Raw genomic sequence first — 144,179 nt, forward strand, 5'->3', positions numbered from 1 at the left:
TGAGCATGTTTGGGACTGGATGAAGCGTCGTCTCACGCGGTCTGCACGTCCAGCACAAACGCTGGTCCAACTGAGGCGCCAGGTGGAAATGGCATGGCAAGCCGTTCCACAGGACTACATCCAGCATCTCTACGATCGTCTCCATGGGAGAATAGCAGCCTGCATTGCTGCGAAAGGTGGATATACACTGTACTAATGCCGACATTGTGCATGCTCTGTTGCCTGTGTCTATGTGACTGTGGTTCTGTCAGTGTGATCATGTGATGTATCTGACCCCAGGAATGTGTCAATAAAGTTTCCCCTTCCTGGGACAATGAATTCACGGTGTTCTTATTTCAATTTCCAGGAGTGTATTACCATTAAATTTCTCTTAGTCTCTTCATTATTTTCAAAAGCTTCAAGAGGCATAACATAACAAAAGAAAAATTTTTTACTGATCTTTATTTTCTATTGTTGTTGGCTCCAGTCCTTGAGTCTAGGCGTATATTCTTGCAGCTGAAATTTTGATTTGATGTTGTGGGTTCCTGATGAATAAATAACTGATAAAGTATTATCTGTTGCTATGATTTTCTTTCACTTTATCCCATTCTTCTAAATCACACTGACTTCACAATCTCCATTTTCATACAACCATTTATTACATTATTGTAGACAAAATTAAATAAAACATGCACATCTTCATTGGAGGCATACCCACTATTCACTACTCTCTACTTTCTGCAGTACACACAATATTACAAAGAGTTTACATCATGTTACTAAAAAGAAAGAACTCTGCAGAGGTTGATAATATTTTTAGTAATATATTGAAATATTCTTGTGTGTGGATAAGGGACATTCTATGTCGTATTTTCAATGCTTCCCTTCAAAAAGGTGTTGTTTCCAGTAGACTTTAGTATACCATTGTGAAGCCCCGGAACAAAAAGGGCGATAAAACTGAACTAACTACTATTGACCTATCCCTTTGCTGGCAGCTTTCTCTAAAAGTCTAAAAAAGCTAATACAGGTAAGAATTACCGATCATCTCATGAAGAACAGAGTTCAGCAAGAGCCAATTTGGCTTTCAAAAGGGCCATTCAACAGAAGACGCAATCTATGCACTAGCAAATGAAGTCCTAGAAATCCTTAATGAAAAATGGTAGCAACTGGCGTCTTCTGTGATTTGTCTAAAGCATTTGACTGTGTTGATCACCAGATTCTCTTGCAAAAAGCAAAATTAGCAGGAGTAAGTGGTGTTGCAGGCAATTGGCTACTGTCGTATTTCCAAGACTGAAAACAAAAAAGTCTTGAATAGCTCAGTTGGAGTAAGTGATATTTCCTCACATTCTGAATGGAGTTCCATTACATATGGAGTGCCTCAGGGCTTAATTCTTGGGCCACTAATATTCCTGATTTTAATAAATGATCTACCATCATGTACAAGCCTGCCATGTAAATTTACATTATTTGCTGATGATACCACAATTTTTATGAGTAGTAGAACAGACAGTAATATTAAGGAATCCATTAATCACATACTCTCAGGTATGGTTAATTTGTTGTAGGTGAATGGTCTCTCATTAAATTCCAGTAAGACCAGTTTTATTCATTTCTGTTCAAAAACAGAAAAAGAGAGAGAGATAAGTGTGACATGTGGTAATCAGCCAATAGAAAGAATGGAAACAACAAAATTTCTTGGAGTGCACATTGACAAGAAAATGAACTGGTCTTCGCATATCTCTGTAAGAGGCTTAGCTCTGCTACGTATACTTTACGGGCTGTCACTACTTGTGTTGAACCTAACACTGCAAAAATGGTATACTATGGCTATTTTCACTCACTCGTTAAATATGGCATTATTTTTTGGGGCAAACAGCCTTCAGCAAGGAAAGTGATCATTGCTCAGAAGCGAGCTTTAAGGGTTATATGTGGATTGCGCCCAAGAGACTCGTGTAGAAATAGCTTTCACAAACTTAAAATATACACAACTACATGGCAATACATCTTTTCTCTCATGTGTTTTGTCTGTAAGAATATAGAGATATTTCATCCAAACAGTAATTATCATGAGCATAACACATGGAAGAAGAATGATATACACAGTGAGCATAGAAATTTGAGCTTGGTGCAAAAAGGTGTCCACTACACTGGAACAAAACTCTTCAATGCCTCCTGAAATAAAGACAGAGATTCATAACAAGAGTAAGTTTAAGAAAGTACTAAAAATATTTCTGCTAGAAAAAGCTTTATACAGTCTAGATGAATTTTTAAATAAAATTTAATATTATATAATACAAGTTGACAGAACACCACTATCATGACATGTCTGCTTGTGTCTGTATATGTGCGGGTGGATATGTGCGTGTGTGCAAGTGTATACCTGTCCCCTTTTCCCCTAAGTAAGTCTTTCCACTCCCGAGATTGGAATGAATCCCTACCCTCTCCCTTAAAACCCACATCCTTTCGTCTTTCCCTCTCCTTCCCTCTTTCCTGATGAAGCAACCGTGGGTTGCGAAAGCTTGAATTTTGTGTGTGTGTTTGTGTTTGTTAGTGTCTCTATCAACATACCAACGCTTTCGTTTGGTAAGTTACATCATCTTTGTTTTTAGATATATTTTCCCCATGTGGAATGTTTCCCTCTATTATATTCATATCATTAAAAAAAAAAAAAGGTTATGTTAGAAAAGGGTGTCCCATTACAGATGTATACCTGCAGGGGAATTAACCAAATTTCAGAGGATTGTTATTTTCCAAATTTATTTAATTGCTTGGTTAACATTTCATTTCTATTGCCAAATGTATTTTCTAGGTCAGAAAAATGAGGGCAACAAAATTATAACATCAGCTCTTACAATTAAACATGCTTAAAGGTCCAAATAGCGAAAGTATTTTAAACTGACTGAAACTTTAGTCATGTTAAGATAGTTTTTTAGTTAATGTATTTTCAGTAAAAGTAAACTGTTTACTGGAAAGAGAGAAATTAGAAGATAGTTTTTTAGTTAATGTATTTTCAGTAAAAGTAAACTGTTTACTGGAAAGAGAGAAATTAGAAGATAGTTTTTTAGTTAATGTATTTTCAGTAAAAGTAAACTGTTTACTGGAAAGAGAGAAATTAGTGCTTTACAGAGAGCTGTATTACTTTGTAAATAAATCATTACTAGCTCACAATATTTTTACAGTAACACGGCAGCTGAACATGGTAAAATACAGGTTTATCTGCCCTCAGAATCACATAACTCAGATAAGCTACTGAATAATAATTTTCAATTAAATATAGTCGATACCTAGGGAATATAATTTAGCAAATGACGTTATTTCACTTTGCTACATTTCAAGTACATTCAAAGTGTTTCCTGTAGCACAGGCACAGTGGTTTTCCCTTTGATAACACCTTTTGCTAACAATTTCAACTCTTCCACATGTGTTCTGAACCCTTCATGTCCATTTGTAGCACAGGTGCCATTTATCAATGAGGTTAGTGTCTTCCCCTTTCCCTTGTGCTTGAAGAAAATATTTTGAGCCTGGATATAAAGAGGTACTTCGAACAGAATGACCTCCTCCACGCCAGTCAACATTAATTCTGAGAACATCGGTCATGTGAAATCCATCTCACACGTTTCTCACATGACATGCTGAGAGCTTTATATCAAGGCAGTCAAGGAGATACAGTATTTCTCAATTTCGGAAAAGCATTTGAGTCAGTATCTCATGTATGTGTATTATCAGAAGTATGATCATATAGTAGTAGTAGTAGTAGTAGTAGTAGTAGTTTATTCATCCAGAGACAATTTACATTGCATGGATTTTGTCAAAAAATACATAGTATATAATATATACACACATATAGGGTGAACAATACTATACAAAATACAGATGTGCATAGTAGACTACATAACATCAGACCACATTGAAATAGCATGTACAACTTTGATTATTTACATTGATGTATGAGAAGGACTTTTTACATGGAATACACAGTTGATATTTAGATATAACACATACAACTCTAGCACTTTTGTACATATTATTTATTTAGATCATAGCAACAGTCAGATAAAAATTACTATTGGCACAGAGTACATAAATATAATTGTTTAGTATGAAGCTATTCCAGGTATTGTTTTACACTATAATAGCAGTTGGTCATTAAAAATTTGAATACTGCTTCTTTAAATGAAGACAATTTTTTTTATTTCTTTTATCTTTACCGGTAGTTTGTTATACAATCTGCTTCCTTGTATGTTTGTTTGTTTCTGCGCCAAAGCCTTGTTAACTCTTTTAAATGAATGTCATTGCACTTTCTTGTGTTGTAAGTATGTAGATCTGAGTTGGATTGGAAATTTTTAATATTTTGTTTTACATTAATTGCGCTTTTCTGGATATAGAGGCACGGTAGGGGTAGAATATTCAGCTGTTTAAATAATTGCTTTGGAGGAGTTAGCCTTGAACTGTTGGTAATTATTCTAACAGCTCGTTTTTGTAGAGTGAAGATGGTTTTGCGATTTTTCTTACTATGACCCCAGAAGATGAGGCCATAGGTAATAGCAGATTGTATATAAGCAAAGTAAACAGCTCTGCTACATTCCCTACTACATACAAAGCTAATAACGCTTAAAGCAAAGCAAGCAGAGCTTAACTTATGCGAGAGATAAAGGATATGGGATTTCCAGTCTAAATTTTCATCTATATGTACACCTAAGAATTTTGTGGTAGCAACTCTCACAATTTCTTTATTTTGTATTCTGAGATCTAGATCAGAGTGTGACTTTGCTTTCCTGTAATGGATATAATTAGTTTTAGAGATATTTATGGTTAATTTGTTCACTTCAAACCAATTTTTCAAATATTCTATAACTCTGGTTGCAGATGTTGGCAATACCCATTTATGTCAGTTACTACAATGTTTGTGTCATCCGCAAACAGGGTTATATGAGTGCCATTTACTGGAATCTTGATATCATTTATGTAAAGAAGAAATAGGAGAGGTCCTAGAACACTCCCCTGCGGTACCCCTATTGGCACAGTCTGAATATCCGATCTGTAAACAATACTTTGGTTTTTACTGTTTGTTGTTGCAATTTCTACTACCTGTTTCCTATTATGGAGATATGACTGAAACCACTTTTTAGCTACTCCTCATACACCAACATATTCTAATTTGTCTAGCAGGATATCATGTTGGACAGTATCGAATGCCTTTGAGAGGTCCAAATTTATTCCTATTGTACTGTTGTTCTTATCTAGCCCGTTACAATATTTTCAATGAATTGGGTGATGGCTGACTCTGTACTCATTCCTTTGCGAAAGCCGTGTTGGTTTACAGACAATAGATTGAATTTCTCGAGGTAATTTGTAATTCTGTTTTTCATGACTGTCTCTATTACTTTTGAAAATGCTGATAATAAAGCTATTGGTCTATAGTTTCCCACTTCATGTATATTGCCCTTTTTATACAATGGTTTTACTTTTGCAATTTTTAATCGTTGTGGAAAGACACCTTCTGAAAATGATATGTTTATGATGTGTGAGAGTGGGTCTGATATGACACTAGCACATCTCATCATGACTGAGCAAGGTATCTCGTCAATCCCTGAGGACATTTTATTCTTCATTGTTTTTATTATTCGATTAACTTCCAATTTGTTTGTGGGAGGTAGCAATAATGAATTAACACTTTGTTCTTCTGGGATTGATGTTCTACTAATCTTGGAACAATTTTTACTCAGATTGATTGGACTATTTATGAAGTAGTCATTAATGTAATTTGCTAAAGTACGATTTCTGACTAGCACACCTTGATCATCTTTTAAAACAAAGTCATCTGGATTTCTAACATTTTTGCTTGGGCCTATTTCTTTTTTTACTACATTCCATATAGCTTTTGATTTGTTTGCTGACCCAGCAATTACACTGTCATTGTGCATTGTCTTGGGGTATCAAGCAGTATTTCTGGTTGGATTGAGGATTTGTTGGTAGGAAGGGCACAGCAATTTATCTTGGAGGAGGAGTAGAAATAACTTCAGATGTGCCCCAGGGAAATGTTATGGGGCTCTTGCTGTCAATGTATATTAATGACTTTGCAGACAGTATTAATACCTCAGACTTTTCACGCATGATGCAGTTGTCTGTAATGAAGTACTATCTGAAAGACAGTGCACAAATATTTTGCCAAATTTTGATAACATTTCAAAGTGGTGCAGAAACTGGCAACTTGTTTTAAATGTTCAGAAATTTAAAATATTACGCTTCACAAGATGAAAAAATGTTATATGCTATGACTATAACATCACTGAGTCACATTTGGAATTGATCAATTCACATCTGGATGTAAAACTTTGTAGAAATATGAAATGGAATGATCACACAGGCTCGTTCACAGGTAAATCAAGTGGCAGACATTGGTTCAAAGGTAGAATATTAAGGAAATGCAATACTCTGCAAGCCACCATACAGTCTAATGCCAACTCTATAAATCTTTCAATAGTATTTTGCAAAAAGAATGTTGCCTTCCCTCGAGGGATTCTCATTAGAATTCACGAAGCATTTCTGTAATACTTGCATGTTGATCACACATAACAGTAATAAATCTAGAAGCCCGCCTCCAAATTGCTTTGATGTCTTGCTTTAATCCAACCTGGTAGGCATCCCAAACACTCAAACTGCACTCAAGAATGGGGTACACTAGTGTTCCACACACATTCTCCTTTATGCACAGTGTCCCAGGAGGAAAGGTCAATATACAGGGCCATAGCAGGAATAATCATTCAGAGCAAAGAAGTCTAGTAAACTTAGACTCTAAAAATGTTTACCTTAAGAGATACAAGCATTTGTTCAGCAGGAGAGATGTGTTTCACAGTAGCAAAGGTGAACAAGTGCTCATAGTTTCTATGGTGTGAGCATAAGAGCCCATGTTTACTGGACACGTTTTTTAAATTTTGTTTTGGTCCATACTACCACCTCTCAAAACATGGAAAGCAAAGAGCTTGCTGTAGAACAGATTTGTTTCACAGTATCTAAGATGAAGTAGTGCTCGCAGCTCTTGAGGTATGCATTTTAGAGCTTATGTTTGCGAGACTTTTTTTCTTTGAATTATCATTCCTGCCACTTCACTGTATATGGACCATTCCTCTTGGGACACCCTGTATGTGAGCTACCATTCTTCCAATAAACTGAAGTCAACCATTCGCCTTCCCTACTAACATCCTTATGTGCTCGTTCCATTTCATATCACTTTGCAACGTCATGCCTAGATATTTAATCGATGTGACTGTGTGAAGCAGCAGACTACTAATAGTGTATTTGAACATTATGGGATTGTTTTTCCTACTCACATGTGTTAACTTACATTTACGTACATTTAGAGCAAGATGCCTTTCAGCATAGTCAACAAAGAAGATTACTCACAAGTCACTTGTGCAACCCATCCTAGAATATTGCTCTAGTGTGTGGAGCCCATACCACATAGCCCTAACAGGGTATATTGACCACATACAGAGTAGGACAGCACAAACGTTCACAGGTTTGTCTGACTCATGGCAGAGTGTCACAGAGATGCTGAAGAAATAGAACTGGCAGACTCTTAAAGATAGAATTAAACTAACGTGAGGAAGCCTAATTAAAAAGTTTCAAGAATCAGCTTTAAGTAATAACTCTAGGAATATACTACAGCCCTCTACTTATGACTTCCATGGGGTCGTTAGGACAAGATTAGATTATTTATAGTGCACATGAAGCCATTAAAATAGTCATTCTTCCCACACACCATATGTGAATAGAATGGGAAGAAACCCTAATAAGTGGTACAATGGGGTGTACCTTCTGCTATACACATCACACATGTAAATGTGAATGAACCCACTTTAGAAGAGGTAGAACTAAGAGAACTTGAGGGTTCATTTAAGCAGGCCTCAATGTGCGTGATCAAGTCATCATCCATGTGTTTATATATCTTCTGGTCAGCTTGCTTTGATTCTGCCTTCTTGATGGTATGCTTTGCCTTAGTATTCTCTGTAAGATTTGAGGGGTAACACTTTAAGCAGAGGTGAACTGTTTTCCAGTAATTTCACTTCCAATGCAGTATCTACGTCAGGAAGTGAAGCATTGATTGTCATTGGAGTCCACAAGTGCATTTGAGAAAGCATTTTTTGTGTGAAAATCTATTGGTGATGAATGTGGAAGCACTTACTTTTTCATTTTTCTTTGTGAATACTGCAGCAAACGATGTTGTAAATGTTGGGGGTTGAAGAGATTTGTACACCTTCTTCACTTCAGTGTACGGTACACACTTAGTTACCTTCAATTCTTGAATTTTCTTTTCTTATCTGAACATCAAAACACTTTCTGTTCCACGCTGGGTATTGATCTGAGCAATTCACACAGAAGTCAGAGGAGGTACATATAGTTTGTGCATCATGGATGGCCATACCACACTTAGCCTGACCTTTACACACAATAGTGGTGTGCCCAAGTTTCTGGCACATGAAAATCGTCATGGGGCTAGGAATGTGAGGTCTGCTGTTTTGTCTTATAAGCTCAGCTTTAATGTAACCTGCTGGCAAATGAAACATCAATGCAAACAATTGTATCTTTTCGTGTTCCATTCACTCAGCGTGTTATGGTACATTTCACACCTAAGTGACCCCTTAATCAACTGACATCGCCCTAAGCTCTGTACTGTCCGTATGTTTTTTGTCACTGCATGTTACTACACCTTCACTGTAGTTAAGGATATAGTGTAGTTCAACTGCAGTAGAATTCTCACCCAACAGTTTTGACTTCAGGAGGTTTGTCCATGCCAGTAGCATTACATAATGTTTCTAATGAATTCTGTTCTTTTATAATGCCTAATCCTCTATCATTCTGTGTATAACTGTGTTCACACAACAAAAATTTGATCACAAGTTTCGGTTTGACATTTCATTTATTTATTTTTAATGTTATATTTCAGCCTCAAATCATGTTGCTATTTTCACTACAATCTGTGCAGGAAGTTGAGCTCACAAATATGTGTACCCATCATTCATAACTCAGCCAATTTCTCTCCTCAATCTGCACTTGTGCTCTGTGTCTAATGAGCTCATTAACAACAGGACATAAAACCCTAATTTTCTGTCTTTCCTTTCGGTCACCCAGATTTTGGTTTTCCATTGTTCCATGTGAACATTATGATGAGCCCTAAGAATAGGGCATGGCCTTCACATTACCCACCCACTGTCAATCACTAGTATTTGATAGAGTATATTTACGTATTGTTCATTTAATGAGTTGGCATTGTCCATGATCAAGTGGCAATGTCACAATGGTCCTGTTGAATAAAAAATAAAGATAAAAAATTGTCCTGACATGCAACTGACTAAAGACCAAGAAAGGATCAATCTGACCTGTATTGTGCAAAAGGCAACTCTTTCCCTTGCAGTGGGGAACTTGCTCCTAAAAGGCAGATTAAGAATTGATTAACAACTTGCGGATGCAGAAGGCAATGGAAATAACTGCATTAAAGACACACAGTGTGTGTCCACGGGACATGTAACCTGTAACTAAAAGAAGTGTAATGGCGATCTTTCCATTGGCAAAAGATTTTGGATGAGCCCCCATCTGGAACTCTGGGAGGGGACTGCGAAGTGGTCGGAGTATGGAATGCCAGGAGCCTGAACATGGTAGGAAAGCTACAAAACCTGAAAATGGAAATGCAAAGACACAGTCTAGTTATAGTGAGAGACAGTGAAATTAAATGGAAAAAATGAGAAGGGTTTCTGGTTGGCTAAATATAGGATAATATCAAAAGCAGCAGTTCGTTGTGAACAGGAACATAGGGCAGAGAATTAGGTATTGTGAACTTTCAGTGTAGGATTAGTCTCATCAGAAACGACAGCAAACCATAACAAATAACAATAGTACAGGTATACATGCCAATATTAAAAGCAGAAGTAGACAGGTAGAGAAAGTATATGTGGATACTGCATGGGTGATTCAGTACAAAAGAGAGGTGGAAATTTAATAATCAAGGGTGATTGAAATGATGTTGTAGGGGAAGACACTGAAGAAAGAAATACAGGAAAATATGGGTTTTTTTAGTAGGACTTAGAATGGAGAAAGACTAATTGAGCTCTGCAATAAATTTCAACTAGTAATAATAAATATATTGTTGAAGACTCACAAGAGGAGGATGATTAATAGGAAAAGGCCTGGAGATCTGGAAAGATTCCAGCTGGGTTACTTCATGGTCAGACAGAGATTCTGAAACTAGATAATGGATTGCAAGACATATCCAAGAGCAGATACAGACTCAGATTACAATGTAGTAAATTATAAGAGAACATAGTGAGTTGAAGAGAACCGTCCAAAAGAATCAATGTGGAAAGAAGTGGACTACTGAAGTACTGAAAATTAAGAGACATATTTCAAGTTCTCTAAGGCTGTGGATACTGTGATAATGAATATTCAGTTGAAAAGGAATGAACATAGCTAAAAAGGGCAATTACAGGGGTTGGACAGATAAACATAGGTATTAAAAAGACCACTGCAAAGAAACCTTGGTTAGCAAAAGAAATACTTCGCCTTATCAACAAAAGAAGGAAACACAAAAATGTTCAGGCAAAGGAGAGAATACAGCAGTATAAGTCATTTAGGAATGAAATAAATAAGATGTGCAGAGATACCAGAACATTGAAAATCTTCACATATTCAAAAACATAGTAAAAGAATATACAATTTATCAGATTATTTGAACTGAGCAATGCAAGCTCAAAATGACTCTAATGTTTATATTAAACAGGTCTTGATTTTGTCACTATACAAGTAGTCAATACTGCTTTGTGTGAAGTTACATAAATGATGTGTTTGAAGTTTTAATTGAAAACAGCAGATAAAGTTGTGTAATAGGAGGAAAAGCGCCCATTTTCATAGCACCTGTTTTCCTCCTAATATACACACTTACATACATATATACAAACATACATGAAGTAATCTGGAAGTACCTCCCCTAAGTATCAGTGTACATATATTAGAACTAGTCATAATCTATATAGTTTGCGTACTTAACAGCAGCAGCGTGCAGTGACTGCTTCTGCCCATTAAGGAATAACTTGACCCTTTCAAAATCCCTGAAGATTCTTCTTCATCATTGGCAATGTGGTTTCAGTTGCCTGAGACTGCAGCCGTATGTGTGAGTTGCATTTGTGTGTGTGTGTGTGTGCTCGTATGTGTGTCTATTGTTGACAAAGGCCTTAACGGCCCTAAGCTACAATTGTGAAAGTCTTTTTGTTGTGCCTATCTACGGCTCAGCATCTCCACTATAGGGTGAGTGGCAACTTTTCTTCTCATAATATTGTGACATTCCACTCTGGATTTTCCATTATTTGATTTACTTCTTCATTATTGTGATTGCAGAATAAGATGAATAAATTAATTAATTAACAATATTGAGGTAAATGTAAAGTGTATGTTGCAATAAAACTTCTAGACACATTAAAGTTGTGTACCATACCAGGATTCAGACACGATTTTTGCATTTTGTAGGCAATATCTCACCAACTGAACCATCTGAGCATGCCTTGAAGAAAGAATATGGCACAGTTTGGTAAAGTTAATGGAAATGCTGAAAAAGTTAAGTTTCAAATTTGCTTATGAAGTGTGTTCATATGTTGCCATAAAAGGCACTTATCAGTGTCTGGAACCTAGTGTGATTCACAGTTTTAAGATGTGAGTAAGTTCCACTTGTAGTCCAAAAGAGATAATGGCAACAGCTTTTATTTTTTGTACTGTTTAATATTACGTCTCATTTTATCAAGCCTAGCATAATTCATTTTGATTGTAAAAAATATTCAGTGAATCAATACAAATACAAAGAACATTATTTTCTCATGTTAAAATAACTATCGAAATTAAGCACTTACACATAATATATCCCAATGTTGATTTATCTGTCGAAGGGCAGAGTTATTTAATATTATTTACATCAAAATGATATAAAAGTCAGAAATAAGTACAGTAGGTCTATATAATGAAATTTTAGGCACACAACTGCATACCGTAAGAGAAATTACATTTATTTTATGCAACTGCTTGCTTATTATTTCATTATATACAATATTGCTGAGGTTAGATAAAATACTAAGTACATTATTCCAGTAGAAACATATCAGTGTATCAATTGCCAACATAGAAACAATCACAGAGCTGTCAGACACACATAAAATACTGAAGTGAATTAACTTCTAATGATTCGAAAAAGATCCTTCAGTAATAGACAACAGGGAACAGAGGATAGGCTGCAGGAAAGCCAATAAGTTGGAACACAGGTACTAATAAACAGATGCAAGGGGCAGTGTACTTCTCTTCCATCAAAACTATTATGTTTATGTCAGTTGGAATATGAGCATTTCCACAATGGCAATATTAGTAAGGTATCTTAGTGTTGGAGTTCAGGTATAGCTTGTGATTGTGAGAATGGAAACACCTACATGGTTCTAGATACTCTTCCATTGTATGAACCAGCTATACTGTCTGTTGTTGCTGTAATTGCATTTTAGTACAAGAACTAGCAACTAGATACGGTACAAAAGGAGAATAGTTGGTGTTATTGTGCAATGATAAATATAAAAATCTATCATACGATCACGTTTTTGTTATTGTTGCAATTTTCTGCCCGAAGACTGGTTTGATGCAGCTCTACATTACCAATCTATCCGTAGGTTTTTCACTGCGCACGTTAAAATAGCCTCTTAAGCCGTAACAGGGCAATTTTTGTGGTGAATCAAAATCATTTTTCTTAGAACACGAGGGCGGGAACATCGAGAAATCTTTCTGAACCATAAAATGGTAAGTCCTGATCCCAAGCGAGGAAACACGTTGTGTCGAAGCTTTCTCCTGCCAAGCAGGTTTCTCTCCTTGTTCGGCTTGTGCTTCTTCCTTATTTGGGAAAGATCGCGTCGAAAGGAATCTGCCGCGACTGGCCACTATCTCTAATTCGTAAGTGATGTCTACAATTGTCCACCATACACCTTTTACGCCATACGCAAACTTGAAGTTGTACACATCAATACAATGAGATTTTTTGTAATGATAGCACAGTTTAGTGTCATGCCCCTGCGTTGGTGAGCAGTGCGCAAGTGATATTTCGCGACGATGTAGCAGGATCTCGGTCGAAGCAATCCCCTATTATTTTGACTAGCTGCTGTTTTGAAATAGACACAATGATCAGCGGTTCTTCGAGACCTGATGTTCTGCTTGCAAAGTTGTGTTTAGGACTCAAAAGTGGTAAAACCTATCAATCTGTTATTTAAGAATACAACTTATCACTCTGTTATTTAAAATAATGTGTCTGTTCTCGGTTTGCTTGGTTGTTGTGCAGTGTGTCACAGCGACCTAACCGCCTACTCTTTAATCGCACAGTCCACTCGTTTCTACGCCTCTGCCCTTCAAGGCACATCTTTTAACTTTTATGTAGCGTGCGTTCCCACTCGTTCGTCCTACACGCAGCCAACGTCACCTGCACGCCTCGACCTGTTTCCACGGTGGTGGGGATGGGCGTTGCCTTGTCACGGCTATCCATTCATTCCCGACACCGGACAGAGCCTGTTCTTGGCGATGCGGTCTCCATACCATCTGCAGCTCTTCTACTCGCTATGCCATCTGTGACACTTCTTTATGTTTTTAATGGTTCATAATACTTTTTCCTCTGTAATACTTGAATGTAGGCTCGATTTATTGGGCACGTGTGCGGACTACGAGGATACGGTTTTACAGTTTCCAGATGTAACATGAAATGCTCTAACGCCATCGTTATTCGTGAGGGAGTAGAGTTTAAGCTATTTCTTTCTTCCTCGTGTGATAATTTGGAGAAGAGTTCACGCAGAACAGTATTAGACGCCATCCTGTTTTGATTCTCGTTTAGACACTAAGCGGAAAAATTACCTTGCGAAGTACTGTTACATGGTGACTTAAATGGTTCAAATGGCTCTGAGCACTACGGGACTTAACTTCTAAGGTCATCAGTCCCCTAGAACTTAACTACTTAAACCTAACTAACCTAAGGACATAGCACACATCCATGCCCGAGGCAGGATTCAAACCTGCGACCGTAGCAGTCCCGCGGTTCCGGACTGCCGCGCTTAGAATCGCACGACCACCGCGGCCGGCCATGGTGGTGACTTAACAGATCTGACCCCACATACAGGGTGATCCAAGAAGATATGCAAATATTTTAATATGTTATTCTACAAGTGAAACTAAAGATAAACGCTCATACAAACATAGGTCCGCAAATGTTTTGTTACGGAGTTACGGCTAATAAAAGATTTTGCCTGAAATTTAGCAAATGGTTCAAATGGCTCTGAGCACTATGGGACCTAACATCTGAGGTCATCAGTCCCTAGAACTTAGAACTACTTAACCCTAACTAACCTAAGTACATGACACACATCCATGCCCGAGGCAAGATTCGAACCTGCAACCGTAGCGGTCGCTCGGTTCCAGACTGAAGCGCCTAGAACCGCTCGGTCACAGCGGCCGGCTGAAATTTAGCAACTTCGCTAATATGAAGCCATCGCAAAACTGCGCGCGGTTAAAGTAAAACACGATTTCCATTTATTTTGTTGTTATTGATCTGGTGAATCTAATAAAACAGGTCCCAGACGTGTATCTGCAGCAATTTTGCAGAACATCCAGAGCAGCAATGACGTAATTCCGTAAAATTTTTAATTTTTTAACTGCTTGCCCAATTTATTTTTTAAATTCCGTATAATTGCACAAAGTTTTCAACAGAACTTGTAGATAATTTAATTTTGGAAAAATTATGGTAACCACGTTAACTGAAACTGTATGAATATGTCAAATAATCTGCTTTTATTAAAACCACAGCACACGTGAATTCATGTTAAACCGAAAAAAATTAATGCTCAATGTTAAGGAAGTTGTATAGTGTACGTACAATTTCACATACATTCACAATAAATGTTCAAAAATGCCTCCACCGAGTTCAATGCATTGACCTGCACATGTATGAACAGATTTTGTTGCTCGTTTCAGTTTCACAGGGTTGTTCTTAGTTTCGTCTATTGCATTCATAATGCGAGCAAGTAATGCCTCACGTGTATTGTCTTTGTCCTCATAAACTGTCTCTTTCATCCATCCCCATACACACAGCCGGACGGAGTGGCCGAGCGGTTCTAGGCGCTTCAGTCTGGAACCGCACGACCGCTACGGTCGCAAGTTCGAATCTGCCTCGGGCATGGATGTGTGTTAGGTTTAAGTAGTTCTAAGTTCCAGGGGACTAATGACCACAGCTGTTAAGTCCCATAGTGCTCAGAGCCATTTCATTTCAACCCATACACACAAATCGAATGGTGTTAAATCGGGCGACCTGGGTGGCCACAGACGTGTTCATTTGAATGTGTAGTAATGGCGTTAGTGAAATGTGGAGGCGCACCGTTATGTACATTTGCAATCGCGAGGCAAGTGGAACATCTTCGAGCAAGCGGGGCATTTCTTCTTGAACGAACTGTAAGTACGTCTCGCCAGTTAGATGTCCTGGGAAATGAATGGTCCAATAAAATGGGTGCTGATTATACCACACCATACATTTATGCTAAACCCCTGCTGGGCATTGCGTTGCACCGTTGCATGTGGGTTTGCTTCAGACCATATGTGCTCGTTATGTAAATTGTTTATACCATCTCGAGTAAACTGTGCCTCACCAGTAAATAAAATGTATTTGTGCAACCGCCCATTATTATTTAACCAGTTGCACAACTCAAAGAGAAAGGCAGGATCTTCGAAATGTAAATGATGCACTTTTTGTTTATGGTAAGGATACAGATTATTGTACTTCAGTGTTCGCCACACCTTAGATTGTGAAATACCTAATCGCTGGGAGATACGTTGTGTACTGGTACCCAGGCTACGTTGGACAGCATCCATAATATCCTCAACATCGTCTTCACGTATCGAGTGCTCGTACTGATTATGAACGCTAGGCAGAGAACCTGTCTCCCGCAACATTCGTTATACTACGCTAATGGTTCGTGCATTCGGAATCCTCCGAGTTGGATAACGTACGCGATATTCGTCAACTGCAGCCGTAACATAACCATCACATTTGCCATAAATAAGAATCATATCAGCGTATTCCTCTGTCGTAAATCTGAAAGGCATCCCTATTTCATACATAATCTACAAACTACAACAGTTACTATGTGGTTTCACTTAAGTACACCGTTTTTATTTAGATCCTTCACTGAACAATACAGAAAACTAATGGAAATCTTGCTTTACTTCAGCCTCGTACAGTTTTGCGATGGTTCCTATTAGCGAAGTTGCTAAATTTCAGGCAAAATCTTTTATTAGCCGTAACTCCGCAACTAAACATTTGCGGATCGATGTATATATGAACTCGTTTGTTTAGTTTTACTTGTAGAATAATATATTAATATATTTGCATATCTTCGTGAATCACCCTGTAGAGACAGGAATTAGGTGATCATATGGTTGTAGCGACAATACTTAAGTAGAGGAACAGAGGTCCAAACTCAAACTTTCATGACAAATACGGAACAACCAAAGTGACAAAGATCGTAAAAAAAAATAGGCTCCAAAATTTAGCAGTAATATTGTACAACACCGAATAAACAAGAAGCTTTTGAAATGTACATCTGGACCCGTAGTTTGAGAGCGTACTTTTTTGTTTCTTTTTCATTCCATGCAGACGAGACTACCGTAGCTGACATGCAAAACTTAACAGGAACTAGTGCATTTACCACAATCAGACTTTCATGGAGAAATATGATCTTCACTGTAAAGGAAGTAGGTCGAAGGCATTACACAAACCTTTAAGGTTGATGCCGAGATAGAGAACAAATTCATTCATGCTGGGTGATCACGCTAGAGTACAAATGCTTGAGCGCTGCCCCAGACTTCCAAAGATCCGGTTAGGTACGGATATTGGAAGGGAAGGAAGGAAGGTACAGAGTTGAAGCTACGTGTTCCTCCGTGTAACTATCACGACGATTGTTGAACGATCAATCGTTAGTTATCATTTTGCTCGGAACGTCTGCGATTTGATTTTTCACTAGTGTCGCATTTCCATTCGCAGTACGTCGTTCTAGCGATGGTTGATAAAATGAGTTTAAAGTTCAGTAAGCATAAAAGAGTGTCATTTGAAAGCCTTTTAATTGATGAGATGGAAGAGAACGTAATACTTTTCCAGATGTACGGGACGAAAAGAGCCAAAACACACCGTATGTTTGAGCTCAAAAATGAACATTCATTATCATCCATCTGTGCGAAGACAACAAAAAGTTGTCCGAATTTTTCTGCCCTTCTGTTGGCCAGTTTGACTTTGTTCTAGGATTAATATAAGACGATATTTTAAATGCGAACATTTTAGGTTAGGCTTTACCATGACTGTTACTGACATTAAATGAAACAAGTTCACTGTTACCAGTCACCGTTTTATGTATAAAGAACCATACAACAGAAATCTGTACCCTGTAACACCATAAGGAAAACTTGCTATTACCTTGAGGTAAGTGCTATTGTTATTTACACTCTGAAATCCTGTTGTGTTGCATTTTTAAGACGTACACAATGCGCTGGTACGAATCATCCTCAGCTGTCTTCCCCTACACCTGTTCCACCACTTTTGGTGCAGACAGGCCCGACGAGGGGGGACAGGCCCGACGCCCAAGACCAGGCACAAGTTTCTCAAGATTCGGATTTCCCAGGATGCTAAGCTGGCGAATATCAGACTGCTGTTCTAAAATAAATTTTGTGTCACATTATAAATAAAAGAACATTACACCAGCTCCAGCATAACCAACTAGCTCTTCCTAACTACTTCAATTTTATGAGTCCTACAGGCCAACTGTATACAGTTCTATTTCATGTTTACTGTTGAATGCACAATATTTTCTTTATACATCGTGCACTAAAAGTACTTCATGATTCGAAAATGCACTTTCTTTTAACGTTGTTGAAAATCCTGCCAAAACATTTCCATAATAAAAGTGCATGGCAACAGATGTGAAACGTCGGTATAATTTGGTAGGACTGACAACAGCGTTAAAAGATAAGGACTTTCATATTCCGTGACAAGGTGATTTTACACGAAAAACAAGTATACAAAAAACATTTAGCATTTAAGAGGGATGATGTTTGGTTTTGTGGGGCGCTCAACTGTCCGGTCATCAGCGCCCGTACAAAGTCCCAATTTTCTTCACACTCCAATCTACCACTTTCACTAGTGACTATATAGAAGACATAAGGTATGTTTTAAAATCTATTACATTTCGCTTTCAGTTTTCCATTTACATAGTTATTTTGTTTTAATGGCATTTCTGTGTTAAGTTCGTTTGTTTCATTTCTAAAACGTTTTCCGTTTGAATTTAAATTTTTGTAGAATTTGAGTCTTTCTTTTTATGCATATGTTATGATAATTGCCGGCCGGGGTGACCGAGCGGTTCTAGGCGCTACAGTCTGGAACCGCGCGACCGCTACGGTCGCAGGTTCGAATCCTGCCTCGGGCGTGGATGTGTGTGATGTCCTTAGGTTAGTTAGGTTTAAGTAGTTCTAAGTTCTAGGGGACTGATGACCTCAGAAGTTAAGTCCCATAGTGCTCAGAGCCATTTGAACCATTTTTTGTTATGATAATTGACGTGACCATTTTTAATTATAAGTTTTTGGCAACGATAAATGTGAACAATATTTTTCTAATGTATCAAAAAACATAAAGACATAGACTTGGCAACTGATTGTGTACTTATAATTATTGACTTCATGTAAGAAGGGTAACTGTTGCTTTTACTTTAACTATTCCCAGCGAGGGCATTCTAACACTGAACACATACAAACACTGCATTTGACACTGAAAGAGAACTTCACCGCAGCACTTGGGCGGTTTTGCTGGGACGGCTGGTGGGCGTGGCGCGGGCTGCAGCGGTGAGCGGGGGCGGCGGTGGGCGCCGCCGTGGGCCGCCGCCCTCCCCCAGCTGGGCTCCGTCCGCGGCGGTGACGTCACCAGGCTGGCACGACTCTTGTCAAGGCGGCTCCTGTGGCGACTCTGAGGAAGTTCGAGAATTCTGTTTTGTACCTTTTGGATCTCATGCCTTTATTGTTTTCCTCCCATAAATACGAGAGGTATTCCATGACATCTTCTTGTTTTGTTCTACACTCATGCTCATAAATTAAGGATAATGCTGATACATGGTGAAACAACGCTCTGGTGGGCGGTTTGCGGGTTTAAATCACCTCGGGGCATGACCATGCGGTACATTTGACCTGTGGTCGTCGCACGGTGACGCTGGCAGCAGTCCACATAGGCACAGGTGTGTTGGTGCATGACAGAGTGCGGTGCAGCGAGTAAGTGTGCAAACGTTTTCAGACATGCTAATGGTGACTGGTGTTGAATATGGCTCAAAGAACACATATTGATGACGTTATGGGGGTAGAATTCTAGGGCGACCGGAGGCTGGTCAAACACAGCAGATCGTAGCACGGGCCATCCGTGTGGTCTCAAGATTATGGAAACGATTCCAGCAGAGAGGAAACGTGTACAGGCGCTACAGCACGAGACGTCCACAGTGTGTAACACCACAAGAAGACCGATATCTGACGATCAGTGCCCGCAGACGGCCACGGAATACTGCAGGTAGCCTTGCTCGGGACCTTACCGCAGTCACTGGAAGATTTGTCTCCAGACAGAGTCTACAGACGACTGAACAGATATGGTTTATTCGCCCGGAGACCTGCAAGGTGCATTCCACTGACCCCTGGTCACAGCAGAGTCCGTAAAGCCTGGTGTCAGGAACACAGTACGTGGTCATTGGAACAATGGTCCCAGTTTATGTTCACGGATGAGTCCACATATAGTCTGAACAGTGATTCTCGCTGGGTTTTCATCTGGCGTGAACCAGGAACCAGATACCAACCCCTTAATGTCTTGAAAGGGACCTGTATGGAGGTCGTGGTTTAATGGCGAGGGGTTGGATTATGATTGGTGCACGCACACCCCTGCATGTCTTTGACAGAGGAACTGTAACAGGTCAGGTGTATCTGGACGTCATTTTGCACCAGTATGTACGCCTTTTCAGGGAACAGTCGGTCCCACCTTCCTCTTGATGTATGATAACGCACGGCCCCACCGAGCTGCCATCATGGAGGTGTACCTTGAAACATAAGATATCAGGTGAATGGAGTGGCCTGCCTGTTCTCCAGACCTAAATCCCATCGAGCATGGCTGGGTTGCTCTCGGTCGACGTATCGCTGCACGTCTTCAAACCCCTAGGACACTTCAGGAGCTCCGACAGGCACTGGTGCAAGAATGGGAGGGTATACCCCAGCAGCTGCTCGTATCACCTGATCCAGAGAATGCCAACCCGTTGTGCAACCTGTGTACGTGTGCATGGTGATCATATCCCATATTAATGTGGGGGTACATGCGCAGAAAACAGTGGCGTTTTGTAGCACATGTGTTTCGGGACGGTTTTCTCAACTTATCACCAATACCGTGGACTGTGTCGTGTGTGTGTTCCCTATGTGCCTATGCTATTAGTGCCAGTTTTGTGTAGTGCCACGTTCTGTGGCACCACATTCTGCAATTATCCTTAATTTACGAGCATGAGTGTATTACTGCATACACCGTTTAGCCTAAAATCTATGTCGTGGTTTGTTTCTTTGATCTGGGGAATGGTTTTATGTTCGGGGCGGTTAATAGTTCGTTGTTTATTCTTTCAGGTGTACTTCTGTTCATCAGTGCCAGCAGTTTTGCATATCTCCCATATTTGTTTCGTTTCTCCGCATTGGAAACGATGTTCCAAGGTGTCGTTTGCATTACAGGTCTGACATTTTCCTGATGGTCTTAGGTGAACCGCTGCTACCATTACCTTTGTGGGTACAGTGTTGTTTATTGCTTTGTACCACGTCGCTTTGACATTCGTATTGAGCGCGCTTTCATGTAGGTTGAGCCACACTTGTCTCCATTTGTGCGCGGGTTTCTCTGATTCAATCTCGTTCCGTTTCGCTTCACCTCTCAGTTCCGCGCAGAGCTTTTTGGCCGTCCTCGTTCTTGAGTCTAGTACGTACGCTTTTTGGACAAAGTATTCTCTGAGGTATTTTAGTTTGTAGAGTACTGTTGATATGTTTACTGGTGCTTTTTCTGAGGCTGGCCGATACTTGTTTATCAGGGACGCTTTGAGGCTGTTTGGGTTCTTCTCTGCTTTGGTGTTCTCGCGGTGAATCCGCAGTGCGGCAGATTTTCTCTGGACGTCTGTCAGGCCTATTCCTTCGTGGATGCCTAGCGTGCACGTAGAGCGCTGCACTTTGAAAATTTCCCGGCGCCAGAGGAAGGAAATGTATTGCTCCTTCAATGGATCTTGCTATTTCCTTTAGCGGGTAGGGCACGTACGCGAAGAACCATACGTTGGACAGGAGTTGCTCGTTAATGAACCTCGCCTTCTGGAACAAGTCCAGCTCTCTATTGCCATTCGTTCTGGCGAGACCTCTTATCGTGTGCAACACTTCCCTCCAATTTTGCGCCACCATTTCCATTGAGCACGAGTATAGTTTCAGCCCTAGGCACTTGTGTGTTTCGACAACCCTATACCAGGAACTTCTGTTTGTATCTTTTTGTTGCCAATCGGTAGTAGGGCAGTTCTGTTATTGTTTATTTTGGCTCCTGCTGCTTGCACGGATGTTTGAAGGACTTGGTTTATTTTATCGAGGTCCTTTCTGTCTCCCACGAAGAAACCAACGTCGTGAGCGTACGCTTTGCACTTCAGTGTGGTGCCAAGCAACGTGATTCCTACTATGCTGTCGTCTATTTTTCTTAGCAGATGATCCAGTGCAATGGCGAACAAACTCATCGAGAGGCGACATCCGAACCCGGGACCCCGTGATCCAGAGGCAGCAACGCTAGCCACTGGACCACGAGCTGCGGCCAAGCATTTAAGAGTAAACACAACAGAAAACATTTCTATTTGTATATAGCTGTCTTGGATGAATCGTAAAACTGAAGAAATGAAAATATATGAAAGACGTACATTGGCCATGCTGATGCTCGGAGGAAAAGAGGTACCGGTAATCTTCTTTCGTTCGTCTGTAGAATAGCCAACTTGCATGGCTACTCTCTCGCAGTTAGGCTGCGGTACTCTCATGTAACTTGATGAGATATTATTTCCTGGTCAAAGAGCCTTGGCTTTCAGAGATTCATCTATGAAAATTGAAGATCCAAATAATGGAAATTTCCTCGGGATATTAGAGCTCTTGAATCACTGTGATTCAGTTCTTTAGCAAGATCACAGAGACCGACAAGAACCTGGAAAGCGCATTGTCTATCAACTGATACTCAGAATGGATTTGTTTCTAGTTGTGCCCTTCCTGTCAAGGTTGCTATCTTGGAACGTGGAGAAAATGAGAGGTGTTATCCAATTATTACTGATGCAACTGCTGATTCAAAGCATGTTGAGTAAACAATATTCATCCTGCTTTATATTTACTTCAAGAAGGAAATCGATAAATATTAAATAAACGAGTGGTTTTTGGAATTCGTTTATTGTAATCAGAAGACGAGAGGTCCTGTTGCATACTTAATTCGATCAACACTAGTGAAACATTCAGTTCCTATCAGTGAATGCCGCGGACAAGTTTATGATAACGGAGGTAATAATAGACGGTCTCATAAAGGAGCTAAGTCACATTTTCTTCAGAAAGAACCTCTTGCAAAATTTTCTCTGTTCTCTTATTTGGGGTTCATACAGCCAACAGTCGTGAAGTACATACTTTTTTTTGCAGTGATTCACCTTCTTCACAGCTTCTTCAGTAGCAGTACACAACGATAGCAAATTCTGAAACAGTGTTGGAAATTATTTATATTCGATGTTTGATACTCATCTGAGAGCTCGGATTGACACTGAAATACACTACTGGCCATTAAAATTGCTACACCAAGAAGAAATGCAGACGACAAACGGGTATTCATTGGACAAATATATTATACTACAACTGACATGTGATTTCATTTTCACGCAATTCGAGTGCATAGATCCTGAGAAATCAGTATCCAGAACAACCACCTCTGGCCGTAATAATGGTCTTGATACGCCTGGGCATTGAGTCAAACAGAGATTGGATGGCATGTACAGGTACAGCTGCCCATGCAGCTTCAACACGATACCACAGTTCATCAACAGTAGTGACTGGCGTATTGTGACGAGCCAGTTGCTCGGTCACCATTGACCAGACGTTTTCAGTTGGTTAGAGATCTGGAGAATCTGCTGGACAGGGCAGCAGTCGAACATTTTCTGTATCCATAAATGCCCATACAGGACCTGCAACATGCGGTCGTGCATTATCCTGCTGAAATGTAGCGTTTCGCAGGGATCGAATGAAGGGAAGAGCCACGGGTCGTAACACATCTGAAATGTAACGTCCACTGTTCAAAGCGCTGTCAATGCGAACAAGAGGTGATTGAGACGTGTAACCAATGGCACCCCATACCATCACGCCGGGTGATACGCCAGTATGGCGATGACGAATACACGCTTCCAATGTGCGTTCACCGCGACGTCGCCAAACACGGATGCGACCATCGTGATGCTGTAAACAGAACCTGGATTCATCCGAAAAAATGACGTTTTGCCATTCGTGCACCCAGGTTCGTCGTTGAGTACACCATCGCAGGCGCCATGGTCCCCGAGCTGATAGTCCATGCTGCTGCAAACGTCGTCGAACTGTTCGTGCAAATGGTTGTTGTCTTGCAAACCTCCCCATCTGTTGACTCAGGGATCGAGGCGTGGCTGCACGATCCGTTACAGCCATGCGGATAAGATGCCTGTCATCTCGACTGTTAGTGATACGAGGCCTTTGGGTTCCAGCACGGCGTTCCACATTACCCTCCCGAACCCACCGATTCCATATTCCGCTAACAGTCATTGGATCTCGACCAATGCGAGCAGCAATGTCGCGATACGATAAACCGCAATCGCGATAGGCTACAATCCGACCTTTATCAAAGTCGGAAACGGGGTGGTACGCATTTCTCCTCCTTACACGAGACATCACAACAACGTTTCACCAGGCAACGCAGGTCAACTGCTGTTTGTGTATGAGAAATCGGTTGGAAACTTTCCTCATGTCAGTACGTTGTAGGTGTCGCCACCGGCGCCATCCTTATGTGAATGCTCTGAAAAGCTAATCATTTGCATATCACAGCATCTTCTTCCTGTCGGTTAAATTTCGCGTCTGTAGCACGTCATCTTCGTGGTGTAGCAATTTTAATGGCCAGTAGTGTATCAGTTGCTGCACATGTGGAATTAAGTGTCAGGAAGTCGTTTCTGAAAGTATTTGTAAGGAGTGTAGCCATGTATGGAAGTGAGACGTGGACGATAAATAGTTTAGACAAGCAGAGAATAGAAGTTTTCGAAATGTTGTGCTAGAGAGGAATGCTGAAGATTAGATGGGCAGGTCACATATCTAATGAGGAGGTATTGAGTAGTATTGGGGAGAAGAGAAATTTGTGGCACACCTTGACAAGAAGAAGGGATCGGCTGGTAGGGCATATTCTGAAGCATCAAGGGATCACCAATTTAGTATTGAAGGGCAGCGTGGAGGGTGAAAATCGTAGAGGAAGACCAAGAGATGAATACACTAAACAGATTGAGAAGCGTTTAGGTTGCAGTAGGTACTGGGAAATGAAGAAGCTTGCACAGGATAGAGTAGCATGTAGAGCTGCATCAAACCAGTCTCTGTACTGAAGACTACAACGACAACTACTGCGTTGATTCTCTTTAACCGTAAGTACCACCGAGCCATATAATTTAAAACGTTTCGTAGCTCTCCTTTTACTGCGCTCGAACCCAGATTCTGGAATATCTTGCACCGAGATACCTGCCTTATACATGACTACAGTGTTCCCACACTGTCATTTATTGACGTCTGTTTTCTAACAAAATTATGGACGGCACGAAGTTTTGTTAGGTGTATTTTTGTATTGCTATATAGTATGAAAGGATTGAAAATGAGCTCTCCGTCCAGGCTGAGATGGCCCAAGGGATGTCGACCAACGCCGTGTTATCCTCTGCTATTCGGCGTAATGCGGATGTTGTATGAAGAGACATTTGGCCAGCATACCGCTCTCCCGGCGGGTTTGCCAACTTTCCAGGCTTCGGAGGTGCTACTTTTCATTTAAATAACTCCACAGTTGGCATCACGAGGCTGAGTGTGCTCCCTTCCAGTCCTGTTAACAAAGAAAATTTCTTGCAGTACCGAAAATCGAACCCGTTTCCTCCACCTGGCAGCCATCTGCGTTGACCACTCAGCTACGGAGGTGGACTATGAAAGGTATGGCACTTTGAAATTCGAGTGAGCGAGTTTTTCTTCAGCTTATAAGAGTCTCCTGCCTCTATCGTATTTCTGTTGGAAGGCCAAAGGAAGTAGATAAGACAGATAAGGATATACAAATATTGACACGCTCCTTTTGCCGATAGAACGGCATACCTGTGGTTCACACAAACGGTATGAAGTATCCTGTGCCATCCATATTACAGTGGCTTGTGGAGCATTGACGTAGATACATATTTGTACAGTCATCACCCATTTGTACGGTATTTGATGCAGCAATCGAAATCGTAAACGCTTGTTAATACGTATGTCTATTTTTAGCACTGATTTTTGGAGTTCAGCGGCAGCCGATATGAGTACGAAAGCGTAAGAAAAAGATTGAAATGTTATGTTAATGACGTGGATGTAGTACAGTAGACCCCATCTTTTCTAGTACAATTTGTTGCTGGAAGGAAACATGGAACTGTAGACTTGCTGACCTGCAGATTATGGCTTAAGACAGACAGGGAGATCATTCTGTAAAAGCTTTTAAGAATCTTTCGGCTCTTATAATCTTCTGCCAACCGTCAAGAGTGTTAAATAGTTGCATCCATAAAATAGTTGCATCCAGTCGTTATATGATTTGGTCGTCGACGTTTGCCGCTATCTGGTTTAAATCCCACTTCACTGGAATCAAATAACGGGGCTAATGAATGCCTTTATCATCATTGTAATGTCAGCTCCCCGTGCCCATATACCTTATGACGAACTGTTCTTTTTTCTTTCACAATACAGAACTTCAAGTCACAGACAGTATATCGTGACTTTGAAAACCAGGAGCCCTTCATAGCAATGTTCGTGACCTGGAGACATAATCATTAGACTGAATTATCCAGGAAAGACAGAGCCTAAGGGACACGCGACGTTCACTCCATAATTTTGCGGAGAGGGGAGGTCGACAATACGGCCACTGAGATGTGTATATCGTCGATAAGACCCGCAATGTACAGAGGGGCGCGGCTCGCTTTGCATTTTACAGTTCGCGTGCCGCACGGCCGTGTAAAATGCCGCACTCCAATCGTAAAGTCCGTGAGTATCGGCTGGCTTTAGGCCGCAAGAGACGAGCAGCCGAGACATCGCAGGCTAGTGGTGATGTCTGCAAACTTCCCCACGCCTTTTGGAAGCTGTTTATAACAGGAAATGTGGGTGGAGGGGAGATGTAATCATAAATTTTTAATTATCATCTGGAAAAAATATGAAATTACCTTCTTTTAAGTAGAGGGTGTCCATAATTAAAGTTCCACTTTCAATTTAAATAGCATATTATTAACACAGGGGGGAAACTCATGGAACAGAAAAAATTAACCAATAGATGGCGCTGTTCGTGGCATAATATGGACACCAACGAACGTGCTGCACACGGCTGTTCTCAGCTTGCGTCGGGAACAGCCAGTGTGTCTCCAGAAAGGATCGCGCGCTTCTAGTAAAGCTCCTTTACAAGTTTTAGTTATTTCGTGTTCTGTAGATCATTTTCCCTTCTATTTTATCGAAATGTGGAACAAGTCAGATTACAAGATATACAGGATGGTCCATTGATAGTGACCGGGCCCGCATCTCGTGGTCGTGCGGTAGCGTTCTCGCTTCCCACGCCCGGGTTCCCGGGTTCGATTCCCGGCGGGGTCAGGGATTTTCTCTGCCTCGTGATGGCTGGGTGTTGTGTGCTGTCCTTAGGTTAGTTAGGTTTAAGTAATTCTAAGTTCTAGGGGACTGATGACCATAGATGTTAAGTCCCATAGTGCTCAGAGCCATTTTTTGATAGTGACCGGGCCAAATATCTCTCGAAATAAGCATCAAACGAAAAAACCACAAAGAACGAAACTCGTCTAGCTTGAAGGGGGAAACCAGATTGCACTATGGTTGGCCCGCTAGATGGCGCTGCCATAGGTCAAACGGATATCAACTGCGTTTTTTTAAAAATAGGAACCCCCATTTTTATTACATATTCGTTTAGTATGTAAAGAAATATGAATGTTTTAGTTGGACCACTTTTTTCGCTTTGTGATAGATGGCGCTGTAATATTCACAAACGTATAAATACGTGGTATCACGTAACATTCCGCCGGTGCGGACGGTATTTGCTTCGTGATACATTGCCCGTGTTAAAATGGACCGTTTACCAATTGCGGAAAAGGTCGATATCGTGTTGATGTATGGCTATTGTGATTAAAATGCCCAACGGGCGTGTGCTGCTGTGTATGCTGCTCGGTATCCTGGACGACATCATACAAGTGTCCGGACCATTCGCCTGATAGTTCCGTTATTTAAGGAAACGGAAAGTGTTCAGCCACATGTGAAACGTCAACCACGACCTGCAACAAATGATGATGCCCAAGTAGGTGTTTTAGCTGCTGTCGCGGCTAATCCGCACATCAGTAGCAGACAAATTGCGCTAGTATCGGCAATCTCAAAAACGTCGGTGTTGAGAATGCGACATCAACATCGATTGCACCCGTACCATATTTCTATGCACCAGGAATTGCATGGCGATGAATTTGAACGTCGTGTACAGTTCTGCCACTGGGCACAAGAGAAATTACGGGACGATGACAGATTTTTTGCAAGCGTTCTATTTAGCGACGAAGCGTCATTCACCAACAGCGGTAACGTAAACCGGCATAATATGCACTATTGGACTACGGAAAATCCACAATGGCTGCGACAAGTGGAACATCAGCGACCTTGGCGGGTTAATGTATGGTGCGGCATTTGGGAGGAAGGGTAATTGCCCCCCATTTTATCGATGGCAATCTAAATGGTGCAGTGTATGCTGATTTCCTACGTAATGTTCTACCGATGTTACTATGTTTCACTGCATGACAGAATGGTGATGTACTTCCAACATGATGGATGTCCGGCACATAGCTCGCGTGCGGTTGAAGCGGTATTGAATAGCATATTTCATGACAGGTGGATAGGTCGTCGAAGCACCGTACCATGGCCCACACGTTGACCGGATTTCATTCTATGGGGAAAGTTGAAGGATATTTGCTATCGTGATCCACCGACAACGCCTGACAACATGCGTCAGCGCATTGTCAATGCACGTGCGAACATTACGGAAGGCGAACTACTCGCTGTTGAGAGGAATGTCGCTACACGTATTGCCAAATGCATTGAGGTTGACGGACATCATTTTGAGCATTTATTGCATTAATGTGGTATTTACAGGTAATTACGCTGTAACAGCATGCGTTCTCAGGAATGATAAGTCCACAAAGGTACATGTATCACATTTGAACAACCGAAATGAAATGTTCAAATGTACCTACGTTCTGTATTTTAATTTAAAAAATCTACCTGTTACCAACTGTTCGGGAGGACGACGGTTCAATCCCGCTTACGGCCATCCTGATTTAGGTTTTCCGTGATTTCCCTACACCGCTCCAGGCAAATGCTGGGATGGTTCCTTTGAAAGGGCACGGCCGACTTCCTTCCCTAATCCGATGACCTCGCTGTTTGGTCTCTTTCCCCAAACAATGCAACCCAACCCAACCAACTGTTCGTCTAAAATTGTGTGCCATATGTTTGTGACTATTACAGCGACATCTATTACAAAGCGAAAAAAGTGGTCCTTCTAAAACATTCATATTTCTTTAGGTACTACACCAATATGTAATAAAAAATGTGGATTCCTATTTAAAAAAGCGCAGTTGATATCCGTTTGACCTATGGCAGCGCCATCTAGCGGGCCAACCATAGCGCCATCTGGTTTCCCCCTTCAAGCTAGACAAGTTTCGTTCTGTGTAGTTTTTCGTTTGACGGTCATTTCGTGAGATATTTGGCCCGGTCACGATCAATGGACCACCCTGTATACACACATGAATAGTGCTAGTATTAATATTACTGAAATTTTTAGTTTTACACATGCAACTACATTTAGAGGTACATTTTTTCCATTTCTGAAACAGAAACTCGTCCATGGAGTAGAATGAGTTGTCCAAAAGAAATTATTTTAAGCTAGATTTAAAACTTGATCTGCTACCTGCCAGACACTTTATGTTGCTGAATAATTTACTCCTTTTTGAGCAACTGACAGCTTCAATAACGGATAGGGGAGGTCATTTTTCCCTCTAGTGTTGTACGTATGAACATCACTGTTCTTCGCGAATTGAGATGGATTATTTGTAACGAATTTCATTAGCGAATGTAGGTACTCTGATGATGCAGTTTAAACACCTAACTTCCTGGAAAGGTGCCTACATGACGTCCTTGGGTGAACACCACTAATTATTCTCACTTCTCTCTTTTATGCAATCAATACCTTATGTCTAAGTGGTGAGTTACCCCAGAAAACTATTCCATAAGACATTATTGAGTGGAAACATGCAAAGTACGTTAGGAGGCCGATCTATTTATTACCAAGGCTAGCGATTATACGAAGAGCGAAAGAAGCTGAACTTAGTTGTTTGAGAAGCTCAGTAATATGCTTCTTCCAGTTCAAGTTGTCATCAATGTGAACACCCAAAAATTTGGAGAAATCCACCCTGTTAACTGAACCCTGTTCATATGCTACATCAATATGACTATTCGGTGTACAGAACTGGATACAGTGAGTTTTTTCAAAATTAAGGGAGAGTCCATTTTCTGAGAACCACTTAATAATTCTGTGAAAGGCATCCTTAAAAATATCTTCAGCTGTCTTTCTGGAATGGGATTTATTATAACACTCGTGTCATCTGCAAAAAGTACTAGTTCCGCTTGCTGAACGTTAAGTGGGAGGTCATTCAGATGAATAAGAAACAGCAGAGGACCTAAAATTGAACCCTGTGGGACTCCCTTTGTGATAACTCCCCATTCACTAGAATTTACTACCCTCCCAACATTATTTGTGCTATTCAGCAAGAACGGTTACCGTGCGCCAGTAGCCCTGCAGAAGTTCCGGACACTCAAGGGCGTGAAGAATGGCATTGGCAGCTGTCTGCAAGGGGTCTGGAGAAAATGATTACAAAATTCGAAAAGACAGGTTCTTTCGAATTGTAGCTTGTCAGAGGAAGTTGATCCGACGTCTGTCGAAGATGTGGCCACAGCATTGCAGGAGGGATCGAGCGATAGTGTGCAAATATGCAGTGCACGGGTAACTGCCCGAACGCTGGACACACCTGCGGGCACGGTGCATAAAATCCTTCGAAACATCCTGCACATTTACCCATAGAAATTCTCTCACGTTCAGGAGTTGCTTTCTACTAACCTGCCAGCAAGACGAACGTTCCCTCTGGAATTTCTTGATCGCATGGGAGTGGACAGTGAATCGCCATGGAATATTCTGTGGACAGACGTAGCCCACTTCCCTCTCCAAGAACATGTCAATATGCAGATCTGCAGAATATGGGCAACGGAAAATTTGCACGCACTTCTACCAGAACAACTTTATTCTGCAAAGGTGGCCGTGTGGTGCGGTTTGACGGCACGGTCGTAGGCCCGTATTTTTTTGAGGATCCTGTTACTTGTACCGCCACTGGCAAACGTTATGAGAGTCTTTTGCGCATCAGCGTCATTCCAACCCTTCAACGGCGTGGATGAGTGGGTAGGATGATTTGTATGCAAGATGCCGTTCCTCCGCACATTGCAAAGCCAGTGAAGCAACTGCAGCAGAGGCATCTCGAAAGTGCTAGAATTATTAGCCGTCATTTCCGCTGGACGTCCAGATCACCATATGTTAATGCGTGTGACTTCTGGCTGTCGGGTTTTTTGAAAGACATTGTATTCAGTGGTCCAACTACGAACGTAGCTGAATTGAAGGGACGCATTGCGAAATGCATTCTCCCCCTACAAGACACTCCGATTTGTTGTGGGACATGCTCTCTCTCGATTTCAACTTGGCGGCAGAAAACGATGGACAGCATACTGAACATGTCATGCGCCAGCCTCATGACAGCTGAAAGCGATGTCATTTTGCTTTTTATGTGGCTTTTGGCCTCAGGACTATTAAAAATCGTCTTTTCTCGTCCGATGTGGTACGACCTTACCGCGATGGACGGGCTTACCTAACTGACAGTGGTGCAACTGTTGACTGCCGAACTTGTGCAGTGAGGTACATTGAACAGTCCGGTTGGTGTAATGTGCAGCTCAAACCATAGTCGTCGTGTTGCGATTGATCTGTCATTTGTTGCCCACCCCATTTACGTCAAGACGCTTACAGCACCATCTATTGGTAACATTTTCGTAAGTTATTTCTCTTCCATGGCGTTTCCCTCATGCGTCAATAATTTTCTGTTCAAATTTGGCGTCATTATGAGCTGTGGATCTCTTTCTACAGCGTTTTGAAAATAGAACTTTAATTATGGACGCGTGTCTGCACTCCTCCTACACGTATCGTAGCTCACTGTTTACAGGAGCCAAAACAAAATGTCGCAGCCTGTCTCCACTGTATCAATGAGCTGAGCGATTTGATCTGGTTCCTCTAGCAGCAGATTACGTTACTCTGGTGTGGGGTTTTATGTGTCCTCAGACTTGACGAAGAGTGTAATTATTTCAGTTCCTAAAAAGGCGGATACAGTGTTTGTACAACGGAACCATCAATTTAATAAGATACGGTTGTAGTTATAATTAAACTTTCGCTACTTGCGAGTGCCCCCAAGAAAAATGAGTGATGGTAGGAGAATGAAACTATATGGAAACCTTTGTAAGTACGTGGAGAAGATAAATAACAAATAAACCTTTGAAAGAAATATATTTTAATTTCCTCATGAGAGGGTTCAAATCTGGTAACCTTTGTGGTTATGCAGTTTAGAATGATCGGCCAATTATTCGGTTCCTTCCAAATCCGTTACGGAGTAACAGAGTGACCTCACGAGCAAAGTGAGTTTGAACTCCATCATGCGTCAGAACAGTTGAGTACAAAGCACCTCTCTCCCACATAGCAGGGATCACATGTTGGCGGAGCAGGTCACAGTAAAGTGTGCCGTACATGTTGTTGTTTTTTGGGGGAGGAGACCAGACAGAGAGGTTCAAATGGCTCTGAGCACCATGGGTTCAAAAATGGTTCAAATGGCTCTGAGCACTATGGGACTTAACTTCTGAGGTCATCAATCCCCTAGAACTTAGAACTACTTAAACCTAACTAACCTAAGGACATCACACACATCCATGCCCGAGGCAGGAATCGAACCTGCGACCGTAGCGGTCACGCGGTTCCAGACTGAAGCGCCTAGAACAGCACGGCCACACCGTCCGGCGACAGAGAGGTCATCCGTCTCATCTGATTAGGGAAGGACGGGGAAAGAAGTCGGCAGTGTCCTTTCAAAGAAACCATCCCGGCATTTGCCTGGAGCGATTTAGAGAAATCACGGAAAACCTAAATCAGGATGGCTGGACGCGGGATTGAACCGTCCTCCCGAATGCGAGTCCAGTGTGCTAGCCACTGCGCCACCTCGCTCGGTGTGCCGTACATGCTGCATGTCCTTGGTCCTTGGTCCATGGGGTCCGAGTTCATCAACAACAGCGAACCAACCGTGAACAGTGCATGAAGCCACACCACGAAGTGACGTGTTCATTACGCATGGAAACTTCACGAGAGTTCGTTGGCGGTGATGATATCCAAATTTGACAGTTGTGAGTGTTCACTGCCCCAGTGTGCTTCATCATTCCACAAAATGTTCAAAGGCCACGTGTCATCCACTTCAACCCATGCAAGACACGTAAGAACAAAGTGCAATGAAATGTCTGCGCCACGTGGCAAAAATTGGTACGAATACAATTTAACAATTGTTCCCCGAACTTTTCGAACGATGGATTAGTGAATGTTCAGTTGTCATGACACAGCTCGTGAACTGCTTAAGATCGCACATTGCGTCCTGCGCTCTCAATTATGGCACCAGTGGCTAACTTCTTCAACAATTTGAAGAGCAATTGGCCGTCGACCCGTCCCTGGAGCAAATCGAATCACTGGCCGCTCGTCCAAAATGCTTCACCACCAAGATCATCAGTTTTTAACTTTGTCATTTGGTAACTGAAATGTGAATCTTCGGTGGTTTATTCGTTTCTCTTCCGCGTGTCCTTACAAATGTTTCCACAGAGTTTCATTGTCCTACGATCACTACTTTTCTTGTGGGACCTCCCAGGTAGCGAGAGTTTAATTATAACCACCCTGTACCAGGTAGATTAGGGTTTTAACATCCGACGACAACGAGGTCATTAGAGATGGAACACAACCTTGGATTACGGAAGGATAGTGAAGGAAATCGGCCGAACCATTACCAATGCAACCATCGCCGCGTTTGTCTGGAGAGGTTCAGGAAAATCACGGGAAAAAACTGATAGACGCCGACCTCGGGGAAGATCAGTTTCGATTCCTGAGAAATGGGAGGCCACTTTGATCCTACGACTTATCTGAGAAGGTAGGTTAGAGAAGGGCAATCCTAACTGTATAACTTTCATAGACTTACAGTTTCATAAAGTTTTAGGCAACGTTGACTGGACTACGCTCTTTCAAATTTTGAAAGCAGCACGGATAAAATACCATCCAGATTGTAGTTAAAAGAGCCGAAGGTCATGAAACTGACGTAGTAATTGAGAAGGGTTTGAGACAGGGTTGTAGCTTCACACCCATGTTATTCACTCTGCACACTGAGCAGTCAGTGATGGAAACAAAGGAGAGATCCGGAAAAAGAATTAAAATTCACGTAGAAGAAACGAAGACTTTACTATTTGCCGATGACATTATGATTCGCTCAGAGAAGTCGAAGGAGTTGGAAGAGCAGTGGAGCAGAATGGATGGTATCTTGAAAGAAGGATATAAGATAAACGTTAACAAAAGCAAAACAAGGGTAATCGAATGTAGCCGAATGAAATCAGGTGATGTTGAAATAGATTACGAAATGAGATGCTAACAATAGTAGATGAGATTTCCCTTTTAGGCAACAAGATAACTCACGATGACCGAAGTAGAGAAGGTATAAAATGCAGACTACATCACATTTTTTTGAAAAAAAAAAGTTTCAGTAAAAGAGAAATTTTTGTTATGATCGAATATAAATTTATGTGTTATAAATTTTTTCTGAAGGTATTTCATGGACTGTAGCCTTGTACGAAATTGAAGAAGCAAGAGAAGAGTTTCTGAAAAAGAGAATTTGTTATCTTCGAATATAAATTTAAGTGTTAGGTAGTTTTTTTTATAGATATATTTGTATGGTGTGTAGCCGCACATGGAATCGAAATGTTGAGGATTAGCACTTCAGGCGAGAAGAGAATAGGAGCTATTGAAACTTGGTGCTACAGAAGACTTCTGAATATGGGTAGATTGAATAACTAATGATGGGATGCTGAATCTAATTGGAAATAAATAAATTTGTGGCCCGACTTGTCTAAAAGAAGGGATGGGTTAGCAGGGGATATCCTGAGTCATGAAAGAATGTCAGTGTGGTAACGGAGAGAATGTAAAGAGCAGAAAGGGGGAGGGATAGAAACTGTAGAAAAATGAATACAGTACGCAGGTTCAGATGCATTTAAGTTACGGTAGTTACACAGAGATGAAGAGGCTTGCACAGAAGAGATTAGCGTGGAGAGCTGCTTCAAACGAGTCTTTAGAGTGAAGAACTCAACAACAGCTTGACGTAGTAAATCTCCTACCTCTCTTATCAGCAGGGAATATAACATCAGTCACTGTTTCTACAAGAGTTTGTCTCGTGCCATCAACAGGGCCGGTTGCGGTTGGAGAATGTTTTTCCGCGCAAGCGACTTATCATTTGACGCTCCTTCCTGCCGCCCCCCCCTCCCCTTTTCCCACGTACACTTTCAGCCGAGTCTGTTTTCGCTACTATTGTGATAAGCACTATACAAGGTGAGCCGATAAAACTTTACAATGTTGGAATGGTATAGAAATTTACTGAGATAACTTACACAATCAGTAGATGTGTCACTTTGTAGCAAACAACCTCAAGTTCGATTCACAAACTGCATCGGTACCCCAATTCGCCAACAGGAGCGCCAGCGTAATGCATTGCACAGTGAAAATTGTGACTGGTGCAAAGTGTGCTCCCTGAATGTTTCATAGTTTCGGTTTCATGAAACGAACTGTGCAATAACTATTCGGCGCAAATTTCGCACCGAATACGCTAAAGAACCTCCAAGCAGGGCTACCACCTCATTTCCTCATGGAAGTTCGAGGTTTCCTCGATAACCGCTTCCCAGGTCGGTGTGGCTTGGGCGTGAAGGGTCCGTCGCATGTCCGCCTCCCTACCCAGACTTGACACCACTGCATTTCTTTCTCTGGAGTTTCCTTAAAGACCGTTTGTACGTTCCTCCGCTTCCAAACAATTTAGCCGACCTGAAACATCGAATCTACGCTGCCGTTGCACAAGCTACACCCAATTTTCTGTAACGAGTACGGGAAGAAATTGATTACCGGTGGAATGTTTACCGCATCACGAATGGTACTCACATCGGCCAAAAATGACGACACTTTTATGTGAAACTTGAGATTGTTTGCTACAAAATGACACAGCTACCCATTCTGTAAGTTACCTCAATACATTTCTATATCATTCCAAAGTCGTAAAGTGCTTTTTGACTCATCCCGTATAGAAATATTACATTTGACGCGCCTCTCTGCTTTACGCCCCAAGCGGCCGCTAATAACCATAAAACGTCCCATGTGGAAATAGCTGTCGTGCCCTTGGCGCCTCTCTTAGCTTAGTGCCCCAAGCAGCAGCTTTTCCTTGACACTTCCTTCTGTTCCATAGAAAACTTTGATGACTGGGTGTTGTGTGATGTCCTTAGGTTAGTTAGGTTTAAGTAGTTCTAAGTTCTAGGGGACTGATGACCATAGATGTTAAGTCCCATAGTGCTCAGAGCCATTTGAACCATAGAAAACTTTCGATTATTGTACTGTGTAAAAGGCGATGGATAGGAATTACTAACTCACATTTGTATAGTACAAAAAAAAAAAGGAAGAAACTTATAAATGTTCAGTATGTAGCCCTATTTACAAATGAATCTGCAATATGAATGCAAAATGACTCCTTCCGTATCATTATGATTTATCGTGCAAATGATACATGGAACATGAAACTATGTCGATACCAGTGAAAATTAAACATGTGGAGGCACATGCAAAGCCTCTGCCAAATGAATGCTAGTTGCTCTCAGACTCTAGTAAACGCTGAAAATGATGAAAAACTCATCGCAGTCAGAGATAATCTATGGGTACCGAATGAAAGTGAGGAAGTATTGGCACAAACCAGTGCGTATGAAACCAACAGCAGCCGGCCGCGGTGGTCTCGCGGTTATGGCGCTCAGTCCGGAACCGCGCGACTGCTACGGTCGCAGGTTCGAATCCTGCCTTGGGCATGGATGTGTGTGATGTCCTTAGGTTAGTTAGGTTTAAGTAGTTCTAAGTTCTAGGGGACTGATGACCACAGATGTTAAATCCCATAGTGCTCAGAGCCATTTGAACCATTTTTGAAACCAACAACACGTGGTCTTGAGGAAATGAGGGTCAGGCTCGCTTCAAGGGTAGTAGGCTCAATAAGAGATATCTCTACAGTTCAGGAGTTAGTTCTCGAAAAACACACAGTTTCCTTAAAAGAAACGTCAACTGCAGATACCAAGCAAGGTTAGCGCACTGGACTCCCATTCGGGAGAGCGACGGTTTAAATACTCATCCGGCTATCAAGATTTAGGTTTTTCGTGATTCCTGAAATTGATTCAGGCAAATACCAGGATGGTTCCTATGAAAAGGCACGCCCGATTTCCTTCCCTTTACCAAACTTGTGGCTCCGTCTCTAATGAGCACGATGTTAATGGCACGTTAAACACTACTGGGGCACAATACTATTTTTCTTTACTTTCTTGTTTAAATGAAATGTGTTTTTATTTTTAGAATGGATATAATAGTATGACTGTCGACAACGTTACAAGAAAAGAACTTATGGTTTTAAAAAGTACAATAATGAAAATGGTATCAGTTGAACTTCGGAGTTATAGAGTGACAGGACGATCTTTGTGAAATTAATATTCGTCTTTTGTCTGACATGTTTCACGTGTCACTTCCATTTTCACCTTTCCTCCTCCTGGCCTTGTAGGCCACTCATTTTTTTTGTCCAAGCATCGTGTGATGGTCTTTCATTTTCACTACTGTCACCCTTTACATGTTACTAATAGGTTTTGTAAGGTATTCCGGGTAAATCTTGCTTTATGAACGGTAATAGCCGGCTTGGGCGAAATTTGCTTTGCCTCCTTAACCGCCATCTCTCCGAGAATCGTAGTAATTATTCAGGACCCGCTAGCGCGAACAATATTTGCGCACTTGAGATCTTAAGTCGCGAAAAATAAGAAATATTCCCGAAGCATAATATTTCGTGCGAGTTTAATGATTTTTAATTCATCGTCAATTTAACTCTCCAGTAGAGTTGAAACGGTAATTTTCCTTCCTCAACTGCAGATCGCAGCCAGAAGTAAGAGTTGCCGTGCCTAAAACGGAAAGACGTAAGTAGAAAAACAACTGAAACTATTTCAACCAAAGAAAAGAGAGGCAGGCCTTGGTATTGGAAGGACACAAAATAGCGGTGTCCTTGTTGCAAGATCGGGGCGAAATAAGTGATTAGAGCACGGAGATTCGTGAACACATCTCCCAGCCGTCTGTCGCCAAGGGGGTGTCGGCATAGCATACGAAATGCTGTGAGCTGAGTCCGGCGAGAACGCTGGTCTGCGAAACTCGCTATGTCACTGAGAAGTGAATGGGCCATGTTAAAGGAATAAGCGCTGTCTTATGGTCTTCAGCACTTTCTTTACTAACTCTCCACAAACAATTCCAATTTCGGATGAAGTTTTAGTGAAAGAGTTCCTCTTTTACCTTCTATATGACTGAATTTCAAAAATCTCACATTTAACGTTGTGTATGAGCTTACACATCCTGCCACTCTTATTGGTGAAAAATCTCCAGACATAACTGTAAACTAGGGCGTATCCCAAGGGGGTGTTGCAGGGCGATTTCTGTTCCCAGTATAGGAAGCTCCATGAGTTGTTCGCAAATGATGATTAAGGTGCTGTATGCAGAGAAAATAGTAGCGAATTACAGGAAGACCTTTAGCAGATCTATGTTTGGAGCAAGGCTTGGCGGTAGACCCTCAACTTGAACAGATATAATATACTGCGCATAAACAGGCGGATCGACAGGTATTGTATGATTACACGATTGCTGGACAATCACTGGAAGCAGTCAGCCATTAAATATACTCTAAGTAATAAAAAATAAAAATTAAAAAAAACGACACATCACGAAGGAATCAGCCGAATGGGACAGAAATCGTTATGTGCGAAGTACATGATTACAATTTTTTTTAAAAAACTGCATGATTCATTCAAGAGAAAAAGCTTCACAAAAATGTTAAAATATATGTGAATTCTTAAGGGGGGTAGGACATCAAACGGGACGACTTTGAGCAGGAGGGACACCACAGGACATTTTAATTTCCACTGTCTATACTTTTAAAAATAAATTCATAAAACTTTGTCAGAATGACCAGAAAGGATTCAAGATTTCCACTTATAGTGGTGGAAGTTCAAAAATATGAGAAAATAATTTATTTTTTTACATTTGTATTTGTATTTTTACATTTTTATTTTTACATTTGTATTTTTTGCATTTTTTTTTCACTTACCAGTGGCTGCATTTGTTGCTATAGGTACACTTTTCTTCATAAGTAAGGGAGATTCTTCGATGAATTTCGCACAGCATACAAACCATACTTACAGGTGTATGAAACTCTAGAATTTTCCAAATCTATTAAAAACTGTTGTAAAAATTGAGATAATTAACTATAAAATTTGAGTTTTTTCTAAACATGAAGTTTAAAATATAACAGCACATTCATTTTTTCATAAATTAAATAATTTCTAGAGTTTCATACACCTGTAAGTATGGTTTGTATTCTCTGCAAAATTCATCGAAGAATCTCTCTTACTTATGAAGAAACGTGTACCTATAGCAACAAACGCAGCCAATAGAAGTGAAAAAATGATGAACTTTCACATGTAAAAAACATATTTTCTTATGTTTTTGAACTTCCACTACTATGATTGTGAAACCTGAATCCTTCCTGGTCACGCTAACAAAGTTTTATGAATTTATTCGTAAAAGTATAGACAGTGGAAATTAAAATGTCCTGTGGTGTCTCTCCTGCTCCAAGTTCTATCCCCCTTAATGGACCAAATTGCTAAGGTCATCGGTCCCTAGACTTACACACTGCTTTAACTAACTTATGCTAAGAACAACACAGACACACACCCATGCCCGAGGGAGGACTCGAACCTCCGGCGGGAGGGGCTGCGCTATCCCTGACGGAACGCCTTAAACTGCGCGGCCACTCTGCGCAGCAAGGTTCACACATTGAGCAGTTCAGTGTCTTGTTTTCCACTTATGCAAGGAGTTATTCGGCTTGGCATTGATTGACAGTGTTGTTGGATGTTCTCCTGAGGGATTTTGTGCCAAATTCCGTCAAACTCGAGCGTTAGATCGTCAAAATCCCGAGCTTGTTGGAGGGCCCTGTCCATAATGCTCCAAACATTCTCAGCTGACGAGACATCCGGCGACCTTGCTTGCCAATGCAGGGTTTGGCAAGCACGAAGACAAGCAGTGGAAACTCTTGCTGTGTGAGGGCGGACATTATCTTGCTGAAATGGAAACCCAGGATGGCTTGCTATGAAGGGCAAGAAAACGGGACGTAGAACATCGTCAACGTACCGCTGTGTTGTAAGGGTGACGCGGATGACAAACAAGGCTTTCTGCTATGAAAAGAAATGGAACCCCAGACAATCCCTCCTGATTGTAGGTCTGTATGGCAGGGGACAGTTATGTTGGTATCCCAACTCTGTCCAGGTCATCTTCAGACACATCTTCGCTGTTCATCGGGGCTCAGTTCGAAGCAGTAGTCATCCCTACAGACAATTCTACTCCAGTCAATGAGACCCCACGTGGAAGTCATTTGTTTGGTTGAGTCTTATTTCACAATGTTTCCAACTTCTGGCCAAGTTTATGTCCCAAGAGTGAACCATGGAGAGGGTTCGATGATGATTTATATCGTGGTATTCCATGGGCCCCATGCTTATGCGAGGTGCCGGGGCTAGCGGTGTATTTAACACTAAATTCTTCTGGATCTTCATATGGAAATGATGCTCTAAGCCCCCCTTTTATAACTCCGACTTTTGCTGTTGCACATGGATTAAGAAGAAACGCGAACTGACTTTAATCGATCCTGCAAGTGGAGTAGAAAAGAGTTTGGCACCTGCAATAATTTAATTTGATAGAAATTAATTTGATAAAGGAAAGTTTCATTAACGTAGTGAGAAATGAAAGGGTTGCTTTACCGATCCACAGAATGAAAGTTCTGTCCAAAATAACAATTTGATTTATTATGACTAAACTCAAAATAATAAACAAAACACATGAAACATTTACAATACGTCAAATTGGATACTTAAATAAATGCTGTGAAGGTGAAGTTGTCCATGAACTGGCTTGGGACGTTTAATGACGAAGTGTTATGTGGAGCCAATTCCTTGCAACTCAAATCTTAAGAGAAAAACCCAGCCAACCCAACATTAATTGCTACTACAGTAGTGAGAACTCAGACAATGAACATCCAAGACAGAACCACGTAAGAAAAGACGGGAACAGGCGTTCTCTGCTGAGCTCTGATCATCACAGAGCAAAATTCCCTAATCTATCGGTGCTGCAGACATACATTACCAAGCTGTCTTCTTAACTGCAAGGACACGATCTGGCGTACCGGAAGCGATGGCTGGTTGCTTCGACGTCCCGTCGTGGTGATGATAATGTCGCGAGTATAGCCCAAAACAAATTATCCTGCTCTGGTTGTTCCAGACTAAAGACTTCCTATCAATACAAATGCGCCTCTGAGGGAGACGAAGAAGGCTCGCCACACAATCACTGACAGTACAGTGATTGATTTTAACAAGCGAAGTCACACAGGAACTCCGATACAGTCAACTTTAGCCAAAAATGTTCAAGACGGGCAACATAGGCCGCTTGTACGCAGAACGCTCAATTGCCAACTGTACTCGGAAAGTTACGTTGAAGTCGAAACTTCGTCAAACAGTTACAATTATATGAAAGTATATTAGACAGCCAATGGAAGGCAGGCTGTCCAGAGCAGCGAGAGCTCAGTCTTGTAAGCTACTCAGACCGAAAGGCGAGAGCCGACCCCCTCAAGAGCACCCGTACAAGCCGAACACAGAACATTCCCGCCCCCACAACAGTGGTCGTGGTTAAACGTTCCAATCAGCAATTCGAAAACCGGCGGAAAATTCCACCCTATTGCCGACGCACTACTATTCCACCAAAGGAGATACTTGGCACCAATTTCTGCGCCGATTTTGCTACGTCACGGAGCTACCCCCTGAGCCACCCAATTACAGTTATGATTTTGCAGAAAACACGGGAATTTGCCCGCCAAGACTGCCTGGGAACACAAGTCATTCCCACGCCTCGCTGGTAGCCCGCCAGAAAGTGTTTTAAATGATGACTAACTGAAAGCCTCAGCTGCCGACAGGTGTTGTTGATATACCTCGATGTGGACAGCTGAAAATGTGTGTCCCGACCGGGACTCGAACCCGGGATCTCCTGCTTACATAGCAGACGCTCTATCCATCTGAGCCACCGAGGACACAGATGAATAGCGCGACTGCAGGGACTTATCCCTTGCACGCTTCCCGTGAGACTCACATTCCCAACTGTCCACAATTCTACATATGTAAAGTACCTTATAGACATTTGGCTCAGATGGATAGAGCGTCTGCCATGTCAACAGGAGACCCCGGGTTCGAGTCCCGGTCGGAGCACACATTTTCAGCTGTCTACATCGAGGTATATCAACAACACCTGTCGGCAGCTGAGGGTTTCAGTTAGTTATCATTTATTGCAGGGAAAAGCTGCACGGTCATCAACAGTATCTGTTCTTTCAAGAACAGTTACTGTCTTCATATATAGTTAAAGGCTACCCAGCCATTGACCTTCGTCTGTGTGAATGCGCACAGGTTGCCCAAACTATTACGGGAATCGCCAAAGCGTGCGCGAGTAATGAGTGGATGGGCAAATGTCTATAAGGTACTTTCCATATGTAGAATTGTGGACAGTTGGGAATGTGAGTCTCACGGGAAGCGTGCAAGGGATAAGTCCTTTGAGTACACCATCGCAGGCGCTCCTGTCTGTGATGCAGCGTCAAGGATAACCGCAACCGTGGTCCCCGAGCTGATAGTCCATGCTGCTGCAAAACGTCGTCGAACTGTTCGTGCAGATGGTTCTTGTCTTGCAAACGTCTCCATCTGTTGACTCAGGGATCGAGACGTGGCTGCACGATCCGTTACAGCCATGCGGATAAGATGCTTGTCATCTCGACTGCTAGTGATACGAGGCCGTTGGGATCCAGCACGGCGTTCCGTATTACCCTCCTGATCTCACCGATTCCATATTCTGCTAACAGTCATTGGATCTCGAACAACGCGAGCAGCAATGTCGCGATACGATAAACCGCACCGCGATAGGCTACAATCCGACCTTTATCAAAGTCGGAAACGTGATGGTACGCATTTCTCCTCTTTATTCGAGGCATCATAACAACGTTTCACCAGGCAACGCTGGTCAACTGCAGTTTGTGTATGAGAAATCGGTTGGAAACTTTCCTCATGTCGGTACGTTGTAGGTGTCGCCACCGGCGTCAACCTTGTGTGAATGCTCTGAAAAGCTAATCATTTGCATATCACAGCATCCTCTTCCTGTCGGTTAAATTTCGCGTCTGTAGCACGTCATCTTCGTGGTGTAGCAATTTTAATGGCCAGTAGTGAAGATGTAGTGTAACGTGACGGTAAACTCTGAGGTCTCGTTGCAGTTTTATTCACTGTAAAATAACTGAACTCCGTGTGTGCGAAGTATGAGGTGAAAGAAACCTGAACGCAAACCACAGACGAGGTAGAACTTGATCTATAATGCACCAGTCAGAAAAGACAGTGTAAGAGAAAGGTACTGAATACATCACTGAACCATATGAACAAATTTTGTGGTAAGCGGCGTGGATAGCGTCAGGACGCTAGCCGAAACAGCAACAGTGATGGGAAAAAGTGACCTTGAACCGACAGGGGAAGCAAGAGAGACAACGGCGGCAGATACGAGCAGAGACTGCGGCAGAAGAGGGTCGAAGGCAGACGGCGCGTTAGAAGTGGTTAGGTCGACTCGAACGAATGACTTAACTGACACAGAGAAGGCAGCACAAAACGACTGTAAAAGAGAACTGGCTTTGTTTACAGTTGCGCGAGCAAGTCTATTTTGACTGCCTGAATAACGATGGAGAATTCAAGTAAAAAGTGTATGGTATTAGAAGGTAATACAGATACAATGAACAGCTACAATAAAATTCGAATGAGAATTAAAAAGAAATGGTTATAGGTCTCTCTTATTTTCCGTCTAGTTCATTGACAACACATTTACATTCAGACAGAAACGACGTTACCCACCACAGAACCAAATCATCACAAGCTGACAAAACAGATTAATTACTTTACAGGAATTATCACAGAAATCTCCAGGGGAAGAGGACGTTCAAGATATATGATTATATCAAGGTTGTTTGCATGTCGCAGAAACTACGAGTAAATTCCGTTCACAGTTAAATTCAGTTCAGAAACACAGATATCATCGAAAAGTCGGTTAGATTAATTAATATAAACGGTTATAAAGATTCTGTTGCACATAGACATTGACAATTTTCAGACGGAAAACCTTAAGAGGATTATACTCGTTTATAGCGCCAGATTTTTTAAAATACAAATGTGTAGCTGTATTATACTTGGCTCACTGTTTCCATGATTCAGAGAGAGAACGATAGTGCTTGTTATACTTGGCTCGTTGTCAGACTGACAACAAGTAACAGCGCTTGCGCTACGGCTGCTGTAGAGAACGGAAAGCAGTTGAGTGAATGTATGTAAAGAATAGATTTATCACACAAATCGTCAGCAACAATTAACAAAGCGGAACCATTCGATCAATGTTTCGTGATACTCTATTTATATTGTGGGCTCACACTATTTTACAGAATTATGCACTGGACTCGCGTTCGGGAGGACGACGATTCAAACCCACGTCCGACCATCCTGATTTAGTTTTTCTGTGATTTCCCTAAATCGCTTCAGGAAAATGCCGGGATGGTTCCTTTGAAAGGGCACCCCCGACTTCCTACCTCATCCTTCACTAATCCGATGGGACCGATGACCTCGCTGTTTGGTCCTCTCCCCCAAATCAACCAACCAAAAGAATTATGCTGCTTTCGAGTGCATCATATAATCAGAAAAGACAAATTACACTATAAAATCTGAAAGATCTATCGAACATTTCCAAAAATGTGCTCAGAAATAAAGAGAAAGTATTGATAAAGTAGTACCATAAATCGAAAAAGTTGTGCCAGAGCCAACTTGGAAAAGGACAATACAGGAAGCGTTTTCACTGATAGAAAAGTAGTAACAAATGAAGTATAGGACGAAATAAATTGTTAAAGAAAGGAAAGATTTTCAATGGGTCATGGTGTGGGTTCCTGTAGTCATGTCCTAGTTCATGAACCACGGGCAACGTATGAGTGGTCAAGTAAGTGGTCGCGACAGTCGGGATACCAGTTACTTTGGAATAAGGCTGGGCATCTCGGACATATTCTGAGTCGTGGTCACCTTTGTGCTCATACGGCAAAGACTACCAAATCCACCGGTTAGTCCCTCAGCCGTTAGGGGTAAAACCCAATGGGACTCGGGGCAAGTAAGGCTAGCAACCTGCTTCCCTGGTACTATAAATATGATGCTGGCAACAATCAGAGCAAAATGCCTCGGACCTTTGGAGGTGACGGAGTCCCACCTCTAACTGACAAACCATAGACTCCTAAGATACGACTTGGCAAACAAATGGTAATGAGATGGGGAGCTATTAATATCAATGGGGGCTGCTCTGGGAAGAAGGTAGAGCTGGCAGAGGCTGCAAGTAAGATGGGGCTGGACGTTTTAGCTGTTGGTGTCATTCGGGTAAGGGGGGAGAAAGAAGAGGAAGTGGGAGAATACAAGGTCTACCTGTCAGGAGTCAAAGCAAGAATAGCACAATGGGGTGTAGGGCTTTACATCAGGAAAGAAATGGAACCCAGCGTAGTTGCGATAAGGTATGTAAACGAACGACTGATGTGGATAGATTTGACAGTGTCTAGCAAGAAAATTAGGATTGTGTCAGTATATTCGTATTGTGAAGGGACAGATCAAGATAAGATGGATAGTTTTTATGAGGCACTCAGTGATGTAGTTGTTAGAGTAAAGGGCAATGTTCTGCTCATGGGTGATTTTAACGCCAGGATTGGAAATCTAACAGAAGGTATGAAAAGGTTATGGGTAAATTTGGAGAGGATATGGAGGCCAACAGGAACGGGAAACAACTCTTGGATTTCTGTGCCAGTATGGGCTTAGTAATCGCAAACTCCTTTTTTAAACATAAGAACATTCACCGCTATACTTGGGAAGGCAGAGGAACCAGATCTGTCATTGACTATATAATAACATATGAGGAATTTAGGAAGGCTGTGAGGGACACAAGTGTATTTAGGGGATTCTTTGATGACACTGATCATTATTTAATCTGCAGTGAAATTGGTATTGTGAGGCCGAAAGTGCAGCAGGTCAGGTCCATATGTAGGAGGACAAGAGTGGAGAAACTTCAGGATAAGGAAATCAGGCACAAGTACATAACAGCGATCTCAGAAAGGTACCAGTTAGTTGAATGTAGTCAATTACAGTCATTGGAAAAGGAATGGACAAGGTACAGGGACACAGTACTAGAAGTGGCTAAAGAATGTCTTGGAACAATAATGTGTAAAAGTAGGATGAAGCAAACAGCTTGGTGGAATGACACAGTCAAGGCAGCCTGTAAAAGGAAAAAGAAGGCGTATCAAAAATGGCTACATACTAGAACTCAGGTAGACAGAGAAAGTTATGTTGAAGAAAGAAACAAAGCCAAACAGATAATTGCAGCATCCAAGAAGAAATCTTGGGAAGACTTTGGAAACAGGTTGGAGACTATGGGTCAAGCTGCTGGAAAACCATTCTGGAGTGTAATTAGCAGTCTTCGAAATGGAGGTAAGAAGGAAATGACAAGTATTTTGGACAGGTCAGGAAAACTGCTTGTGAATCCTCTGGATGCCTTGGGCAGATGGAGGGAATATTTTGAAGAGTTGCTCAATGTAGGTGAAAATGCGATCAGTAATGTTTCAGATTTCGAGGTAGAATGGGATAGGAATGGTGATGGAAATAGGATCACATTTGACGAAGTGGAGAAAAAGGTCAATAGATTGCAGTGCAATAAAGCAGTTGGGGTGGATGAAATTAAGTCGGAACTCATCAAATACAGTGGAATGGCAGGTCTTAAATGGCTACACAGGGTAATTGAAATGGCCTGGGAGTCGGGACAGGTTCCATCAGACTGGACAAAAGCAGTAATCACACCAATCTTTAAACATGGAAACAGAAAAGATTGTAACAACTACAGAGGTATCTCTTTAATCAGCGTTGTGGGTAAAATCTTCCCAGGTATTGTTGAAAGGAAAGTGCGAGTATTAGTTGAGGACAAATTGGATGAAAATCAGTGTGGGTTTAGGCCTCTTAGAGGTTGTCAGGACCAGATCTTTAGCTTACGGCAAATAATGGAGAAGTGTTACGAGTGGAACAGGGAATTGTATCTATGCTTTATAGATCTAGAAAAGGCATATGACCGGGTTCCTAGGAGGAAGTTATTGTCTGTTCTACGAGATTATGGAATAGGAGGCAAACTTTTGCAAGCAATAAAAGGTCTTTACATGGATAGTCAGGCAGCAGTTAGAGTCGACGGTAAATTGAGTTCATGGTTCAGAGTAGTTTCGGGGGTAAGACAAGGCTACAACCTGTCTCCACTGTTGTTCATATTATTTATGGATCATATGTTGAAAATAATAGACTGGCTAGGTGAGATTAAGATATGTGAACACGAAATAAGCAGTCTTGCATATGCAGATGACTTAGTTGTGATGGCAGATTCGATTGAAAGTTTGCAAAGTAATATTTCAGAGCTAGATCAGAAATGTAAGGACTATGGTATGAAGATTAGCATCTCCAAAACGAAAGTAATGTCAGTGGGAAAGAGATATAAATGGATTGAGTGCCAAATAGGAGGAACAAAGTTGGAACAGGTGGACGGTTTCAAGTACTTAGGATGCATATTCTCACAGGATGGCAACATAGTGAAAGAACTGGAAGCGAGGTGTAGCAAAGCTAATGCAGTGAGCGCTCAGCTACGATCCACTCTCTTCTGCAAGAAGGAAGTCAGTACCAAGACTAAGTTATCTGTGCACCGTTCAGTCTTTCGACCAACTTTGTTGTATGGGAGCGAAAGCTGGGTGGATTCAGGTTACCTTATCAACAAGGTTGAGGTTACGGATATGAAAGTAGCTAGGATCATTGCAGGTACTAGTAGAGCAATGGCAGGAGGGTGTCCACAATGAGGAAATCAAAGAAAAACTGGGAATGAACTCTATAGATGTAGCAGTGAGGGTAACAGGCTTAGATGGAGGGGTCATGTTACACGCATGGGAGAAGCAAGGTTACACAAGAGACTCATGGGTTCAGCAGTAGAGGGTAGGAGGAGTCGGGGCAGACAAAGGAGAAGGTACCTGGATTCGGTTAAGAATGGTTTTGAAGTAATAGGTTTAACATCAGAAGAGGCACCAATGTTAGCACTGAATAGGGGATCACGAAGGAATTTTATAATGGGGGCTATGCTCCAGACTGAACGCTGAAAGGCATAATCAGTCTTAAATGATGATGATGATGATGATGAGGAAAGATTTTCATTAGTAAATTTCAGCTCTGCAGTGTCTGTTATAGATGCTGGGGCTGTTGCGGAATCTGATCGCAAAAACGATTTTAGCATATCCATTTCTATAGAAGAAAGTCTAAAAAATTAGTCGCACTACGCACCGTTTTTAGTTAATAACTGAAAACTACCTGGAAACAACTTCCAACATGCGAACTTTCGACAGTCATCTTCATGACAGCTGAGGCTTAGAGATCTACATCTACATCCATACTCCGCAAGCCACCTGACGGTGTGTGGCGGAGGGTACCTTGAGTACCTCTATCGGTTCTCCCTTCTATTCCAGTCTCGTATTGTTCGTGGAAAGAAGGATTGTCGGTACGCCTCCGTGTGGGCTCTAACCTCTCTGGCTTTATCCTCATGGTCTCTTCGCGAGCCGTACCGAACTACTGAGCGTCTCTCCTGCAGAGTCTTCCACTGGAGTTTATCTATCATCCCTGTAACGCTTTCGCGATTACTAAATGATCCTGTAACGATGCGCGCTGCTCTCCGTTGGATCTTCTCTATCTCTTCTATCAACCCTATCTGGTACGGGTCCCACACTGGTGAGCAATATTCAAGCAGTGGGCGAACAAGTGTACTGTAAGCTACTTCCTTTGTTTTTGGATTGCATTTCCTTAGGATTCTTCCAATGAATCTCAGTCTGGTATCTGCTTTACCGCCGATCGACTTTATATGATCATTCCATTTTAAATCACCCCTAATGCGTACTCCCAGATAATTTATGGAATTAACTGCTTCCAGTTGCTGACCTGCTGTATTGTAGCTAAATGATAAGGGATCTATCTTTCTATGTATTCGCAGCACATTACACTTGTCTACACTGAGATTCAATTGCCATTCCGTGCACCATGCGTCAATTCGCTGCAGATCCTCCTGCATTTCAGTACTATTTTCCATTGTTACAACCTCTCTATATACTTCTGCATTATCCGCAAAAAGCCTCAGTGAACTTCCAATGTCATCCACAAGGTCATTTATGAATATTGAAGGAGATCAAGATACTTTTAAGAAGTGCAGTAGTGGAAGCTAGGTTGACCGCATTAGCAGTGGTTCCCACATACACGGTTCTCTAAAATTGCTCTTACAAACTTTTTTGAGTTGTAGAGGGGCCTTAGTAGTTAATATTTTGAATTGGTACCCATATCCGGAAACGTACCGTTTTCGTGCTATAACCATTTGAAAACATATTAATAACGCAACCAATTTTACAAGTAATTTATTGTGCTTTATCCGTAACGTACCTGACGGTGCTGGGAGCAACATTCATTACACAAGCAAATGCTCGTTTACTCTGATGCAGTACTGCCTCTTCCCAGTCTGGTGTGTGGCGTCTCCTTGTTGTTGTTGTGGTCTTCAGTCCTGAGACTGGTTTGATACAGCTCTCCATGCTACTCTATCCTGTGAAAGCTTCTTCATCTCCCGGTACCTACTGCAGCCTACATCCTTCTGAATCTACTTAGTGTATTCATCTCTTGGTCTCCCTCTACGATTTTTACCCTCCACGCTGCCCTCCAGTACTAAATTGGTGATCCCTTGATGCATCAGAACATGTCCTACCAACCGATCCCTTCTTGTAGTCAAGTTGTGCCACAGACTCCTCCTCTCCCCAATTCTATTCAATACCTCCTCATTAGTTATGTGATCTACCCATTTAATCTTCAGCATTCTTTTGTAGCACCACATTCCGAAAGCTTCTATTCTCTTCTTTTCTAAACTATTTATCGTCTATGTTTCACTTCCATACATGGCGACATTCCATACAAATATTTTCAGAAACGACTTCCTGACACTTAAATCTATACTCGATGTTAACAAATTTCTCTTCTTCAGAAACGCTTTCCTTGCCATTGACAGTCTACATTTTATATCCTCTCTACTTCGACCATCGTCAGTTATTTTGCTCCCCAAATAGCAAAACTCCTTTACTACTTTAAGTGTCTCATTTCCTAATCTAATTCCCGCAGCATCACCCGACTTAATTCGACTACATTCCATTATCCTCGTTTTGCTTTTGTTGATGTTCATCGTATACCCTCCTTTCAAGACACTGTCCATTCCGTTCAACTGCTCTTCCAAGTCCTTTGCTGTCTCTGACAGAATTACAATGTCATCGGCCAACCTCAAAGTTTTTATTTCTTCCCCATGGATTTTAATACCTACTCCGAACTTTTCTTTCGTTTCCTTTACTGCTTGCCCAATATACAGATTGAATAACATCGGGGAGAGGCTACAACCCTGTCTCACTCCCTTCCCAACCACTGCTTCCCTTTCACGTCCCTCGACTCTTATAGCTGCCATCTGCTTTCTTGGAGCATCACAATCACGACTGCCGAAGATGAAGAAACCCCTTCCTCGAAGTTGTTGTGTAATTATGGCGAAAAGGGTATGTGATGGAGTCGGCCGTTGTGGATAACGATAGCGATCAAGTCAGAGCAGTTCTTCCATTACCGTGATCTTCGCCATACAGAAGGATCACGTCGGCGTATTCTGTAGACTTGAACTGAAACGTGTTGCTCTAACGCTCGCAGATTCGTGAATAAGGCTCGAATCTAGTCAGAGCGGCAGGACAGACGTCAAATGACATCAGATGATCCCACGTAAGAAGCCCCCCACCATGACGACCCTGTTGCATACCTACCTAGTAAACATGTTTTTTTATACGGTTCCAGGTATGGATTCCACTTCCAAATATTGTCTACCCCTTCCGCTCTACAAGTACTAGTAGTTTGTAAGGGGAATTTTAGAGTACCCTGTGTAAGGACATGATCAAATGGTTCAAATGGCTCTGAGCACTTTGGGACTTAACATCTGAGGTCATCAGTCCCCTAGAACTTTGAACTACTTAAACCTAACTAACCTAAGGACATCACACACATCCATGCCCGAGGCAGGATTCGAACCTGCGACCGTAGCAGTCTCGCGTTCCGGAATGAAGCGCCTAGAACCGCGCGGCCACCGAGGCCGGCAAGGACATGATCCAAAGCATACTTAATTTCTATGAAAACATTACTGATTTGATTGTTCCAAAGAAAGACAGAACAATGAACTTTGTGTAGAGTAATTGCACATAGGCTGCAATGCACTGTCAAGCACAGAAGTTACTGATGTGATTTTAGGCTAGTTTCTTTCATCAGTTGTTATCTTTAAAGTGTGCAAATTAGACTTTTGCTGGCCAGTAAGTATACACGAACTGGAGATAATTTTAATCTACTTTAGGCATCCCAAATCAGAGGTAAATCAGTCTACAACGGTTTCTGGCTCTTGCTAAACTTTTGAGGACCGAAAAACCACGAAATTTTTGGTCATATTTCAGTTTTTCGATTATAACTCGAAAACGATACGTTGTACAGAAAATTTCCAGAGTATCAGACTGAAAGGGCATGAGATTTAGTGGAGAATGAACTGCGTAAAAGTTAAAATCGGTTCATCCGTTTAGCCAAAATCGATCGTCAACTATTGGCAGTTTTTACCAACTTGGCGGAAAAATGAGCTATGCTCATGTTCCAACGCCTGCAACTGAAAAACGGCTATTCCAAATGAAAAATGTCCTTCATACAGCATCAAACAGGCATAAACATAGCTCCTAAATTTTAAATAGACACAGTCACGTCGATTAAATATTTGGACGTAACATTGCAGAGCGATATGAAGTGGGACAAGCATGTAATGGCAATTGTGGGGAAGGCGGATAGTCGTATTCGGTTCATTGGCAGAATTTTGGGAAGATGTAGCTCATCTGTAAAGGAAACCGCTTATAAAACACTAATACGACTTATTCTTGAGTACTGCTCGAGCGTTTGGGATCCCTATCAGGCCGAATTGAGGGAGGACATTGAAGCAATTCAGAGGCGGGCTGCTAGATTTGTTACTGGTAGGTTTGATCACCACGCAAGTGTTACGGAAATGCTTCAGGAACTCGGGTGGGAGTCTCTAGAGGAAAGGAGGCGTTCTTTTAGTGACTCGCTACTGAGGAAACTTAGAGAACCAGCATTTGAGGCTGACTGCAGTACAATTTTACTGCCGCCAACTTACATTTCGCGGAAAGACCACAAAGATGAGATAAGAGAGATTAGGGCTCGTACAGAGGCATATAGGCAGTCACTTTTCCCTCGTTCTGTTTGGAGTGGAACAAGGAGAGAACATGCTAGTTGTGGTACGAGGTACCCTCTCCCACGCACCGTATGGTGGATTGCGGAGTATGGATGTAGATGCAGATGTTAATTGCACTCACTCCGTCTCAAAGATACAAATAAAACCGTGAACGTATTACTAGCCCTAAATTCATGCTAGGACTTTTGAGCACCAAATCATCCACGTTCTTCCAAATAATCAAATTCAAGGGTTGTATAACTAGGTACATACCTACCTACGCAGTTACCTCTATGTACTAATATTAATTAATTACCATGCCAGTGCGAGACGACAATAGATGAGTTTCAGAATTTAAGAAAGCCACGTTTTGTTAATGGAAAAATTCATCCATTATAATACATAACTGATGAGAGATCAATTTTTTACAAACATTCTTTAAGCAATTATTGTTCTGCAGTTACATTTATTTGCAATTTAGGTAAAGAAATAGGAGAAACAGGAGATATGATACTGCGTGAAGAGTTTGACAGAGCACTGAAAGACCTAAGTCGTAACAAGGCTTCGGGAGTAGACAACATTCCATTAGAACTACTGACAGCCTTGGGAGAGCCAGTCCTGACAAAACTCTACCACCTGGTGAGCAAGATGTATGAGACAGGCGAAATACCCTCAGACTTCAAGAAGAATATAATAATACCAATCCAAAAGAAAGCAGGTGTTGACAGATGTGAAAATTACCGAACTATCAGTTTAATAAGCCACGGCTGCAAAATACTAACACGAATTCTTTACAGACGAATGTTAAAACTGGTAGAAGCCGACCTCAGGGAAGATCAGATTGGATTCCGTAGAAATGTTGTAACACGTGAGGCAATACTGACCCTACGACTTATCTTAGAAAATAGTTTGAGGAAAGGCAAACCTACGTTTCTAGCATTTGTAGACTTAGAGAAAGCTTTTGACAATGTTGACTGGAATACTCTCTTTCACATTCTGAAGGTGGCATGGTAAAATACTGGTAGCGAACGGCTATTTACAATTTGTTCAGAAAACAGATGGCAGTTATAAGAGTCGAGGGGCATTAAAGGAAAGCAGCGGTTGGGAAGGGAGTGAGACAGGGTTGTAGCCTATCCCCGATGTTACTCAATCTGCATATTGAGCAAACAGTAAAGGAAACAAAACAAAAATTCGGAGTAGGAATTAAAATCCATGGAGAAGAAATAAAAACTTTGAGGTTGGCCGATGACACTGTAATTCTGTCAGAGACACCAAAGGACCTGGAAGAGCAGCTGAACGGAATGGACAGTGTTTTGAAGGGAGGATATAAGATGGTTCAAATGGCTCTGAGCACTATGGGACTCAACATCTTAGGTCATAAGTCCCCTAGAACTTAGAACTAATTAAACCTAACTAACCTAAGGACATCACACACACCCATGCCCGAGGCAGGATTCGAACCTGCGACCGTAGCAGTCCCGCGGTTCCGGACTGCAGCGCCAGAACCGCTAGACCACCGCGGCCGGCGGATATAAGATGAACATCAACAAAAGCAAACACGAGGATAATGGAATGTAGTCGAATTAAATCGGGTGATGCTGCGGGAATTAGATTAGGAAATGAGACGCTTAAAGTAATAAATGAGTTTTGCAAAAAGTCGAAGTAGAGAGGATATAAAATGTAGACTGGCAATGGCAAGGAAAGCGTTTCTGAAGAAGAGAAATTTGTTAACATCGAGTATAGATTTAAGTGTCAGGAAGTCGTTTCTCAAAGTATTTGCATGGAGTGTCGCCATGTATGGAAGTGAAACGTGGACGATAAATAGTTTAGACAAGAAGAGAATAGAAGCTTTCGAAATGTGGTGCTACAGAAGAATGCTGAAGATTAGATGGGTAGATCACATAACTAATGAGGAGGTATTTAATAGAATTGGGGAGAGGAGGAGTTTGTTGCGCAACTTGACTACAAGAAGGGATCGGTTGGTAGGACATGTTCTGAGGCATCAAGGGATCACCAATTTAGTACTGGAGGGCAGCGTGGAGGGTAAAAATCGTAGTGGGAGACCAAGAGATGAATACACTAAACAGATTCAGAAGGATGTAGGTTGTAGTAGGTACTGGAAGATGAAGAAGCTTGAACAGGATAGAGTAGCATGGAAAGCTGCATCAAACCAATCTCTGGACTGAAGACCACAACAACAACAACAACAACAATAATTTAGGTTTTTATACTTTTCTATGTTTCGTGGAAGACGGCCCCGATGAGGAAACGTCGTCGTCCAATTCTTCGTCCTCTTCTAGCATGGTGTCTAAATCGATCTCGCCCTCGACAATGTCAGTTTCATTGTCGACCTGCGTCTCTTCTGTTAGAGAGTTAAAGCATGAAAGCCCCTTGCAGCCGCTACATAAAGGCGAGCACTTTACGGACGCTTTCCTGCGGAAGCACGAGCAGGATATTGTTTTCAGCAGTTCCCAGGGCGCTGGTGGTTGCAATTGGGATCTGACCGTTTTTATGGTCTTCCATCCCCATTTCAGTGGATCCAGATGATTGTTACTCCAGATCTGAACCGGCAAGCAGACCCTGAGGGAGAGCTGACGAGTGATGGCTTCGGTGGGTGCCAAATATGCCAAACTGAAGTTCGAAAAAGCTCTCTGGAACAGCTGCAGATGAATTTCAGTCAGAGGTTTGTATCTGCCACCGGTGTACAAACACACAATGACCTTCACTCTTGCCACATCGACCTTATTAGGAGTGATGTTGGGATGCATGATGTGTGTGACGGCCTCTTGGAGGTTCGCGTTCTTTTGAAAGGTGCTTTTGCCCTGGCTAAAAAATGTAGAGGTGTGTCACAGCCACTCAAGGCGTAAAGAAATAATACATCTTTTTTTATCTCTTCGGAGAGCTAAAAACTGTTAAGTGTAAATGAATATGCCTTGGTTACCTTTTCCGGGTTTTGTAAGAAAGATATTGGTGACGGGTTCTTCCTGCCCACTAGTTGGTAATGAGTTCTCCCTGCTACTGCTATCAGCTATGTGGCCAGTCAATAGGGTCAAAAAATCAATATATTCTCTAGTAATGAAGACTTCGCCTCCCTGCCTCGACTTTTCAATGAATGTGCCACAATCGAGGGGTCTGCTTCTTCCTCGATGTTCCGCTTGACCTGATATCCTTCACCATATAATTTTTCTGTCAGTATTGAGATAAGACACTCTGTTCAGCAGGAAACACTCTTTTGGCATAGTTGGTGGCATTGTTTCACCAAATAAAACAGAAGCGGATGACATAGGATGGGCTCTTGAGGCACATTCAGCTGTCTATGGTTTTCTCAGGTCCCTTCTCAGAATGTGTATCAAATACTATAGCGCAATTGGACCCACTGCTATCAGCTATGTGGCCAGTCAATAGGGTCAAAAAATCAATATATTCTCTAGTAATGAAGACTTCGCCTCCCTGCCTCGACTTTTCAATGAATGTGCCACAATCGAGGGGTCTGCTTCTTCCTCGATGTTCCGCTTGACCTGATATCCTTCACCATATAATTTTTCTGTCAGTATTGAGATAAGACACTCTGTTCAGCAGGAAACACTCTTTTGGCATAGTTGGTGGCATTGTTTCACCAAATAAAACAGAAGCGGATGACATAGGATGGGCTCTTGAAGCACATTCAGCTGTCTATGGTTTTCTCAGGTCCCTTCTCAGAATGTGTATCAAATACTATAGCGCAATTGGACCCAAAGTGTTTTGCGACGTAGTTCACGTATTTTTCAAGGATTGAGGAAAACACTTCATCAGTATTCCACACAGCTGGGTGTAAGAGGAACCCACCGTCAAGGATGCAGGTTGTGTTGCTTGTGATTTTAGCAATTACTGGATTGAACAGTTCAAAGTTGTCTGAGTTTCTTGTCTTGTGCATTATTCCGTCGTCATCGAAAAGAGTTAATCGATATGGGGCTAACTGAAAGGCGAAGTATGTGTGGAGTTGTTGTGGTGACTTCAAAGGGAAAGAGATTCGACGCATAATTGTATTAGGAGTGACGGGGACTGGTTCACTATTCATCTTGGCTGTTCACTTGACAGCTCGTAGGGGCACTAGTCGGTTCTTCCTCAGGAACTTCACTTCCTTTAAGTTTTTCCCTTGAATATTTTTCAGGCTTTTCGTCCCTTTTGTTAGATACTCCTTGCATGATTACCATAAACTCAAGTATTTAGCAATAACACTATAAATTACTTACACGAATAATTAAATTAGTACATAGAGCTGACTGCCTAGATAGGTAGGTACATAACTAAACTGCCCTTAAATCTGAATATTTAGACGAATGTAGATGATATAGGGTTCAAAAGTAATTTGATTTCACAAAAAAAGTCGTAGCAGGTATTTAGCACTACGAATACTTTCAAATTTTTATTTGTATCGTTGCAAAAGAGTGAGTGCAATTCAAAATTTAGAAGCTCTTATTATGCTGAAAGTGATGCTCTATAACTCTTATAAATGACAGTTTTCATTTATAATAGCCGTTTTTGAGTTACATGCATTGGAACATTAGCATAACTCACTTTTTCACCAAGTTGGTAAAAATGGCTGACCTTTGACGACCGTTGGCCTCTAAAAGGCTGAATCGATTTCAACTTTTAAGTAGGTCATTCTACGCAAAATTTTGTTATCTTTCTTTTTAGTATTTTGGATATTTTCTGTGGGATCTATCGTTTTCGCATTATAAGCGAAACACTTAAATATGTCCAAAATTTTAGTGCTTTTTCGGGCCTCAAAAGTTTAGCGCAAGCGAGAAACGATCGCAACCTCATTTCTTTCTTATCTGGATTGCCTAACGTCGATTAACATTATTTCCAGATTGTGAATATTTATTGGTCAGCGCAGCCTTTTTTTGGGCTAACATTCCTGTGCTGATTACGTACTTAAATTGTATGCGTTTCCTGTGAACTTTGTAATGATTTCTATACGTATGGACAGTTTTTAACTCCCATGTGACCTCCCCCCCCCCCCCCCCCCAGTTGTATTGGTCACGCCACCATTGATTTTAGCGACGAATGTTGAGACCTACTAAAGAACATTTGAAAGTAGGTCTCAAAACCAATTCCAGTAACACAGAAACAATGTATAATCAACACACCTTACAAAATTGAAGGTATTTATATTTAGGCCAGTTGAATGACTGACAGCAATAGAAATAAACAGAAGAGTAAAAATGGCCCAGAGTACTTTTGGTAAACTAAACAGACTTTTAGAAACTAAGTTTCCAAGTCGTCTGAAGTGGGAAGTCTATGATCAGTCTTTAGTGACAGTTTTAACTTACGGAAGAGAGACAGAAACTTTTAATACGGAAGAATTCAAATACTAGGAGTAGTTCAGGAAGCAATCTAGGGTTGCATCATGGGAACTCGAAGGGTGTAACTGAAAACAAATAAAGGAATCAGGAAACACGCCAAGGTGGAGCTGGAAAACAAATAAATGACTTAGGAAACAGGCTAGAGAGAAAGACGTAATTATTACTGCACTGAAACAAATTGGAGATATGCAGAACTTGTGGCCAGGCGAGTTTATGTTAGGAAGAGCACAGATACTCTTTGCTGGATTCCAAGAGATAAACGTAATATCGAGGCGACGATCTATTGGACGGTGGGTATCAGCTATCAGAAAACAACTAAGAACAACAAGGCGTTTCTCTGAAGACATTCTTCTAAATAATACTAAATTCTTTCCCTGAAAAATACTTAGGAAGCTCTCTCGTGACAGAAATATATTTGATCTAATGGACATAAATAGACCTGACCCTCCCTGAAAGTGTGTACTTTGAAATGGTATCAGTGAACATGAGGTATTCGGAGCAACAATGATTGTTAAAGTACAAAGGGCAACTAAGACAAGGAGAAATATCTGCATATTCAGTAAACTAAATAAAGGGGCAGAAGTGTCATATTTCAAGGATACATCCGCTACATTTAGCTCTGGGTGGGAGCATACAGAAGAAGTATGGCTCAAATTGATGATCTTTTCCTCTTTCTGATCAGTTCCAATAATCTTCTTTTTCCGCCATTTTCTTCATTACTTTTCATTCTTAAGTCTGGAAGTTCACTTCGCATTAAGCATTCTTATCCAAAGGCACTTTTCAAAACTTTATAACTATCTTTCTTCTTTCTTTTTAACTGTCCATGATTCACTGCTGTATGACACTATACTCCAGACGCAACGTTTAGAAAATCCGTTCCTGAGCTCCATTAGAATTCTTCTAAATGTTAGTAACTGCTTCACCTTTCCAAATGCTCTCTTTCGCATATATACCCTCTTCCCCATTTCTTCTGTGCAGCTTCAATCCTTTGCCATTAAACTTCCCAAGTACAGAAAGCATTTTACTTTTTCTGTCTTTTTTCCATCTAAGATTATGTTATGTATCTCACGAAGGAGATGAGAATAAGCACTCTAGTGCTGGTGCTAGCTACTAATCTGCCCCAGTGCCACCTACATACAACACATACCACAATTGAAACAGCTGCTACACCATTTCTTGATAACACTGTTTTCGTATTGCGTGTAAAACTTTTAAAAATATGTCACCCTTCCAGGACTCGAACATGTTACCGCTGTTTCTGCAGGCAGATGTGCTATACGCCGCACCAGCGAGAGCCTGCTAGACGTAATATCCCTGCTGAATGCCTTCTGCATTGGAAATCAGCACTACGTTTTGCCAAGAATAATTTTATTGTGCTTTGAGTCGTAGCTCATGACTGATAGTTGACAATCTAGTTATTATACAGACCCATTTGCAAAAGATCCACAATTCCTTCGTTTTGAGCGAGTTTAATGATGTTGCAGAGAGCAGGGAGAAGAATGTCCGTCGTTGCACATATCACCAATCGGCGTACACACAATTCCTTTCTGTTGTTACTTAAAAGCTGTAATTGTGTTTTCTATCGCTAAATAGCTAAACTGTTTGCAGAAAAAGTACGTGAAAAACCCGTAACTTCGGGCAACGCTCCTTAACACGCGTACAACTTCGTCTTACCCCTAGCCTGTAACGTCACCAGAGCATCACCCAAAAACAGAGCGCTTTCGATCACGTGACTAGTTCTTGATATTTAATGATTTGAGATTTAATTACATAAAAATATAGATATTTTGTGAGAATATAGACCGCAAATTCCGTTTATACACTACTGCCCATTAAAATTGCTACACCAAGAAGAAATGCAGATGATAAACAGGTATTCATTATACTAGAACTGACATGTCATTAAATTTTCACGCCATTTTGGTGCATAGATCCTGAGAAATCAGTACCCAGAACAACCACCGCTGGCCTTAATAACGGCCTTGATACGCCTGGGCATTGAGTCAAGCAGAGCTTGGATGGCGTGTACAGGTACAGCTCATGCAGCTTCAACACGATACCACAGTTCATCAATAGTAGTGACTGGCATATTATGACGAGCCAGTTGCTCGCCACCATTGACCAGACGTTTCCAGTTGGTGAGAGAACTGGAGAATGTGCTGGCCGGGCCGGCCGGTGTGGCCGTGCGGTTATAGGCGCGTAAGTCTGGAACCGCGTGACCGCTACGGTAGCAGGTTCGAATCCTGCCTCGGGCATGGATGTGTGTGATGTCCTTAGGTTAGTTAGGTTTAAGTAGTTCTAAGTTCTAGGAGACTGATGACCACAGATGTTAAGTCCCATAGTGCTCAGAGCCATTTGAACCATTTTTTGTGCTGGCCGGGGCAGCAGTCGAACATTTTCTGTATCCAGAAAGGCCCGTACAGGACCTGCAACATGCGGTCGTGCATTATCCTGCTGAAATGTAGGGTTTCGCAGGGATCGAATGAAGGGTAGAGCCACGGGTCGTAACACATCTGAAATGTAACGTCCACTGTTCAAAGCGCCGTCAATGCGAACAAGAGGTGACCGAGACGTGTAACCAATGGCACCCCATACCATTACGCCGGGTGATACGCCAGTATGGCAATGACGAATACACGCTTCCAATTTGCGTTCACTGCGATGTCGCCAAACACGGATGCGACCATCATGATGCTGTAAACAGAACCTGGATTCATCCGAAAAAAATGACGTTTTGCCATTCGTGCACCCAGGTTCGTCGTTGAGTACACCATCGCAGGCGCTCCTGTCTGTGATCAGCGTCAAGGGTAACCGCAGCCATGGTCTCCGAGCTGACAGTCCATGCTGCTGCAAACGTCGTCTAACTGTTCGTGAAGATGGTTGTTGTCTTGCAAACGTCCCCATCTGTTGACTCAGGGATCGAGACGTGGCTGCACGATCCGTTACAGCCATGCGGATAAGATTCCTGTCATCCCGACTGCTAGTGATACGAGTCCGCTGGGATCCAGCACGACGTTCCGTATTACCCTCCTGAACCCACCGATTCCATATTGTGCTAACAGTCATTGGATCTCGACCAACGCGAGCAGCAATGCCACGATACGATAAACCGCAATCGTGAGAGGCTACAATTTGACCTTTATCAAAGTCGGAAACGTGATGGTACGTATTTCTCCTCCTTACACGAGGCATCAGAACAACGTGTCACCAGGCAACGCCGGTCAACTGCAGTTTGTGTATGAGAAATCGGTTGGAAACTTTCCTCATGTCAGCACGTTGTAGGTGTCGCCACCGGCGCCAACCTTGTGTGAATGCTCTGAAAAGCTAATCATTTGCATGTCACAGCATCTTCTTCCTGTCGGTTAAATTTCGCATCAGTAACACGTCATCTTCGTGGTGTAGCAATTTTAATGGCCATTAGTGTATTATACAAACCCATTTGCAAAAGTTCTATAATTCCTTCGTTTTGAGCGAGTTTAATGATGTTGCAGAGAGCAGGGAGAAGAATGTCCGTCGTTGCACATATCAGCAATCGGCGTTCACGAAATTCCTTTCTATTGCTACTTAAATGCTGTAATTGTGTGTTCTATCGCTAAACTGTTTGCAGACAAAGTACGTGGAAAACTCGGAACTTCTGGTAACGCTCCTTAACACACGTACAACTTCGTCTTACCCCTAGCCTGTAACGTCACCAGAGCATCACCCAATAACAGAGCGCTTTCGATCACGTGACCAGATCTTGATATTTAATGGTTTTTGAGCTTTAATTACTTAAAAATAATAGATATTTTGTGAGAATATAGACCGTAAATGCTGTTTATATGTTGTAATCGCCAGCCGCGGAGGCCGAGCGGTTCTAGGCGCTTCAGTCCGGAACCGCGCGACTGCTACGGTCGCAGGTTCGAATCCTGCCTCGGGCATGGATGTGTGTAATGTCCTTAGGTTAGTTAGGTTTAAGTAGTTCTAAGTTATAGGGGACTGATGACCTCAGATGTTAAGTCCCATAGTGCTCAGAGCCATTTGAAACATTTTTTGTTGTAATCAATCAGCAGAACAACAATACGAACCATATTTTTAAAATAGGAAAATAGCTTATTGTTATTACTACTCGCCCCCTAGCTGCTCAGAACGGAGAAACAGAGAAAGGGACAACGTTAGTGGCCGGGGCTCCCTTGCTGACGCGACAGTGCGGTGGGGGAGGAGTAGAGGTGTATTTCCACAGCGTAAGCCTTCACACAGAGGCCCATCTTGTAGAAAAAAAAATGGTTCAAATGGCTCTGAGCACTATGGGACTTAACATCTTAGGTCATCAGTCCCCTAGAACTTAGAACTACTTAAACCTAACTAACCTAAGGACATCACATAAATCCATTCCCGAGGCAGGATTCGAACCTGCGACCGTAGCAGTCCCGCGGTTCCGGACTGCAGCGCCTAGAACCGCACGGCCACCGCGGCCGGCTCATGTCGTAGAACTTGAGAGCTACAGCTAGAGAGTCTGCAAACGATGGAATTTAAAGGTTATACCAAAACTACTATTAATTCGACGAGTCAACCGCTAATTATTAAAAGGGGTTACAGGATTACGCTGAAATTGCTACAGATGGAGCGATATGTTTTCGCCTGAGTTCTAAACTTGTTTTCTTTCTTCTGTTGCCATTTTAAAATCAACTTCTTATGCAAAAACACAGTGGAGTTTGCAAAAATGTCGTCGTACTGGAATGCTAATGCAGCAGTTGCAATTGCGACAGAAACCTGGCACAGTCTATTATTAAATAAATAATAAAGGACAAGTTACGCCAATAGCTTATGAAAAGTTCATGCTCGGTATAAAAATAAATGTATGGTTCCTTCACTTACCTGATTATAAATACATACTAATACTAATTTTTGAGGTAACGGGCGAGTTGTGGCGCCCCGAAAATATTCTAAGTTGGGATTTAGCGTGGCCGCACGGGCCGCTCGGCAAGCCGGGGATCGTCTCCGACCGCGTGTCACACCGACCGCGTGGTGCCGTACGTTAGCCGGAGTAAGAGGTGTAGCCCCATCGCGCGGTCCAGGCCGAGCACGTGGCTGGGAATTACATGTTAACGCTGTGTCGCGGAATGGGCTTTGCGTCGATCAAGGAGATTTGTATGCCGCGGAGTGCCAAAGATGGCGGACTTTGTGAAACCATAATAGCAGACATTACACAGCTCATGTAGAAATAAATAACAGCCAGAGGAATCATGACACCTTAAAAATAAACATGAACATTACCATTATTTATACGACGATTCTGATGGTGTCATCGGATTTTCAATATCTTTATTAGTTTAAAGTTTAGTATCTGACTAAATTATACAAGTAACACCCAACAACGAATTTCCAAAATTTAAACGGCTCATCCGATTTCATCGATCGACGTGTCTTTAGAAAGCTATTAGTGTAAACCTAAATTGGTATGAATTACAGGCATGTAACTCGAATAGTACATGAGTTATTGGAGGTCAAAGTGGCCGATTACTATCGATCGTGTCGGGCCATAAGTACTCCACGTTTACAGGAACAAACGGTAGCAGCATGCTTATAAATATATTAATTCATCTGTGTCTTTGTTTATATCCGATATACGCTATTCATGAAGAAATTGGTCAATTACTTACTGTATTTTACAAAGCACAGAGACATTAAGCTACTGGCCTACTTTTGCTTGCTGTTCCTTTGATATATGTCTATTTAATTTGTTTATGTATTTAATAATGTGTGTTAGAGCGATTTTATGGTCCAGCCGTAGGAATATTTATTTAATTTCAAGTTGTTTAAATGTAAATCCAGCATTTCGTATGTGTTTCAATACGTTTGTGAGTATGCGTTGGCTTGGAGACATGGAGGGAGCGCTCTAGCCAATCACAGCGCTCGTGAATAGGAAAACTGGATGGAAGTGGGAGAAGAGCATCGTTTCGAGAGATGACGGAGTTCTGGACAGTGCGGCGCGAGTGACAGTCGTAAAGGACACACGAGAGTCAGTGTGCAGCGGTTTGCGCGTGTTCACGAGAGAGAGAAATACTTTGGACTGCGGACTTGTGAACTTGTGAGATTTCCGAGCTTTTCTACAGTGAAGACGTAGTATACGTATAGAAGTGAATATCTCGCGAGCTATGTTGTCGTTCATAAGTAATTACGTGCTGTAGGAATCTATTCAAAAACGGTTCAAATGGCTCTGAGCACTATGGAACTTAACTTCTGAGGTCATCAGTCCCCTAGAACTTAGAACTAATTAAACCTAACCAACCTAAGGACACCACACACATCCAAGCCCGAGGCAGGATTCGAACCTGCGACCGGGGCGAGGAATCTATTGTTTCCCTGTTATTCAACTTATATTTTATTTAATTGCTGGACCATCGACACCAGTAAGTGTTTTGCAGAAATATACCACATTCTCAAAAGTACTTCTACTACCATACTCATCATTTTAAGTCGTTAAAAATAGTACCTGAAGATTTTATTTAATGGCAATCTTTTATTTATAAATTTCTACGTTACATTCGCAATTGCCGAGTGATAGGAACCTTCGACCATTCGATTCATGTGTATATTCATATTGTATACTGTAGACTCAGCAGTATTTGGCTTGTAATGCCATAACTACGTATCCCAGCCCCTAGACAACGAAACCAAACAAAACTTTTAATATTTCAACTCTAAGTCTGTAGGTGCTAGTTGGAGGCCACTGCCTCATTTCATAGATATCTGAAAGCCCGCACATTCCACAAGCTGTCGATGGCCCTTATAATAACTGCATTGTTTCATTAAAAGATATGTAGCTATTCGTGTGTCACTGCAGATAAGAAAATTACGCATGTTAACTATAAGACAAAATACTCTTTGCTTTGCTTGCTATCATTTTCGAAGTACTCATTTCGATATCTCAAACCGTTTATGAGGTAGAAGGGATACTGATGAATATTTCACTTTCAATCTATCGTTTGCGTGCGATATGAAGTGAATTCACTACATATACTGTAGATAAATATAGATCTCGCTTCAAGTTTCAATAAGAAGTCTATCTACGTTTCACATGCAGCAGTGCGTGATCTAGTATCCACCAAATGCAAAATCATAACGGCCCCTAAATTCATTGAAAGCTATTCGAATTTCGTGCAGTACCATATTTAATACAGAAATTTCACAATAACTATAACAATTAAAGAAATGACAGTTAGTTCATCATGAAGCTGACGAATGAGGCCATGACATGCCAGGTAATCAACTTTTTTACGAAGTAGTTTCTTTAAAATCGTTTCAGTAAGGTTGCAGTCCAGCTGGCATGCACATGCCTCCATTCCTGCAATGTATCTGAGGCAGGCATAGAACGTTTCGCACATTACAGCCGAAGCGCACAGCCCAATAAGCGCCAGCAAATTGAAGTGGCCGCTCCTTCGGAACAGAAGAGTGGACTCGCCTGGCGCTGAGAGTAAGAATACGTTTCTGCACAGGGGCCAAACTGTCTTGCATCAGCTTTAATGTAGTAGCAGAATTCAGTTCGTTGGTAGGATGCTTAAGTAATATCCTTGCGATCCATTTTAGAAGTTTTGGAACCACACCGAATATGACTAACAGGATATATTGTCTCTATACAAACAGAAACATGAAGATAGATGCCAACTGTCCCGTGGAAGGCTACTTCGAAAATTTCAAGAATCAGTATTAAGGGAGCGATCAGGACTATACTACAGCCCCCTATATATCACTCCTGCAGGGACCTAGAAAATACGATTAGAACAGTAATACAATCATTCTTCCCGTGTTCCATACGTGAATGGATTGGGAAGAAGCCGTAAAGAGAGGTACAACGGGGAATACTCTTCACTAAGCACTTAACAGTGGTTTTCAGAGTATGTAGGTATAGAACCCCCTACAAATCACGTCAGTAGTAACTGCGAAGATAAGATTAGACTAAATACAACCCTCACAGAGGCACAGAATGATGGAGTAGTCATTCTTGCCGCAAATCCATATTCGATTGGAATGGGAAGAGATCTTAATACGTGGTACAATGAGATGTACCCTCTGCTATCCACTTCACAGTGGCTTGAAGCGTACAAATATAGTACATAACATCATCTATCGCGATGCTTAAATTACTGGCATTTGGTCTCTTATCGAGATGTACCGATAATACGTAGGTTGAAACTTACATAGTAGCAACACTACTGTGGAGACACTATGCAATGGAATCTACTATTGTCGCTGATAGCACACGTTGTTGACTTACCTACCTTACCTCCGAGCAAATGGACTCTCCCGTCCCACGTCACCGGCGTCCGCACAATCGAGGGAAACACAGTCACTTGTGAGCGAGCGGTCTAACGTAACGGTGTCCCTGTGTTTTCGAAACAGGAACAACGGAGTTGGATCAAGACTGAATGTGCCAGAGGTCGTACAGCACGACAGTGTCATCAAGATCTTCAAGAGGCGTGCGGGGAATCGGCATTGCCGTACAGAACTGTGGCACGTTGGGTGAAAGCCTTCAACGAAGGTCGGCAAACTGTGGCAGACAAGCATCGGTCAGGTCGTCCTAGCGTCTCTGAAGAAGAAGTGCACGCTGTTGCCGCGTTAGTAGACAGTGAACGACGCCATACGATTCGTTAGCACGCCCACGAAACCGGAGTAGCGCATGCGACTGTGCTTCGCATCCTGAAGGAACGCCTGGGCATGCGAAAATCTGCATCACGATGGGTTCCGCATGACATGTCGGAAACGCAGAAATGGATGCGTTACGGTGTTGCTCAGATGCACTTGGAGTGCTATGAGCATGAAGGAGAGGCTTTCTTACGCCGTATCGTAACACTGGATGAGACATGGACCACATCGTACGAGCCAAAACTGAAACGCCAATCCAACGAATGGCGTCATTATGGGTCCCTGCGTAATTCAAAAGTGCGTCAGAGCCCCAGTATGGTGAAAGTTATGGTGATTTTCGTGTACGACTGTGATGATATTACAAAATTGTTAAGGCTTTCGTGGCCACTTGTTGACAAACTGCCTATTGGCTTCTGTCTCGGGTTCTTCGGCCGACGTTCATCTAATGATTTTTCTGACGTTTCGCCAGCACGAGTGGCTGGCATTGTCAAAGCTTCACCCTCCATTGCCGGTGGTGAACTGGAGGCGAGCTCGCGGCCGCAGACGTATATGTACCTGGCGCGCCAACGTCCGAGGGCTTCTCCGCGGTCATTTCCGGTGCGGTTCTCCTCTTGCTACCTGCGACGGTCGTTCGCTGCAGTACGGGAAGCCAGGATCCGTTTACCTTAAGGCTTTCCTCTTTCTTGTTGAAACTGTTCGCGTGTTTTTGGATTTCTACAGCTTCTCTGAACAAGCGCGTGTGATAGTGCTTCTCTACAGCCAGAACTTCCGTGTCGGCGAATTTTATAACGTGGTCGGTCTCATTCAGTGCGTGCTCTGCCACTACATTAGAAGTGTAACAGAGCCAAACACTCGGCGAAGTAAGGAACCAGAAAAAGAAATGTCGGGTACGGCCTTTCTGCCATACATTCCCAGAGTGACGGACAGAATCGGCCGTATATTGCGCAAACATGGCGTAAAGACGATTTTCAAACCGACAAGGAAGATCAAAGAGTGTCTTAGATCGGCGAAGGAGAAAAGAGACCCACTTGCAATGTCGGGAATATACCGCATACCTTGCACTTGCGGAAAAGTTTATGTCGGAATGACTGGACGATCCATTAACACCAGGATCAAAGAGCATAAGCGACATTGCAGGTTGGGGCAGGTGGAGAAATCGGCCGTGGCAGAGCACACTGAATGAGACCGACCACGTTATAAAATTCGCCGACACGGAAGTTCTGGCTGTAGAGAAGCACTATCACACGCGCTTGTTCAGAGAAGCTGTAGAAATCCAAAAACACGCGAACAGTTTCAACAAGAAAGAGGAAAGCCTTAAGGTAAACGGATCCTGGCTTCCCGTACTGCAGCGAACGACCGTCGCAGGTAGCAAGAGGAGAACCGCACCGGAAATGACCGCGGAGAAGCCCTCGGACGTTGGCGCGCCAGGTACATATAGTCTGCGGCCGCGAGCTCGCCTCCAGTTCACCACCGGCAATGGAGGGTGAAGCTTTGACAATGCCAGCCACTCGTGCTGGCGAAACGTCAGAAAAATCATTAGATGAACGTCGGCCGAAGAACCCGAGACAGAAGCCAATAGGCAGTTTGTGATGATATTATCCTAACGCATTACGTTCCTCCACAGCAGACCGTCAATGCACAGTATTACTGTTCGTTTTTGGAGCATCACCTGCGACCAGCTTTGTGAAAGAAGCGGCGACACTTTCTGCGCAAACCACCCATCATTTTGCACGACAATGCGCGGGCGCATACAGCGCAAGCTGTGGCTGTTCTGTTCGGTCGAAGGGACTGGGAAGTACTGTACTATCCACCATACTCCCCGGACTTGTGACTTTGATTTGCTTCCGAAGATGAAGGAACCACTTCGTGGCATACGTTTCAGACTGTTCCAGAGATTCGACAGGCAGTAGACAGCTCCATTCGCACCATCACCGGAAGGGGCTCTGCTAACGGTATACTACGCCTTCCACATCGCCGGAAACGGGTTCTACACAACGCTGGTGACTACTTTGAAGAACGGTAACAGGTGCAAGCATGTAACTCTTTTGTATCGGTTCTAAATAAATAGTTGCCACTATTTAAATTCCATCCCTTGTATTTCTTCCTGCATGCTATTTGAGAATGATCTGGTTGAGCAGGAAGTGAGGATAAGGGCAGGATGACAGTGTGTAGGCTCCACCACCGGCCATACAAGGGTCTGCACAGGTTGAATACACTACTGGCCATTACAAATGCTACAGGAAGAAGAAATACAGATGATAAACGGGTATTCAGTGGACAAATATATTATACTAGAACTGACATGTGGTTACATTTTCATGCAATTTGGGTGGATAGATACTGAGAAATCAGTACCCAGAACAACCATCTCTGGTCGTAATAACGGCCGTGATACGCCTGGGCATTGAATCAAACAGAGCTTGGATGACGTGTACAGGTACAGCTGCCCATGCAGCTTCAACACGATACCACAGATCGCAGATTATGGAATCGGTGGGCTCAGGAGGGTAATACGGAACGCCATGCTGGATCCCAACGGCCTCGTATCACTAGCGGTCGAGATGACAGGAATCTTATCCGCATGGCTGTAACGGATCGTGCAGCCACGTCTCGATCCCTGAGTCAACAGATGGGGACGTTTGCAAGACAACAACCATCTGCACGAAAAGTTCGACGACGTTTGTAGCAGCACGGACTATCAGCTCGGACAACATGGCTGCGGTTACCCTTGACGCTGCATGAAAGACAGGAGCGCTTGCGATGGTGTACTCAACGACGAACCTGGGTGCATTAATGGCAAAACGTCATTTTTTCGAATGAATCCAAGTTCTGTTTACAGCATCATGATGGTCGCATCCGTGGAGCCAGTTGCTCGGCCACCATTGACCAGACGTTTTCAGTTGGTGATAGATCTGGAGAATGTGCTGGTCAAGGCAGCTGTCGAACATTTTCTGTACCTAGAAAGGCCCGTACAGGACCTGCAAAATGCAGTCGTGCATTATCCTGCTGAAATGTAGGGTTTCGCAGGGATCGAATGAAGGGTAGAGCCACGGGTCGTAACACATCTGAAATGTAACGTCCACTGTTCAAAGCGCCGTCAATGCGAACAAGAGGTGACCGATATGTGTAACCAATGGCACCCCATACCATCACGCCGGGTGATATGCCAGTATGGCGACGACGAATACATGCTTCCAATGTGCGTTCACTGCGATGTCGCCAAACACGGATGCGACCATCATGATGCTGTAAACACAGCTTGATTCATCCGAAAAAATGACGTTTTGCCATTAGTGCGCCTAGGTTCTTCGTAGAGTACACCATCGCGGGCGCTCCTGTCTGATGCAGCGTCAAGGGTAACCGCAACCATGGTCTCCGAGCTGATAGTCCGTGCTGCTGCAAACGTCGTCGAACTTTTCGTGCAGATGGTTGTTGTCTTGCAAACGTCCCCATCTGTTGACTCAGGGATCGAGACGTGGCTGCACGATCCGTTACAGCCATGCGGATAAGATTCCTGTCATCTCGGCTGCTAGTGATAAGAGGCCGTTGGGATCCAGCATGGTGTTCCGTATTACCCTCCTGAACCCACCGATTCCATAATCTGCTAACAGTCATTGGATCTCGACCAACGCGAGCAGCAATGTCGCGATGCGATAAACCGCAATCGCGATAGGCTACAATCCGACCTTTATGAAAGTCGAAAACGTGATGGTACGCTTCTCCTCCTTACACGAAGCATCACAAAAACGTTTCACCAGGCAACGCCGGTCAACTGCTGTTTGTGTACGAGAAATCGGTTGGAAACTTTCCTCGTGTCAGCACGTTGTAGGTGTCGCCACCGGCGCCAACCTTGTGTGAATGCTGTGGAAAGCGAATCATTTGCATATCACAGCATCTTCTTCCAGTCGGTTAAATTTCGCGTCTGTAGCACGTCATCTTCGTAGTGTAGCAATTTTAATGGCCAGTAGTGTATTTATTGACTGATACTACGAAGCACGTTCAATAAGTAATGCAAAACATTTCCCCCTCACCCATCCCCCACCCCCAATTTCGGTTGAAAAATTCGGAATTTGTTGTGAGACATCGTGGAATATTGCGATTGGTGGCGGAGCTATACGTAGCGTTCAAAGTGGCACCTGTAACGGAGGTGGATTCCAACTGTCATTGAGTTTCCTCTGGCGGAAAACCAGAGCATCGCAGAAATTTGTAGCCGCTCGCAGAACGTCTACGGAGACCCGGGAGTGAACAAAAGCACTGTGAGTCGTTGGACGGGGTATCTGTCGCCATCATTATGTTCGAACTTTATGAATTCCCTCGAAGAAAACGGTCAATTGACACACAGTCAACATGGGTTTAGAAAAAAACGTTTCTATGAAACACAACTAGCTCTTTATTCACATGAAGTGCTGAGTGCTATTGACAAGGGATTTCAGATCGATTCCGTATTTCTGGATTTCCGGAAGGCTTTTGACACTGTACCACACAAACGGCTTGTAGTGAAATTGCGTGCTTATGGAATATTGTGTCAGTTATGTGACTGGATTTGTGATTTCCTGTCAGAGAGGTCACAGTTCGTAGTAATTGACGGAAAGTCATCGAGTAAAACAGAAGAGATTTCTGGCGTTCCCCAAGGTAGTGTTATAGTCCCGTTGCTGTTCTTTATCTATATAAACGATTTGCGAGACAATCTGAGCAGCCGTCTTCGGTTGTTTGCAGATGGCGCTGTCGTTTTCGACTAATAAAGTGATCAGAAGATCAAAACAAACTGCAAAACGATTTAGAAGAAATATCGGAATGGTGCGAAAAGTGGCAGGTGAACTTAAATAACGAAAAGTGTGAGGTCATCCACATGAGTGCTAAAAGGAACTCGTTAAACTTCGGTTACACGGTAAATCAGTCTAATATAAAGGCCGTAACGCGGCGGCTATGGTCGCAGGTTCGAATCCTACCTCGGGCATGGATGTGTGTGATGTCCTTAGGTTAGTTAGGTTTAAGTAGTTCCAAGTTCTAGGGGACCGATGACCTCAGCAGTTAAGTCCCATAGTGCTCAGAGCCAAGCCATAAAGGCCGTAAATTCAGCTAAATACCTAGGTATTACAATTACGAACAACTTAGATGGGAAGGAACACATAGAAAATGTTGTGGGGAAGGCTAACCAAAGACTGCGTTTTATTGGCAGGAAAATGTAATAGATCTACTAAGGAGACTGTTTACACAACACTTGTCCGTCCTCTTTTAGAATACTCCTGCGCGGTGTGGGATCCTTACCAGATAGTACTGACGGACTACATCGAAAAAAGTTCAAAGAAAGGCATCACGTTTTGTACAATGGCGAAATATGGGAGAGAGTGTCACAGAAATGATACAGCATTTGGGATGGACATCGTTAAAAGAAAGACGTTTTTCGTTGCGACGGAATCTACTCACGAAATTCCAATCACCAACTTTCTCCTCCGAATGCGAAAATATTTTGTTGACACCGACTTACATAGGGTGGAACGATCACCACGATAAAATAAGGTATCTCAGAGCTTGTACGGAAAGATATAGGTGTTCATTCTTTCTGCGCGCTATATGAGATTGGAATAATAGAGAAGGTGGTTCGATGAACCCTCTTCCAGGCACTTAAATGTGATTTGCGGAGTATCCATGCAGCTGTAGATGTAGATCATAACAAGGTCGCGCGAACTTGTCCGATCTCCCGCGTGCCGACCGGCTGGACGCAGCTGTGGTTCCTGCAATGTTGGAACGTGCGGACACACTCATTCGAGGTGATCGGCGTATCACAATCAAACACCTTGCTGCTCGACTAGGCGTCGCTGTTGGTAGTGCTGACACACTCGTCCACCGGTTGCGGTACTCAAAGAAGTGTGCTCGCTTGGTTCCTAGCTGCCTTCCAGGAGACGATAAAGAGCAACAAATTAGCATCTGTGCGGAATTGCTAGCGCTTTCGAGGCTGGCCGTGACAACTTTTTGTCGAACGTCACTAACAGACGATGAAATATGTATTCATCACTTCGAATCGGAAACAAAACCGCAATCCATTGGATTGGCACCTCACCACCTCTCCTCCAAAGAAATAGTTCAGATCTTCACCGTCAGCCGGTAAAGTCAGGCGACGGTCTGCTGGGACTCTGAACGGATTATTCTGTTTGATGTTCTCTCTCATGGTACAACGATCAACACTGAAGTGCATAGTGCTGTCCTCAGGAACCTGAAGAAACGACTTCAGCGGGTTCGTCGCCACAAAAATCCAAACGAACTTCTCCATGACAACGTAAGGCCTCACACAAATTTCCCCACCCGAGAAGAGCTCACGGAACTTCATTGGACTGTTCTTCCCCATCCACCCTGCAGCCTGGATCCCGCACCTTCCGAATTCCATCTGTTTGGTTCAATGAAGGATGCACTGCGCGGGAAACAGCACGTGAATGATAGGGAGGTTATTGATGCAGCAAAACGTTTGCTCCAACGTCGACCAGTAGAGTGGTACCACGTTGAACTGAGATTGTGTTGAAATGTAGGATTTTGTAGCCAAAAGAGTGGGGAATAATATCGTGTATTGGAATACTGAATAAAACCAACCTGCTTCCAGAAAAAAGTGTCGCATTGCTTACTGAACGCCCCTCGTAGTTTGTCAGACCTTCAGTATGGTGAAGCGACTCTCGCAGCATCAATTATATTCGTCAGTACTGTCAGTTGGCAATGCCATTTCACAAGGTTAAGATTTTGAACAACTAAAAGAAAGCATGTTCTGCAATTATCTTAGCCCTGTTGTTGTTGTGCTCTTCAGTCCCGAGACTGGTTTCATGCAGCTCTCCATGCTACTCTATCCTGTGCAAGCTTCTTCATTTCCCAGTACCTACTGCAACCTACATCCTTCTGAATCTGCTTAGTGTATTCATCTCTTAGTCTCCCTCTACGATTTTTACCCACCACGCTGCCCTCCAATGCTAAATTGGTAACCCCTTCATGCCTCAGAACATATCCTACCAACCGATCCCTTCTTCTAGTCAAGTTGTGCAACAAATTTCTCTTTTCTCCAATTCTGTTCAATACCTCCTCATTAGTTATGTGATCTACCCATCTAATCTTCAGCACTCTTCTGTAGCACCACATTTCGAAAGCTTCTATTCTCTTCTTGTCCAAACTATGTATCGTCCATGTTTCACTTCCATACGTGGCTACACTCCATACACATACTTTCAGAAACGGCTTCCTGACACTTAAATCTATACTCGATGTTAACAAATTTCTCTTCTTCAGAAACGCTTTCCTTGCCATTGCCAGTCTACATTTTATATCTTCTCTACTTCGACCATCATCAGTTATTTTGCTCCCCAAATAGCAAAACTCCTTTACTACTTTAAGCATCTAATTTCCTTATCTAATTCCCCAGCATCACCCGAATGTAATTCGACTACATTCCATTATCCTCGTTTTGCTTTTGTTGATATTCATCTTATATCCTCCTTTCAAGACACTGTCCATTCCGTTCAACTGCTTTTGCAAGTCCTTTGCTGTCTCTGACAGAATTACAATGTCATCGGCCAACCTCAAAGTTTTTATTTCTTCCCCATGGATTTTAATACCTACTCCGAATTTTTCTTTTGTTTTCTTTACTGCTTGTTCAATATACAGATTGAACAACATCGGGGAGAGGCTACAACCCTGTCTCACTCCCTTCCCAACCACTGCTTCCCTTTCATGCCCCCTCGCCGGCCCGGGTGGCCGAGCGGTTCTAGGCGCTACAGTCTGGAACCGCGCGACCGCTACCGTCGCAGCTCGAGTCCTGCCTCGGGCATGAATGTGTGTGATGTCCTTAGGTTAGTTAGGTTTAAGTAGTTCTAAGTTATAGGGGACCGATGACCTCAGAAGTTAAGTTCCATATTGCTCAGAGCCATTTGAACCATTTTTTTCATGCCCCTCGACTCTTATAACTGCCATCTGGTTTCTGTACAAATTGTAAATAGCCTTTCGCTCCCTGTATTTTACCCCTGCCACCTTTAGAATTTGAAAGAGAGTATTCCAGTCAACATTGTCAAAAGCTTTCTCTAAGTCTACAAATGCTAGAAACGTAGGTTTGCCTTTCCTTAATCTTTCTTCTAAGATAAGTCGTAAGGTCAGTATTGGCTCATGTGTTCCAATATTTCTACGGAATCCAAACTTATCTTCCCCGATGTCGGCTTCTACCAGTTTTTCCATTCGCCTGTAAAGAATTCGCGTTAGTATTTTGTAGCTGTGGCTTATTAAACCGATAGATAGTTCGGCAATTTTCACATCTATCAACACCTGGTTTCTTTGAGAAGCAGAGATCAGTGCCAGAATACAAGCAGAAAACCGATCCTACCACAGCCTAGCACAACTGCTTATGTCCAGATATCTCTCCAGACAGTTCGTTAGCCATATATGGCAACAAATAATTGAAAACAACGAAAAAAAGCATATGTGTCCGAGAATGGCTGGAAAAAAAAACAGATATCCGTATTTTTGTTTACTGACTGAAATCTGAACCACGAACCTAAAAGATTTCATAAACTACTTTCGGATGAGACCCGTATCTTAAGATAAATTATTAATGTTGATGCTACATAAAATACTGCTACTACTATTACTACTACGTGATCAGCCCAGTGGACCGCATGCATCTACAAGTTTCCTCCTCCACTGTCTTCTGTCCATTGCTGCTATCCGCTGTCCGTCCACATCTATTGACACTTGGTTTAAATCTTCTTGGAGTCCATCCCTCCAACGCTTCTTGGGTCTCCCTGGCGGTCTCTTTCCTGTAAGTGTGAAATCCAGGAGCTTTCGAGGCCATCTGTGATCCTCCAACTGGGCCACATGGCCGGCCCACTGCATTCGTTTGGCTTTGACAGTTTCTGCTATGTTGGGCTGCTGGTACAGTTCCTCAAGCTCTTGGTTGTATCTGATCGTCCATTCCCCTGTATCTGCATCCAGAACCGGACCGAAGATCTTCCGAAGCACTTTTCTCTCAAAAACAAGTAGCTTATGGAAGTCCTGTTTCCGGATACTCCATGTCTCACAGCCATATAGAACAACAGGATGGATCGGGGTTTTGTACAGTCGAATCTTGCACTGTCTGGAGAGATATCTGGAGCGAAGCAGTTGCGCTAGGCTGTGGTAAGATCGGTTTTCTGCTTGTATTCTGGCATTGATCTCTGCTTCACATGACGAGTTCAGTGAAAAGTGCCCCTAGGTACACTACTGACCATTAAAATTGCTACACCACGAAGATGACGTGCTACAGACGCGAAATTTAACCGACAGGAAGAAGATCTGTGATTTGCAAATGATTAGCTTTTCACAGCATTCACACAAGGTTGGCGCCGGTGGCGACACCTACAACGTGCTGACATGAGGGAAGTTTCCAACCGATTTCTCATACAGAAACAGCAGTTGACCGGCGTTGCCTGGTGAAACGTTGTTGTGATGCCTCGTGTAAGGAGGAGAAATGCATACCATCACGTTTCCGACTTTCATAAAGGTCGGACTGTAGCCTATCGCGACTGCGGTTTATCGTATCGCGCCATTGCTCCTCCCTTTGGTTATACGGAAAGCCGTGCTGGATCCCAACGGCCTCGTATCACTAGCAGTCGAGATGACAGGTATCTTATCCGCATGGCTGTAACGGATCGTGCAGCCACGTCTCGATCCCTGAGTCAACAGATGGGGACGTTTGCAAGACAACAACCATCTGCACGAAAAGTTCGACGACATTTGCAGCAGCATGGACTATCAGCTCGGAGACCACGGTTGCGGTTACTCTTGACGCTGCATCACAGACAGGAGCGCCTGCTATGGTGTACTCAACGACGAACCTGGGTGCACGAATGGCAAAACGTCATTTTTTTTCGGATGAATCCAGGTTCTGTTTACAGCATCATGATGGTCGCATCCGTGTTTGGCGACATCGCAGTGAACGCATATTGGAAGCGTGTATTCATCATCGCCATAGTGGCGTATCACCCAGTGTGATGGTATGGGGTACCATGGGTTACACGTCTCGGTCACTTCTTGTTCGCATTGACGACACTCTGAACAGTGGACGTTATATTTCAGATGTGTTATGACCCGTGGTTCTATCCTTCATTCGATCCCTGCGAAACCCTACATTTCAGCAGGATAATGCACGACCGCATGTTGCAGGTCCTGTACGGGCCTTTCTAGGTACAGAAAATGTTAGACTGCTGCCCTGGCCAGCACATTCTCCAGATCTCTCACCAATTGACAGCGTCTGGTCAATGGTGGCCGAGCAACTGGCTGGTCACAATACTCCATCCACTACTCTTGCTGAACTGTGGTATCGTGTTGAAGCTGCATAGGCAGCTGTACCTGTACATGCCATCCAAGCTCTGTTTGACTTAATGCCCAGGCGTATCAAGGCCGTTATTACGGCCAGAGGTTGTTGTTCTGGGTACTGATTTCTCAGGATCTACGCACCCAAATTGCGTGAAAATGTAATCACATGTCAGTTCTAGTATAATATATTTGTCCAATCACTACCCGTTTATCATCTGCATTTCTTCTTGGTGTAGCTATTTTAATGGCCAGTAGTGTATTTGAATTCATACACTCTCTCGTAGGACTGGTCCCCAATCTGCAATGATTGTAGAAGACCAGCAGTCTGACTATAACCACACGTCATAACAAGGTACTCTGTCTTGGCTTCGTTTATGTTTAGCCCAAATTTGCTGGCAGCCTCCTTTAGTGCTTTGCATCATATAATAGAGAAGTAAAGTATGTTAATAAGAGAGACAGTAGCAGTCAACTAGAGATTGGGAGTATCTTTGAGGTTTTCGTGACATCGACTGCATATAAATGCAATTCAGAGTAGTGTCATAGCGTATTCCAATACAGGCATGAAATTTGGTATTCCATTCACGCAATAAATCGTCTATATACTGGATGAAGCAAAACTTGTGCACTCGGATACCACAGTGCTATTCCATGCATACTAACAGCACAAAAAAGTGTGCACCAAATTTTTTTCCGTAAATACAGGTGTATTCAGTAGAAAATAGACCTCAAAGAAAACCAGTTTGGCAGCACTGTGATCATAAGCACGGTAAGTAGTCCAGTCAACAAAGGAAAATAAAAGGAAAAAATTTGCAGAGTTGCAAATTTTTGTCCAATAGTGCTGGAGGAGGACTGTAATGAATAATATAATAAAAATCCTGATCAGTGGGGTGTGAGCGTGGAGTTGGTAGGGAGGGGAGGGGGGATGACCCGAACACCGCGGCTTCTAGCGAAACTGTTTCTCAGTGCAAAACTAAACTGGTGACCTGATGAAATAACACTGGTCGGTACAGTGGTGGGTTCTCAGCTTTACTACTGCAGGGACAGAGATGATGCTACAACAAAAAGATGAAATGCTTAGCAATCCATATCCACAACATTTTGCCTTGGTTATTTATTACTGTCACGGCACATTAATGTATCACTTGGTTCAGACCAAACTACTAGTCTCTTCCACAAAGCACAGCTGACTATACACTTTTTATGTAGAGTTCTGTCTAATACAACAGCCGGACCGCTGGCTTGGTAGTGAGACGATAACGTCATCTTCGGCGATGATTACTGACTGGGCTGAAAGATGCTGTGTTCAGACGTAAGCAACTACATGTGTTTTTTGTATCTTTGGATAGAATCGGTGAAGATCATCTGTGACTGTAATCGGTCGATTTAGGATTTTAAATAAAAAAAGCAGCTGATAATCAAACATGTATTTTATACATTATTTGACGCCTGTCCGTTGTCACATTTCAAAAATGTTCAAAACAATGCCAGACCAGGCAAGTAAGGTGATTTTTCAGTTCCAATGGTCAAATTAAAATTGATGAAATGCACATGGGCGATTTCGTTTATCAGGAAGTGTTTGAGATCGAATATTATTGACGTATATTTTGCACTTCCGGAAACGATTTTGTAATATTTCCTATATACTACATGCATTTTTTTGTATCTTTGGACAGAATCCGTGAAGAGAGCCGGTGACTGAAACCGGTCGATATTTGGATTTTAAATAAAAAAGCAGCTTTGCGGTCTACCCGACGAGAGGCCGTAGCCACACGACATTCCATTTCCATTGATTCTTAGCCACGCTGTACGGCAGCTGTAGCGTTCCTCCGAGAAAGGCAACTTCCCCACCACGATTGTGGCTCGCTTTTCAGTTAACAGACAAATTGTAATTACCCCAGAATTTCCTGTTCAATTCTCTCGTGTGAACAGACAAAATTATGTCACTGGGCTCGAGTTTATATAGTGGAGTTATTTTCAGTTTATTAAGTGAGTACGGCAGCAGGAGCTGTCGACTGTCTACCAACACTAATGAGCCTGCTTCGATATGTATTCGAGAATTCCATTGTCTGAACTGTCAATGGCTGGAATACTTTTTGGAGATTGAGGGTATTAAATGCACCATCTCAGCTTCTATCTCCCCCCAACCCCCCAACCCCCCACCCCCAACAACTGAAGAAGCCCAAAGGCTAAAATTGGCTCCGTCTGTAATAGATCACGTAAGCGGTATGGAACTTAAGATATATCAGTACAGCCAAACATTACAGCAGATTACTGTTCTGTAAGGGACGGTCAAAAAGTTTCCGTTTGGGGGCGTTGCTGCAGCGTACATGCAAAGCTATGCGATTCTGATGTGGGTGTACAAGCACCGACACGTAGGGAAGGGATTAGTATTCGTGTCTTTTCACTGTGCGAGCGGTGAATGTGAAAATGTGAACTATGGTGACGTTATTAGTGTTGTTATGAAATGGCGTCCAAACAGAACCAACGTGTTATTCTTTTCATGGTTGCCGAGGGACAAATGCTGGTAGACATCCACTGGAGAATGAAGAATGCGTAGGGGGCAGATGTCTGTCGGAAATCAGCGTTGTGGTATGTTGCTTCAGGTTGATGGTCGCGAGTCCACAAGAGACGCCGGACGGTTTGGGAGGCCAGCAGAAGTCGCCAACTCGAGAGGGAGAAACTCGAGCACCCGCCCTATACTCCTGATCTCTCGCCAGGCAATTATCACGCCTCAGGTGAGACAGGTGAAATACCCTCAGACTTCAAGAAGAATACAACAATTCCAATCCCAAAGAAAGCAGGCGTTGATATATGTGAAAATTACCGAACTATTAGTTTAATAAGTCACGGCTGCAAAATAATAACGCGAATTCTTTACAAACGAATGGAACAACTGGTAGAAGCCGACCTCGGGGAAGATCAGTTTGGATTCCGTAGAAATATGGGAACACGTGAGGCAATACTGACCCTACGACTTATCTTAGAAGCTAGATTAAGAAAAGGCAAACCTACGTTTCTAGCATTTGTAGACTTGGAGAAAGCTTTTGACAATGTTGATTGGCATACTCTCTTTCAAATTCTGAAGGTGGCATGGTTAAATACTGGAAAGGCTATTTACAATTTGTACAGAAATCAGATGGCAGTTATAAGAGTCGAGGGACATGAAAGAGAAGCAGTGGTTGGAAAGGGAGTGAGACAGGTTTGTAGCCTCTCCCGATGTTATTCAATCTGCATATTGAGCAAGCAGTAAAGGAAGCAAAAGAAAAATTCGGAGTAGGTATTAAAATCCACGGAGAAGAAAAAAAACTTTAAGGTTCGCCGATGACATTGTAATTCTATCAGAGACAGCAAAGGACTTAGAAGAGCAGTTGAACGGAAGGGACAGTGTCTTGAAAGGAGGATATAAGATGAACATCAACAAAAGCAAAACGAGGATAATGGAATGTAGTCGAATTAAGTTGGGTGATGCTGAGGGAATTAGATTACGAAATGTGACACTTAAAGCAGTAAAGGAGTTTTGCTATTTGGGAAGCAAAATAACTGATGATGGTTGAAGTAGAGAGGATATAAAATGTAGACTGGCAATGGCAAGGAAAGCGTTTCTGAAGAAGAGAAATTTGTTAACATCGAGTATTGATTTAAGTGTCAGGAAGTAGTTTCTGAAAGTATCTGTATGAAGTGTAGCCATGTATGGAAATGAAACATGGGCGATAAATGGTTTGGACAAGTTGAGAATAGAAGCTTTCGAAATGTGGTGCTACAGAAGAATGCTGAAGATTAGATGGGTAGATCACATAACTAATGAGGAGGTATTGAATAGGATTGGGGAGAAGAGGAGTTTGTGGCACAACTTGACTAGAAGTAGGGATCGGTTGGTAGGACATGTTCTGAGGCATCGAGGGATCACCAATTTAGTACTGGAGGGCAGCGTGGAGGGTAAAAATCGTAGAGGGAGACCAAGAGATGAATACACTAAGCAGATTCAGAAGGATGTAGGCTGCAGTAGGTACTGGGAGATGAAGAAGCTTGCACAGGATAGAGTAGCATGGAATGGTGCATCAAACCAGTCTCGGGACTGAAGACCACAACAACAACAACAGGTCCCTTAAAAAGGCCTTGAATGGTCAACGATTCTTGTCGGACGAGGATATGCTACAAGTAGTTACAGAATTCTTCACTCATCAGGACACTATATTTTAGCAAACGAGTATCTTCAACTTGATGTTTCAGTGGGATGACTGCCTCAGTGCTCACGGCGATTTTGCCTGATTGGCATACCGATTCTGGGCTGTACAGCCTTAGAACGGAAAGTTTTTTTTTTTTTTACTGTCCCGCTTATAGATTTAAACATGATCATTCCTATTCCATCAGAAATATTGACGCTCACCGTGCTATATATAATGTGGATGTATGGTAAGTGGCTCCACTCAGTGCAGACCAGTCTACAAGTGCCACGAAACCCTAAATGGAAGAGATTTATCCAGGTTACCAGTAACTGAGAATCAATTTCCCTCTAGCATTGTAGAATAGTATTAAAACGTCCCCTAAGAAAAAATTATGGAAGACTGTGCTGGCAAACCCCTTACGTTATTTGATTTTCAAACAGCTGAACAAAACTCAATGTACTCGGTTTTTTCTTTACGTATTCTGATCATCACTAAACTGACACACAATATTTTTAGTGCAACCCAATCTGACCTTCAATAATCCCTAAGAAAGAATGGCCCTGACTAACAATAACCTATACCTTTCATGAATCACTTACCTCACAAAAATCTGCGTTACTCGAACTACTGCAATACAGTGAGCGCCAATACCGGAAGCTCAATAAAAGATTCTAACTACTGAAGGCAGTAACAACTGATAGGCATAGTTAGCAAATGAAAGATTTTGATAGAGAACAATGCATTTACCTTGAGTTTTGAGAGGTTACTATTATCGAACGATCTGGACGTGTGTCCGCCAGAAAACGGAAATTTGTAAAGATGGAGGTCATGAATTGATATATATTTCCTTTTTCTGGCGGACACACGTCCAGGTCGTACGATAATAGTAACCTCTCAAAACTGGCATCTATGTCTCCACATCCACCACTGCTGGCGGCTCACATCCAACTGCCCAACGCTACACTAGCGAATATTCCAACAATGAGTCCAACCAGCCACAGACTGCACACAGCACAGTCAGTGATTTTCATACAGAGCGCTACATGGCGTTACCAACATAAAAACCTAAACAGCCTACTTACAGTATGAACAGATTTACGTACACTCTGTCCATATGCTTTTCTTGCATCTGTATTTTAAGTATCTCATATTTGTACAAGTTGTACAACTTTGCTTCCGCCGCTTTTTCCCCAACATTTGAAGCTTTAATGAAACAAATTGGTCAAATTGGTTACAAAAAAATGTGTGTGAAATCTTATGGGACTTAACTGCTAAGGTCATCAGTCCCTAAGCTTTCACACTACTTAACCTAAATTATCCTAAGGACAAACACATATACCCATGCCCGAGGGAGGACTCGAACCTCCACCGGGACCAGCCGCACAGTCCATGACTGCAGCGCCTTAGACCAAATTGGTTACACATGTATCATTCAATAATCAATATATTTTCCATCGCTGGCCCCTACTTTCCCCCATATTCCTGGCAGTGTACGAATCCCGCGTCGAAAAAATTGTTCATCTTTTGAAACGATCCACGAATCGATCCAATTTGTGACTTCTTCATGAGATCGAAAGTGTTGGTCAGCCAGACCATGCTCCATTGATTTAAAAGGTGATAGTCAGAAGGAGTAATGTCTGGAGAATACGGCGGGTGGGGTAGGACTTCCCATTTTAACGTTTCCAAGAACGTTTTGACCTCTTTTGCAACGTGGGGTCGAGCGTTGTCGTGCTGCAAAATCACTTTATCGTGCCTCTCGCTGTAATGCGGCCGTTTGTCTTTTAATGCTCTGCTCAAACGCATGAATTGCGTTCGATAAAGAGCACCTGTGATTGTTTCACTTGGTTTTAACACCTCATAGTACACGACGCCGAGCTGGTCCCATCAAATGCATATTATAATCTTGGGAGTCATGAATATCCGTTTTGACTGTCGACGTGGAAGCATGACCGGGATATCTCCATGATTTTTTGCATGTAGGGTTATCGTAATGAACCTATTTTTCGTTCCCGGTCACAATGCGATGCAGAAATCCCTTCCGTTTTTGCCTCTGAAGCAACTGTTCACAAATACACAAACGCCGTTCAACGTCTCTTGGTTTCAGCTCTCACGGGACCCAAGTTCCTTCTTTCTGAATCATGCCCATAGGCTTGTGAGACGTTTTGAAATGGCTTGCTGTGTCACTTCCACTAATTGTGGCAATTCTTCTTGAGTCTGACGCGAGTCTTCACTCAGCAATGACTCCAATTCTGCATCTTCCAAAACATTCTTTCTTCCACCACTATGCCCGTCTACGGCGTTAAAATCATCATTCTTGAAGCGTTGAAACCACTCAGACACGTTATTTCACTAATAGCGTCCTTACCATACGTACTTGAGAGCATTCGATGAGACTCAGCTGCTGTTTTCTTCATATTGAAACAAAATAGCAATACCTCCCGCAAATGATGAGAATTAGGCTCGTAAACTGACATTTTCAATCTAGAACAATGATGCAGACATAAGTCGACTAACATTAGAATGAGGTTATGTTGACCGAGGTCCAAGCTAACTGCGTGACGTCTGCGATCTGTTTCTTTCGACCGCTACTTACCATCGTCACCACCTATCGCCAAACGGCGGAAGCAAAGTTGTACACCTTGTATTAAATGTAGTGTTAACTCATTCTGTGGGAAACAACCCCCCCCCCCCTCCCCTCCCGCCCGGGAGTATCTGCGCACTGTCACAGTTTATTAGGCGAGATGCGCAAGGGTCAGTATAACGTTGAGAAATACCCTGTAGTTATTTTTTGTGATGTAGTGCGTTAGAGAGAATGGAGAACTGGCTGCTCGCTCTTTAATTTTCAGAGATATGGAGGAGAGAAGTGCATGACCACAATCCGGCGACCTATCTTCCTTCACGCTTCTGACTTCCACTGCCGCCTGTCCACCTTGCTACACCCCCAGCGCACATACATCCCATAATACGGCTCTACTGCAGTTAAATGTGGTACACATATTTAATATTTGTTCTTAATCTACTTCTTTAACAATAAACATGCATTTAAACCATTACAGAACTATTATAATAATCTCCGATTTTTCAATCTCCTGCTGTGCGAGAACTATTAGTCGTAGAGAAAAATGAATAGGACCCTTTTTCTAGGAAATTTAATGTAGTTTAATTTATTATCGGGAAGCATTTTCACTAAAAGCCGTGGTTTTAGAGACACTCAAGACATACCTAAATAAGTGTCCTTTACACTCCCCTGCCCACAACCCCAGGTTCACACCCCACCGGTCAGCATTTTTAATATGTTGCTGATGATATTCTTCTCTCCCCCCCCCCCCCAGTCCCCTACCACTGTACAAAAACTTGCGACTATACGAATTACCACCCCTCCCCCCCCATATGACATTTTTTTGTCTTCGTTGAATGGGATAATGTCTCTTCATTCAGTACTGTAGCTTTGATCTACAGTTAGTGCAGTGGGTAGACATTTGCGTTAGAATACTCGAGGTCAAAAGTTCGACTCATGCTCTAGACTATTCCTTTTTTATTTTCTAATTTTGATCTGCCTAGTGATGCTGCACCACATTCAAGCAAAGCACACTATATTTCCTACAACTACAGTTTTCTCAACGTTTAACAGTACAGTCATTGGTCAGACATGTTAGAAATATTCATGAAGACTCAGAAATATTCATGAAGACTCGTAAGCAATTAAAAATAAATGACCTGTCATAGGACAGAATTAACTACAAAAATTATTAATGTTGCTATGTTAAAAATTCATACTACATTGGGTAAGAGGGTCAACTATAATGATTTAAACAGACTATTGCTGACAGCATGACAACGAACCGGAGAGCTTGGAGGCGTGCAGTGCGTAGAAAAGAACTAACAAAGAGAGGTCCCCAACGGTGAGATCGACTTTTTGAAATTATTTGTACAGTGATGTAACCCCCCCAAGCCCCTGGTGCGGTCTTCCACTCTGCGAAAATCAGCGGGCCCACGTGAAGGGGAGAAGACCGCAGGAGAGGAGAGGCTAAGAGGGCTAGGCCCATGTATTGCGCATCACTCTCCCTGTAACTACAACCCAAGGAAGGTACCTCGCAGCAGCAGCACGACTACATCAAAACCGCGCTTCGAAAAGCCGAGTTCGGACGCAGCCGCACCGCCGCCACTTGGCCATTTCTAGCCGTCTTTATTCCGTAGAATAATACAATACATAAGTACATTTGTAAAGTACAAAGATGGTGCGTACTACGCCAATGTCCACCACCGAAGTGGGGACTTACAGGGCGAACACAAACTTATGTATATAAAGAAGAAAACACAAATAAACAGAAAGACAAAAGAACAACGGAACAAAGACGGGTTCTTCCTCCTGTTGACAGGCCCCAGGAGTCAAGGCGAAGAGAATATCCAGCAGCCTAGCCGACGCCGACTCGTTCCATCAGCCTAGGTGCCGTCATACGCTCGTAGATTCTGTAACTCTTGCAGCAGCTCTGCAGTACACGGGTGCTCAGTACCGCCAGTTCTCGGGGTCGGAAGCCGAAAGGTACGTTGTCCAAGACGCGACGCACACTAGCGACTGCGACGGGTCGCTACGTGACGTCAGAAGTTGCCTGCTGGCGCATGCGCAGTTCGAGTTTGGGATGCGACGCGCGACTGTTGCGGCAGCTGTCGCAGCACTGCACCAGTGAGCAGTGTTGCGACGGAAGTCGCACGACACAAAGACGTACGGCTGCCAGAAAGCCACTCAAGGAAAACTGAAATGAGCCACTCACAGGATGTGATGCTCTGTGAGCTGGTCTCGCAACATCCTTGCCTTTACGATTTGAAGAACCCTAAATACAGAGACACTATGTTCAGAGACAGAATTTGGGAAGAAATTGGTGCACAGTTGAAACTGGCAGGTGAGTGAAATATATAATATATTCCCATTAATGCAAAGTTTTCAGGCCTGTTATGAAAATCATATAATCCATGCAGATGTAGAATTAGAATGATGAAAATGAACTTGAAGGTCAATTTTCGCATTACTCTTTTTTGTGACGATAAAAATTGAAAACGACAAGTACATTATAAAATGAACAATCTAAAGTATAACGAGAAAGTTACATTTTACAATACCTGCACTTCGAAAGTAAACGGTAGATTGGTGTCTTGATGATACCTTCTAGTTGTGAAAAACCACCACCAGATTGTTGTACAGCTTTCTGTATTCAATAGATGTTCGTTTTTGAGGAAGGCGTTTCTCAACAGATTGTGCAAACAGTTTGCTGCAATCAGTGGCGGACTAACAAGGTAGTTACCGTAGTAAGCGAGGAGCGTCCCATTGTACAGATTGCCGTAAACTTATCGTCTTCCGTGGATTCGGCTTTGTCTTCACTGAGGACGATCTGTTTGGCTTCCGGAAAGGTGAAGTAAAGAGGCAGGCAATTCTGGCCTTAAACTTGATAATGGAAGCAACACTTACAAAACAAATCAAGACACTTTTGTAGTATTTTTGGACTTTGGGCAGCATAAAACAGTATAATATGTACGAAATTCCTAGAACAATCACTATAAGATTCACACAAAGACGAATATCATACAGTATGGTTCAAAACGGCTCTGAGCACTATGGGACTTAACATCTGTGGTCATCAGTCCCCTAGAACTTAGAACTACTTAAACCTAACTAACCTAAGGACATCGCACACATCCATGCCCGAGGCAGGATTCGAACCTGCGACCGTAGCAGTCGCACGGTTCCGGACTGCGCGCCTAGAACCGCGAGACCACCGCGACCGGCCGAGTGCAGCTTGGCAAGATTAAATGTTCATGTCATCCATAACGATGTATGCTGTCAGAATATAAGAATATGGAAGTTCATTTGGATGGGAATAAAGAGTCAGTCGGCTATGAAAGTTGCCTTAGCTTGTTCCAAAAGTTTCTGCATGGGAGAAACTGACAAGTATAATTTGGGGAAATTTTGTAAACAAGCACGGACATTATTTCTTCCACATTTCTGCTAGTGTATACTGTAGACGTTCAGAATGAAAATTCTAGAGATGTTTAAGGTGAAACCCTATCTTGTTGTCAAGAACTTGAAACAATGCAATGACGCTAGCGTGCGCTTATTGTTAATAAACTTATCTTTCATTGGAATTTTAGGTGAAATGTGCAAAAACACATGGAGGAATATTCGGGACTCGTATCAGAGAAATAAACGAGCAAGAAAGCTTGGAACAGGTTCAGATGCCTCAGCAAAACCAAGAAAATGGGTTCTGCTTGATCACTTGGCTTTAAGAAACCTACATTTCGTGGCATTTTAAATGAAATTGTCAAGAGCATATGGAGAAATATTAGTAACTCATACCGGAGAAATATGACGTAAAATGGTTTCATTAGGTCCAAATGTGTCAGCGAAACAAAACAAATGCATTCTCTATCGTGTGATGACCACACGATTCTCGTTGCGCGTCGACAGAACTGGCGGCTTGTCGCGACGCTCCCGGAGATATATGAGCCCAAATCTCGGAAACGGAGATCGATATCATTCTGATCTCAACTTTAAAAATAATTTCGATATGTTAGCTTCTTTTCATCGGCAACGATGTATGACCTAACGTGAACCATACGTAAAGTAGCCAGCGACCACATTTTTCACTGTACACAATTCAAATTTTATGCAGTAGGTTACTTGTAAATTAAGTATCGGAATAACTGTGACGAATATCGGAAAAATAGACACCTCATTATCAAGCTGTGATGTGAAACTGTAAGATACGCAAACATCAATTTTTTGTGCCTTTTACTTTCCTCACAATTGATAGAGAAGTAACATACAGCGAAAAAAACACGCAAAACCGGAAGAGATACTTTTCAATTTTTTAAAGTAAAAGGAGAATCTGTATCGAAAAAGTAACTCTGGGAGCCGATGTAACTTTGCTGCATTAACATACAGTATTTTTTACAGCAAGAAAATCGGAATTCTTATTTTTCTTATGTATTTGAATCCGCCGCCGCCGACCGGAGCTTGGGAAACGGCGACGACTCCAGTCGTGTTGCGGCCGTGTCGCCGTCTGCCAGGGTGGGAAAAGAGGAGGGGGCAGCGTCGCAGTCGCAGCCAACTGTCGCGTCTTGCACAACGTAACTTAAGGCGGCGAGGTCACTCGCCGACGCTGGAGACCATACATCCCTCCAGTTCAACGTCGCGGTGGACACAGTCACCTCCTCAACCCAAGGAAGGTACCTCGCAGCAGCAGCAGCACGACTACATCAAAACCGCGCTTCGAAAAGCCGAGTTCGGATGCAGCCGCACCGCCGCCACTTGGCCACCTTAAGAAAGTCATAGTTACTTCCGCCATCCCTCGCATCACACACTGCAGTCATTCACCTTATTTTGTCTACAGCGCAATAGGTATTTAGGTTATGTTCTAAATGTTTGTGTGGCGATTACCGTGTTTAAAAAATTGCACATCTGGTAACAAAAGTACATTTTTCATATCACTGCACAAATATAAATAGATTATTTCGTTTTTTGTTTTTTAACTGATAGATCGGAATTTTCAAGTAATTGAATATTATAATAGATAAATATAACTGAATTCATATTCACAAAAATTCCAGTTGGAAAGACAATACCAAAATGAAAAAATGAAACAAATGAAAAAGTTCGTATGTTGATTAAAATGATGTGACAAAGAAATAGAAAAAATACATTTAAACAAATTGATTAAATAAAAGTGATGAACAAAGTCATTTCGATAAAGATTTAAAAATAAAAAAAAAGATTTTGTGCTAACGAGACTCGAACCGACATCCTCCTGCATGCAAAGCTATTATTCTTTTTTTTTAACCTCATTTTTTTCGGTATTGTTCGTCGCGTTTGGTCTGGGAGGAGGTCACACGACCTCCGTTCAAGTTAATCGTTGATTCCTGTACTCAGTTTTTTGTTACGGAGGGCAACCAGCCCTCTGACCGAACACGCTGCGCTGCAGTGCCGGCATATCCATTACACCATACAAGCACGCTCAACAACACAACTGTTGTAATGGTACTGCGTATCACTCAACATTCCAAATTTTGTTTTCATCAATTACTCGCAAACGAGCGTCCACCATGGTGAATGGCTGCAGTGTGTGGTACGTGGGCTCTTACCTTACATTATCACGTAGATAGTTTCTAAACGCTGGGGACCTCTCCTTGCAAGTAAACGATTACACGCGAGATACGTCATGACGAAAGCGACTGTACTCTCATTTCTGTGTTTTGGAGTTCCGTGCAATTTCTGGTGGCACTCGCAACCTATAACCGCCGATCCAATTTATTACGCACAAGCAGTTTTACAATTTGTTTTACGTATAAAAATATATGCTTGTTATGTGATTACAGAGACGATGTTTTTTCTCTATTCATGTAACGGCCTTAACAGAGAGAAAATCACTATTGTTACATGGGCCTTCCAAAAACGGATTTCGTAAACCTATTTCACAATACCGTGTCTGGTTGGTCATGTAAACACTCCAAAATCGATTCTGGAAATTCGTTTCCCATTACCACAATCGATTTTCGCTCCCACATAAACGCAAACCGTTTTTGAAACGCGCTTGGATTGTCAGATTACGTCTTGTTTCAAAATATTCTACAATATGGACGGAGTGACTTATTGTGCTGAGACGGAGAAGGAAAAATGTTAGATTGAGCAGGAAACTATTTACCTCTAATATTGAAGTTAAGAGAAATAACGGTTGAGCTGACAATCAGTAACTGGGACTGTTTTCCATACGCCATATTTGGGTTTAGTTTAGCAGGGGATACAACCCGTCGGCTTTGACCAATGACGTCAGAATTGGCCAGAGAGCATATATTACAAAGATGAAAGAGCTGAGAAGAATGTTCAGTAACAAGAGAAAAAACTGTACTTCACATATATAAGAGCGAGAAGTATTTTCACGTTAACGATATCGCGTGTTTGTATCTTAATATTTCTCCGCAAAATACAATGAAAAGAAATGAATGAAATATATTACAAGCAAAGAATACATCACGTTACATGTATGTCAGTTGTATCTCGAAACTCTTTAGAACTGTATTGCTTAAGTGCAGTACGGGATACAAGTTCAGCGTACGTCGATTTCTTAATTTCAATTAGCATTGCTGTCCTGTTTTTTACTTGAACTATGTATCCCCTGCTTCAGTAAACCGTAAATGAAACACCGGATACAAATTAAAACCTCACTCGAAGTGTGTTGCTTAAGTACAGTACGGAATACGAGTTTGTCGTAAGTCGATGTCTTCGTTTTCACTAGTATTACTGTCCTGTTCTTCACCTGAACGATGTATCCTCCGCTTCAGTAAACCGTAAGTGGAACACGGGATACAAATTGTAGATGTGTTGTTTATTTCGTCTCCGCTATTACTAACAGTCCTTTCTTACGTACATATCGGTACTACTGACGACAGAAGGACCTGCGTATGTGATATATGTATACCAGACTTCCGTTGACCTCTATAGATGTACACTGATAACTAGAAGGTCGAAATAGACGTAAGTTACATTTGCAACCTGTACCACAACTGAACTACACGGAGACAAGAAGACGACACATGTACAATTTGTATCCCGTTCTTCGCTATAGGGTACAGTTTTCTTGTTGCCTTGGACGCTAATAGTATCCCATTCGTTACTTGAGCTACACTCCTGGAAATTGAAATAAAAACACCGTGAATTCATTGTCCCAGGAAGGGGAAACTTTATTGACACATTCCTGGGGTCCGATACATCACATGATCTCACTGACAGAACCACAGGCACATAGACACAGGCAACAGAGCATGCACAATGTCGGCACTAGTACAGTGTATATCCACCTTTCGCAGCAATGCAGGCTGCTATTCTCCCATGGAGACGATCGTAGAGGTGCTGGATGTAGTCCTGTGGAACGGCTTGCCATGCCATTTCCACCTGGCGCCTCAGTTGGACCAGCGTTCGTGCTGGACGTGCAGACCGCGTGAGACGACGCTTCATCCAGTCCCCAACATGCTCAATGGGGGACAGATCCGGAGATCTTGCTGGCCAGGGTAGTTGACTTACACCTTCTAGAGCACGTTGGGTGGCACGGGATACATGCGGACGTGCATTGTCCTGTTGGAACAGCAAGTTCCCTTGCCGGTCTAGGAATGTTAGAACGATGGGTTCGATGACGGTTTGGATGTACCGTGCACTATTCAGTGTCCCCTCGACGATCACCGGTGGTGTACGGCCAGTGTAGGAGATCGCTCCCCACACCATGATGCCGGGTGTTGGCCCTGTGTGCCTCGGTCGTATGCAGTCCTGATTGTGGCGCTCACCTGCACGGCGCCAAACACGCATACGACCATCATTGGCACCAAGGCAGAAGCGACTCTCATCGCTGAAGACGACATGTCTCCATTCGTCCCTCCATTCACGCCTGTCGCGACACCACTGGAGGCGGGCTGCACGATGTTGGGGCGTGAGCGGAAGACGGCCTAACGGTGTACGGGACCGTAGCCCAGCTTCATGGAGACTGTTGCGAATGGTCCTCGCCGATACCCCAGGAGCAACAGTGTCCCTAATTTGCTGGGAAGTGGCGGTGCGGTCCCCTACGGCACTGCGTAGGATCCTACGGTCTTGGCGTGCATCCGTGCGTCGCTGCGGTCCGGTCCCAGGTCGACGGGCACGTGCACCTTCCGCCGACCACTGGCGACAACATCGATGTACTGTGGAGACCTCACGCCCCACGTGTTGAGCAATTCGGCGGTACGTCCACCCGGCCTCCCGTATGCCCACTATACGCCCTCGCTCAAAGTCCGTCAACTGCACATACGGTTCACGTCCACGCTGTCGCGGCATGCTACCAGTGTTAAAGACTGCGATGGAGCTCCGTATGCCACGGCAAACTGGCTGACACTGACGGCGGCGGTGCACAAATGCTGCGCAGCTAGCGCCATTCGACGGCCAACACCGCGGTTCCTGGTGTGTCCGCTGTGCCGTGCGTGTGATCATTGCTTGTACAGCCCTCTCGCAGTGTCCGGAGCAAGTATGGTGGGTCTGACACACCGGTGTCAGTGTGTTCTTTTTTCCATTTCCAGGAGTGTATATAGCTATACGCAACATTTGTATCTTGCCCGCCAATTGACATATATAGTGTCGGTGTAAAGGCAAAGTGAAGGACGGGATACAAATTTTAGTTGTGTCGTCAGTGTAAAGGCGGAGTGAAGGACGAGATACAAATTTTAGTTGTGTCAGGGTTTCGCCTGTGATATAGAAAGTACACATTCGAAAATGTCGTACTGATACTAGTGCTGGGAAACGAAAGAAGATCGACAGCTGAGAAATTTCTATTACGTACTTCACAACACGAAAATACACATATAGGTGGAATAAAACAGTGAAATATGTCAAAATAGTGAAATACAGAGAAAGAAGCAAATGGAAAACTGAGCTTACCACACGGAAATATCGAGGAATAACCGAAGCTCGCCTACACAGACAGTAACGAAAATTACATACCCACAAACAGACTAATCCATTCCTATAAACGAAAATAAGACCGTATAAATAGTTCTACAATAACAAACTAATACTCCAAATTACCTCAATATCATTGCGAATAATTTTAACGTACAATGATAGCGCTTATCCGGAACACAGAACTGTTTTATTATCTATGCCACGAAGTGAAGACATTACTATCTATGACTAATGTATGACTAATGTATGACGTCATTGGTCAAAGCCGACGGGTTGTATCCCCTGCTTCACTAGGCCCCCATATTTAAATGGGGTAGCAAATCCACTTCAGTCTGTAATACGCAAACACGAGAGCGAAGAATTCGGGTTCCGTCTTTCGTAAGATGTGTCGGAAGTAAACTTAGTGTATGGGACGCTTTTGAAGACGGGCAGTGCTGTCGAATATCTGGTCACAAACTCTAACGCGCTGAAGGCCATCGTACCTCATTAAGCAGCAGTCACATAGTGTTCCTATTTTCTCAGTGAGACTTACATCGTAATTTTTGTAATGGATGTGACTGGAAATGGTTCTGAGTTGAGTGCAGCTTTTTATCAGATTGAGCTGCCCACTCAATTTTACAAAGCAAAGCTTACAACGGCAAATAAACATTTTCGGAGTTGGCTCGATTTGCATGTAGACGAATTTTAATTCTGTCTGAGAAATCTAAAATTTTAATATACGCCGGAGCCTGGAGATGTCTTTTGAGTCGTACGACAGAAGGTTAGTGAATTAGTTAGACATTTGATGACAATTTTTAGAGAGAAGAATTCGATTTATTTCTGTACAACAGTATATAGAAGTTTTGTGTTATTCTGCGGAGACGTAATGAAAATGCTGTAGACAACAATAAGCTCCAAGTTTATCACAGTCGTGATCCCTGCTCTATGTATCCTATTATCTTCTCCTTCTCACGCTGTAAAAGCCAAAATTGCACACGAATGGTAAGTAACATCAGTCAATGACAAAGCCACACCATCGTATCAGATAATTGCATGCGTTTTGTGTAAGCGCTGCTGTAATATGTCAGCAACAATTAACGAATTTAATTTTTTTAATTTTAAATTTTTTTAGAGTGATTATACGGTATGTTTCCCCCTTTGGTAATGTGCGTTATGAAAAATGCATTGTTATTGCTAGCGTTGCGTTAAAAGGGTGGACGAAATACTAAACCATTGCTGACTCTCCCCTTTCCCTGTGTTTGTCGTGAAAGCTGTTTTAACTATCCATTGATGTGTAACGTGATTGTGTTTTCATATTCGCTTCTTCAGCTTTTCTTCATTGTGCTCCACAGTTTTGGGCTATTAGCTTATCAAAGGTCTTTACCACATCAACGAATGCTAAGGGGGTCTCTGTATTAAATTTTGCGCGTTTCCCAATGATCAGTTTAGCCACAAGCACTGCGTTTATTGTCGATCTCCCCCTGCGGTAACACATTTTTTTCTACGTTTCATATACACCATGATTTACTTTGAATCTGCCACTCAGGCATTGTATACAGAGTCAGTAAGCTAAAACAACTGTAATACCGTCATTTAACTTTTGTTTGATCCTATGCACTTGGTAAGACACATCTTTTCCAACATTATGCTGGATAGATTTACCAGTTTCAGGTAGAAAGGAGTTTCACCACACTTTAGGATTTCATTGTTGATTGTTGACGCTGACCATGTCACTCTCCAATGCATAAATCGCCCCAATACTTCGAGCGTCTGTATATTCCGTTCCTCCATTTTCTGTCTGCCCGTCTGCATATAAGAATTTGCAGTGTTCCAATTTTCGCTGTTCATTTATTTATTTGTACTGTATCTATATCTCTCCTTTTTTGTGAAGCATTTCCATTGTCTTATAGGACAATGCTTATGTTCCATGAAGGTCATCTTCAGTTATACATTTATGAATGTTTGTGCTTCCTGAACTCTCATACATAACTTTCAATGTTGATCAATTAGGTACACAACTAGAAAATAAGAAACACAGATGATTTTCACATAGATACCCGCAAAAAAAAAGCCCTTTACCAAAGAATTGTATTTTATCAAGCCAAATTACTCTTTATTTCATTGCCTGAAACAATAATGAAAATTAAAGATTTTCAAACATTTGAAGTAGAACTGAATTTATAGTAACACATGTTGCTGTTGTGGTCTTCAGTCCGTTGACTGGTTTAATGAAGCTCTCCAGCTACTCTATCCTGAGCAAGCCTCTTCCTCTCCGAATAATTACTGCAACCTACCTTCTTCTGAATCTGCTGACTGTATCCATCTCTCGTATCCCTCTACGATTTTTGTCCCACACGTCCCTCCAATACTAACTTTGTGATCCCTTGATGTATCAAAATGTATCCTGTCAATCGATCCCTTCTTTTAGCCAAGTTGTGTCACAAATTTCTTTTCTACGTAATGCTACTCAATAGCTCCTCATTAGTTACGTGGTCTACCCATCTTCAATTGTAACATACAGTTTCTATAATATCAAAGAATATCTGAATGTGTAAAAATACAATTATTTACATACGTCTAATTAAAACGATTATATTTATGCGAGAGAATGTTAATAACTTAAATATGAGTTGTATTGCAACTAACCTTGGCTACGACATTGTATTGTGTGTGTGTAATTATAAATATTTGAGTGTTGTTAACGAATGAATAAATAAATGACACTGAATTGTACTGGAAAGAGGTGGCAGAGGCGTTTCCCGAGGTTTCAACACTCCAACTTCTCCGGTAAAAGTCGGAGCCCTCGGTGCCATACCAACTCCCCCACCCCCTATGCCTTTAGCGCATCTCAAAGAAAGCATCCTAAGTGAAACCGGTGCGTATTCGAGAAAGCGACAGTGTCCCAAGATCATGGAGGCCTGCTATGTGATGCTCCCTTGATTCGTGTCCAACCGGAGCAACTCAGATGCTTGTATTGAAACGGCACAAAAGCTCCGCCTTCGGAAAACCAGCTCTGTGGCCAACACTACTAGCCACGCACAGAAGTAGTGATGGGAACAACCAAATGAAAACAATCGATTCTGTCGGCTGTTCACACAGTTGTTGGAACACAGTCGACTCAGACTCATTCGGTTGTAGTTTTACGCACTGGTTGAATTATTCATTGTTTTGGATGAAACAGTCGTTGGGAACATGCATACGTATCTACATCTATACTCTGCGAACCACCGTGAGGTGCATGGCAGAGGCTACATCCCACTGTACCAGTTATTAGGGTTTCTTACTGTTCCATTCGCGTATGGAGTAGACTTGGCCACTGTTTCTATGTTTCGATACAGTGTATCGATACGTGGAGCTGTTTCAGTGTTTCGGAACGGCTGTGGTTCACTGTTTCGAAACAGTGGTGTTTCATTCCGCCCCTGTCTCGGATAACCGGACCAGATTCGATCTCGAGCCAGACACAGAAACTGTATCGTTGTTTCAAAATAAGGCTGTTTCAGTCCACCTGTGCTTGGAACGGACTAATTGTATCGAAACAGTGATGTTTCATTCCGCTCTGTGTCGGAGGAGATTCGGGCTCGGCACAGGTACTGAAATACAACATACCACTTCATGAAACACTTTACAGAGTGTCGAAATCTTTTTGACAAGCAATAGCATGTAGCTTAAGATATCCGAAAATAAAGCTTCGTTTCTAGCTGACTGTCCTATTCCGCAATGGCGTAACATCTGCTTTATAAATACTAACCAAACAATAAAACAACGCATACTATTCACATTCAAAGTAATAAATACGTGAAAATCATTCAGTCAAATTACACTTTGTTTATAACATACGTTTCTCTGTTCATATACGGTAATCATATTAAGAAACGCAAGTAAGCCTACAACATTTTGAATAAAAAAAGGCGTAGAGTGACAGTTATTAGACATATACATAAATTTTATGTAGGTATAATTGCAAGCAATCTGTTTGACATATCACTGGTAGTGTAATGGTGAACGGGAAGGGCTGGGAAGCATGGTGAATTTATAGTAACGGTTCGAAACATCCTGAAAGACAAAATTTTTTCTGTTATCTTTTGTTATTTATTCGCATTATTTGGCGTTATTTGTGAGTATAGTCACTGTACCTATTATCCACAATGATTCCCTTTGTATGCATGGAAATTAGCAGGATGGGTATATTACCCATACTAACGGAATGTGGGAATCCCAGTAGCATATCCGTTGTTTCTGCAGTTTGCTCCCATCTCCAGATCCGTTCGTGGTGGTTCTTCTGTCTTCAGCGATGGCTGTCCTCAACCAATTGAAAAGTATGAAAGTTATACGACACGAAAACAGCGCATTTGCTGCAGGAAATACGAAACTGCCAAGACGCCTAAGTGATAGTTTCATACTTTCTGCGTTATGGTTAGCGCTCTCGCACCTCATTTGTGTTTATATGGACATATTTATACAGTAGACATTCAAGTTTATGAAATGTGTAGGTTTATTAGATTACTAAACACAAACAGTTTCATTGTTTCTAAACATCGTATCGAAACATTACATTGTACTGTTTCATTTGTTTCGAAACAGTTACGTGTTTCAGTTTGCCCATCTCTAGTATGGAGAGCGGAAAGAATAATTGTTTGAATGCCTCTCAGCGTGCAGTGATTATTATAATCTTATTCCCACGATCCCTGTGTGAGCGATACGTGTGGGGTTGTTGCATATTCCTAGAGTAATAATTTAAAGCCGATTCTTGAAACTTCGTTAAAAGAATCTCTCGGTATAGTTTACGTCTATCTTCAAGAGTCTTCCAGTTCAGTTCCTTCAGTAGCTCTGTGACACTCTCCCCCAAACTAAACAATCGTGTGACCATTCGTGCTGTCCTCCTCTGTACCCCTTGCTAGTCCAATCTGGTACGGATCCCATACACTTGAGCAGTATTCTAGAACCGATTGCACGAGTGATTTGTAAGCAATCGCCTTTGTGGATTGATTGCACTTTTCGAGTATTCTGACGAATAAACCAAAGTCTACCACCTGCTGTACCTAAGACTGAATCTATGTGATCATTCTATTTCATATCCCTGCAAAGTATTACACGCAGGTATTTGTATGAGCTGGCTAATTCCAACAGTGACTCATTGATATTATAGTCGTAGGATACTACGTTTTTCCGTTTTGTGGAATGCAAAATTTTATATTTATTAACAATTAAAGCAAGTTGCCAATCTCTGCATAACTTTGAGATCTTAAGAAGATCTGAATATTTATGGAGCTTCTTTAGATAGTACTTCATTGTAGATAAATGTGTCAACTGCGAGAAGCCTGATTTTACTATTAATATTGTCTGCATGGTCATTAATATACACTACGGACATAAAGGGTGCCAAGACATTTACCTGGGGCACACCTGAAGTCACTTCTTGATTCGACGTTGACTCTCCATCCAAATAACATGCTGTGTCCTCCATACCAAAAAGTTCACGGTCCAGTAACAAATTTCACTATGTTCATATTTTTGACAATAAGCGTGAGTGTGGCACTGAGTTTTTGGGAAATCAAGAAATACAGAATCTTTCAGCATGTCGTGTGAGAAAAGTACAATTGGGTTTCACATGATCGATGTTTTCGTAATCCTGAGTATGATTAGTCATTCATTCTTTTCACTGATACCTGTCTTTTCCAAAATAGTTGAGAAAGTTATATACAACAGGATTATAAACTTTCTTAACAAACACAACTTCATGTTCGAAAATCAAAATGGATGCGTAAAAGGTAAATCAACTAGCACTGCAGCTGCTCAACTAATTGAAGAGGTGTTACGGGGTATCGAAAGCAAGGAACATGTGGCAGGTGCATACCTAGACCTGGAAAAAGCCTTTGATTGTGTGAACGTTGACATCCTATTAGACAAGCTATGGAACATGGGCATTAGAGGTGCTGCTTATGACCTAATAAAGTGTTATATGAGCAATAGAAAGCAGTTTGTTCTACTTAAAACGGAAAGTGGTGTCTACAAATCAGAGATCACTTGCATAAAATATGGGGTGCCCCAGGGCTCGGTATTGGGCCCCCTTCTGTTCTTGATCTATGTAAATGATATTAAATACTGTACTATAAATTCCAAAATTGTTCTGTATGCCGATGACACGTCCATTATATGTAAAAAGGAATCATGTAATGAACTAGAGGCTGTAATGGTCGCCTGGTCGTAGATATTGCTAATTGCTATAATCGCACTATTTCACTCCAATTTACGGAGCTTGTTAGCACTTGATGTTAGGTTGGCGCCATTAAAATGCATTGTAGTAATCGCTGCTGCTTGCTGGATCGCTGCTGAGTCTCGATGCTGATTCTGGCTCTAAATCTGGTTGTCTAGGGTAAACACATGCGGTCCCGTGTTTTTCATGTGCTTTTGATGATAAAGACTGAGCGAAACCAACACATATGTAAACATCAAATATTTATTACTTTGGTGGCCATATTAATTCCACTGTCCACCAAAGACCATAACACAACACAAAGTAGTACTTCCTTTACATGCTCTTTGCATTGTTTTTCCATCCCAAACAATAACACAGAAACACACTTCACCAAAGTGACATTCCGATGCTTTCGACTGCCTCCGACTGCCTTTTGACCCTTCTCGCTGCTTGTATTTATAACATTGTCAAAGAACTACTAAAAAGAGATATAGTTTATAAGTCACATGTACATCTGTTATCATAATTTGTGCAGAAAAGTTATTAATTTGCATCGAGTGACATAATTTAACATGTTATTAAAATGACATACAGATTTGTTGAATTGACAGAATAATTCTTTGTTACAAAAAGGCCATTTTTTAGAAGTTTGTCAATTGACTTCTCTAATTTGCATAAATAAGTAACATGAATTTTTAAGAATTGCGTTGGTTTTTGTCTAAAATAGGACTGATTACGTGAATACTGAGTGAAAACGCTCCTAGTGAACAAATAGGTTTCACTGGGTGATTTTTATTTAAGGAGATCCAAAATACCTAAGTTGGCCACTATTTTTCGTGCTTCATATTAATTATTTGAGACGAATTTAGTGTTTTTACATGATGACATTTGCTGTATTAGTGATCAAGTGATATTAACTTTTGTGTGGGTCAGTTATTCAGTATAATTTAATGGGTTGACTGTTTATGGAGACATGTTATGCAATCATTGTTAACATACACAATAACTTTTCTATAATCATAAATACTCGTTAAACTGGTTGAATTTGGAGAGTATCGCATACTTTGGTAAAGTAAAGCCTTTAATATGTTCCGTTACAAGGCCGAGTGTAATAATGTGACAAAAGAAATTGTTCAGTTTTTTAATGAAAGCCACTTAAATGTAAGCACCAGTAAAACATGTTTGATGGAGTTTAACAAAAGTAGTTTGAATAATGAAATTAAATTATACATGGGCAACGAATTGGTAAAGAAAGAGTCTAGTGTAAAATTCCTTGGCATAACAATCCAAAGCAACCTGAAATGGGACACACATATTGACTCTAGCAACTAAGTTGTCAAAAAATATATTTGCAATCAGTACTATTAGCAAGTTCTGTAGAGACACCGTAGTCCTAAAGACTGCATACCATGCTCTTTTCTCCTCTCACTTGAACTATGGTATTGAAATTTGGGGGGCAACAACCAAAGCTAATCTAGATAAGCTACTCATTCTTCAAAAAAGGGGTGTGAGAATAATCTGTGGAGCAAAATATAGGGAATCTTGTCGCGACTTGTTTCCAAAAACAGAGGTGTTAACTGTTACAAACACATACATTCTAAAAGCCATATTGCTTGTGAAAAGACTGCACCCAAACACTTATTCAGATTTCCACCAGTACAATACTAGAAATAAAGAAAGATTTTACATTGGCAGCCACAGAACAGCACTTTACGAAAAGGGGCCTCAGTATGCAGGTATAAAATTAGCTAATGCACTGCCTAGAGCAGTCATGGCTCTTCCTACAATTAAACTGAAACATCAGCTTAAGAAATTTTTAGTAAAACACCCTTTCTACACATTAGAAGAGTACCATACTTATATGAAGAACAACAAATGCTTTGTGAAATTATGTGAACAGAAATAAGTAAACACCTTATTGTAATTTTGTTGTAAATTAATGACGTATTCAGAAGAATGTGTCTTGTGTATTGTACAAATAACTTTAATCATTACTGTTTCTTTGTACATGTGCAGTGTACCATTCGATGTTGAAGAAAGCTATTATTATTATTATTATTATTATTATTATTATTATTATTATTATTAACTCTGGGAGCAACTGTATAAAAAGTCACCTGAACTCTGGCGCATTCACTTCAGAGAGGAAACATTCGACTGTTTTGGCATCGTTATTGTTGGCTGCAATCTGTTATCACCTTTCGTTACTGATGTTGTCATTCCAATATTTACTTCTTATTTACTGCCAGTAATCAGGTTTCAGTTACGGTTTTTTGTCCACATGAAGGATCAGCCTTTACTTAAAGTAAACTTTATGAATGGATCAGACTGCAGGAAGGCTCAGTGGCGTCGTACTGGAAAAAAATCATATGGCTGGATAATATGTGACCCTCAAGATAATTTTAATGCGATATACGGTACCATATTCCGAAACTGTATTGATTAAAAACATTCCAACAAAATCAGAGAAGGATGACAAACATTTCTTATGAAGAAAATACTTTGGACACTTGACAGTATAAGCTTAAAAATTCACCAAATAATTTAAAAATTGTGTCATATGCTTTCTGTTCGCATCATCTCACCATTTACTAAAAGCTGATTATCCGAGATGGGTTCAAATCAGCGGGAAGAGAGAGACAGAGCTACAATAAATTTATTTATCCGTGATTGGTACAGAGCAGCTGAAAGATAGAGACTGATCTTCAATCAATTTAAACAAAAAAGTATTTTTATTTTTTTAAACGTAAATTTTAAAGTAACATCAATAACCTTTAAAAGCAACCGAAAATTCCTATTTAATGCCAAAAGTACGAAAAATTCGTAATTAAGAAAATAAATACAGAGTTTTAAAATATGTTATTTCTTAGAAGTATACATTTGCATGCGTGAATTTTGCTTTCGTGATAGCATGAAGCACAGGTTAAGGTGCCTCGACTGCCGGACGCAGACGTGGTTTGTTCCCCCACAAAAACTCTTGAAAATTTCTTTTATGTTATTTTATTATTAGAATTAGCACTGCAATGCAGTAATGTAAAGTCGTTTCACTGTACGGAACTCTGACATCTTTGGTTTCTTTCCACATCCCATACATCATTCTCCGTGGGTAGCATGGAATCCGACGAATGTAGTGCAATGTTTTCTGTGTAACAACGCCTACTAGCTGAAGTGCTGCCTGTAACGTGCCAACACTCACGAATGAGTGTACTAGCAGATAATACTACTGCTTCTTCTTCTACACTTCAAGAATTTTGGTGACACCCCGCTTTTTCTTCAGTCTTCCTTGGATTCCTCTCCCTGTAGAATCTTATAATTTTTAGAAGTAATCTTTGGATACTCATTCTACTGAGTTCATTCCATGTTGTTCAGTCATCATGGATTTTATTTCCTATTTACAGAGGTTCAGTTCTTATCTAATGTCATCATTCTAAATTCTGTCAAATCTACTACATCATTTTACTGCTCCGAGAAATCTCATTGCTGGTGCCTGAATTCTATTCTCTTGTTTATATTAGATCCATGATTCTCTTATACACAATAAACGGGAACAACTATGATCTTATAAAATCACAGCCGTGTCTCTTTCCGTTTTTTTTTTTTCAGTCTATCTGGTACCAAGTTATCTTTCTAGTACTAAGTTTGTTTTGGAATGTAAATGATCGTTGAGGAAAAGACAATTGTTGCCGACATTTTAACTCAACCCCGCCGATAAATCTGTCATTTCAACATTAACGTTACAGAACCTACTAGTTAGGATAAGTGATGAAGTATTGAACGGTGACAAGGATGTTTGATGACGTCCTGTTTTCATTTAGGTGAGAGAGGTATTGAAATGAAGCCCTGGGATAGTGCAGATGCGTCGCACAATTTTCATAACCACATTTAAGTTAAGGATAGGAGTCGATTATGTCAGCACATTCTCCTTTTACTTGATCATGGCGATACTTCCTTGTTTCAAGAAATATCGGGCCTGTTATACGCCAGTAACTGCCCTCAAGCGGAAGTCTGGTTTGCACAGCGCTGAATTTTAATAGGCTTGTTTCTACTGGAGGTTGTATGCGCTAGCCTTCGTCCGACATTACTGGGGACCTACAATTTTAACACGGTCAGCGAACCATAGTGCAACTTGAAGTTTTCCCATATAGAAATCAGTGCAAGAGGCGAAAGAATCGATAAGTGAGAAAAAACGTAGGACCGACTGGGATAATAGGAGTTATGTTCTGACTCCTCCAGTAGCCCAACGAGCCGTAGTAGACAGCTTAGGCACTGTTACTTTCAGCCGATCGCGTCCAAGAGTTTTATCTGTGTCAGTGAGGTGGCGTCGGTCACTTGAAGCTCTTTTTGGGGAAAACAACACCCCCTTCTATAGTGTTATAAACTTTCCTTCTGTTTTCTAGTTTCCCCACTTTTTTAATTTCGCTCGCATTGCTGCTGATTTCCATTTTTTTTCCTACCTTTGCGCCCTAAATCCATAACAAAAAAAAACTATATAAGTGATCCCTTGAATTCTCAGAATCTACATCTACATCTACGTGATTACTCTGCTATTCACAATAAAGTGCCTGGCAGAGGGTTCAATGAACCACCTTCATGCTGCCTCTCTACCGTTCCACTCTCGAACGGCACGCGGGAATAACGAGTACTTAAATTTTTCTGTGCGAGCCCTGATTATATCGTGATGGATCATTTCTCCTTATGTAGGTAGGTGCCAACAGAATGTTTTCGCAATCGGAGGAGAAAACTGCTGATTGAAATTTCATGAGAAGATCCCGTCGCAACGAAAACCGCCTTTGTTATAATAATTGCCACTCCAATTCACGTGTCATGTCTGTGACACTATCTCCCCTATTTCGCGATAATACAAAACGAGCTGCCCTTCTATGTAACTTTTCGATGTCATCCGTCAGTCCCACTTGATGCGGATCCCACACCGCACAGCAATACTCCAAAATAGGGCGGACAAGCGTAGTGTAAGTCTCTTTGGTAGACCTGTTGCAGCTTCTAAGTGTTCTGCCAATGAATCGCACTCTTTGGTTTGCTCTACCCACAATGTTATCTATATGGTCGTTCCAATTTAGGTTATTTGTAATTGTAATCCCTAAGTATTTAGTTGAATTTACAGCCCTCAGATTTGTGACTTATCGCGCAATCGAAATTTAGCTGATATCTTTTAGTACTCATGTGGCTAACTTCACACTTTTCTTTATTCAGGGTCAACTTTCCGCACCATACAGCTATCTTATCTAAATCATTTTGCAAGTCGTTTTGATCATCAGATGAATTTACAAGACGGTAAATGACAGCACCATCTGCAAACAATCTAAGACGGCTACTCAGATTGTCTCCTATGTCGTTAATATAGATCAGGAACAATAGAGGGCCTGTAACACTTCCTTGGGGAACGCCGGATATTACTTCTGTTTTACTCGATGACTTTCCATCTATTACTACGAACTGTGACCTTTCTGACAGGAAATCACGAATCCAATCGTACAACTGAGGCGATACTCCGTAGGCACGCAGTTTTGTTAGAAGACGCTTGTGAGGAACGGTGTCGAAAGCCTTCTGGAAATCTAAAAATATGGAATCAATTTGACATCCCCTGTCGATAGAGCTTATTACTTCATGAGTATAAAGAGCTAGTTGTGTTTCACAAGAACGATATTTTCTGAATCCGTGCTGACTATATGTCAAAAAATAGTTTTCTTCGAGGTACTTCATAATGTTCGAACACAGCATATGTTCTAAAACCCTACTGCAAATCGAAGTTAGTGATATAGGATTTTAATTCAGCGGATTACTCCTACTTCCCTTTTTGGGTATTGGTGTGAGTATATAATTGCTATATATGGAGCTATTTTATCAGCATACTCAGAGGAACTTGACTGGTATACAATCTGGACCGGTGGCTTTGCCTTTATTAAGTGATTTAAGCTGCTTTGTTACACCGAGGACATCTATGATTCTCATCTTTGCAGTTGTTCGTGATTGGAATTCAGAAATATTTACTTCGTCTTCTTTGGTGTCCTATCAACGGATCCCTTCTTTTGGTCAAGTTGTGCCACAAATTTCTTTCCTCCCAAATTCTATTCGGCACCTCCTCATTAGCTACGAACACTTAAATCTATATTCGATGTTAACAAATTTCTTATAATCAGAAATGCTTTTCCCGCCATTGCCAGTCTACATTTTATACCCTCTCTACTTCGACCGTCATCAGTTTTTTGCTGCGCAAATAGCAAAACTCATCTGCTACTTCGTCTCGTTTCCCGATCAAACTCGCTTGGCATCACCTGATTTAATTCGACTACATTCCATGATCCTTGTTTTGCTTTTGTTGATATTTATCTTATATCCTCCTTTCAAGATACTGGCATATACATCTACATCTACATGGATTCTCTGCAAATCACACAAGTGCGTGGCTTACAAAACACCTTCACAATAGTTCTCTATTATTCCAGTCTCGAACAGTGCGCGGAAAAAACCAACACCTATATTTTTCCGAGCTCTGAATTCCCAGGTTTTATTATGATGATCGTTTCTCCCTATGTAGGTCGGCGTCAACATTTCCGCATTCTGAGGATAAATAAAGTTGGTGATTGAAATTTCGTGAGAAGATTACGCCGCAACGAAAAACGCCTTTGTTCTAATGATGTCCACCCAAATCCTGTATCATGTCACACTCTCTCCCCTATTTCTCGATAATACAAAAGTGCTACTCTTCTTTGAATTTCTCGATGCACTCTTTTCATCCTATCTGGTAAGGATCCCACACCGCACAGCAGCACTCCAAATGAGGATGGGCAAGCGTGGTGTAGGAAGCCTCTGTATTACATCTACTGCATCTTAAAAGTGTCTTGCCAACAAAAAGCAGTCTTTGGTTCGCCTTTCCCACAACATTTTCTGCGTTCGTTCCAATTTAAGTTTTTCGTAATTGCAATTACTACATATTTAGTTGTATTTACAGCCTTTAGATTTGACTGATTTATCCTATAACCGAAAATTAACAGATTATTTTTAGCGTTCATGTGGATGGCCTCACACTTCATTATTTAGAATCAATTGACAAATTTCGCACCATACAGATATTTATAATCGTTTTGCAACTTGTTTTGAACCTCTGATAACTTCTCTGACAGGAAATAAAATCCAGACACATAACAGACACAATTTGACTACAAGCCGCTTGTGAAGTACAGTGTCCATTCCTTTCAACTGCTCTTCCGAGCCCCTTGCTGTCTCAGACAGAATTACATTGTCATCGGCAAACCCCTCTGAACTTTAATTCCTACTCCAGATTTTTCTTATGTTTCCTTTACGGCTTGCTCGATGTACAGATTGAATAACATCGGGATAGGCTACAACACTGTCTCACTCCCTTTTCAACCACTGCTTGCCTTTCATGCCCCTCGACTCATGTAACTGTCGTCTGATTTCTGTAAAAGTTGTAAATAGCTTTTCACTCCTTGTATTTTACCCCGCTACCTTCAGAATTTCAAAGAGAATACGTGTCAACATTGTCAAAAGCTTCCTCTAAGTCTGCAAATGCTATAAACGTTGGTTTGCCTCTCCTTAATCTATTTTCTAAGATAAGTCAGAGTCATTATTACCTCGCGTGTTCCTACATTTCTACGGAATCCACGCCGATCTTTCCCGAGATCGGCTTCTACCAGTTTTTCCATTTTGGTGTGGGGAATTCATGTTAGTATTTTACAACTATGACGATAGTTCGGTAATTTTGCACACTTGTCAGCAACCGGTAATTTTGCACACTTGTCAGCAACTGCTTACTATGGAACAGGAATTATAACATTCCCCTTGATGTCTGAGGGTATTCCGCCTGTCTCATACATCTTACACATCAGATGGAAGAGTTTGTTCATGGCTGGCTCTCCCAAGGCTGTCAGTAGTTCTGACAAAGTTGTCTACTCCCGTTGTCTTCTTTCGACTTTTCAGATTCTTCTCGCAGTATCGTATACCCCATCTCATCTTCATCCGAGTCGTCTTCTATTTCTATAATATTGCCTTAAAGTTCGTCTTCCTTGTATAGACCCTCCATCGTACAGCTGCACCCCTTTTCCCCAAAGGCCTCTAATTTTCCTGTAGGCGCGATCTATCTCATCAGTGAAATATGTTTCTAAATCCTTACATTTGTCCTCTAGCCATTCGTGAGTTGCCATTTTGAAGTTCCTGTCAATCTGCTTTTTTAAAACATTTTGATTCCCTCCCGCATGCTTCATTTCTATATTTTTCCTATTTCAACATTTAAATTCAGTACCTCTTGTGTTACCCAAGGATTTCTACAAGGCCTTGTTTTACGTAGTTCATTCTCCGCTGTCTTCACTATTTCATCTCTTAAAGCTCCCATTCATCTTCTACAATATTCTATTCATCTGTTCTAGTCAACCCTTGCCTAAAGTTCCCTCTGAAAATGTCAATCTCTTTCAACTTATCCAGGTCCCATTTCCTGAATTTCCACCTTTTTCTAATTTCTTCTTGACATAACCAGAGAAAATTTTCTCCGTACTTTGAGCAGGAAACTACGTCCAGCACAGCGCACATAGATTTTTGGCACCCCCTGTGAGCTACAAAACGTAGTATCAATACAGAGCTCTCAAGATACAATGTAACATCGAAATAGACTGCAAATAAAGAAAGACCAATAAATGCAGCTAAAGAAGTAACCCCTACCAAATAAAGAGAAGTCCATGTATGCTCATGGTTCCTGCCGGGACGTCGGTAATTGGTCTCGATAGTATTCTCATTCGTCTTGTTAATTATTTCTGGACGGAATTGAATTTTTTCTACACTTTGGTGAAGCGTTCTGATTTCAAGATTAAACTGTGTACTGGGCCAGGACGTGTACAGAGGTATAATTTCCTGAATAGTACGTAATAGCAAAACACCTCCAGAATGAAGTGACAATTTTCCGCCTGGCACAGACTTCTACCCATTACCACCAAATTAACACCGTAGGAAAAGTAAACATAACGGATACTGAATTGTTGCAGCGACTTGAAACTGTGTGGTTATTGTTGTATTTTGTCAATTGCAAAACTTTATTCTCTTCATACTATAAAATGTCTCAAATCCAGCAACTTACAACTACCAGTAGGAAAATGAAATTCCTTGTCAGTTCAAAAGTAACAGCGTTTATGCATAATAAATCGACAAACAAATCCAGTTTTCTTACTGGTAACGGATGTGACAGATCTTAATAACAATGTGAAATGAACGAGCAGTTGGTTTGGATGAGTCGATGATGGGCAAAATTGTTACTTACAGAATCTCAACAACAATCACCAACAACGTTATAATAATACAGCAGAAAATAAACAATGCTTCGTTTCTGTACAGAAAAGGAATAAAATGACAGATTCGTATATTAGTGGCACAGCTAACGATCCCAATCTACGTACTTCAATCGTTCGTGATAACGAATCTTGAGTCAATGGAACACGCAGCTTATTAGTATGTCCAGTGTGAGCGACTTATCCTGCATCACAACCTACGCAGTTTAGTAGTTGCTGTGGAGACATGAGCGATCTTCGACAGCAGTTTTAAGTTATTGTAGACGCAACCACCTATTTTATTTAAAGATTCATCTAAGGTTCCATTAAAATGACAGAATATTTGGCAGTTTGTTTCCGATTGACGCATGTATACATTATGCGAAACAGAAGTGTATCAAATATGTTTATAAAAGAACGATAACTGCAGACGGGCAACGATGAGTTAGTGACAAAGGACACCACGTGTCCGAGTTTAATTTAAACTACTGTTTCCTGAAGACACGCCTAAGAATTAGTATTATTTTAACAGTCACGCTCACAGAGGAAAGATACTGTTTCCTATTACGATGATGCAGTTGTTGAAAGAGTCAAAGAAAGGTTGGGTACCATTTCATGATCAGAGCCAGTACCAGGCATAAAACTTCATCAGAAATTCTACCAAACGCTTTCTCTGAAAATTATTTTCAGTGGTTGGTTCAGGAGCTCATTCAAAGTGTAAATGGTCGCGAAAACAGGCTTGACCTGGTAGCAATAAATAATCCTGAGCGAATGAGAGTCATGACGGATAGAGGGACTAGTCACTACAAGGTCGTTGTAGCGATACTGACTGCCATGACACGATGCGGGAGACCTGCACCGCCGTACTAGACAAGGTCCTAGCGGAGGTGGTTTGCCATTGCCTTCCTCCGACCGTAATGGTGATTGATGATGACGAGGACGACACAACAACACCCAGTCATCTCGATGGCACGTGAAAATCCCTGACCCCGCCGGGAATCGAACCCGGGAAGCGGGAACGCTACCGCGAGACCACTAGCAAACCCACCAAAAATAAACGTAAAATACAATTATTTATGTAAAAAAAGCAGATTAAAAATTCGCTTGGCGTCTTCCCAAGAGACAGTTTCCATTCCTTGGAACTAATTATGTAAGCGTAGAATAGATGTGACTTGAACTGAGGAAACATTTCGACAGCAATTGAGAGACGTATACCAAATAAATTAATAAGAGACGAGCCGGCCGCGGTGGTCTCGCGGTTCTGGGCGCGCAGTCCGGAACCGTGCGACTGCTGCGGTCGCAGGTTCGAATCCTGCCTCGGGCATGGATGTGTGTGATGTCCTTAGGTTAGTTAGGTTTAAGTAGTTCTAAGTTCTAGGGGACTGATGACCACAGAAGTTGAGTCCCATAGTGCTCAGAGCCATTTGAACCATTTGAATAAGAGACGAAACGACCCCCGTCTTACACAACACAGGTCAGAATACTGTTGCAGAAGTAACGAAAAAACATGCCAAAAAAAACGCAAAATTTCCAAGATTCCCGAAGTATTAGGGAAGCTGTGCTTCACCATTTAACAGTTCGATGGGAAAATTTACTGCCAGCTGTGCAGACTTTTCTTTGATTGGAAAGCGATCAATGTGTGTTTCCGCCAAGAAGGTGAGAATGTGTGCAACAAGCTTATTTGGCCTTTTGTCGCTAATAAAGAAAATAGACTGCCGGAGTGCTATATTTATTTTGTACCTCATTAATTACATTTACTTCACGAACGTATCAAAGCTTATACGAAGAGGTCTCTATAGTAAGAAAACTTCGGAGCAATTAAAGTCAAGCTTCTACATGCACAAACTAGTTTTCGTCGAAAAAGGTTTTCATACGGAGAAAAAAATGCCTAACACACACTCACACACAAATTATCAAAAGGATAATGGCAGCAACGTCAGTGCGATAAGTGTTCAGTGACATGAACCATTTATGGCTTAGGCTAGACACAAACTGTCAATGTGGAAAAACCAGAATTATGCATTCGTTCTTATTTGAAGTTTGCAACAAGCAACGATTTTTACCAAAAACTTAAAGGCAACAAAAATTCGTTGAAAGATGTAACTAGCAATAATATATATAATTTTTAATGTTACGAACTGATTTAATGTTTTCACCTTCATCCTACAGCTCAGCGAATCCATTCGCCAATTTAATCTGGCAACCCTAGGCAAACCACAATCAATATCTTCACTGCTCGACAGCGATGATAATCTTATCGATGACAGTGCCACAAAAGAGGAAGGGCAAAGGTGCAGAGTTCGAATTTCGGTCCGGCGCAAAGTTTTAATCTGCCAGGAAGTTTCATATCAGCGCACACTCCGCTGCAGATTGAAAATCTTATTCTGCCGCAAAAGAGGAGTTTCTAAATAAAAGTTTTTCGAAATTCCTTCACCAAGGAAGACGAAGTAAATATTTCAGAATTCTAATAAAGAACAGCTGCCCACGTGAGTAACTTGGAAGCAGGTATTCTTGTAGTGAAACAACTCAAATCACTTAATAAATGCAAGTCTTACGGTCCAGATTGATTACCAATTAGATTGTTACAGAGAATGCTGATATAATAGCTCCACACATAGGAATAATATGCTACCGCTCGCTCGACGAAACATCCGTATCTAAAAACTGGAAAGCAGCACAGGTTTCACCAGTACAGAAGACACGACGTATGAGTAATCGGCTAACGTCAGTTTGCAGTACGATTTTGGAACATATGCTGTATTGGAACACTACGAGTTATCTAGAAGAAAACGATCCATTGATAGGTAGTCCGTACGGAATCAGAAAGTATCGCTCGCGTGCAACACTACCAGCTCCTTATTCTCATGCAGGAATGAATGCTCTCGCTAGTGGATCTCAAACTGACTCCATATTTATGATTTCCAGAAGGCTATTGTGTCGACAGCTGGGCCAACACCTTGTAAATAGAGTGGCTTAAGGCACGCTATGACTAACGCAGACGGGCGTGAAGTACTGGAACAGGATACGTAATTAATGCTATGAAGAAAAGTATGTAGCTGGTATAATACTTAACTTTATTTATCCTTGTTGTACATCTCTATGGTGAACACAAGTGAGACTCTGATTACAATCACTGTAAGGCTAATTGCGCCTTGCTAGTTCGTAGCCATTAACTTAGCTGAAGGCTATTCTGTCTCTCGGCTAATGAGAGAGAAAGGCTTCGTACGTCTAGTCGCTAGCTATGTCGTCCGTACAACTGGGGTGAGTTCGAGTCAAGTCAGTCTCTCGAGACCTGTCTTGTGGTGGCGCTAGGTTTGCGATCACACAGTGGCGACACGCGGGTCCGACATGTACTACAGGACCGCGGCCGATTTAAGCTACCACCTAGGATGTGTGGTGTCTGGCTGTGACACCACAGCTATTGATACCGTTTCTCAAAAGCAGCTTGTAATCAAATTGCATGCTACAGAATATCGTCTTAGTTATAAGACTGGATTCGTGATTTCCAGTCAGAAAGGTCACAGTTCGTATTAACTGACGGAAAGTCACTGAGTAAGTCATAAGAGATGACCGACATTCCCCAAGGAACAGTTAAAGAGATTTCTGCTTTTCGTAATCTATATAAATGATTTATTAGACAATCTGAGCAGCCCTCTTAAATCGTCATCAGAAGATCAAAACTAATTACAAAATGATTGAGAAAAAATATCTGTATGGTGCCACAAGTTGCAATTGACTCTAAACAATACAATGTGTGAGGCCAGTCATATGAGTATTCCTTTTAAGGATTACGTTAAATTTCGGTTACACGATGAATCGCACAAATCTAAAGGCTGTTCATTAACTAAATATCTGGTGATTACAGTTACGAACAACTTAAAGTGGAACGACCGCGTAGAGAATGCTGTGGCTGAGGCGAACCAAACACTGCGTCTTACTGGCTGAACATTTCAGCTGTGTCCATAATGGATGGACACGCCATGTCGCGCACAAACGTGCGGTGCAGAGCTGCGCAAATCGTTCGTAGGTGCGCACCAATGTTTCAGTGTGCACGTTCGCGCGTCAATAACAATGGAAAACAGAAATCGACACAGCACGGAACTAGTTCATTGTTGCGCAGCGGGGCGCAGTTTGAATTTCACACCGGGCGGGGTGCCAAACGTCTCTTGCGCGGTGCAGCCGGTGTGGATATGGCCTTAAGAGATGCAACAAATCCACTAAAGAGACAGCGTACACAACACTTGCCCGTCCTTTGCTAGAGAGATTCTGTGAGGTATGAGATCCTTACCAGACATTATAGACCTGGGTGTCCAAAAAAAAGGTAAGTATTTTTGGGCCGCATATGTATTAACACGAATAAACACAGAAAAAGGGAAAAAAATCAGGAATAACGTCGTTTGCGGGAGTTTGGGAGCCTCAAATCGAAAATATTCAGTTTATCATAACATAATCGGATATTTTTTTACCGATACTGTGACAGATGCTCACTTCTTGTGCCGCAATGATACTTTGAGCCGCATTCGGCCCGCGGTTTTGACACCCCTGGGATAGACGGGGGACATCGAAAAAGACAGCTGGTAATGTCCTATCGCAAAACGGGGGAGAGTGTGACAGGGGTTTAATATGCGAGTTGGGATGGTAACCATTGAAACAAAGGCGTTTCTCGTTGCGGCGAGATCTTTTCGCGAAATTTCGGTCACCAATTTTCTCCTCCAAATGCGAAAATATTCTGTTAACGCCTACCTACGTACGGGGAATGTCGTAATAAACTAAGAGAATCAGAGCTCGCACGGAAATATGTTCGTTTTCCCCGCGCGCTGTTCGAGAATGGGACGGTAGATATATGCAACAGATTCAAAGAACCCTCTGCCAGGCACTTAAGAGTGGTTTTAAATAGTATGGTTGGGAATGTTAGCGATCTTACTTGTGATAATTACTTATGAAGAACCTGTCAGGATTGCGAAATATTTATTTGAAATGATCGGTTTCAGCACATACAGTAGGTAAAACCGGTCATTTTAAATAAATATTCTGTTATCGTGACTGTTTCATCATAAGTAACTTTAAGAGTGGAGTGCAGAGTATTTAATAGTGATGTAGATGTAGGTATGCCCGTCATCTTCTGGTAGATAGGGCAGCTCGTTTATTTTTTGTGCTAACTGTAAAACATCTGTTTCACATTACGTGTTTTTAAAACAAATCCTACTGCTAACGGAATCCTCACAGCTAGCATTGGTATTGACCCAACCCATCGACTTCTACTGCAGCTATCCTGCGTCAGACATGAGACATCTGCAATGCAGTCCCTTGAGACTTAACATTTGTTTGTTTCTAATATAAATGAACAGAATTAATATACGAAAACCAGGAAAGGATAACAATCATAATTCGAGAAAGCAGTGCTACACCTACAACTGAAAAAATCTCCAGATCAGTTATTTTCATTGCTCTGTCGAACACGTATTTCATTCTGCAGTCTTTCTAGCAAGCAAATGTAAGACAATCGACCCTGGTTAAATGTATCAAGTAACTGCAATGATCAATTGCCGCCTTAAGTTGGTCACTGTCGTACGAGATACCGTAGTAATATTTTCAGATCCGTCTTCAATCAGGACATCAATTATTAGCTTCCATCGTGCACATTGTTGCAGTAACAAGTTCGAAACGTACACTACTAGGATTTCTGAATATTTCCATGCAATACTATTCCTTTGCACAGTACAATGTCCACGACAAATATGGTGAAAAATAATTTACTGAGCTCTACGCTGAGCACCGCACGTCACGTACGCGAATGTAGCAAAGTTGCAGGTGAAAAAACTAGCAGTGTCTCCTAATGAAATATTTCGCCCGTTGCTTCCAAATATCAATTCTCATGTCGCTTTTCTTAACTATTTTTGAGTTAGAACACGTACAACGAACAGTGACGCTTTCCGAATTTGTAGACGAGCGATTCTAACGGACTTACTTGTTCTCCACACCCTATGCCAGGGACAGTTCCGGTAAAAATCATTATTGACTTCTCCGTCACGTAAAGCGTGCCGCCTACATAAACTCCTGTTTCTCTTCAAGGCTGTGAACCCACGGACTAAGTCAGTGCCACTATGTCGCCTACAGTTAAAAACGAACACTTTCCCCTCCTACGTTAACACTTAGGGGCATGGAACAACTGTTAATCTTTTAAATTCTTCATTGTCAATGACAGTCACATGGCTATTAAATTCTTTTTGCATGTTGCCCTCGCCTAACAGCCGTTCGAGAACTCTATGCCCTTAAATATACGTCTTTTAAAAGCATTACGTCATGAAGCCCACGCGCGAAGTAGGCCACCGCCTTCTTACTCATTCGTTTTTCCGTAGAAGGCATCATGGATAATACCGGTTGTGGCCCTCGTATTCAGCTCTTGGAACGCCTACAGTATCCAATAGCAGAGCGCGTTTCAAACACGGTAGGGCAAGGGCCAATCACAAGCTTCGTTATATGCTGGACTGCGGAGTCTATATAAGTGAAATCTGACGTTGCAGCCGTCACTTTAACCTCGGCGCGGGACATCTTTGCACGTTCCAGACGAGGCAGAAGTTTGCGGTTTCGATTTTTTCCATTTGCTGAATTCTAGTGACCGATAACAAAATGGTAAGTTACTTCGTAACATTAATGCGTTTAGGCTAGGCAGAAATTTTCGAAATAGATTACTCAGTTTCAAGATTAAGTTTTGTTAACGATGGCACCGAAATGTTCATAGTTTTAACGTTAATTGTGTTAAAGACTATTCGTATGTAAGAACACCGGTGGTTGTATGCATTTATTACAACCAGGTTCAAGAATGGCATTCGTGTTAAAATAAGGCATGGAAGTTTCATTATGGTTTCTCAATTTGAGGTTACAGATTTGGGTGGGGCACTTTGCCGGCCGGCCGCCATGTTTGACACGTTTCCAGCTCCAGTTCGTGAAGTGAAGTGAAATGTATTTCCATTTCAGTTTCTATTACAGGGCGAAGATAAATGATCTTGAGCGAAATTAAATTTTCAATTTTCTTTTTTCATTTGAGATTGTTGGAGCCAATGTGTGCACTTTACGTTGTAACTTATTTCATGTGTAATTCCACTATTTTCGACAGAGATACGCGTTATTCTTTGTTTTACTTGTGTAATGATTTTCATTGAGCCGTGGATGAATAGCTGATGTTCCTGTTCTGTAGGAATGTTGATGTAGAACTGTCTGGGGAGAAAATTTAGTTGTAAGAAGAAAGTTACTTAATGTGAATGAAGACTGTAAGTAAAGCCATTAATAAGTGTTTTCTGTATTTCAGCGTGAATGTATCTCAATCCACGTTGGCCAAGCGGGAACTCAGATTGGTAATGCATGCTGGGAACTGTATTGCCTGGAGCATGGCATTCAGCCCGATGGGCAGATGCCATCAGACAAAACTATTGGAGGGGGCGATGACAGCTTCAATACATTTTTTAGCGAAACTGGTGCTGGGAAGCATGTGCCACGCGCAGTATTTGTGGACTTGGAACCGACTGTTGTTGGTAAGTACAGAAACATTATACGCCGACGTAGCATTTTCCGTTGGTTTAGGACAACAAACAGTCAAAAGGCTGGTTTTACTAGAAGAAACTGCATATTCTTGTGTTGATGAGTTCGGAAACCGGTGGATACTGTCCTCCTGCTTGCAGATTCAATTGCGAATTGGAGCCTGCCCCTTTTGCAAGTACAAAATTGTTTTCTTATCCACTCATATTCAGTGGTTTTTTCATTTATTTTACCAGAAAAACTCCAAATTCCGTTTTATTCAGGTTGGGAATAAATTAGATCACATTTAAATTGCATATATATACTTTTATGTATGTTCTGGAAGAACGTCGCACATGCTCCTTTAATAATTTATTATTGCTGTATTTTGGTGTTATTTTTTCTGCAAAATTTTTGTGCATTTAGTATGACCTGTGGACAGTGGTAAAAAATTTGAGGCTTGGATATGGGGAATTGTGGTGTCGTTTGTTGTTTATGGATTGTTTTAACTTTTAACAATTTCTCCTACTCCTTGGTGAATTATGGATGCCCTGTGCTATAGTTTTTGGATGTTCTAATTTTCTTCTAGGGTTATCAAACAAACCCATACCCCCACCAGATAATTCTCCAAGGCTTCACTAGTTATCTGAAGCCTATAGGCAAATCTAAGTATGCAAGACCTCAAAAAAAATAGTTCCATTTGAAGTGAAACATCTGTTTTTGCAAAGTTGATGTATTTAGACCCATGCCTGATTTTTATAGTATTGGTCCCTCTTTAATTCCATGCAATGGCATGTTAGCTCTGCAAACACGAAAATAAGCAAGGTGGCAGCTGTTCCCCCAGTCACAGAGCAGGACATGGGGTAGTTGGTATTCTACAGCACAGTGTAAATGAACTGATCTTAATGGTTTTTCCTGAAGTAACCTAATGTGTGTCCTGTCCTGTGGTCTGCTTGGCTGGCATGCAAACTAAGTAGCCACTTCATTCGTTTTTGTATTTGTAGTTGCCTATTGTGGAAAATGTAGACTTTCAGTTGTCACTGAAAATGGTTTGCAGATTTAGTTGTTAAAGTGACAGCGTATGTTGTATCTGCTGGTAAAAAATGGTGCTATGATTTCTAATCCATGGTTTATGCATTTAAATTGCTTCAGTGGTGGTCCAAATTTCTCATCTGCAATTCATTTTTTCCATTGCAGATGAGGTGCGTACTGGTACCTACAGGCAGCTGTTCCACCCTGAGCAGCTGATTACTGGCAAGGAAGATGCTGCAAACAATTATGCCCGTGGTCACTATACAATTGGAAAGGAAATAGTGGATCTTGTGCTGGACCGTATTCGCAAGCTTGCTGACCAATGTACTGGGCTTCAGGGATTCCTGATCTTCCATTCCTTTGGGGGTGGTACTGGTTCAGGCTTTACTTCACTCTTGATGGAACGTCTGTCTGTGGATTATGGCAAAAAAAGCAAACTGGAATTTGCTATTTACCCAGCTCCTCAGGTACGTTAGTTTTGTGAAACCCTGTATGTTGCCTAAAATATTCGAAGTTTTGTGTGCTTTCTATAACTAAAGCATGGTGTTAAATTCTCAGGTCTCAACAGCAGTTGTGGAGCCATACAACTCCATCCTTACCACTCACACCACTTTGGAACATTCAGACTGTGCTTTCATGTGTGATAATGAAGCTATCTATGACATTTGCCGCCGAAACTTGGACATTGAACGGCCGACTTACACCAATCTGAACAGGCTGATTGGCCAGATTGTATCCTCAATCACTGCATCTCTTCGCTTTGATGGAGCTCTTAATGTGGACTTGACAGAATTCCAGACCAACTTGGTTCCCTACCCTCGTATCCATTTCCCACTTGTTACCTATGCTCCAGTAATCTCTGCAGAAAAGGCTTACCATGAGCAACTTTCTGTGGCAGAAATAACAAATGCTTGTTTCGAACCTGCCAACCAGATGGTGAAATGTGATCCAAGACACGGAAAGTACATGGCATGTTGTATGCTGTACAGAGGAGATGTTGTGCCGAAGGATGTAAATGCTGCCATTGCAACAATTAAGACAAAGCGAACCATCCAGTTTGTGGATTGGTGTCCAACTGGCTTCAAGGTATGTGTGGTTATACTGTTATCTGAGATTTAGCTGCTAATTGATGTTTTATGGGGCAGAATGGAAATATTGTGTATATTTACTAAACCTTTGTTAATTGCTACAGGTGGGAATAAATTACCAACCTCCTACTGTGGTACCTGGTGGTGATCTTGCAAAGGTTCAGCGTGCTGTTTGCATGCTGTCAAACACAACTGCAATTGCAGAGGCCTGGGCTCGTCTTGACCACAAGTTTGATTTGATGTATGCCAAGAGAGCGTTTGTCCACTGGTATGTCGGTGAGGGTATGGAGGAAGGAGAGTTCTCAGAAGCCCGTGAAGATCTGGCTGCCCTTGAAAAGGATTACGAAGAAGTTGGTATGGATTCTATTGAAGGAGAAGGTGAAGGAGCTGAAGAGTACTAAGTTTGATAGGTGGAAAATGCCATTTTCTGATTTGTTTGTGATGTCATTTAAGTTGTGATTTGATGTTCAAATTTTTTTATGGTTGAAAAATACTTGCTCATTCCACTTTTTGTGTAATAAAATTTGTTTTGGCATAAGTTGTGTAATGGTTATTTCAGAAATCCCGAGTCAGTTAGCAGTTAAATCGACAAATTGTTAGAACTGTGTGTATTGCTGGTATGCTTGATAGCTTTCTGGTGTGATAACTTAAGGAATTCTGGGAGTTGGTGACAAAGATTATTTTTTTGTGGAGTTTGATTACAAGGAACCATTGCAATGAATGACTTCAGCTTAATGAAAGCTAGTTCTCAGCAGTATGCTAAACTTTCAACCTTCAGTGATAATGCTGTAAATGGGACATCTTAACAGTATACTAGTACATTTCTATATACAGGCAAATTTCTTTCATACTCCACTTAGTGTTGGAATGTGAATATTAAAACTTGTCTTAAAACGAGAGATGGAGGAAGAGTTACTGTTAACATGATTAAGCCTTTCAGAAGATTATGTTTGGAAACTTGCGTTTATTAAGGTGTGGTCAATAGAAAATGGGCTATTGATGGAATGGTATTAAAGTTCTATTTAATGGTTGAAAAAACTGAAATAGGCTTCAGCTCACATTTAGTCTGTATGGTGTACTAAAGATGGAACACGTAGGGCACTGACAGAAAAGAATGCTTTCTTAGGTTTGTAAGATTTCCACTATCTGGCAGGTAAGTGTTTTGCCTCTGATGGCTTCTGAGAGATAGAAAACTTTACCTATTGTAAAAAAAAAAAAAAAAAAAAAAAAAAAGCAAATGCTTAATTGTTGCACATTGGTCAGGGACAATGGCTTGTTAACTTCAGATTGAACTGATAGGTGGGTGTAAAAATGGAAATTTTTAGCAGAACCTCACTATTTTACTGGAGTAAAATTTTGAACTAATGATCAGTTGGGTGTTTGTAGTTTTTTCAGAATGTGAGTTGGGATGGAGTAGCATTCTGACAAAAGGATTAAGTTTTTGTATGTAGATACTTAAAATTTACTAGATGCCTCTCACAGTCTAATATATAGTCGCAACACTCGCTGCTGTGAAAATTGTTACCATTTGACAATTCAAATGACACTAGCGGCCAGAAAGCTCGCCTTCCTCTGACGGCAGATGCGACATTAAAATGTTTTTCATTCGTTTTGTAATTTATTTACTAAATAGTTAGTATATTTTTGCGTCACGGGTGTTAGAACAGTGAGTCATAAATGATCGTGAAATATAAGTAAACAGAGCATGAACTATTGAAGTGAAGTGACAAGCTGCAACATTTTCTTGAAGAAATAATTAGTATACAATCACACTTATTCCACTGAAAGTAAGAGAATACACACTGTATATCCCACATATGAAGTATATAGATGCTCTTCCTTGTGTAAAAATGAAGCGACACATCACTTCTCAATATGTTCTGCTTTGCAGGAAGCCTGCTTCCAAAATACAATTTCCATCTTGTTCTTTGTGGTGTCAAGTTATCCCAATAAAAAGCATGACTGTTTTAAAACTCTATTATATCCCATTGATACATTTAACGAAAATAAAATTGCGTGAATGAGTCAGTCCTAACACTTTAACAACCAAAATGAGCGATTTTCATCACTTTTTCTTCTCTTGCTCCTACAGACTAAGTAGAAGAGCCTTACCTTGACAAACAGTCTTAACAGCAGCTTGGTTTCAGCACAGCACCCAGGTGGAAAATTGGGGATTTCCATCATGTTCACAAAGAAAGCACCACAATTACTTATGTGAGCATATTCATCAAAAGTAAAGTCATCTTAGTCTCACAATAAGTTAAAAATTCTTTGACATCTTCTGTACAAATAGGCTTCCAAAGTTGCCTTCATAGCTTTTAAAATGACAAACTTTCATTTGCATCTAAGTCTTGGCTGTCATCTACAAGCACTGTCCTACATTTTAACAGTCATGAATTGTATGCAATTTCTTTAATACATAACCGGACACGTATCTCGTGCTGTTTGCCTCTCCGAGGTGTGTACAAATTTCCATGACTATCCATAGCTTCAGTCTTTTAATATTTCCAAATGTCTTGAGGCACTTGTAATGCAGTTCCTTAAGGATACAGGCACTTTAACACTATATGCATTAAATATGTCAAAAATATCATTTACTTTTTGGTAAAAATGTGCAGTAGCAGATGATGTGGTGCCACAAGTAACAAGTGTCTCAATTCCTGCTGCTACTGTTTGTGACTCAACACACGAGCTGCAGTGCTTACCTCGTTTTGAAAATGCTGGCAGTTGGACAGCTCTTTTGGTGAGCTTGGGGGTCAACTTTTACTTCCTTTCACAATCACTTAAGTACAACTGACAGATGTCCTTCCATGAAGCAGTGCCAATCCATCCTTCATCTGTTGTGTGGATAATGTTATACCTGAATAAATTATTACATATGATTTTTATCAAGTGTGTGGTGTCATAAAAGTAGATCTTACTTCCTTCGTGTACTAAGCATGGATTAACTGGTGCGATACCCAGTCTGTGCCTCCACTCCACAAAATTCGAGCCTTGGTCAGTCACACGTTTTTACAACCAAACCAATCTGAGTTTTTTTGAAAACTTCAGAAAATATGCACGTCAGATGGGTGGCTCCCACTGGTCCTTTGGAGAAATAATATACTAATAGCTGTTTAAAATTTGAGAAGATGCCGTTAATCATTATAACTAATGCAGTATTGGCAACCACAGATGTACGTATGAAACCCATGTCTTCAAATCCAATAACACGATCCCTGGAGCTGTCATATATCAAATTTTCCAGTAATGACATCTCGTCCATAGACAAATTAAGTTATATCAGTTTCTGGTAACTGCTGCACTTTCTGCTTTAAAAGATGAAATATGTTATTATTTATCCCACGATTGTATATCTTCCACATGCCTTTTAAGGTACGTACTGATGGAAGGCTAAAACAGTGTGATAAAAAACTGTATGCCTGAGTACTATATTACAACAAATTAAGTGCAAATAATTTAGTTTCACCTTTCCATCTCGTACCACGTTTTCCATTCAGTGGTATACTGATTTGGCTTATCAATAAATTGAGAGCATCTTTTTCAAGTACTTGGAACCAATACTTTTTAAAATGAGCTTATGCTTTTGTACTTCTGTCCTGTGACGACGTGGTTGCAGTTTACTCTTATGATGGGCACTTTCCTTGTCACGTAGTAGTTTTGTACAAAGTCTAATGATATGCACGTTTTTACACTTCACACGATTTTCCAACACGCAAATAATTTCACGTAATCTAAGCATTTCATCTTCAAAAGATGTCTGTATTGCAGCTTCCGTTGTTAGTTATTTTATATATGTCTCTCGAGTAGGAACACCTGTGGTAGCTGTTTCTTCTGTGTCGGGAGACAGTTTTATTGTTTTTGCAGTAACACTTTCACGTTTGTCTGGCAATTTTCTCTTCGTCACTAGTTGTGGCTTATTTGGCATGTCAAATAACGTCGAACTGCATTCCATAACAATGTCTTCTTTTCCGCGCTCATGAACTGGTTTGACTTGAAACGTAAAGCACAAAACTTCACGTTATTGAGCAAATAAAGGACATCTTTTCGCAGCAGGTCCTGTCTTCTACTATTTATTAACCATTTCTTGCTCCTGAAAAAGAGAAACAAATTCAGTAATTCGAAACAGTTTAGAAAAAAATCGTAAATAAAGAGCGGTCTAATGTGACGTTTCATACCTCTCAGGGTCCTTAGGAAACCTGAAGAATGACAAATGTGGTGTCTTCTTCCTATTATTACTGCAATTGATTGCGCTACATACACTGCCTTTCGTCAAAACCATGTTAAAAATGAATATAAACGATACTGTTTACATATACTGAATACCGTATTCAGCAGCGTAGCTTCTCCACCGCTTGGGGCACTGTTGTTGCGGTGTATAACAAAAATCAGCGAGTGTGTCGCGACTGTATATATTAGACTGTGCCTCTGTCATGATTAGATAATGCAAACCTATATTGTACAGGGAGTGGTGTGTTTGTATTAATGTTAACTTGCATGTGCATTGTTGGATGTTCCACTGCTGCACTGGTGGGCTCATGTCCAGAGGAGAGGGGCACTGCTATGGCTGGCAGTGGCCTTGTGGTGGTCAGTGTCTAAATGCATACAATTGTTCTCAGTATTTTGTAGATAATATTGTGGAGGACTTTGTGTAAAATCTGTTAGGGCACGGGTTACATTATGGTTTCAGGAAATAATTATGTAGTCTTCAGTTGCTTACAAAGTAAAATTAGCGTGAAACTTCTCAATTCAAAAATAAGAAACCAACTTCAAAAGGGTGTCTGCATCTGTAGTTGAGGTATTGATGTAGATGTCTATTGTTTGGAGGATTTAGGGGTGAGGTTCTTGGTGCAGCCAAGGATTTTTTGGCAAGCAGTGGTGTGCTAACATGGTTCTCCATACTGCATCTGCTTCACTAAGGCAGGTGATGACATGGTGGCAAGTAAACATCCTTTGGGCCTTAAAAGCCTTGGTAAGGAACTAGATTTGAGAAGTGAACCAAAACAACATTTTAAATCTGTTATTGAAGATATTCAGGTTCGGCTGACCAGTCGAGTTTAAATTTAGTATTAAATTTGTAGTGTCAGAATTGTTCATGTGGCCATGTAATGTAGCTGTCAAATGCCAAATGGAAAAAAAGTTGAGGGCACTCATTACTCATCCATATGCATTTCCTGTGCTTTAGTGTCCAGCATAATGTGTCTTGTAATACTTACACTACATTATGTGAATAGTCTCAATGGTAGTGTGGAGTGTGTGTGCTCAATAAGCCAGCACCTATGATGCCAGGCCAACACAATGAGACTTGTGAATGTTGAACAAGAAATACTTGTGAATGTGAATCTTGATCATAAAATGCGTATGAAAATGATTTATGCTCTTTAAGTACAGATAATGTTGCGTTATATCAAGAGTGCAGTCTGACAAGGGAACCTCCCCATCGTACCCCCCTCAGATTTAGTTATAAGTTGGCACAGTGGATAGACCTTGAAAAACTGAACACAGATCAATCGAGAAAACAGGAAGAAGTTGTGTGGAACTATGAAAAAAATTAGTAAAATATACAAACTGAGTAGTCCATGCAAAGATAGGCAACATCAAGGACACTGGGAGTCAAGGTGCGCCGTGGTTAGCGAGAGCAGCTACGGAATGAGAGGTCCTAGGTTCAAGTCTTCCTTCGAGTGAAAAGTTTAATTTTTTATTTTCAGTTTATGTGACAAACTCTTAGGTTTTCATCACTATTTTGGGAGTCATTATCACATCTACAAGAAAACCTAAATCGGGCAAGGTAGAAGAATCTTTTTACCCATTCGCTAAGTGTACAAGTTAGGTGGGTTGACAACATATTCCTGTCATGTGACACACATGCCGTCACCAGTGTCGTATAGAATATACCAGACGTGTTTTCCCGTGGAGGAATCGGTTGACCTATGACCTTGCGATCAAATGTTTTCGGTTCCCATTGGAGAGGAACGTCCTTTCGTCTACTAATTGCACGGTTTTGCGGTGCGGTCGCAAAACACATTCACTAAACTTATTGCAGTGAACAGAAACGTCAATGAACGAACGGACAGATCATAACTTTGCGAAAATAAAGAAAGTAAAATTTTCAGTTGAGGGAAGACCTGAACCAAGGACCTCTCGTTCTGCAGCTACTCACGCTAACCACTGGTCTACGGTGCTGCTGAGCTCGCATTTTCCTTGATGTTGCCTATCTTGCATATGGACTACTCAGTTTGTATATTTTACTAATTTTTTTCACAGTTCCACACAACTTCTTCCTGTTTTCTTGATGTTTTTCAAGGCCTATCCACTGTGCCAACTTATAACTAAATCTGAGGGGGGTGCGATGTGGAGGTTCCCTTGTGAGAAAAGTTTGTGATTGTAAGCTTCCTCATTCAGCTGATGTCACTGCGGAATATTTGCTAAATTGGAATTCTATGGAAGCAGCCTTATATGTACCTCCCATGGCTGCTGTTAACAGTATGCAATAGTAGGCATATGTACATTTACGCTGTTGCTGTTACATTAGTAGTGTCATATAGAAGCTCATTGTGAAGATCATTAAGGGATTTAAAATGAGAGAAGTTGCATATTAACTGGCAGAAGCAATCATTGGAGGATACCTCTGTAAAGTATATGGATTATGGCTAAAGCTAATCTACTAATGGTAATCATGGGAATTACATGTAGAGTTATTCGTATATTAGGTGAAAAGTAGTGAATTTGAAAAATTCCAGTGTTTGTTTACTGGCACTAATTTTTTTATAATGCTTGTAAGCAGACATTCACAAACTTTGCAGATAACAGATTTAAAAAAAAAAAAATTTAAAATATTTTAATATATGAACAAAAGCTATTACTAGTGTTGGAGTTTCTGGTAAATTAGAAGGAACGCCACTAAATTTCGATCTGCTGCTTCCTGAGTTACATTTTATACTTGCTGCTCATTTTCTATTTCTAGCTTGTTCTTAACTTCATTGTTACTCTTCAAAAACATTACTGTATGTCTTGCAGATTAACGATGAACATTGCTACTAGTATTTTTCCAGTCCTTGACTATATAACCCCATAATTTTTAATAGGGGCGGAGTATAAGGCATGTTTGTACTTTCATTGTGAATTTGTGGAGGTTCTCAATTTTTTTGCTTTATGGGTGGGCAGTTGTTGAACAGTTTTTTGCCAGATTACATAATATAGAATACATGACAGTTGAACTGAAATGGATCTTTTCTGGGAACCGAAACAATTGCTAATAAGGGAACCTCCCGATCGCACCCCACTCAGATTTAGTTATAAGTTGGCACAGTGGATAGGCCTTGAAAAACTGAACACAGATCAATCAAGGAAACAGGAAGACGTTGTGTGGAACCGTGAAAAAAATTAGTAAAATATACAAACTTGAGTAGTCCATGCGCAAGATAGGCAACATCAAGGAGGACGTGAGCTCAGGAGCGCCGTGGTCCCGTGGTTAGCGTGAGTAGCTGCGGAACAAGAGGTCCTTGGATCAAGTCTTCCCTCGACTGAAAATTTTACTTTCTTTATTTTCTCAAAGTTATGATCTGTCCGTTTGTTCATTGACATCTCTGTTCACTGCAATAAGTTTAGTGTCTGTGTTTTGCGACCGCACCGCAAAACCGTGCGATTAGTAGACGAAAGGACGTTCCTCTCCAATGGGAACCGAAAATATTTGATCGCAAGGTCATAGGTCAACCGATTCCTCCACGGGAAAACACGTCTGATATATTCTATACGACACTGGTGACGGCATGTGCGTCACATGACTGGAATATGTTTGTCGACTCACCTAACTTGTACACTTAGCGAATGGGTAAAAAGATTCTTCTACCTTGCCCGATTTAGGTTTTCTTGTGGATGTGATAATCACTCCCAAAAAAGTAATTAAAACATAAGAGTTTGTCACATAAACTAAAAATAAAAAATTAAACTTTTCACTCGAGGGAAGACTTGAACCTAGGACCTCTTGTTCCATAGCTGCTCTCGCTAACCATGGGACCACGGCGCTCCTTGACTCCAAGTGTCCTTGGTGTTGCCTATCTTCGCATGGACTACTCAGTTTGTATATTTTGCTTATTTTTTTCATAGTTCCACACAACTTCTTCCTGTTTTCTCGATTGATCTGTGTTCAGTTTTTCAAGGCCTATCTACTGTGCTAACTTATAACTAAATCTGAGGGGGGTGCGATGGGGAGGTTCCCTTGTAAGTGTAAATTTGGGCTTGCATCCAGTGTATCTTTGAGCCTATTGTCCAATGATTAGTATTATCAGCAGTGTCACTGAAATGTATGGGTTCCTCAGATGATCACCATGGGTTTGTGAAAGGCCTTATTCCTGATAGCGTTTTTGTTACACAATATGTGAACAAAGACGAAGACACACGTTCTGCCCTACACCATTTATGGACTGTAAACTGTAGAACTTTTGGAACATTCCAGAATATCCTTGTATCCAAACGAGAAATTAGTTTTTGTGGAGCTGCAGCCAGTGATAAAATTGAGTCATTTTGATGCAAAAGTAATGGAGGCAAACTACCTCTTGTATGGCACTAACAGGATGACTGAACATTAATTACGTTTAGGATTCAAAATTCCAAGTATTGCTCAAGGCAGGTGCACTCAACACCTATTCAACAGTAGAGCAGTGGGCAATGTGACAACTGTTACAACTATGGAAAGGGATATTTGACCTCTGAGACTTGCATTACAAAATCTACAACATGGTTAAAGTAATACATTTGTATTTTCCATTTGTTTTTGTCACATACACATTTCAATAAAAGCCTTACCTTGAAAGTGCAACACATTACTGTTTTGGATACAAAAGTTGCATTTTCATCCAGAAATGTGGTTTCTCAAGTTCCTAACATTTAATGTATTTCCCATGTTTGTTTCTGAATGTTGAAATTGCTGATTATTGGTATTTTTTGTGCACATTTTATGCAGACTGTCCTGTTATTTGTTGTTTTCTGTTTGTCATTTCATTTGCCAGTGAAAGAATGAATGTTTGCATTTCAGGTAATTTTTGATTATTTGATTGTAGATGATCTACACATTTATAGCTACCACATTTAGGAATAAGTAAAAATGTGTATCAGCTATGTCCTGCAAGCAACTGTTGCTGAATAGTCATTCCAGGTGTCCACACCACACTTTGTGGCATGACAGAAAGTAATGTTTTCTGGTTCCTTCCTCCTTTGCCTAGGATGTAGTTTGCTAAATTAGATATACTTTTCATTACAACTGATACGTGGTGAGGAGTCATCTAGGATGTAGAACATATCAGAAGAACAAGAATTCTCTCTCTCACACACACACACACACACACACACACTCTCTCTCTCTCTCTCTCTCTCTCTCTCTCTCTCTCTCTCTCTCAATGAGTTGCGCAAAAAAAGTCCCATATGGCCATGGAATGAAAGTAAGTGTAATATACCTGCATTTTTTCACTTTTATATTCCCTACGACTTAACAACAAATGAACTGCAAATAGAGATTTGTTTAGGCTCCTCGGCAGTTCTGTGGTATGCCCCTTCAAAGTGAATTTATTAATAATCAGTAATACCCAGAATTTATCACTGTCAACTGATATGTTTTAGTGTTTGACTAGATACTCTAATAGCAGGTGTTATCCACTGGCTTGTGTTCCTAGGCATGACATTGATCTTTGTGAGCTTTTTTGGGAAACACATCTCAAATAGGGACATTAATGTACTAGAAAAAGCATTGAAAGATACCTCGGTTGTTGTTTGTGCAAAGACATCTTCCCAGGTTTCATTAGCTAACAACTGGATGAAAGTATTCACTTTTTCTGTATAGAAGTGCCTTTTGTATCCCCACTTATATTTTACTGCCTTGGGGATAGAGTAATTTATGTATGTTAATAGTGTATTGTGATCCGAAAGACCTAAGTTTACGTTTAGTGGCTCAGTGATACCATTCTCCATATTTGTGAAAATATTTGCTAATGTGTCTCACAGTTAGTATAAGGTTTTGGTATAAACATTAATATATTGAGTTGCTGAGCTATAGACTGATGGTGTACGGCCGCCTCTTATTGACGACGATGAGCCATGCTCAAACTTAAGGCCGTACATTGCCCAGATGCTGGTGGAACTTACTACTGTGTCATAACTGCTTGTATCAAAAGGGATACATGACATGAGGACTAGGAACAAGAACCCTGCAAGTATCATAGTAATATGACACTAATATGTAAGTAGATTTTCATCAAACACTTGCAGAAAATTGCTGAGCTGGCATTGTTCTGAATTGTATCATAAGCCTGGCCATAATCATCACCCTCACACACTAACCAGTACTTGCTTTGAATTTTATAATGCATGCAGTTGGAAAATTCCTCTTTATCTCCATAACATTCATTTAGATAATTTCTCAAGTAACTGTGAAGCCTTCATTGCGTTTCTCTTCACATACTCAATGACCTGATGGTGAAATTCATGAAACCTTCCCCTGCTTTGGTTCTCCAAAAATTCAGCATTTAGAAATGGCATTCTTTAACTTACTCTTTATCTGATGCCACCTAGCAACATTAGCTTCTGTGACACTGAATTTTCTTCCTGATGCATAGTTTTTTGTAGTTTCTGCTTCATGAATCAACATTAACTTAAAATTAGTGTGATATTGTCTGACCGAACCAACTGTGTACTATGCTCTCACAGTTGTACATTTCTTAACAAAGTCACAGCTATAATTTGTATTCATTATTGACTGCTACAGTTTACAATTTTTACAGCACTGAAAATATTAGTAAACTGAACAGCAACTATATATTGTCTACTCAACTCCCTACAGCTGAATAAGCAGAAATCGTATCATTTTGGATTAATACTGTGCCAAATCTTAAAAATTATCGGTGATGTAGAACAGCAGCAGCTTTAGCAACATTGATGAAGCTCATGTTTCACTCACACCACATTTCAGTTGTTCTGTGTGACCACAATGTTAGCAATAATTGCTCTCTTCCTATTATTATTTGTCCAACTCATGGGTAGTTCTATTCTGACTACAAATGGGTTCAGGCTAATGGCAATTTAAACATGATACATGTATATAAAAAGCCAAAGTACACTGTATACATTCCCTCTGTTGACAGCATGGCGAAATTTGCTTGTTGCTCACCACTTCCCTCCTCCCACTCATACTAGTGCTCAGCCAAGCTGGTGTCATGGTTCCCCCTGCAACTCTTCTAGATTGTACATATAAATGTGTGTGTGCCTCAACTGCCAAAGCTTTATCTGCAAATGTGAGATGACCACTATATTAATCTATGAGTGTAAGATGACCCAGTATTTTTTGAATGCTGAATCTGGGGAAAAGCTCATCTTACATTCAGGTAAATATGCTAGGTCTTTTGTATTAACCTTTCATGTGTAGATTTATGGAGGAATTTTAAGATTCTTTGTATAATCTTATTTCCTCAGGTTTTAACAATTGGACATGTTTAATTAAATTTATGAATAAATATTTACAACAATGTGGAAAGGACATTGTGCTAGTCACCACATGGAGGAGGTACTGAGTCACAGAAAATGAAAAAGAATGCTAGAAATATTTCAGCATGTGGACAAAGTCCTTCTTGGAATTATAAAACTCTCTCACATTCACTCAAATGCAATTCACTCACACAACCTCGGTCTCCAGGTACTGAGCTTGACTGTGGCAATGTCCGACATGAATGCTAATCAAGCTGGGATGAACACTATGGATAAGAAAGAGTGTAGGGGGGGGGGGGGATGCTAGTGCTGCCTGTGAGAGTGCAGATGGATGTGGTGGAAACAGGATAGGGCTGCTAGATGAAGGATTCAGTGGCTGTAGGAAGGGGAGAAAGAGGAAAAGACCATATAATGCCTTACAGAGGTAGAACCATATGTGGTACTAGAGGGGGAACAGGGAAAGCAATAGGCATTTGAAGGACAGTTACTAGCAAAGGTTGGTTATGAGAATGAAGGATATGTTGGAGGGAGAATTCCCACCTGTGCAATTTGAAAAAGATGGTTTTGGTAGCTGACCATTCATGAGGACAGACATCTTGTAGTCAGGTCCACACAGAATGCCGTACTGTGGTGACAGCTAAGTTTTTAGATCACATGGCTGCTTTCACAGGTGGCCCTGCCTTTGGCAGGATAAGAAATGCCTGTGACAGAACTGAAGTAGGTGTGATAGTTGTAGGATGTATGGGACAGACATTGCATCTAGTCTATCATAATTTCATAATTTGGGTGGGTAGGAGGAATACTACTGTATGAGGGGCAGGCGGGATGTTTCTCATTTCAGGATGTGATGAGACCTAGCTGGAACTCTGGCAGAGAATGTGATTGAATCGCTCAAGTCGTGGGAGGTATTATGTCACAAGAGGAGTGCTCCTATGTGACTGGACAGTGGCTATATGGGGGAAACAGATGTCTTTGTAGTTGTGTGAGTGGCAGCTGTCGAAGTGGAGTTTGATGGGTTTGATGTGGACTTGTAGCCACCCTTGAAGTGAAGGTCGACATTAAGGAAGGTGGTTTACTGGGCTGAGAAGGGCCACATGAAGCAAACTGGGAAGAAGACATTAGGATTTTGGAGGAATTTGGGCAGAGTGTCCCAACTTTGTCCAGATTGTGAAAATGTTATTAATGAATCTGAGCCAGGAGAGGAGTTTGGGATTCTGGGTGGTTAGGAAGGATTCCTCTAGATGGCCCTTGAACAGATTAACATAGGATAGTGCCATGTGTGTGTACATTGCTGTACCATGGATTTGTTCATAGGTGATGCCTTCAAAGGGGAAGTAATTGTGGGTTGAGGATGTACTTGATCATGGTAACCACGAAGAAAGTTGTAGGTTTAGAGTCAGTCAAGCATTGAGAAAGCTAGCCTGCAATAGCATCATGGCCATGAGAATTGGGATGCTAGTGTAGAGGGCTGTGGCACTGACAGTGCCAAGCAGGGAACTTGTTGGTAAAGGAACAGGAACTGTGGAGAATCGATGGAGGAAATGGTTGGCGTCTTTTTATGTAGGGAGGTATGTTATGTGTAATACGATGACGGTGTTGATCCACAAGAGCAGAGATTCTCTCTGTGGAGGTACACTAACAAGTTGCAGCATGGTGTCTTGGATGGTTCAGTTTATGAACTGTAGGAATCATTTAGAGGGTAGGATTTGGTGGGGATGTGTTTGTGTGTTGGGGGGGGGGGGGAGTGAGAGAGAGAGAGAGAGAGAGAGAGAGACTCAGGGGAGATATTCTAGGATGGACCTAAGGGCTTAAGGAGGGACTGGAGATCCTACTGGATTTTTTGGATGGGATTGTTGTGGCAGGGCTTGTAGGAGGATATATCTGACACCTGATGGAGTCCCTCTGACAGATAAATACTGTGTTTCATAACCACAGTATTTACCATCAGCCTATCTTGGCAGGTAAGATTATAAGGTTGCAATCTTAAAGAAAGATTTAAGTCCTTTCTGGAGATGTGAGGTTGGTTTCCTTGTTGAGGTATTTGGGGAATGGTGGTGAGGCATGTGATTTGGGGGCAGTGGGATTGGATCACAGTTGAATGAAGGAGTAAACTAATAAGACAGGGTTCAGTATGGATTTTGGATTGAGTCTGATTGTTAGAGTTAGTGACAGAACAGTGTTTCCACTGCAGAGACTGGGAGAAAGAGGAGAGATCTGTGACATGCCCAGCATGATTGGATTTGGGAGTGAGGCAAGGAGTAAGACTTTTAGTAATGACTCGTACATCTGTGGGACTGAAGCATTTGGAGGACATGTTCATGACAATGTTGCAGGTTGTAATGGGACACCCGTCTCAAACATTACCTTTCTTTAATAGAAGTAACCAATAACAAAAATATTTTCAAATCTTGAATAGGTTAAAATTATCTCAGCTGTTTTGTTAAAAGAATTTCATATGATTTTGTATATGATGCATTATATTTCAGGCTAAAATGTATAAAAAGAAATTACAATCCATATGTATTAATTCTGTGTGTACGGTTAAAATTGCTCTTCTTTTAGAAACATTTAAAACTACAAAATATCTGGCACACTTAGAATAACTATTATTAATTATGCAATCTGCCGCTAATTATTAAATTTATTTCTGGACTCATTTATAAAATAATGATATAACTTGGTGAAGATTCTTCTTTTGTCAAGAAAGTTTGTAAACTCTTTTGTTTTGTAAGCTCTTTGGAATGTTGTTAGTACTGCAGAGTGAAGCAGTAGTGGGTGTGCCTCTGATGGAATCGGACCTGTATTTAATTTTTGCAATAACAATGTAAATATCTGTTTTAATGTGGAGATTGTAAAGATAGTGTGACATAGAAGAATGGGATATATATAAAAAGTCATAGAAACAGAAATAACACAGCAGACTTACTTAACTGTTATCAAGTTACCTGGAATCCCCAAAGTCAAAAACTTCAACCTCAAGTATATACCCCTTCATGTGTCGAACTGCAGCCAACGAGAAAATGAAGATAAGTAAAAAAACTTATTTGAACATGTTTCTCCTCTTGAAGCTTATGAAATGAATCAATTATTTAAGAGACTGAAAATCTACTGGTGATGTGTGGGAGGGTAAGATTACAAGGTCTATTTTGGCTCTGGGTTCTGTAGGGTGGCAGAAGACGACCATACCATGGCCCACACGTTCACTGGATCTGACTTCCCTGGATTTCTTTCTGTGGGGAAAGCTGAAGGATATTTGGTATCGTGATCCACCGACAACGCCTGCCAACATGCGTCAGCGCATTGTCAGTGCATGTGCGAACATTACGGAAGGTGAACTACTTGCTGTTGAGAGTAATGTTGTTACACGTATTTCCAAATGCATTGAGGTTGACGGACATCATTTTGAGCATTTATTGCATTAATGTGGTATTTATAGGTAATCACGCTGTAACAGCATGCGTTCTCAGAAATGATAGGTTCACAAAGGTACATGTATCACATTGGAACAACCGAAAAAAAAAATGTTCAAACGTACTTACATTCTGTATTTTAATTTAAGAAAACCTACCTGTTACCAACTGTTCGTCTAAAATTGTGAGCCATATGTTTGTGACCATTACAGCGCCATCTATCACAAAGCGAAAAAAGTGGTCCAACGAAAACATTCATATTTCTTTATGCACTACACGAATATGTAATAAAAAATGGGGATTCCTATTTACGAAAATGCAGTTGATATCCATTTGACCTATGGCAGTGCCATCTAGCGGGCCAACCATAGCGCCATCTGGTTTGCCTCGTCACACTGGACGAGTTTCGTTCCTTGTAGTTTTTTCATTAGATGCTTATTTCATGAGATATTTGGCCCGGTCACTATGAATGGACCACCCTGTATAATGTGAAGGTCTTCAACTATCTTGCATCATCAGTGGAACAAATGTTGACTAACTCCTGCCAAGGTCTTTTTTTTTTTTTTTTTTTTTTTTTTGCTTCAAAGTACGCTACTAAAGGAGTACCACCATTCCTCAAATACAGAATAACAGTTCATTATATCCTCACAAACATAGACAAATACAGACAAGCAGGACTGACCAGTCTATCTCTCACACCAGAAACAATTGAATTTCGCATTGACATTCTTATTAGCTCTGTTCCATTCTTCAGTATTCCTTGGGCACTGCACTTGGCCTGGGGTCTCTTTGCTGTTACTTGCAATGACACCAAAAATACAACAGCAGCAGACTACAAAACAAATAATAAAAACATAAAGATAATTAGCTCCTTAACATGAAACAAGCTAATTCTCAACTCATTCTGCTTGTTCATTTATTTGAAGCTACACAACATGGATATAAAATCAACAAATGTAAGGGAGACTTTGTACCCTTACATATGCCACCCCCTATAAATATAAAATCAACAAATTAAAGGGAGACTTTGTACCCTTGCATATGCCATCCCTTATACATGAACAAACAGGAAAGGAAGTAAAGAAGAAAAACAAACTTATATACATACATACATACACACATTTAGAATATTGTAAAACAATATGTCAAGTTACGAACACCTTAGACTCCTCCTTTAACTTTTATCAGTTTGTCTCCAAAGCCGATAAGTGAACCTTTTATTTACTTATTTTACTTTTTCACGCCTTACAGGGGTAACAAAGCGCTGTTGTTGTGGTCGGAAACAATAATACCTTTACAACCTAAATTGATCAGTCAGTGTGTCACTTAAAATACTTCAGCATGGCAGTCATAATAATTATCATTAGTAAAACCATTAAACAAGTATTAAAAACTGAGGATCTCAGTTTGTATTTGCATATAAAGACTCATATGACACTTTTTGGGGTGTTGTTATGAAGCTTAGTTTCCATTATGAAATCCACTGTAATCACAGCCAAAACCAAATAAAATGTCATATTCAAAAGGGAATAACATGTCATAAACGATTTATTTGATATGAATGTTAATTTCTCGTTATCCATTTCTGATAAAACTTGTCTAAGTCATAAATAACACATAGTGGCTTGTAACGTGGTTATAAGTGGAGGAACTGTGGAAAGGTTTAATTTATGCTCAGTCATAATGCAGTCAGTATTAATACTAGTGTAGACATTCTACATCTCTTTCATTATGACACACTTCCTTGTTGTATGTAGAGCATGCATAACAACCTCAAAACTAGGAACAGACTCCCCGCCTTGGAGCTGCTACTTAGCTTACTCTATACATGCAGCAATATCAGTTACTTTTATCTGTGTAAAAGCCCTTATAGGGAAGAAAAAAAACTGTTTCTAATTTTCTTGATGGGTTCACTGCCCAACTTAATACCTCAGGTCGAGTTCAACCTAACATTCTCAACATCACCATGCATAATGTAATCACCTTCCTCTTGCCACCCCTCAGTGAGGCCACTTAAAATCCTCAGTCTTAACTACACACTATTTCTGAATTATTTAATTTATTAGAAACTGCCTAATAAGCTTGTTAGACCCAGCAATTTTGGGAAAAATTGACTGTTACTTAATCACTCTTTAATTTCTTATGAAAGGGCATAAATCCTGGGTATTATACATGCCCATTTCTTTGCTGGTTGTTGGGTTGGTTAACATTACTGCCTTTGCATGCGGTATCCTGATTATCAAGAATGGCCCCTCATACAGTGAGTAAAACTTACTCATTGTTTTCCCATACTTGTCAGTTCTCTTGTGCCTTTTAAACAATACTATATCTACTTCTCTATATGATATATGGGTGCCTTTTTCCCACCTCTTTTTCCATTTTTCAGCTACCATAGCCATCTCTGCTTTAATATTTTTTATTGACATCAGCTGGAGGGCAGAGTTTTCTTCTGACCATTCAACCCATTTCAAGAAGGGTTCCCCTTCTACTTGTTGTCCTATTACCTCTACTGGTGATACCTTAATGACCGAGTGTGGCAATTCTTGCAACACTAATTCCAGTTCACTTACTAAGTCTGTCCACTTTAAGTGTTTAGTTGCACAGTACATTCAGAACACACATCCCAGTTAACACTTTGTGGATAGTAGCACAAAATCAAAATATGGTTTACATTCTCCCATGCCAAAAGCTCTTTGAAGTTCTTGGATGTGCACTGGCTTCCACTGTCTGTTAACAGGTTCTTAGGTTTCCTGACCTGTTTAAAATAGTGATCTCATAATTTATTTACTATGCTACTGGTTGTAGCTTTTCTTAGAGGATAATGCTTTACCATCTTTTATTGGTTGCAGCTTTTATTAGAGGATAATATTTTACCAACTTTGATCAACATTCTAAAGTGACTAGGATGCATCCCATTCCTCCCTGGCCTTTAGGCAATGGGCCAAAGAAATCCAATGCCACTAACTCCCAAATTTCTCCTAAAATGATGGGGTGCAGAAGTGTGTGTACTTCTGAACTATTTATTTTTATCTTTGGCATACCTTGCAGAAGTGTAATATTTTCTTTGCCTGTTGATTCTTTTTTTTAAGTATTAGTACTCTTTCACATGCATTATACAGGTCTTTGTTCCAAAATATGCACAGCCTAAGTATACATACCACGTAAGATATTCTATTCTATCTTGAGGGATGCATAGTAACCATTTCCCTGTTTTGTTGTTCTTATGAAACAAAATTCCTTTACGTATCTTCCAGTTTTCATCCTGATCCGAGTTGTTTTGTTGCATACTTCAAATGTGCCTATTTAAACTACTATCTTGTTGCTGTAGAGTTTTTAATGTACAATTGAGCATTTAAATATATTTTTCATACTTATTAATTTTGAGTAAATATATAGCAAATATTTCTCTGTCTTTTACATCGTGGTTTAACTGTAAGCCAACAGGTAATCTTGATAAGCCACCTGCTACTAAGTTGTCTTTTCCTTTTATGTGACTAATTGAAAAGTTAAATTCCAGTGAAAAGAGAGGCCACCTACTGAGTCTACTGTGTAAAAGTCTGCTTTTCAGTAGAAGGATTATTGCATTACGGTCACAATGTATTATATTTTCGTTGCCTACCATTAAGTAACTTAAACTTAGTGAAAGCCCATACTACAGGTAATATCTCTTTTTCTGTGACAATATAATTTCTTTCATGGTTCATGAGCATTCTGCTGGCAAAAGCTATTGGCCTGTGTTCTATTGTCTGTTGCACAACATGTTTTTAAAGTATGCATTGTCGCAGACCATAGTCGGATGCTTCTGCTGATAGGTGGATTGGCAATATGAAGTCTGACTGAAGTAGTATATGCGAATTTGCTAAATTTTCCTTTATAGTGTTAAACTTCTCTGTACAATGTTCATCCCAATGCCACAATGTGTTTACTTTTAATAATTTCCATAAGTGAGGTGCATTCAGTACTGCTTGTGGAAGAAATTTTCAATAAAATCCTATCATTCCTAAACATGACTTTAGTTGTCTTCTGTTTGAAGGTTCTCGACAAAGTGTAGTACATCTAGTCTATGTGGGGCCAGTTTGATTCCTGTTATACTCACTATGTGTCCCAAAAATTTCATCTCATTCCTATCAAAATGTGATTTTGATAGTTTAATAGTAATTCCTTGTGATCTTAGTCTATTGAAAAATTCATTTAGCATTTGTAAGTGTTCATTCCATGTGGTAGACATAACTACAGTGTCATCAACATAAATTAAAATCTTATTGTCATTTTTTTTCTGTTTTCCATCTTTCGTTAGTTGCTATAATTCATGGAGGTACGTTCAAGCTGTGCAACTAATTGAAGGCAGTTTGTTTATTTCCATGTGTGTTTCACTTCTTTTATTTGTGAAGTATCTTCAGTGGCAATATCCAGCACTTTTAACTCATCTCATGTGGCCCATATATATATATATATATATATATATATATATATATATATATATATATATATATATATATATAAAAAGAAAGATGATGAGACTTACCAAACAAAAGCGCTGGCAGGTCGATAGACACACAAACAAACACAAATATACACACAAAATTCAAGCTTTCGCAACAAACTGTTGCCTCATCAGGAAAGAGGGAAGGAGAGGGAAAGACGAAAGGATGTGGGTTTTAAGGGAGAGGGTAAGGAGTCATTCCAATCCCGGGAGCGGAAAGACTTACCTTAGGGGGAAAAAAGGACAGGTATACACTCGCACACACACACATATCCATCCACTTGTGTCTGTATGTGTGGATGGATATGTGTGTGTGTGCGAGTGTATACCTGTCCTTTTTTCCCCCTAAGGTAAGTCTTTCCGCTCCCGGGATTGGAATGACTCCTTACCCTCTCCCTTAAAACCCACATCCTTTCGTCTTTCCCTCTCCTTCCCTCTTTCCTGATGAGGCAACAGTTTGTTGCGAAAGCTTGAATTTTGTGTGTATATTTGTGTTTGTTTGTGTGTCTATCGACCTGCCAGCGCTTTTGTTTGGTAAGTCTCATCATCTTTCTTTTTAGATATATTTTTTCCACGTGGAATGTTTCCCTCTGTTATATATATATATATATATATATATATATATATATATATATATATATATATATATATATTTTCTGTCTGCTTGTGTCTTTGCATGTGCATTTGGATGTGTGTGTGTGTGTGTGTGTGCGCGCGCGCGAGTGTATACCCGTCCTTTTTTCCCCCTAAGCTAAGTCTTTCCGCTCCTGGGATTGGAATGACTCCTTACCCTCTCCCTTAAAACCCACATCCTTTCGTCTTTCCCTCTCCTTCCCTCTTTCCTGACGAAGCAACCGTTGGTTGCGAAAGCTAGAATTTCGTGTGTATGTTTGTGTTTGTTTGTGTTTCTATCGACCTGCCAGCACTTTCGTTCGGTAAGTCACATCATCTTGGTGTTACAAAAAGGTATGGCCAAACTTTCAGGAAACATTCCTCACAAACAAATAAAGAAAATATGTTATGTGGACATATGTCCGGAAACGTTTAATTTCCATGTTAGAGCTCATTTTAGTTTCATCAGTATGTACTATACTTCCCCGATTCACCGCTAGTTGGCCCAATTGAAGGAAGGTAATGTTGACTTAGGTGCTTGTGTTGACATGCGACTCATTGCTCTACAGTACTAGCATCAAGCACATCAGTATGTAGCATCAACAGGTTAGTGTTCATCACGAATGTGGTTTTGCAGTCAGTGCAATGTTTACAAATGCGGAGTTGGCCGATGCCCATTTGATGTATGGATTAGCATGGGAAAATAGCTGTGGCGCAGTACGTTTGTATCGAGACAGATTTCCAGAACGAAGGTGTCCCGACAGGAAGACGTTCGAAGCAATTGATCGGCGTGTTAGTGAGCACGGAACATTCCAGCCTATGACTCGCAACTGGGGAAAACCTAGAACGACGAGGACACCTGCAATGGACCAGGCAATTCTTCGCGCAGTTGACGATAACCCTAATGTCAGCATCAGAGAAGTTGCTGCTGTACAAGGTAACATTGACCACGTCACTGTATGGAGAGTGCTACGGGACAACCAGTTGTTTCCGTACCATGTACAGCGTGTGCAGGCACTATCAGCAGCTGATTGGCCTCCACGGGTACACTTCCGCGAATGGTTCATCCAACAATGTGTCAATCCTCATTTCAGTGCAAATGTTCTCTTTACGGATGAGGCTTCATTCCAACGTGATCAAATTGTAAATTTTCACAATCAACATGTGTGGGCTGACGAGAATCTGCACGCAATTGTGCAATCACGTCATCAACACAGATTTTCTGTGAACGTTTGGGCAGGTATTGTTGGTGATGTCTTGATCGGACCCCATGTTCTTCCACCGACGCTCAATGGAGCACGTTATCATGATTTCATACGGGATACTCTACCTGTGCTGCTAGAACATGTACCTTTACAAGTACGACACAACATGTGGTTCATGCACGATGGAGCTCCTGCACATTTCAGTTGAAGTGTTCGTACACTTCTCAACAACAGATTCGGTGACAGATGGATTGGTAGAGGTGGACCAATTCCATGGCCTCCACGCTCTCCTGACCTAAACCCTCTTGACTTTCATTTGTGGGGGCATTTGAAAGCTCTTGTCTACGCAACCCCGGTACCAATTGTAGAGACTCTTCGTGCTCGTATTGTGGTCGGCTGTGATACAATATGCCATTCTCCAGGGCTGCATCAGCGCATCAGGCATTCCATGCAACGGAGGTTGGATGCATGTATCCTCGCTAACGGAGGACATTTTGAACATTTTCTGTAACAAAGTGTTTGAAGTCACGCTGGTACGTTCTGTTGCTGTGTGTTTCCATTCCATGATTAATGTGATTTGAAGAGAAGTAATAAAATGAGCTCTAACATGGAAAGTAAGCGTTTCCGGACCCATGTCCATTCTCGATGAGTTGGCTAACACAACCGCGCCACATGCAGCCCACGCCTGCGTAATTCTGCTAATGCTGCCTTCTGGCTGTTGATGGCTGCCGTGCACGTACACACATACCGACGGTCGTTGCAAAACAGTGTCACCTGCATAACGCGCCGGCCAGCCTTCGTCCACACTGCCGTGAAACACACTAAATCACAATTTCGCACCATATTTCCTAAAAATAACCCCTTGTCCTCTACAATTCCTCCCTCGTACTAAAAGAATTCGTCCCCGAATTCAACCAAAAAGTCAAAACAAGTACAGTTCACTTCACAAACACCACAAAATGAGATTGATTCACTATTTACACTGTGTTCATTCAGTTCTATCCTCAGTCTAATCTTTGTTCATAAACATTACTCAGTGTTCTGCTGCAGTGCCTCACAACTGTTCAGTCATTTTGTCTGGACCCTTAGGTTAAAGGTTGGAAGGGGTGGGATTTGGGCTACCTTCCTCTTGAGCCGACAGTACACTAATCCTACGACAAAGATAAAAATACAGATGGCGGTGATTGATGATCCAATAACTAGTAAGCGTTGTTAAGCTCATTATGGTACTCATGCACTCATTGAAAAAGATGTTCTATAGTTATACGTCCATCCTGAGCTGCTAGTATTTAGTCCAAAGAGGCGAGCAAAGTCGGGTCTAATGTGCTATTCAAAAGAGTGAGATTTTCTTTTGTGACGAGTTGCACCAGTTGGTCGGGTACATAGATCAATGTGCGTGTTATGTTCATGATTGTAGCTCGAGTGTGCCATTAATTAACAGTCCCTGCCCCTGCAATTCTATTCTTTGTGTGCTCCCTTGCTTACCCTGCTCATAACAAATGCAAATAACAACTGTGTTTTCCATTACTGAAAATACCAAATGTGGACCCACTTGCTGAAAGAACTGCACTGTGCCTGCTATAATTTCCTTAGGGCACTCCGCGACTGGTTCTTGAGAGCGGAACAGAGAACACTCACAAGATTTGGGAACAGTGTGTAACAATTTCATGGGGCAGATGGTAACTAGATCTGTTCGACAACGCAGCAAGTCTTGTGCAGTGAGGAACGCAAGAGCTTGTATGTTACGTGCCACTAACAGTATTTCCCGTACGGTTAATTGTATGAATTTCTGCAATATTTCCCACTTCACTGGATACGTATGCAAGGCATAACATTCAAATTTACAATCCTTACATGTTAATGGTATTATGATATGAATTCTCAGCAGGGTACCCATCCGCGTACTGGTAACAGTGGCCATTTTGTAGTACAGAGATAAGTGTTCGTCTGTTAATGTCGTCGGTAGCTCCAGGGATGTGGGCAATTCCGATTGAACTTTCTGTAATCCTTCCCAAAGTTGTTCCGATGGTAACAGTACTGGGGTTAGGTGCCCACGCATTGCGTGCAACAAAGCCTCCTGTAGTTCTGTGGCTTCTATGCGTGCTTCCGTAATACTATCAGCAAGAAAACGGAGCAGCTTAGCGATTATCAGCTGTGAATCGATGTTATCCAATCGGTACTTGATTATCCCCAAGTCGTGATTGGTTGTGTTGGCTGTGGCCTTAATGTGGGACATCAAGGTCGCGGCCAAAGCTTGCAATTGGCATGTATTATTAACTACATCTTTCTCCAAACTCTCTAATTGGGTTGTGTGAAGATCTAGCATTCCCTGGTTGCTATTCACATTATCCTGCACCTGCTGTAGCGTTTCATTAATACTTTTAATATCTTCCATGCCAGCGGTCCCGAAAACAATTTCTAGGATACAGCCACCTGTGTCTAACCATCCTCTTTTCCTACGGACGTGCGGGATTAACCCTGCAGTTTGCTGCGACTGAGCTTGTAAGCGTGCAAAAGCTGATCGTAGTAGCTGATATTCCCCGTGTGTGTCATTAAACCATGACTGATTAGCCACCATGGAATGAAGTTAGTTAAATGTATCCTCTAATTTACAGATTTCATCTTCAACCGCCCAAATATTACAGTCCACCCTTAAGGTCCATTGATGTTGCGAGAACAAAACATCACCTGATATAGGATGTACCTTCAAGGCTTCAGCTAAGTTGCAACAGCAAAACAGAATAACTATGCTGAGAGATAGTGCACACCTTCCCTCTTCAGTGCAACCCATGACACTGGAACTGCTGGTGTTACCAGAATGTCATGCCTTCTGAGAAACAAAAGAAAAACAATTCACATTAGCTTTTCCTTTTTACGCGTGGCCTAAGAGCATAATAGCATGTCTGATCACTTCCACAATTAACTTGGTTCTCTTGTTTATCTACTCCTTTCTTATTCTTTTTCTTAGATTCATCTTTCTCTCCACTAGAAGTTAATGCAGACAATGAAGGAAGTTTCTCAAAATTCCGCTTGAAAGGCCTAATTCGGCTCACACGCACAATAGTAGGGCGAGTTGGAAGCTGTAATTTGACATTCACCGGTGATGTCATCTTGATCACCTGGAAAGGACCTTGATAACGGGATACAAATTTTTTCGTTTTGCCTTTTGGCACATACGGATTAGTCATCATCACCCATTGTCCTACATGATATTTGGGTAAATCCGCCTTTCTATTGTGAACTTTGTCCTGTCTCTCTAATGCTTTAGTGTTCATTTTTTTCACCTGCCGCCAGATTGTTTTCAACTTTGTGGATAAATCCTTAACAGCCGAAATATCGGTTCCTGGTGGGGTCTTGAGCAATTCAAACGAAGATGGCATCTTCCGACCGAACAGTACTTCATACAGAGACAATCCTGTACTTTCATGCACTTTTGAGTTATACGCTGTGGTTACAAACGCCAATAGGGTATCCCAATTGTTGTGTTGCTAATTTACATAATAACTTAACATCTTAGCTATTGTACGATGAACTCTCTAGGTTTGACTATTAGCCTGCGGGTGTAATGCATTCATTCTCAATTTTTTTACATGCAACAACTTGCATAACTGTTTCATCAAATCAGACATAAAGTTTGACCCTTGATCTGTAATTATAGTTTCATGTGTTCCGAATTTCAATATCCGTTGATGTACCATGGCGTGAGCCACTGTTTTGGTTCGCTTGTCCGGAATAGCTGTCATAGACACATAGCGCAAAAAATGATCTATTATTGTTAAAACATAGTGATTACCTGCTGGTGTTTGCACAAACGGTCCCAAGACGTCTACGCCAAGTAATTGGAGAGGTCTATCCGCTTCCGGTAGTTGTTGCAACACAATTTTCTGATGACTCAATTCCGCCCGTTGAGCACATGGAATGCAATTCTTTACGTACTGATTGACATCTTGCCTACGCGTTGACCACCAGTAACTCTGAGCTACCCTCCTTTCCGTTTCTCTATGACCCGAATGACCAGGAAATATTGAATCATGTGCTTGCCTTAAAATTTCGCTTTGCAGTTTTTCTGGTACGACTATGAGTGGACCATTCCTAGTTTTACGGTACAATATCCCATCTTCCACAATGAACTGTCACTGCGAGGTAAATCATTGACAATCTGTGTCGACGGTTTGTGCCTCCACCCATTCGTTCTCATTTATTCCTGTGCATTCCATGGCGCATACTTTACAACTCAGACCATCCACGTTTCTGTGCGATTTATCGAGTCGATGAATCACTTCAAAACTGTACACACTAAGACGCATAGCCCACTTAGTTAATCTACTCATTGGGTCTTTAAGCCCTAACAACCACTTAAGTGCTGCATGGTCAGTAATCACCTTGAAACGTTATCCATACAAATAACACCGAAAATAGGTTATTCCGAAAATTAATGCCAATAACTCCTTCTCGGTTGTTGAATAATTTTTTTCTGCATTGTTTAGCTGTCTGGAAGCATATGCTATCAGATGTTCCTGCCCATCTATTTCCTGAGATAATACAACACCCAAAGCAAAATTGCTAGAGTCACAAGATAATATAAACTGTTTACTAAAATCTGGAAAAGCCAAAACAGGACTAGATGTTAACATTTTTTTTTTACTTTTGAAAAGCCTCTTCGCATTCTGCTGACTATTGAAATTTTGCTCCCTCCTTCAACAACTGCGTTAGGGGCCTTGCAATTTCCGCAAATTTTGGAATATACCTCCTGTAAAAATTGGCGAGACCTAAATAAGACTGCAGCTCTTTTACTTTTGTAGGTGTCGGAAAATTTGTTACCACCTCTACAAGTTTTGGATCCGTGCGGACACCCTCCTGTCCTATAATATGACCTACATAATGGACTTCTTGCAAAAAAAAATGACATTTTTCCACATGAAGAGTTAACTGTGCTGCTTTCAGATGATCGAAAACTTCGCGCAAACGGTGCACATGTTCTTGTACGTCCTTTGAGAAAACAATTATGTCGTCCAAATGTACCATACACTGATTAGGTTTCAGTCCTCGTAACACACTATCTAGTAACCGTTGGAAGGTTGCGGGAGCATTTTTGACACTGAAAGGCATTCGGCAATACTGCAAATGACCTGTAGGTGTTGAAAAAGCTGTCTTCGTTTGGTCTTCTGGGGCGACCTCCGACTGGTGGTGCCCGCTTCGAAGATCCAAGGATGTGAAGTACCGACACTGACCCAAATTTTCCAGAGTTTCAGTGATATTAGGCATTGGGTATGCATCCGATACAGTTTTTTGATTCAGGAAATAAAAAAAAAAAAAGAAAACGATATGCCTTGCCCCCATCAGGTGATTTTTTACCCACTATTATGACAGGAGCGGACCAGGGACCACTACTGGTTTTTACTGTCCCATCCCTCAGCTGTTGATTAATAAATTCTTCCATGACAGGCTGTAAACTTTTTGGAACACGATCTGGACATTTATACACCGGTGCTTCATTCCCAGTGAGGATGTAATGCTGAACTAATGGTGTGGCGGGCAGTGGGCCATGAGCATTAAATAACTCTTTATATTCCCTCAAAAGGTTCTCCATGACTTCTCTGTCTTGCCCTTCTAAATGTGCTACTTTACCCCTCAGTGCGGACCAGCTGAC

General features: G+C 41.4%; 1 protein-coding gene and 1 long non-coding RNA gene across 3 annotated transcripts; one reads left to right on the forward strand and one right to left on the reverse strand.

Annotated features, from left to right (window-relative positions):
- Positions 1 to 1,549: 1,549 nt before the first annotated feature.
- LOC126244061 (uncharacterized) lies at positions 1,550 to 113,793 on the reverse strand. 2 transcript variants are annotated; one of them, XR_007545373.1, is made up of 3 exons: positions 113,681 to 113,793; positions 100,537 to 100,773; positions 1,550 to 2,151 (listed from the first exon to the last, which is right to left on the reverse strand). It is a non-coding gene; the product is annotated as an uncharacterized LOC126244061 (long non-coding RNA). The 2 variants fall into 2 exon arrangements; XR_007545372.1 differs by lacking the exon at positions 113,681 to 113,793 and adding an exon at positions 101,005 to 101,102.
- Positions 113,794 to 114,189: 396 nt separating this feature from the next.
- LOC126244077 (tubulin alpha-1 chain-like) lies at positions 114,190 to 117,885 on the forward strand. The gene is made up of 5 exons (XM_049948209.1): positions 114,190 to 114,345; positions 115,022 to 115,244; positions 116,425 to 116,726; positions 116,818 to 117,345; positions 117,452 to 117,885. Exons 1-5 carry the CDS (start codon positions 114,343 to 114,345, stop codon positions 117,746 to 117,748), a joined length of 1,353 nt encoding a protein of 450 aa, XP_049804166.1. The 5' UTR covers positions 114,190 to 114,342; the 3' UTR covers positions 117,749 to 117,885.
- The last annotated feature ends 26,294 nt before the right edge of the window (positions 117,886 to 144,179 follow it).

This window comes from Schistocerca nitens, chromosome 1 (genome assembly GCF_023898315.1).
Source record: "Schistocerca nitens isolate TAMUIC-IGC-003100 chromosome 1, iqSchNite1.1, whole genome shotgun sequence".
Taxonomy (NCBI): Eukaryota; Metazoa; Arthropoda; class Insecta; order Orthoptera; family Acrididae; genus Schistocerca; species Schistocerca nitens.

What these genes read in the sequence shown, in the direction of transcription:
- LOC126244077 (XM_049948209.1), top strand. An exon ending in CTTGGAACCGACTGTTGTTG is followed by an intron (nt 115,245 to 116,424) that starts GTAAGTACAGAA and finishes TTTCCATTGCAG; the next exon opens with ATGAGGTGCGTACTGGTACC. An exon ending in GGTGTCCAACTGGCTTCAAG is followed by an intron (nt 117,346 to 117,451) that starts GTATGTGTGGTT and finishes TAATTGCTACAG; the next exon opens with GTGGGAATAAATTACCAACC.